This window comes from Drosophila hydei, unplaced genomic scaffold, assembly GCF_003285905.1.
Source record: "Drosophila hydei strain 15085-1641.00,03,60 unplaced genomic scaffold, DhydRS2 tig00008122-arrow-pilon, whole genome shotgun sequence".
In the NCBI taxonomy this organism is placed as follows: Eukaryota; Metazoa; Arthropoda; class Insecta; order Diptera; family Drosophilidae; genus Drosophila; species Drosophila hydei.
Window position 1 is genome coordinate 3,912,823 of NW_022045833.1, and position 105,304 is coordinate 4,018,126.

At 39.5% G+C, this 105,304-nt stretch overlaps 9 protein-coding genes, 1 long non-coding RNA gene and 1 other non-coding gene across 18 annotated transcripts; 6 read left to right on the forward strand and 5 right to left on the reverse strand.

Moving 5' to 3' along the window:
• Positions 1–902: 902 nt before the first annotated feature.
• On the reverse strand, positions 903–3,071 carry LOC111597736. Its single transcript, XR_002751346.2, has 9 exons — positions 2,997–3,071; positions 2,684–2,804; positions 2,461–2,514; positions 2,216–2,278; positions 1,921–1,967; positions 1,681–1,742; positions 1,429–1,485; positions 1,171–1,234; positions 903–990 (listed from the first exon to the last, which is right to left on the reverse strand). It is a non-coding gene; the product is annotated as an uncharacterized LOC111597736 (long non-coding RNA).
• Positions 1,555–1,638, reverse strand: LOC111597738. Its single transcript, XR_002751347.1, has one exon. It is a non-coding gene; the product is annotated as a small nucleolar RNA R38 (small nucleolar RNA).
• Positions 3,072–3,324: 253 nt separating the features above from the next.
• LOC111597730 (putative sodium-coupled neutral amino acid transporter 11) lies at positions 3,325–52,401 on the forward strand. 3 transcript variants are annotated; one of them, XM_023312572.2, is made up of 13 exons: positions 3,325–3,594; positions 3,652–3,827; positions 3,894–4,021; positions 4,083–4,303; positions 4,364–4,503; positions 4,562–4,673; positions 4,731–4,884; positions 4,942–5,113; positions 5,175–5,478; positions 5,533–6,065; positions 27,726–27,938; positions 45,116–45,400; positions 45,635–45,710. In XM_023312572.2, exons 1-12 carry the CDS (start codon positions 3,325–3,327, stop codon positions 45,375–45,377), a joined length of 2,685 nt encoding a protein of 894 aa, XP_023168340.2. In that variant the 3' UTR covers positions 45,378–45,400; positions 45,635–45,710. The 3 variants fall into 3 exon arrangements, with proteins under 3 accessions (XP_023168340.2, XP_023168342.1, XP_023168341.1); XM_023312573.2 differs by lacking the exons at positions 3,325–3,594; positions 3,652–3,827; positions 3,894–4,021; ... (6 more) ...; positions 5,533–6,065; positions 27,726–27,938 and adding exons at positions 33,342–33,409; positions 39,520–39,579; positions 45,862–46,114; ... (3 more) ...; positions 50,738–50,929; positions 51,031–52,401 and having other exon boundaries at positions 45,635–45,749; XM_023312574.2 differs by lacking the exons at positions 3,325–3,594; positions 3,652–3,827; positions 3,894–4,021; ... (6 more) ...; positions 5,533–6,065; positions 27,726–27,938 and adding exons at positions 33,337–33,409; positions 45,862–46,114; positions 48,921–48,991; ... (2 more) ...; positions 50,738–50,929; positions 51,031–52,401 and having other exon boundaries at positions 45,635–45,749.
• On the reverse strand, positions 6,339–11,289 carry LOC111597733 (solute carrier family 28 member 3). 3 transcript variants are annotated; one of them, XM_023312578.2, is made up of 9 exons: positions 11,223–11,289; positions 9,202–9,255; positions 9,104–9,139; positions 8,873–9,041; positions 8,102–8,306; positions 7,228–7,992; positions 6,843–7,170; positions 6,600–6,780; positions 6,339–6,535 (listed from the first exon to the last, which is right to left on the reverse strand). In XM_023312578.2, the coding sequence occupies exons 2-9, from the start codon at positions 9,253–9,255 to the stop codon at positions 6,450–6,452; spliced, it is 1,824 nt and encodes a 607-aa protein (XP_023168346.1). In that variant the 5' UTR covers positions 11,223–11,289; the 3' UTR covers positions 6,339–6,449. The 3 variants fall into 3 exon arrangements, with proteins under 3 accessions (XP_023168346.1, XP_023168348.1, XP_023168349.1); XM_023312580.2 differs by lacking the exon at positions 11,223–11,289 and adding an exon at positions 11,045–11,117; XM_023312581.2 differs by lacking the exon at positions 11,223–11,289 and adding an exon at positions 9,651–9,674.
• LOC111597734 (protein anachronism) lies at positions 13,417–21,308 on the reverse strand. 3 transcript variants are annotated; one of them, XM_023312583.2, is made up of 5 exons: positions 20,712–21,308; positions 15,979–16,385; positions 15,627–15,881; positions 14,440–14,512; positions 13,417–14,041 (listed from the first exon to the last, which is right to left on the reverse strand). In XM_023312583.2, the coding sequence occupies exons 1-5, from the start codon at positions 20,990–20,992 to the stop codon at positions 13,621–13,623; spliced, it is 1,437 nt and encodes a 478-aa protein (XP_023168351.2). In that variant the 5' UTR covers positions 20,993–21,308; the 3' UTR covers positions 13,417–13,620. The 3 variants fall into 3 exon arrangements, with proteins under 3 accessions (XP_023168351.2, XP_023168350.2, XP_023168352.1); XM_023312582.2 differs by having other exon boundaries at positions 13,418–14,041; positions 15,970–16,385; XM_023312584.2 differs by having other exon boundaries at positions 13,950–14,041; positions 15,631–15,881; positions 15,970–16,385.
• On the forward strand, positions 29,881–31,341 carry LOC111597735 (protein NLRC3). The gene is made up of 3 exons (XM_023312586.2): positions 29,881–30,347; positions 30,406–31,204; positions 31,262–31,341. Exons 1-2 carry the CDS (start codon positions 29,936–29,938, stop codon positions 31,146–31,148), a joined length of 1,155 nt encoding a protein of 384 aa, XP_023168354.1. The 5' UTR covers positions 29,881–29,935; the 3' UTR covers positions 31,149–31,204; positions 31,262–31,341.
• Positions 52,402–54,512: 2,111 nt separating the features above from the next.
• On the forward strand, positions 54,513–57,022 carry LOC111597731 (phenoloxidase 2). Its single transcript, XM_023312576.2, has 4 exons — positions 54,513–55,599; positions 55,659–55,754; positions 55,818–56,579; positions 56,646–57,022. The coding sequence occupies exons 1-4, from the start codon at positions 54,616–54,618 to the stop codon at positions 56,856–56,858; spliced, it is 2,055 nt and encodes a 684-aa protein (XP_023168344.2). The 5' UTR covers positions 54,513–54,615; the 3' UTR covers positions 56,859–57,022.
• A 235-nt stretch (positions 57,023–57,257) lies between these two features.
• On the forward strand, positions 57,258–60,272 carry LOC111597732 (angiotensin-converting enzyme). The gene is made up of 6 exons (XM_023312577.2): positions 57,258–57,360; positions 58,166–59,431; positions 59,549–59,766; positions 59,825–59,947; positions 60,009–60,187; positions 60,248–60,272. The coding sequence occupies exons 1-6, from the start codon at positions 57,307–57,309 to the stop codon at positions 60,256–60,258; spliced, it is 1,851 nt and encodes a 616-aa protein (XP_023168345.2). The 5' UTR covers positions 57,258–57,306; the 3' UTR covers positions 60,259–60,272.
• A 9,085-nt stretch (positions 60,273–69,357) lies between these two features.
• LOC111597648 lies at positions 69,358–84,016 on the forward strand. Of its 2 annotated transcripts, XM_023312469.2 has the most exons (10): positions 69,358–69,490; positions 70,124–70,231; positions 78,291–80,446; positions 80,609–80,739; positions 80,963–81,193; positions 82,692–82,803; positions 82,866–83,119; positions 83,180–83,473; positions 83,537–83,580; positions 83,685–84,016. In XM_023312469.2, the coding sequence occupies exons 3-10, from the start codon at positions 79,005–79,007 to the stop codon at positions 83,754–83,756; spliced, it is 2,580 nt and encodes an 859-aa protein (XP_023168237.1). In that variant the 5' UTR covers positions 69,358–69,490; positions 70,124–70,231; positions 78,291–79,004; the 3' UTR covers positions 83,757–84,016. The 2 variants fall into 2 exon arrangements, with proteins under 2 accessions (XP_023168237.1, XP_023168236.1); XM_023312468.2 differs by lacking the exon at positions 80,963–81,193 and having other exon boundaries at positions 83,685–84,015.
• A 258-nt stretch (positions 84,017–84,274) lies between these two features.
• Positions 84,275–85,465, reverse strand: LOC111597698. Its single transcript, XM_023312533.2, has 4 exons — positions 85,026–85,465; positions 84,866–84,951; positions 84,524–84,674; positions 84,275–84,453 (listed from the first exon to the last, which is right to left on the reverse strand). The coding sequence occupies exons 1-4, from the start codon at positions 85,279–85,281 to the stop codon at positions 84,293–84,295; spliced, it is 654 nt and encodes a 217-aa protein (XP_023168301.1). The 5' UTR covers positions 85,282–85,465; the 3' UTR covers positions 84,275–84,292.
• A 1,523-nt stretch (positions 85,466–86,988) lies between these two features.
• On the forward strand, positions 86,989–97,907 carry LOC111597662. The gene is made up of 10 exons (XM_030225093.1): positions 86,989–87,060; positions 87,948–88,467; positions 88,539–88,646; positions 89,116–89,249; positions 93,546–93,717; positions 93,843–94,022; positions 96,249–96,746; positions 96,994–97,171; positions 97,243–97,621; positions 97,686–97,907. Exons 1-10 carry the CDS (start codon positions 86,989–86,991, stop codon positions 97,902–97,904), a joined length of 2,460 nt encoding a protein of 819 aa, XP_030080953.1. The 3' UTR covers positions 97,905–97,907.
• The last annotated feature ends 7,397 nt before the right edge of the window (positions 97,908–105,304 follow it).

Sequence of the window (105,304 nt, forward strand, 5' to 3'; positions counted from 1 at the left end):
TCACATCACATCCTATATGGCTTATAAATTTATATATATATATATATATCTTAACATATATATCATACAGACTTCTTCCATACGGAATTGATATCTATATATGTGTATGTATATTGGATTCGTATAACTCCTTGAGCCTGATTCATTTGCTATCTATCGTCATTGATGTTAAAAAATGAATATTTGTTCCCTTTCCATTATATTTTTAAGTTTCGAATATAATGCTCGATAGGACTGAACCGCTTTCAGACATTTCGTTAACAGTTTCCAATTGGAATGAATTATTGACTTTAATTTTATTATTTATTTATTTATGTTTGCCCTGGCATATTATTCTTGCACCTATTAATTAGTTGTAGGACTTCTATACGTTTGTTAAAGCATCAAATCAAATATGAATCAAGAAATTTATGAATACTTCAAAGAGAAAAAGAACTTTATAAATGTTGTCTTTCCACATAAAGTTAAAAATTTTATAACGCTAAACATAACTCTATATCCCTCTATATATAGAAGAAACTATATTTGTATCAATCAAATGTTTCAGTGTGTGCTTCTCTATAAGTCTATATCGAAGGCATATATGTTTTTTGATTTGACTTTCGGTTGTTGTGCAGGGTCTTTAGAAGGTATTAACAATATATATATATATAGTATGATATGGATATATCATATATAGTACATATGTGTATGCGTATGAGTATGAATTTACAAATACCAAAAACAAAGAAAACATATTGAATTCAAAACATTTACAAGAATTATTCTTATATATATATATATATATATATATATATATAACAAAGAACCCAAATACAAAGATTTGTAGCGTTAAAAGTAACCCTAGAAAAACAAAGAGTAAATGTCTATAATATGAAATGCAAAATAAATTATATCACGTTATAATAAATACATTTCATGTAGTTTTATTCAAGTTTTGGTTTGTACAATATTTTAGAATTTCATTCAAGGTAATCCACAGGTGTACATCTGTAAAAAATAAAGAAGTTTATCAGCATATCGTTATATATATTATATATGATTAGCTTTGATTGGTTTATATCAGACTTGTGTAGTCTACATAGAAGATTCTGTTATATGCTTGTCAGGGTTTGTTCATCAGCTGTTTTTTTTAGATAAATCAAGAAAATATATGAGCAACTAACTTACTTATTTGGTATATTAGAGAAGGTTTAGTAACATTCCAAAATTCCAGCTTGAAGACGGACGTTCACTACAAAAAAGAAAATCATTAGTACAAAATTGCTTAAATTCAATTCAAAAACAAACAAGATTTAATTCATGTTTTTGTATTTATCAGTGAAGAAAAACCAATCGACATTATTAACTCCGACTGGGGCGGTATGAAAAACATCATCAAAACCAAAAAACATGACTTAAATTTAAACAAACATTTTTTAAAATTACCTTTTGAATTAATTGTTTATTCAGACTCAGGAATCGTCTTATCGTAGATTAAGGAAACTGCAAAATGAAATAAATTCTGGTTAATATATATTTTGTAGTCTCTATTGATAGCAAATTTGTTTTTATATTTTAATCAGCTTATTTTATCATCAATTATTCTTATGACAGGGATAACTGTTTGGCTTAAATAAGGTGTTCATCATAGAAAATTCAAATCTATATTCAAATAGAGAATGGAGATAAACAACTAACCTCTATGAAGCCTTTATGCTGCATTGCTGCAATTGAAATTTATTCTCTTCGTTCAGTTTGACCTGTAAAAGATTATATATATATATATTTTAGTAAAAATAAGAATAAAGTATATAAGAATATATATTTCGATAAGTTCAGTCGAGTGTGTATAGCAACATAAATAATTCAGTTATATGCTTGTCTACATCTATATCATCAGTTAAGATTACACATATCTATAATTAAACCAAAACCTACCTTGAGTCGATTATTATTCTTCTTGCTGATCTATAGCATAGTCCAGCCTGCAATAGAGAATCAGTAATTAGTACTTGTTTGTTAGGCATAGATAAGATTAAAGTTCTATTAATATATCAGTATAAACCGAGTCGACATTATCTTTCCGACTGGGGCGGTATATAGAACATCATGTTAAAAAACAACAAAAAATATAAATATATATATTTAAATTAACAAACATTTTTCTGGCTACCCTATAAATCTATTCTTTTAAAAAGCAAATCTATAACTTATGATCAAGAAATAAACTTACCTATGAATGATACATCTTAGAAGATACTCTAGATTAGGATCAGTCTGTGCGCCAGCTCAAAATCTAAAATAATACAACAAATTCTATTAGTTACATTAACTTGAAAATAACTAAAATCAAAATTTTTCTATAATTTATATCAGCTTAACGTATCATCAATTTTTTTATGACAGGGATAACTGTTAAAATAAGGTGTTCATCACAGAGTTTATGAAAACTATATTTCTCAAAAGATCGTAACTTACCATAATGAGCAATATAGGAAACCATCCAAGTATTCAACACGTGGATACTGCATTCTGAAAATATACATAGATATTATTAGTACAGTTACGAACATATAAAAAATACATATTTCTATAGTTATATCAGTAACAAAATCCAATCTTCATTATAATTCCGACTGGGGCGGTATAATTATTCATCATTTAGAAATATTTATAAGCAGAGATACCCGGAGGAACTAACCTAACTTATCGCAGCAACACGTGCGATAGGTTGTTCATAGCAATTCAGTAAAATTTGAGAAATTTTTTGTTTTATTTTTCCAAGCAGCAGCCAGTGCTACGTTATTTCCCTTGCACACGATCTATAATAAATAAAGATAATGCATTAAGTTAATTCATTGATATTTAAAATTAAGCGGGCACAAAGCACGTGCATAATTTTTATCAGCATTGAAAACCAATCAACACGTCTTTTCAGACTGGGGCGGTATATATAAACATCATATTAAAAAAAGGCACGTGCTTTGTTAAACAAAAGCAATAAATTTACTTACCATTTAAAATGCTTTAATTCGAGCAGAGTTGAAAAGACAACTTTATTCAAGCGGCTGTGCTGAGGAAAAGAAATGGTTGTAGCTGTGTGACCGTAGGTAGCAACACCAAATGTGTCGAGCACTTAGTGGCGGCTCGTCGATATATTTTTAACATTAGCAACCAACATCACGTAACGCTAAATTGATCTTACAGCTGTTAACGCATTTAGCGAAATTATCGATGACACTCAGTTGATAAATGTCACCAATCGATTCACATGACATTCGCGCCCATTTGTGAAATTATTTATATTGTGTGAATTTTTATTAATAAAAATTAATATTAAAAATGCAAAATACTGTAGATATGGAACAAGAAGCAGAAGTGCAAGTCAGCATAACATTTGATGAGCTGCAATGTTTTGATAGCAACGACATTTCTACGTGCGTGTCAATAAAATCTGCATTGAAAATTTGCCAGAAAAGTGTCGAGAATCTGAGTGCTAAAACTGTGGAAGTATTAAGTTTATGGTTAAGAAAACTTCTCAGAGGCTATATAAATGAGGCTGAATGCTGCATAGAGGCTTTTAAGTCTTTGTATGAGTGGCTGCTGCGTTTGGTAAGTGATGTGTGATAGTTGGATGAACTGCAGCTAATCCTGTTTGCCTGTTTATAGAAGGGCGAAGTGACACCTGAGAATAAGGCTGCCTGCTCTGATTTTATTATGCTATTAACTGATGCTTTGGATTTTGCTGAGTGGGCAAAGGTTAAGCTACTGACAACTGGCGAGCGTCTGGTGCATACAACAGCATTTTTTCTTCTGGCAATCGTCTATAGCTGCCTGCAAATGAGGTTTGACAATATGAATACTATGTGTATATGTTTAAAACTGTATATGTATATAACTATAATTTGCAGTAATGAGAGCCATGTCGATGCGCTTAAAGAGCATGAATCAAAGGCTATAGAGCTGCATTTAAATGTATTAAATATGCTGCAAGAGATTACAAACTCTTCCACTCGAGTTCATGCTCGCATTACACCACGTATGTACACTCTAGTATATATATTTTGATATGAATAATAAAATATTATACACTTTCATAGTACTCCGACAGATGGTCGAGATTGCAGACTTTCTTAGTCTTAAGTTAACACATCTGAATGCGTTTGTAAAAACCAGTAAAACAATGACGAACATATGCACACACTACAACTGCCTCGAGTCCAGCCAGAATGAAGATAAAGCCATGCCTGATTGGCTGCAGGAGACGGTGCTGCATCTCTGTGACACAGTGCTCAATGAACTAGAAACAGTTTATGAACAGGTAAGCATCATCTATAAATCTATATAGCACAACTATATTAATCTATATTCTATTATACAGCACTCAACAGGTACTGAAGAACACATGAAAGTTGCTCAAGTTTATTTAATAATGTTACACAAATTATTAAACACTAGAGTTAAGCATATGGATAAAAGTGTTTTGGAAGCCCTTATGTTGCTTTTAAGTGGAGGTGAAAGGTAAGTTATATATAAGATTATTCAACATAAACCTGAGGTTAACTTTCATTTCTTACAGTAAACCAAACCTTGATACAGACTCTGAAATTGCCTTGCTTATTGCCAAATACATGCATCCATATGTTATGCAAATTCATGAGCTTCTCTATCAGCTTGAAGATTTTCAAAAGGCAAGCTATAAACTTTGCCTTAACTAGATTATTTTATTAATTGGTGTTAATTTTTAGCATCTAATTACTTGTCTAACTGAGCCGGCACAATCCAATGAGAATTATGATGAGCTTTGCTTGGATTATGTAAATGTTTGCATTATAGATCATGCGGAGCTTAATCAGCTTACTTATCAGACTTTACTAAAGATTTTTGAATATTTGTGCAGAGGTAAGAGAATTAGTTTAAATTTTAATAGTTTTCAGATCAATTCATTTTTAATTCTAGATGCTGGCAATTTTTGTAATGCTGCGCGTTATAAACGTATTCTGGAAACCTTTGGTAGTCTACTCCATGTAGCCTGCTCTGCACAACTTTTCAATTACTTTTGCGCTGGATTGTTTGAAGAGGATATCATAAGGTCTCAAATCTGCGCAGATGTGCTGATGCTGAGCTATCGGTTAGGCAGCTATATACCTATATAATTTTGATGTTTTTATAAGCTTAACTTATATTTGCAGCCTGGAAGAGCTACAACCGGGCTGGAGTAAAAACGCTCTAACAAAAATTACAAAATATTGGATTAAGTGCAATAATTCATATGCCATGTTCTCGCAAAATCTAAGTCAATTGCATGTACAGCGTATGCTAAAGTATTTTCATAATTTAAACAAAAATCATGATCCACCTGTATTCAATTTACATAACTATCGTTATATAAACTGTGTATCCACCAAAACAGAGCAAGAACAGCATCTGTGGCTGTTGCAATTGCAACGTTTACTTCACAGTCCACCAAACGATATTGAACAGTATTATGAAATTGTGAGTGACTTACCGTAAACGAAATGATTATAAATTAATAACTTTTATTTACAGTTGGCACTAATGGAGCTGCTTTCGGTCTCATCGTCAGATTGGCTGCTGAAATTGCCACCTAGCATCAAGGACCTATTACTTAAGGGCACCTATCAACGCTTGAATAATACCTACTTTAAGCTGGCCCTTAAAGCTAGCTCAGCTACAAAACTGCGCATCTTACAAGCTGCAATGCCGCCAAAATCTGCTGCCAATACATGTTGGCACGTGCAAAGATTTCTGCATGAGTGCAGGAGCAGCGAAAACGCGCAGCTTAAGTCTCTAGCAGAACAGTATGCACCTGACACAGAGGTGCGTGCACTTTTAGAGACCCTACAGCCAACGCTTCCTCTTCCTAAAGTCAACACATCCAATCTGCAAATTAGCTACGCTAAGCTCGCATATCAAAGTAACCAAACGCATCGTTGCAAACAGGCAAGTCTGAAGCGCAAACGTGCCGAGTATGAGCCAAAGTATATTCTGGGACAGCTTGAGCAGAATGCAGAGCAGTTAAGCGTCTGCTCCGCTGAATTAGATGCTACCGACCTACAGCAGTTAAGTAGTATTTTTAAAAATTTACAAAATATTTTGTTGAAACGTCAAATTCAATGATCTCATCTTATGAATATGTCTGGATATTCATTTAATGCCTAGTTAGTTATGTCCGATAGCTCACTTGATTGACTTCAAATGGAAATCCCTTTCAGTTAGACTTGACTTCTTGGTAGTATTCCCATTTTCAATGGGTTCAGGGTATATTCGTTTCGCAAATTGAATTTGCATTCGTAAATTAAAATCCATTTAACATATACAATAATTAATTAATGTCTTTCATTTCAAATTGAAGCTATTCAGGTGAAAATATTAACAAAATTGAGTTAGGCAATGTAACAAATGCTAGTTGAATGAATTTATAAATATATATGTATTAACTAATGCTAGACCGTTGTCACGTTTTGTTGTCCCAATTTCGCCATCACTTTATTGTAAACTGTATTCTCATCCTCATCCGGTATGACGATGCCTGTAAAGCAGCGAAACAGCATTAAAACCAGCTTTAAGTAGATTAACATTTACTGCGCTCTCACCTGCAAAACTGGCTGATATGAAGCAGACAATGCTGCCCACAATAAAGGCACGTATAGCTACCGCTGCGATTGTGCCACGACGATTTGGTGCCATTGCACTCAAGGAGCCAACGAGAATGCCCAGAGAGCTGGGATTAGCAAAGCCACAGATGGCAAAGGTAGCAATGCCTGCGCTGCGACTCTGTAACAAGAAAGAGATCTCGTTATTGGACCCTAACTAATATGCATACTATATGCACTCACTGAAATTTCGTTGGCCCTGATTAGTGCGCCCAAACGCTCGTAGGCGACAAATTCATTGATAATGGTCTTGGTGGCCACCACTTTGGCTATATTATCACAATCGTCCTTGGGAACGCCCATGGCCCAGGCCAGCGGTATGAAGATCTTGGAGAAAATCCATTCAAAGTCCACCTCTTCGTGCCCAACAAGAAAGCCCAGCCAGCTGACCAGACCGTTCAGGAAGGCAATAAACGCGACAAAGGCCACAATATTGGCAATGATGCCCAGGATAATGGGCACGGCATTGGAGGCGCCACTGGAAGCGGCATCCAGCAGGGAGGCACTCTCGCTATATAAGAAGAAGAATAAGTTGACAGTAGATCCTAAATATTTATAACAAACTTACGATTTCTCTAGCTGAATGGTATCGCTAGACGTTTGGCTCTCTTCCGTTTCGGGCATGTACAGCTTGGAGATGGCCAACGCGGCTGGCGCTGCCATTACAGAGGATGTGATCAAATGTGCCGCAGATGCGCCAAAGGATAAATATGCAGCCAGCACGGTGCCGGAGACGGTGGCAAAGCCGGACACCATAATGGTGTGGATTTCGCTTTCGGTCAGCTTACTGATGTAGGGCCTAATCAAGAGCGGACTCTCGGACATGCCCAGAAAGATGTTGGCAGCAGCTGTCACGCTTTCGCACACAGTTGTGCCCATTATTTGCTGGAGTATCCAGCCCAGCTTGATCACTATCCACTGCATAGCTCCCAAATAGTACAGCACCGAAATGAAGAAGCTGAAGAAGAATATCACTGGCAATATGGCAAAGGCGAACACATCGGCTTCGACGAGAAAGTCGCCAAACACGAATCGGGCACCATCTTTAGCATAGTCCAAAAAGGTTGACACCTTATTGCCCAAGCACTCAAAGATTTGCCGGCCCACCTCCCAGCGTATGCAAATGATGCCCAACAGAAACTGACAGGTGATTCCGGTAATTACAATGCGCCATTTGATGGCGCTGCGTTTCGTGGAGAAGACATAGCCGCAGAGTATGAAGAAACAGGGCGCCACTAAGGAGACCAGCTTCTGAGGATTGTCTTTTGTCTCAAACACCAAATATATGGCTAGCAGTAGGAGCAATATTGCAATGCACGCTATGGAAACGACGCTGTATGGGGCGAAAGATATAAAGATATGGTACATATAAAACTGATATCAGATATCAAATATCAAATATCAAGTATCAAATATCAAATATTTAGTTAAAGACAGCTCACCGTGTTCTGAGAAAATCGTGCCATTTGACAGCTGCTGGCTGCAAGTAGTTCTTATGCAAAAACAATCCAAGCTTCGGCTTGAATATCAGGTAGTAAAACAGGGCCAAGTATATGAAGCCCAATAATAATAAGAGCATGCCATAGCCGGTGCAAAAGCGTATGCCACATAACGGCAGTGTGCCATCGTAATTGCAAGCATACGTATCTGCAAAAATATATATTATATATATATATATGTTTATATATATGTTATGTGAATATGTATGGGATTTCTAGAACGAACAGAAACAGAAAATATTTCTGTATTCGTTTTTGCGTAGGTCCCGTCTATGTATTGTGTTAGTATATACGCAGATATCGCTACTAATCTTTTAGCTCAGGTATTTCACTTAGTCCTAATGAATATAAGTCAAGTTAGGGCTAGAAAAATTAAGTTAACATACTTTGTGCGCCATGCGATGACTTTCATTTATTCCATTCGAGTTTTCGACTTAATCGAAATATAATGATTAGAATCGTTATACATATATAGGTATATAGACACTTATGTATGATTATGTATTTCTGTATATATCACGAACCATACAGCACATAGATAAGACATCTAGAACGAACTTTTTCGGCACAAATAATTTCCGCATTCCTATTTGTTCGCGTCGCATCTATGGCTTGTATAGTTAGTGATAGTATAAGAGTTTTTGCAGATATTGCCAGGTTCAGATGCTTCACTTTATCTTAAGGTCTTTCCTTCTATTCATGTTTTCTACTTACTCAGATCGTGATAATGATACGTGGCATATGCGAAATAGCCGACGATGGCAATTTGTAGTATCAAATGAAGTCCTCTTTTAATCCAAATTTTAATTTTTTTGTTCTCTTGCACTTCGTTGCTGTTAGCATTGTGTTCGTGATCATGGGTATAATCAAGTTGATAATCAGTCTGAAAATAGGTGCGTGAGACAGATAAACTTATCCAGAAGCTATTGCACCATTTCGGCTTACCTTATTAAATTCTGGATTTGCTATAGCTCGGTCAGTCTACAAGGGAAATATGGAGGTGAGTCTTACAGTCATTGCAACTCTGCGAATTATATACATACATGATCTACTTCATACGCATTGTTGGTGGCCGCCATTGAATTTTTATCGCTCATCTAAGATTATATAACATATATTGATAACATTAATTTTGAAGAGCGTGCCACAGTACTTAGAGCAACATATACTCCTAATCAGCTATCGAAGTAGGAAATTACGATTAGTATCATTTAAGCCAAGTCCAGTGAATTTACCACCACATTTATATTGCCGATAACGGGGGGTCGCCATAAACCCAGACAGCACGTGGATCGCAATTTTTAAAGTGATTGGTCAAGTAACTGTCAAACTCGTTGGGTTTTCTGACTTCTACCCTAAGGTAAAGGCCGTAAATGTTTCCTTTTTTTTTGACGTATCGCAAATCAGAATTAAATCAGCAATTGATACCATAAATTGGCTAAGAACATTGTTATTAATCAGTATCAACGAACATAAACTTTCAGAATCGTACATAAAAGTAAGTTGAGCTCTTGTCGGAGGTGCCCGACTACAAGATACTCTGAAAGTCCACCCCATGTGGGTTTTCAAATATTCAGCATTGCTTGAATCTATGCCAAGTTTTTAAAATAAATAAAATAGGGACCGGCGACACGTACCGCCTCTACCAATACCGAAACTTCACTGCTTTCCTGTTTTGTGGCAAACGTAAAATAAGGTAGCAGCTGACTGAATCGAACGCATTTCACTTGCAGTTGCGATTCTTCGAATAGATAGAAATGCACTCAACAAAAATCGTAATTCTATAAAATATATATAAAACTAAATACAAAATATGCATACCCTAGATTGTAAGCCATACGAGATACAATTTACTAACTGCATTTTGTTCATTTCTAATCGATAACGAGATAACGAAACGCCTCCTGCCAGTTACATATTTTTATATTTGCCATTTCAATGAGTTGAGAGTACGAAAAAAGAACCTTCGACGCCTCGGCTACACATATCTCCTATTACCATCGTCGCCATCAAATTGCTTGCGTGCTGAGTGGAAACCTCGAAATTAAACCAGCGACTGGCCATTCGCACACGATTAAATCGCAATATCAATTGTTTTTAAGCACTTTAAAATAGATTCATTACATTGGCTTGACAACACTTTTGATTTACTTTAGGGATTTCAATGAAAATTTCAGCATATGATCTACATACTCCATAATTACCATAAGTTAGTAAAAATTTGGAGTCTCTAGCTGTGAGGCCATACGAGACGCAATAACTGAAGTTCGATAATGAATTACATTGAGATGGAAAAACTTATCGATCATTTGAAACTAATTTGATCCTCGCGTGCAAGTCGCTTATGGGAGTTCCATACATTCCTAAAAAACGAAACTGGATCTAAAGACTAGCTCTACTGAGTCAGAAATATATATATCCTTCGCCGTCCGTCTGTTATATGCTTTTTCATCAAACTATTATACCCTGCATAACCACTTGCAATACGTGCAGGGTATTAAAAACAACCGTTAGAGTCCAGCTGTCGATAGTGTAATCAGATTTCGGATGAATTTCGCTAGCTATAAAATTAAACGTCTCTGATTATAAACTCAAATTGAAATTGCAATGCATAAGTTCAGAAGTTAATTAACCCTTCAAGTTTGTGTCAAATGCGCTACCCATAACTCATTCGAATAGGTCATATTTCATATGCACTTAAAACTTGCCGCTACAACAATAACAAAGCGCTAGTCGGGAGTGCCTGACTAGGAGGTGCGTTGAAGCATGTTCGATTTACGATTTGTATATACGATATGCATATTCCATAGCTTATGACTATTTTGGCCACTGTTGGTCCAAAAATAGAAAACGAGTTGAATTAAAGACACCAGGACTCGAACCAACCTCCCCTCATCACTTCACAGACGAACTTCACTTCAGCATTCCCATTTCAGGGTAGAATAATGTGTTAAAAAGGGAGTAGTAACAGCTGGTCGACACGTGTGTTTACATATCTTTGAACAGTCTTTGTAGTCATGAAAGTATTTTATGTATAATTAATTTCTTGATTGAGGTAAATCACCTTTTTATTATTATCTGATTTTTTTGTTGATGTTATTTTTTTGCGGAGCGGCAAACGCGTTTCGCGTAAATTATATAAATAAACCTTGGCCTTGTTATGCGCCTGTTGCTTTTCACTGGTAGTTAGCTCGAGCTAAATTTTAACTATATATATAACTGTATTTGTATGTATGTACACTGACATATGCATACAAATTGACGGCTAAATCAGTTGGCGAAACATCAGTCGTGCCGAGAGCCTACTGAATTCATATTAACTGTTCAAATGCCGCGTCAAGACTAAAACCAGTACCAGCCCGAAAGTCGTTTAATATATGTGAGTAAAACACCTGCGGGCTGTTATCGGGTATATTGGTTAACAATTCGTAAATGTGTGGATTTCTCTAATTAACAATAACAACGAGATTAGTTTGTTAAATGTTGAAAACTAGTTAATATTTACTTCTAGTCGACTGCTGGTCAAAGAATTGGAGCTCGTCTCATAACTTCTGTCTGCGAGACATAAAGTATATATATTCTTGATCAGGACGCCATGACTATAAACCACAAAAGCTGGAGACTACAAATTGGAAATGGGTACTCGTGTATACTATACGCAGTGTAAGTCTTTCTTTTCGATTATTCATCCCAGTTCCTGATTATCGATAAAAATCGATAATTTGATTTGGTTTTTAAAGCGTAGCTTGAATATCGTAAATATTGCAGATTTCAAATTTACTATGATTTCTGTAATGAATTTGGATATCACCGCTTATTAGAGTATCTCCTAGTCAAGTCGTATCTATGCGACACTTTCACGTTAATTCTAACTTGTTCGGCTTATCATCCGCCGAGTGGCAATGCTGGTATTATCACGAGATAGTCCCAAGATGTCAACAACTCTACAAAATAACATTGTTATTGTTAGAGTAACTCACAGAGGGAGAGAGAGCGAGAGAGAGAGAGAGAGCGAGAGCAGGAGAGAGAGAGAGTGAGAGGGAGAGAGCAATAAAGTGAGCTATGGCTTTAGCTTATGCATATTAAATATGCGTGAATAAATATAGCGCGTAATCATATTTTATTATATGATATGCTAATCTATAGGGGATATCTGTCACCGCTTTGCTCTGGTTGATAGGCGTCGCACAATCGAAGATGATAATTTATATTTATATAGTTGTATATGAATATACTTGGATTCGAGTGGGGTATTATCAAAGATAATGTGATTTCACGACATCTTATCGAGACACTTAACACAAGTATTGCTCAAACAATTATCTGAAAGGTTTTATAGATAATAAGCGTTGGGCATTGGTTGTCAATTGATCTTGCAATATTTTGCTTTTATTATAATGTATGTGTGTGTGTGTGTATTTAATATAATTGTTATTGTATTTCATATGCCAAGCAGATTTTTGTTGTTTTTTTTTAACTTAGATACGTTTCTTGCAGCTTGGTTTACAATATAATATTAAGTTTAATTAAGTAAAATATATTTTAAAAAACATCATGAGCGAATTATACAAATACAGAATTTTTTGCTGTCCTTTTTTTTCGAATAATAATATAAGCTATATACAAAAATTTCGGAGATTTGGACTTGCACGTTTTGCGGCTATACTAAAAGGGAAGGCACTGTTTAAGCTGGTGACTTTAATAACAAAACGTGTTTCTGCATGTGTGTGTGAGTGTGCTTATGTGTGTGTATATATATAAACTATGTAGGTGCGTATAAATACTCTTGGGGGTTCTTGTTTAACCTACGGTAATCGCATTGCATAAACTCATAGATATATGTATATATGTATATATATATATACATACTTTATATATAATTTTAGTTCAACTATTTGCTAGCAAGTTTTAAATGCTTGATTAATATATGGTTTATAGATACTTTTATATATATTTTTTATTTTATTTTTATATATTCGTATCGAAATTAGTTTTGAGGTTCCAACAATTCTATGATAATTGAAGCAAAAAATGCGCAAAATTCAACCACATCTAAATCACAGACTCCTAATATAAGAGAGATTTACAAATATAAATATACAAAATATACTCTCAAATCAAATACAAATTTCGAGTAATTTGTCAAAAATATTGTAACTTAAAAGATAACATGATTTCTTTTTGTTTTTGTTTTTTTTTTAACATAAATTAATAATTAAAAAATAAAAAAGTGTAATGCATGACCTGAACTAAAAACTAATTAAGTCAACTGGCCCTAAAGATACAAAAAAAAAAAACAATAAACTATTAAAGACCAGCATGTAGGACATGAATCGGTGAATGCATGTGCAATTGTATTGGTAATTGAGTGTGTGTGTTGGTGTGTGTGTGTGTATGTATGTATGTGAGTATGTGTGCGTATGTGTGGCCTGGCCAAAACGAGCTTCATATATAAATCTAATCTACTCCTCATCCTCCACAACATGACGATGCTTGTGCTGATGATGATGGTGATGATGATTGTGGTTCTGATGATGATGATGATGATGGTGGTTATGATGCGCTCGCAACTGATGCTGTGTCTCTGACTGCTGAAACGATTCATCGGCATCCATAGATGCACACTCGACGTTCTGGTGATGATGTCGTCTGCGATGATGATGTATTTTTTCTCTGCCCTCGTTTTCGTTCTCGCTGTTTTCCAAATTGTTGTCAATTGTCGGTGAATTTAATGTGGTCACTTCGGCGTTGAAGTGTTCTCGACTGCGTGATGGATTAAGCACCTGGTTCTTGAGGTTTTCCAGCTTGCCATTGGTTCGATTTGCAAAGCTCTTATCCGTCAGCAGTCCGGTGCCCAAGAATCGAACGTCTAGCCTTGGGCATCTGTGGGAGGGAGAGTAGAATTAGTTTTTAGACTGGCCATATACAGATAGTTGTCAAATATGAGGCGTATTAGTTTTTTAATATATTAATGCAATACTTAAACTATTTTTGTTTACATTTATTACTTTTAAGTATTATAATTAATATTGTTTATTAGATTTATGTTGCCTTTATTAACTGCTTCAAATTGTTAATAATTTTCCGCTCAGCTCAAAAGTAGGCAATACTTTTTCGCAGGCATTCATAAGTTGTGTGCAAAAACTATTGCCTACTTTTAGAGGTTACAAAAAATATAATTATAAAAGAATTTATTTGTGCGCGTCTTAATGTATCTAAAGCAAACTTTCATAAATTTTGAAAATTTTCTAAAGTTTTAAAACATTTGAATTGATGCTTACCGTGACAACGTGTTGTTTTCCATATTAGGCATAGGCGTCGCTGGTCCGTAGACGGACCACGGGACTGCAATATCTGTAAAATACATTTGAAATCAACGGTCAAAAAATGCTAAATACTTAAAATTGCATGCAATATTCAACAGAACAACAAAACAAGAACAAAATAAAAAAAAATCAAATCAAATACACAGGCGAAAATATTGAACAATCATGCAAGGCGGCGACGACTAACGCTTAGCTAGTTCTCATGGCAAAAATATCAACAAGAATAGCAACAGCAAGAGCAAAGAATAATGAAACATAAGGCGGATGCTGCATAAATAGCAGCAGCGGCAGCAGTAAGCCTACGCACAAAGGTGCGTATGAGCAATTTGAATTAGTAGCAAGCTAGCGAGCGACCAAACTTAACTGCATATACTTATATGCTTGTGCGCGCGTGTGTGTGTGTGTGTATATGAATATCTTACCAACCATAACTGGCGACACGAATACTACTGAATACTATGAATATTTTGGCATTTGATTGTTTCCGTTTGTGAAATTTATATTTATTTACTTCTCAACGGGGCAACGAACGAACTGCGCATTTCATAAGTGCCGCAACGAAACCAAAAGTTATAAAGAAAGCAATTTACATCGGCGAAACGATTGCACAGAGAAAACGTGCTTTACATTTATTTAAATATTTCAATAGACATATACAAATTTTTCATTAGGTATATGGATAAGTATTGAATTATTTAGCATTTTTTTTATTTTTTTTTTGAATTTTTTGCAATCGCAGTTTTTCTCAAGTCTCGCCGTTTGCTGAGCTGGACAAAATTGTGACGACGAACTTTTGGGACGGGTTTTTTACGCTTTCGATTTCTCAGCAATATGTTGCGAAATATACACTTTATATATATTTATTCAGTCCGCTGTCTGGCCGTTGAAAAGAGTAACCGAGGAGAGAGTGGGGAAGTAAGAGTAATAAACTGAAAGTCTGCTAAATTATTGAACTTTTTGAAATGTAAATAAATGCGCCTGATTATGTCACATATTTGGGGGCCTGGCCGGAAGTTGAAAAATTGGATATTGGTATATTGTTTATCGGGGGCTGGAGAAATGAGACGGGCGACCTCTTCTTCTTTGATGTTCCACACATGTCTTTGGGCAGTTAGTTAAAGCTTGGCTAACAACACGCTTACCTGCCTGAACGCAAGTGGGTGGCTGAAAGTAGAGGCCTGGCAGCAGTTGATTCTCCTCATCGTCGTGCACTTCAATCATCAGCAGGCCCACCTCGATGGGTAGATGTGAGTGGAGTTGCTGTTGTGACGACTGTGGCTGTTGTTGTTGCTGCTGCTGTTGTGCCCAGTAGGTGAGCGCGCACTTGACATCGATGTCCACCCAGCCGGTCTTGGTGCTGCTCAGCATGATGGTGTTGCAGGTGCGCTTCTTGCGCTCTGTGAGAGTTTGAGAGAAGATTGATTGAAGATACGAGGTTAGGTTTGGGCTAAAGGCTCATTACGCTTGGGGAGTTCAGGTACGCACCTAACTTACGTTTCTTCTTCTGCTGGTGCACAATGTAGACGGTGACGCGTATCTGCGACTCGAGATAGGGTTCGCGACACAGCGGCGTGGCCTCAGCTGTTGGCTCCACGTTGCTGCTGCTTGTTGTTGCTGCTGCCGCTGCTGCTGTTTTATCTGCCGGATTTATTTTGTATAGACGCAAGATTGCGCTATCGAGTATTAAATTATTATTGCCGTATTGCTGAAAGACGCTGCTAGCGAATTCCAGCGTCACATTGGTCGACTGCTGCCAGTTGCTGGGCGTCGTCTCGCTGTTGCATATAGGATAGCCGGCCTTCTCGTGCGATGGCTGATTTTGCACAGCCTGCTCCGCCTGGCTATCATTGACATCCGACTTGGTTACCGCTATGCGGATGCGTGAGCGTATCTCGTTAATCCTGCAATTTGGAAAAGACATCTCGTTTTGTTTAATCAATGATGCTCTGACTCTGGATGGCAAACTATCTAACTAATTTGGCTCAAGTGTTTATGTAAAGTCCACTTAATTGACATTTGAGCGTTGTCGTAACTGGCGCACAACAACAACAGCAGCAACAGTAACTAGTTAGCCGAAGCTCTCGGTTCATAAATGAAAACGTGCCATTTAGCGCTGCTTTATAGCGCATTGATTCAATTTATTCAGACAGAGACGGATCAACGTGAACGTCTAGTTCTTTATAAGCTAATTCTTTTTGGTTTATTTTTGTTGTGGAAATTGGGTTGTGTGTTTTACGCGTTCCGAACTCAAAGCAATAGAAGCTCGTGTGTGGCTGCGTGTGTGTGTGTGTGTCTTGAGCAGTGAAAGACGCTGAGATTACTCTAAACTATAACTAACTATTTCTTGGAAATTGATAATAGGCATAGGAAATCAAAAGTTCCTCACGTGGAAACTAAGTTACTTAAGCAATTTGCAGAGAATGTTTTTCAGTTACTAAATTTATGCATAGATCTAGGAATAGCTTTTTCCTTATATACAGCTAGTTTAAGTTAAGTTTGTCGCTCTGTCTTGTTCGGCTACAGTGCTAAAGTCTCACTACAACTCACTGGCTTGAGATAGTATTTTGTCGTAGTAGATACAAATGTATCCAATAAATAACAGACAGCAGTGAAGGAAGATGAAGTTCAGAGCTGTTGTCGCTTAAAAAGCTAATGCTTTCTGAACGGCAGACAGACAGAAAGTAAAAGAGAGAGGGCGTAAGAGTGAGGGCAAGAGTAGCAACAATAGTTGGCGCGTATCCAACTGTAGCTATGATCTAATCCAGCTCCACAATGGGACAATTGTGGCCGTGTGTGTGTCGTCTGTCTGGATCGGTAATTGAGACGCGCTTTGCAAAAGTTGCGCATAAAAATTTTGCGCAGAAAGACAACAACTACTCAAAATTAATGTTGAAAGGGGCAGCCGAAAAAAAAGGCAAAATCAAAACTGAATCCAAAACAAAACTGTTGGTCATGCGGTCAATAAATTAGACTGTAAAATATTATAAATATAATTTGGCTGCTCTGCGTTGTTGTTGTTGTTGCTCTCGAGCTGATTGTTGCCTGCGGCGCATTTTGTCTAGCCAAAATAATTATGGGAACATGCACTGAAAGTGAACCAAGCCAAAGCCAAAGTCGTAGCCAAGCCAAGAGAGGCCACAGACGCCGTTGGCTTATTATCGCACTTATATATGAATGTCTAAGATATGTGTGTGTGTGTGGCTGTCTGTGAATATATATATATATATCTTTATATGTTTATGCTTATGCTTATACAACGTGCGATCGGGCCAAAGAATGCCTGCCAGACAAAATGGCCCGCTGAGGAGTTACGTTTTGACTGTCTGCTAACTGCTGTGGCATGAACTTGAAAACTTGTTGTTGCTGTTGTTGTTGTTGTTGTTGTTGTTGTTTAACTTGCGGCTGTAGCTGCTCAGCGTTCGATGTTCAGTGCGAGCATTTCTGCTGCTGCTGCTGCTGCTGTCTGTCTGGGGCCTGTCTAGACGCCTTGTATGAGGTTGTGGCTTTTTATTGGCTAGGCTAGGAGCAGTCGCTGCCTTGCCAGGAGCCTCAACATGCATATATTGGCGTGAATCACGCAGCTGCGAGCAGTTGGCTCCCATTGAGCATGCGCCGAGGAGTTTTCAGTCGTGGCACACAGGTGAATCTCTGGCCTCCATTTGGTAGCCATTTCAAGTTGGCAAACTTAAGTATTACTTAAGCTGTTGCTCTTTGCGTGCATTCCAAGTGCATCTTTTGATGAAATTCAAGCGCCCCCCCTTCGCTCAGCCCCACCTCGACGTCTGCCCTGTCTTTGTGGTTGGTTTGTTGCAGCTTCCAGTTTTTTTTGTTTTTTTTTTTTCTGTGTTTTTGCTCTTGCTTGCTCCGTCTGTGCGCCATCCTTCGTCTTGCCTACCAGTCATCTCGTCTGGCTGACTGCCACTGCCACAGCCATAGCCACAGCCACAGCCAGTCTGTGCCGCAGCTTCAGCGTCAGCTCCAGCCTGTGTGTGCGCATATACAATGCGCGGCTAGACAGTGTCTCGCCGGCTGCACTTCATTATCATGCGTCGACGAACAGTAGTCGTAGTCGCAGTCCGTCGTCTGTCGTCTGTTGTCCGGCATGCGCGTCAGTCAGTCAGTCAGTCAGAAAACTCAGACAGTGACTGGCAGACCGTAGACCGCGTCGCTTAGTGGCCACAAAACATACGCCTACAACTGTTTGCACTGCTGGGCAACAGAGGGCGCTGAGTTGGTAGGCGGGCTTGGGGTAGGAACCCAAGTCTATAAGTCTGAGTATCAGCTTTGAGTAGTCAAGTCTGGGCAAACATATGACCATGTCTCGATATTACTCATACGTCATAATTATTACTGGCGAGCGTTTTGTGTCTGCGCGCAGCCAGCCAGTCAGCCAAAGCAATAAAAGAAGAAAAAGAAAAAGAGAGTTATGTCATGGCATAACGAAGTTGAAATACCCTTAGAGCACATATTGTAGAGTAGCAGAGATATACTGGTAAAGTAATAAGCGACCTACAGGCTTGTGAAAAACTTTAGAATTGTGAGGGAAGGTAAAGAAAACGTTTGTCTTTCTCTACGAAATAGTTATGTGATCCCGTTATATCCTCTAAGCTTCAAGTTCTTTTTAAAGAGATTTTCAATAGAAGACCTTCGTTTCATCCACAACTCTTTGATATTGTTATGCGAGCCGTCTATATACACTGCAAAGTCGGCAGCTGGCACAAGTTTCACGCAGTTCGCTTTAGAATGGGACAACAGCTGCAGAAGAGTTTTTCGGAAACAATTGCTCATTTAGATTGATTGTTGATGTAGATCGGGTACATTTATGAAATACCTTATGGGCTAGCGGTGAATTTCATATTTCCTGACATACTTCAAATGCCCTATAAATCATATAACTGTATCTGTGTAGCTGAGCATTAATCAGATGCTTTATTAGGTTTGTTTATTAAGCGGGGCAACAATAATATCATATTATATTTAAATATATATAAAAATATATATCTGTGTATATGTTTGTACGTATGCTTGTCTACCCATGGGCTGCATGTGTCTCGCATAGCAACGACCTACAAAAAGTTCATTAACGGAGCCAGCTAGACATGGCCCAGACTGTTCCCAGACATTTGCCAGACAGCTGGCCGCATGGACGTATACAAATACGCAGAGGCCAGGCGACGGAATTCGTTGCAATTGCAGCCAGTTCGTCTCAGTGTATGTGCATGTGTATGTGTGTATGTGCCTCTGTCTGTGTGTGTGTCTTTCTGTTTTGTGCAGCGGTGCCCGCCGGTTGTAAGTAGTATCTGATAGACAGGCGCAAATACAATGATAAACGGCAACAGATACAAATGCAGCCGAAGCTAAAGCTATAGATATGATGTACAGAGTGCACCTTCTGTCCCCCTTCTGCCTAGGGCCTTTGTTGTTATGGGAGACAGCACAGTTTGGTCTAGTTGGGACAGGTGTTGACAGCCGTCAATCAAGCAGGCCTGCTGTCTGCTTGGAGTCTTCGACAAACAATCAGCTTATCAGATCAGATACAGTTGAGGAGCAGAACGGGGATGTGTAGATCGCGCAACTGAGCCACACGTGCAGAAAGAAATCTTAAATATATTTATATATTATATATTGTATTAGCTTTAATTTCCACACATGTGTTTATTGTTTATTAATTTGGCATTTGGGAAATCGTGTTAAATGTTAAACGAATTGGGGCGCAAAGCCATATAATATATCTATATCTATATCTATATACCACAGAGTATATAAACTGTTGTGGGGGTTCTTGGCCACATTAGTGAAATGCATATGCTTTTAACCTTGAATTGCTTCAATTGTTTTTGTTGTTGTTTGTGTTTTCGTTTTTGGACAATTGAAGCAGAGCCAAACAATGTTCGCCGTTAAGAAAATTGGCCATTTCTTAAGAATTTGTGTTTATACGTTAAGTGGAAAATATTTAATTGCAAAGTGCACTCGTTGAAAAAATGCTAACTATTTCATATATTGTTTATTGTGCTAAATTTGCAATTTGTTTTATAAATAAAAATCATTTTTTTAGATTCTGCTCTTCGTATTTGTAGCTATTATAGAATTCTATTTTTGGCTGCTTTCAAGTTTCTTTTTGTTCTTTATTTTTGTTTCTGTGCGGCGACAAATAATGATTGATAGCTAGCTGGCCACACGCCGTTAGCAGCGGGGTTGGGGGTGTTGGAAATTTAAATGTTACTTACCGTTGCCTGGCAATTTGATCTAGCAAATGATTTTTGTTTGCCTGTGTGGCCTCATCCTTGGCAGCCGGGTTGCTGCCGCTGCGTATGCGATTCACCTGCTCCTCGGTCAGATTGAACATGCCCCAAATAGTGCGATTGTTAGGATCGACCACCTCAGAGCGCACATCGCCGTCCATGAAGGCTGAGCGATTGATGCGTGCCGCATCACAGGACATCATCAGCAGCTGGCAGACCAGCAGCAGCAACAGCAAACGCCGACAGCACAACACAGCACTGGACATTATATGGATTTACTCTTTGTTTCTCTGGCTATATTTCAACTATATGAAACGCAGCAAAAGTTCTAAACTGTTTTACAACACTTTTTAGGCTAACACATCAATTTGCACAATAGTTGCAGGCATTGTTTGTATTGATGGCTTCTTTATTAACACTTTTCGCTTCTGGCTTATCTGAAGCTAATCGCAAAAATGTTTTTTATTTTTTTTTTTGTGTTTTTCTTTGCTTTTCACTACCGCATAAATCTCTTAGCTTTTTTATTTTGAAAATTTGCATTTATTTTCTTTGAATTTATTTGCCTGTCGATGTGTTCACTCTAAGAACCAAGTATGAAGTGATTTGCACGAGTCGTTTTTTAGTCTTAAATAAGAAAATATTTGGTTGTGCCGGGGCATACCTACTTTGTTATGGTCGTAAACGCGCGCTGCACTGCAAGAAATTCTTGTTGTTGTTGCAAACTTGACGAATGCCACTTGTATTTAAAAAACATTGAGAACTTTGGGTGCCTTTTTTTAGCAAAGTTTTTTTTTACAAAAATAGAATTTAAGTAACTTGAATTGCGGCTTGCTTTAAAATACAAAATGGAGATTTTAATTATAAAAAAAAAATTTTATTATATAAAACTTTGCAAATGATTGAAATTATTTTTACATTTTTTTTTATTAAATTGAATTTTAGAAAGAAAGAAATGTATTTTATTTGTGTTTTCATAACTACGTAATACAAACATTTTACTGTTTATATTTTTTAGGCTCAAAATAAGTTTTTTACACATTAGGAGTATTTAGTATTATCTTTTCTAAGCAGGCATTCTTTTTGTATTAAACAAAAAATTAAATCTCATTTCGTTTGGTTTTATTTAACCTAAAATAAAATAGTAATTAAGAATATTATCAAGAACAAAATTTTGCTCTTCCGGTTAGCACTTGTCCCCATTTTATAATCTATAAAAAATAACTAAGACCTTTAATATATACATAGTCGATTATTCGCCCACCTTAATTCCATATGCCTAACTATTTAATTTCTGCTATTAAAGTTGTAAAATTTATTAACGCAATTTAAAGTGCTCCATTTTATTCTATTTATGATTCATAATTTGCTTTGATAAGCACGGAGCACGCAAATGATTCCATGTCTATTTTTGCAGTGTATGCGCTGCAGCGCTTCGGGCTGATAGTTCGGATTTTGTGTGTGCCGACGCTGTCGACCAATCAGAAGCAGCGTTGTGGCCGCTGTTGTTGTTGCTGTTATTGCTGCTATTGAGAGGATCTCTGCTGGCGTCGCAGTCGCTGTCACCGCTGCTGTCTCGCTGCCTTTCCGTGTGCTTGCTTATCTTATCTCTGTGTGCGTAAGTTTCTCAGTATGTGTGCGTGCGTGCATGTGTGTGCGTGTATGGCTGCGTGTGTGCCTGAGTGTGCGTGTGTAAGCTTGTTAGTTATCGCAAAAGAAAGTGATATTCGACTTGATTTTCCTGGCTAAAACAGAGGGGTGAAAGGAGATGCCTTTGCTTTTCGATATAACACATATGTAGATTGGACAGTAGAGGTTTCGCCCAATAGATCGATAGTACTGCCTCCTATAAATCTGATAAGAACTTATTTTTATACTACGATTTATTGTGGGCGTTATTCTAGTAACTGATTTTATAAATTAATGTGATTGTTTTACTAAGAATTAAGTGCGTGGCAATTAATTTTAGCCATTTGAACTTTGATATCAACTTCAGTGCGTGAGTGCTTAGCTGATTATATAAGAGCTTAACTGATATCATAAAGAGCCTTATATACGATTTGGCTTTAATCAAATTGTTTTGATATTTCAATTGACTGACTTAATTTCGTTATCATTTGCAATACATTTCAGAAGTGGACAAATACTACTACAACTACACGCATGTCTTTTGTAGTGTAATCTATAGAAGATTTGTCTCCTTGATTTGCTTGTCATTGACGTTGACATTGCGTTCCTCGCCTAAGTACACATTAGGCAAATTTGGTTGGCAAATTTTTGGTGTGCGTACTGATTAATGGGGGCCGAAAAAGTGCGTGTGATCATGTTGGCATTTCGCTGGGAACGCAGTTGGGCATAGTTGTTATAGAGCTAAGCAAATCAACGGAAATAATCTATTACGGTGCGTATGGTCAGGCGGTCGGTGCCAGGCACGTGTTTAACCCATGACAGCCAAGTAGACTGAGATTTGAGTTAGAGAATCAAAAAGGATCTTTAAAAGCTGTCAAACTATGTCTTTTATATGAGAGTATATATAGATATATTTTTTAAAATTATTATTAGTTAAGAAATTAATTGAAGAATATAATAGATTTCACAAACTGAACTGTGTAGACAGAAACTTGCTTCCTTCCCTAATTCCTAATTCCACTAATTTTCGATTGCACTTACTATATGACTTCATAATAGAAAATATAAATCTAAATTGAAACTATAATGGAACTTCACTTCAGAATCTCTTAGGTTTCTATTACTTCTATCCTATCCCACGAATTAAGCTTAAATCGCGTTGGAGCTAAAGATCGTTAAGGATTCTCTGCTAACTGCTTCCGTTGGCCAAACTGACAATTGATGAATTGAAGCTAAGCTTAAACTGAAATATAAATTGGTTAAATTTCTACTATTTTTTTTCTAACACTGTGAGCTAAGCTTAAGCTGAAACTCAAGTTAAGAAAGAATCTTCTACCAAAACTCATTCATCACTGACTACGAGTTATGCTGAAAATTGAATTAAGGCTAAGAATCTATTAAGTTTCTAGCATTCCTGTGAATTTCTTCCATTCTCCATCCCTTTTCGCGAGTTGAGCTTAAACTGAAAGTTATGCTAGGAATTTGTGAAGTTTCTACCATTTCCTATCTCCTTTCTACCACTGTGAGTTGAGCTTAAATTGAAGCTTAACTCAAGAATGTGTTAAGTTTCTACCAAAACTTCCTTACAATATAATTTTCATCAGCTTATAATCTATAAAAGTTCTAGCATATCCATTGTTTCCCTTGCATTGCCTTTGAGCTGCAGCTTTAAGCCTCGCTGTCGACTTGTTCCAAATATCTCTGTTTCACATTCAATTTGATATTTTTGTACAATTCGCATATACGGAAATCACAAGCGCGACTTCAAGGACGTTGCTGATTTATTTATTTATTTATTTATTTACTTTCGGCTGCTCTCTTCTGGATATAGCATCAGCCAGAGAGAAGAAGACACGCTTATCACATGTCATCATCATCGTGTTTTTTTCTACACAATTTTTGCGTGTGTTCTTTTTTTGCCGTCTGGTCTAAATTGAATTTCAAAATGATTGTATAATTTGGAGCACTTTATAAAGTCTGGATTTCACACCATTTAACTGGCTGTTCGGCTGTCTGTCTGTCTGACAGACTGTCTGTCTGGTTGTCTGGCCGTTATGCATTATATGTCTACACATTGTTGAGGCTTGAAATGAAACACCTACATGGCATTTGGGGGGCGGGTGGTGGGCTCGGCCAGACGTCGTCTGTTATGCAAAGTTGCAATCGCATCAAATGCTACAGATCATAATCTCAGCTGGCAAGCTAAGGAATAGGCAACGAAAAAGAGAGCAAAACCGAGCTCTTTCAATCGACAGACCCCCAGAAAGGCATTTAGAATGAATACAAAAAAAAAAAAAGAAACGCGCGCGACATTTGTCGAGACGTTTATATAATAATGTTTATTTATTTGACTTGTACACACATTTGCATAGAATTTGCCCCACTTCGTGGACAATAACAGAAGAAAAATAAAGAGTCAATCAGAGGCAGTCAAAAGTGTTATGTAGACGACAATTGGAACGCGAAATGAGTCAAAGCCAAAGCCAAAGCCACACGCAGCAGCAGCAGCAGCAGCAGCAGCATTCGATAGTTCATTAATTTCAAGGCTAGACAAAAGACTACACGCAGTCCCTGGCACGCCCCTGCGCGCCAAAGGCAATATGAAAACATTGTAATTGGCAGTTAGCCTAGTGCCAATTGCCTTGGTTCCCTTTGATCTCAGCTAGCTAAAACTATTTCTGCATATATATATAGATCTAGTTATATATATATATATATTTAGCTCAATTTTTTGCACAGTTTTTTCGCTATTTGTGTATCGAAAACAATTTTTGACAAGGCGGCGTGTCTCACGCCAGTTAAACAAAATTTTAATTTGTACAATCGACAAGAACTTTCAGCTGGTCATTAAAAGTTGCGTCGTCCACCTTTCGCCATAAAGGGAACCACTTCGCACACACTCTCACTCCCTCTCTCTTTCTCTCACTCTAATCAATATATGTGAAGCATGTGTATAATAGTTGTGTAGGAGAGTAAAGTGTGGACCGCGGACGTTGGTAGTAACAGTAGCTCATATCAAGTGTGACTTCTGCTTCTGTCTGCTCTGCAGGCCCAGATATCTCAATGACTTTCGCTCTAAGACATATTCCTATCGATAACAATATAATTAATATTTTTAAAATTTCGGATTTGAGCACCTTTGAGACCTAAACACGCTTAACTCAGTATGCAAATCAGCTTAAGGAAACTGCAGTTTGGCGCAGCTTGGCTTAAGATCGATAAGTACAGGTAGCGCAGCTCAAAGTCGAGCAGACTCCCACAGAAAGTATTTTTAAGTGGTTTTGTTTTTGCAACAGCTGGCTGGTGGCAGGTGACAGGTGTGTGGTAGTTGGACTCCTCTTCTTGTAATTAAAATTAAATCGAACTAACAAAACTCACAAGACCAGTAGCTGCACAAGAAAAACAAAAAAACATTTGGTCAATAAACCACTTAACGTTTAAGATTGTGTTTAAACAATTATCAGAAGCAATTACCGCGTGTTGGGCATATTCTAAAAATAAAAACTAATATAAGTTGCGTTCAGTTCTCCGGCGTATCTAACACGCACTGGATCAGTCTGCTTATCAGCGGGCTAGGTGAGTGAACCGGAGCACCAGATTACCTGACCAATATATGTATATGACCAAATATACAATATCATTGATACTGCGGATCGACACCAAATAAAAAATTGAGCAACGTCTGAGTGCCTGGCCCAAGTACTCGAACAAAATGAATTTAAGCATCAATATAACACATAATTGATATAATTGTAAAGTGAGGCAGTGCGCAGTGGGTAGTGGGAAGTGGGCAGTGAGCAGCAAGAGGACGGGCGGTGGATGGGGCATTGCATGAGATCAGAAAATAACATGAGTTGGTAGCATCATCAGCAGAGCCGCACGCCAGAGGTCTATTAAAAATACATACATGATTTTTGCGCAGACAGCTCCAGACCAGACTGGTCACAGTTGCAGCAGCAGCAGCAGTGTAGCTGTGGCAGACACAGACCAAGTCAATAAGTTGGTTAGTTAGCCGGTTGCTGTTGTTGCTGTTGTTGCTGCTCGAGCGAACAGCGCCCTGCACTTGGGTGTTGCCGGTTGTTGTTGTTGTTGTTGCTGCTGTTGCTGTTGTTGCTACTGTTGCTGCTGCTGGTGCCGGGTGCAGTAGCCGAATGCAGTTGTCGTGATTGTTGTCTCAGATTGCATGTGGAATGCAAAGACCAGGAGCCAATTTGTTATTGCTGTTGTGTTATGCCCGCTGGCTGGCTACCGTTGCAGCCGGCTCTTCGTGCTGCTGTCGTTCAGCTGCCGCTTCTTCTTCTCCTTCTTCTCCGTGTTTTACCTTGTATACCCTAGTCTTGAGCCTTAAGATTATGTGAAGCAAGTTAAGTCTTCACAATGACAAGCATTTGGAAATTACTAATAATTATTTTAAAAGTTAATATGGGAACTGAAAAAAATGTTATAAATATTTTATGCTTAATCAGGAAACGGAATTCTTTAAAATTTAAACAGTCATGTTTATATATATATGCATAGATGACTCAATATTAATGTGGCGTTGATAAAGAGACTTAGCTGTCGCTAAGAAATTATAAATAAGAATTAATAAATAAGCGTCCATAAATACGTAATTAAAGACAGCTCAGAGAGCTAAGCATAATTATCTATAGATAAGGTTCTTCATCAATAATTAGGAATCTAACAATGAGAAAGTGGAGGTAGGGGTCTGTTGAAGCAACAGCTTCAATTATATCTTATCTGTAGATTATAGATGATTATGGATAGATAGATAGAGATAGTTAGAGCCATATAAAAAGAAAATCGTGTAAGTAAATAAATTTGAAGAACAAATTTTAAATACATAAATTTTTGAAAATATTTTTAAGCATTTGAAGAAAGTGAAAATAAATTTAAAAAAAAGTAAATACATAAAAAGTACTCAGAAAGTAAAAAATAACTTTAAAAGTTTTTAAAATTGAAAAAAAAAATTTGAAAAAAATAAAAACGTATTTTAAATAGAAAAAAAAAACATTTTAAAAAAAGTTTTTAAACAGAAACATGAATATTTTGAAATTGTTTTTAAAAAAGTACTTAAATTAAAAATTTAAATATTTGGACAAAGTATATAAATATACCTTACCTATAGATAAGGATTACTAAATAGAAATTGATTATAAAAGAAATATTATTTACAAAAAAGTATAAAAAAGTTCTTAAAATGAATCAATTAAAAGCAGAATTTAATTACATTTTTACATTCTCTAAGAAACATGATTTGCAGAGTATTCGCAAATCAATATCAAGGAAGATTTGCATGTTTTATTATTTTCTTAGTTTTTGCATTGCTGGATGTTATTAATTTTCGTGCATTTTGGTTTTTTCGGTTTTTAGGACTTTCGCGTGCCGTCGTTTGGCTTCTGCCCAGCACCAATCAGCCAGAGCCAGTGGCACCGGCAGTGGCAGAGGGATACAGCCAGAGTCAGCCGGAGTGCGCGTACTCATACCGATGGAGACTGGAGACCCAAGAATCAGAGACCCCAAGCCAGACAGCCCGTCGCAGACGTTCAAGGGGCCGAGCAGCATGGGGCAGCGGTCGAGGCCGAGGTAAGTAATGTTGATGTTGGCATTTAAGCAGGCGTGTAGTCGCATCTTGTTGATTGTCAAAATTGACAATGAATGCGCCTCAGATACTGTGTTACTGTATGCGTGTATCCGTGTGTGTGTGTGCGTGTGTAGAGACTGTATGCGGAGTGTTTCAGCCAAGGGAGTAGACAAGTGCATATATCTCACATGTCTGCCGTTTGTCTGGAGGCCGTCGCAGACATACGCTGATGTTGATGTGCATGTTGATGCCAATGCTGATGCTGCTGCTGCTGTCCTTAAGAGTTGCATCCAAATATGGACCATTGCCTGCCGCTGCTGCTGCTGCTATTGCTGCATGTGGCCTGTGGCAGGTGAATAAGGTAGTCGGCCCAGACGCCTTGGCTGCTGTCCGGGCATGGGCATATAGTTTGCTTTCTGCCTGCAGTTTCACACTTTGCATTTCTAAAAGTTATTTAAATGATATGCACATGCAGTAGTTGTTGTTGCTGTTGCTGTTGCTGACGTTGTTGTCGTCTGGCTGCACTAGCTGTAAACTGAGACTGCCAGCAATTATGAGCGTCTGGCTGTCTGCCTTTTTACAATATTTTTAACATACAATATTTTTTTTTTGTTTTTTTTTTTTTTATTTTGCCCGCTCTTTTAATTATCTGATTTCTAAGCGAGCCACGGTATGGCGAGAGATAGCCATCGCACATGTGCGGAGTTTAAAATTTCAATTTGGCCACCAAATTGTCGCCGCTGTTAATTGCCTGCGTCAGCCATCTTGGCCGGATGACTAAGCAGCTACATGCAACATGCAACATGGAACAGCAGTCTCCAGTCCCACATCTCCTGTCTTCTGTCTCCTGTCTGTCTGTTCGGTCTGGTCTTGGCCATAAATTAATGCATAATTATGTGTCTCCTCTGCTCTGCTCTGATGGTAGTAAAAGTGAAAAATAATTCTGATTTCTGATGAAACTAAATTAGCTAAGGACAGTTTGCACACATGCTGCACACAGGCCATTTCTAGTCTATTGAATGGGGCACCTGTTGAGCCTACTTACTGCCAGCTCAATAAGTGAGAGAAAGGGTCTGTGGAGAGGGGTGGTCAGATGCAGATGAAGCTGGTAGCTGCGCAAGCGCAGCACGTTAATTTTAAGCATTCGTCGCGTAAAAGGCAATCAAATAAATGAAGATGCAACTCAGGCCTTAAATGGTGCAAAAATATCTCAAGACATTCCCCAAGAGCTACGTGCATAACGATGCACAGTCAGCACCAACAGCTCTCTCTCCCTCTCACTCTCCTCTGCCTTCAGTTCTTCTGCTCCGTTTTGTTGTTGCTTTTTCTTTTTTTTTGGTATCTTATAAATAAAAATACGTCTCTATAGGTTCGGGGTTGCTGTCTTTATGCTTCGAGCTTATTTATAGGGCAGTCGGCGCGTGCCGGCACGCATTTAACCATGGTCACATACATATATGTATATTTACAGTGGCTTTGTCCACGTGGCTGCGAATTAATTCATTGTGCGCTGCGCATAGTCTTTGCTAGTCAAGTCTGGCAAATGAATGAAATATCGTTTATGGTAATTTTAGCCTTAAATGTCTGTATATGTATGTGTGTGTGCAAAAAGTTCTGCTAACTATGCTAATGACTGACTGTTCATCGACGTTCTGGCTGCAGCTCGAGCACAGGGTGTTTCAAGCGTAAATCATATTTTTATTGCATACTTTGCGGCAGTTCGATTTTAATTGTTGTGAAGTCAATTCGAGCTAATGTCTGGCTGATTGGAATTTTCAATTAATTAAGTTTCAAATACAACCAAATATGCAGGAGTAATTGAGTTAAAATAATAAAGTATTCCCATGAATACTTTTTCATTCTAATGCAAGTGTTTTTTTGATCTATAAAAAAATGCAAGTGTATATTATGCTATGCTCGACTGCTCATTAGTTTCAAACTAGTTCTACTTTATATATATACATATATCTAATACACACACATAAATAAATTTTGTAAAATGTGCGACATGGCCTGCGTTTATGATCCTGCATGCTCGTTGGCTGAACCAATTAAGGGTCGCTTGTTCACCAAGTTGTTGCTTTACTGTTGGCAACGGGAGTACGATAAGCGTCCGTATGTGAACTTTCAGTTTCGCCGCGTAGACTTTGAGGAGCGCCTGAATCGTCGCTATCACTGCATACGTGATTTTCGCATCATTGTGAACTTTTTGCTGCAGTGTTGCCAGCGGTCCGTTTCCATTTGGAGCGTGGGGCTTAGCAATTGGGATCCGCGTCTACTGCAGGACTTTGTGCGCTCGCTGCAGCCCGTTTGGCAAATTGAGCTAAAGCTCATGCGTTTGCCATATGAGTTCTTTGTCATGTTGCGCCTCAAAGCGCAGTGTATGAAGGTTAAGGAACTGAGCCTGGAGGGTAAGTGCTGAATGCCATTTGATAAAGCACAGCGCTCTATACAAAGTCAACCACGTAGGCACTCCACTAACATGCGACGATGTAAGCATGCTGCGTAACTTTTTGCTGGCCAGCAAAACGCTGCATACGCTGAATGTGTGCTGCTGTAGCTTGACCCAATATAACTTTGCCATTGTGGCGGATGGAGTGTATAATTCGACCAGTATGCGCTGCTTTCATGTGAGCCGACTGCTGGGCGCCGGCTTGACCTTGGATACAGAGAAAATGATCTCAATTGTGGGCTCGCTGCTGATGCAAAGAAAACTGACGGAGCTCACGTTGGAGCTGTGTGAATTTACTGCCCAGGACATGGAGATTATAGCCGAATATCTGCAGAGTCCGCAATGCTCGCTGCGCAAACTGCATCTGGCCAACAATCTGATAGCAGCGGATGGTGCTTTGTTTCTGATGCGCAGTGCTGCACTGGGCGGCACGTTGAAACTGCTCGATATCAGTGGCAATTGCATTGGCTCGCATGGCGGCGAGTGGGTGGCCAAGTACTTCAGCTCATGCTATTCGCTGCAGCATTTGTATCTGAATAATAATGAGATCGGTGCTGAGGCAGTCAGCTCTATTTTGTTGAGCCTCAAGAAACCGTGTCGCCTGAAACGCTTGCAGCTGTACGGCAATAAGTTTAATGGACGCACGGCCATGATTCTGCATCGACTGCTGGATGCAAAGGTGCTGTTGCATGAAGAGATCGACATTAGCTATACGTACGATGAAGCGCTGCAGGAGTATCGTGTTGTGCCTTGGCGTTAGAAGTTGTTGTCTAATGGGATTGTTTGTTGCCCTTGTTAAATAAAGAAATCGGTAAAGTGAGTTAAAGAAATTAAATTTTACTTTATTTTTATTAATTTAAATATAAGTTATAGATAATTTCCATTAACCGTTGTGACATCCGCCTTAGACATCTCCTGCGCCATCTAGCGAATGCTTTGCGCAACTTCAAAACACGTGTACAAAGTTGGTCTCAGCGCGCTCTCACTCTCTCTCTCTCTCTCTCTGGCTGTTGTTGCTTGGCAGATATGAATGAAATGCCAGCGCTGCCGGACTGTTGCTGCTTTATGCAATCGGTGCCATAACCGTTATTATTCAGTTTGAAATGAGTGTTTTCATGTGTTGTAAAGTGCTATAAAATGTTCATGTCGCTATGGCAAATTTGAGCTGTAGTCAATATGTTGTCTCGCTTGCTATTGTCTTAAACTTGATTTAGCAGTCTGGCAACTTTCGCTTTCGTTTCCGGCTTTTTTGTTGTTATTCTGAGTGCGCAGCCTGTGCTGTGTGGGTGTGGGTGTGTGTGTGTGTGCATTATTGTTGGCGATTTCAAAGTCAAATGGCAGCAACAACAACATAATGCGCAGCAAACAGCTGCGAAGCATTGAGCACAAAACTTCAACGGCAAATAGAACGCGAGACGAGGACAACATCGGCAGACGACAGGACAACGACGACGAGGACGCCAACGTTATCCTTGTTGAGAGTTTTGCAATATATTTGTATTGCAGCAGTCTCAACGAAAGCGTCGAAGCAACCAATTCGCAGCCCAATCGAAAACTCGCTCGAAACGTAACCGAAAAGTAAATGTGAAATGCAACCAATTAAGGAAAACTGTTACCAAATTAATTGAATTTAATTGTTAAACGATTTCAATTGAATATTTATGTACATTTTTATGTGCTTTGTTGAAAGTGTTGTTGGAATTGTAGTTTTTGCTATCGCTGCTGTTGTGCAGCTGTTGAGAGCGAAGCAAATGCTTGGGGCTGCGCGGCAATTGAAAGTGAATCTTGCAGTCAAATGTATAGGATATGCCAGATTTAAGAAAGTGTTTTATGCATTTTCAGTTTTATAATTTAAATATAAATATTTATATATAGATATTAGAGTATTTAGGTATTTTTTATTTAAAATATTTTAACTTTAATTTATATTATTATTTATGTTTTAATTTATATATAGCATTATATTTAGATTTTAATTTGAATTTAAAAAATATATATATTTATTTAAATTCATTTTTTTCTAATACTTAATTTTTTGTTTATTGTTCAGATTTATATTTTTTATGAAAATATTTAACAAAAAAAAAATAATTTTTTGTGCTTAAATATTTCTTAATAATTGTTCATAACATATGTAATTATTTTATTTTCTGTTTTAATTGATAAAATAAAAATTGTATTTTATTATACATTATTTTATATATATAATTATTTTGTTAGTTAATATTGATTTATTTGAACAATTTATTTTACTTCCACATAATTAATTTTTAATATTGAAAATATTATTTTCATATTTTTATAATTATTGTTTTTATATTTCATTCATTTTAAATTTAAGAATTTATTTATTTAATTAGTGTTATTTTTTCCACATAATTAATTTTTAATATTGAAAATATTATTTTCATATTTTAATAATTATTGTTTTTATATTCATTTTAATTTTAAGAATTTATTTATTTAATTAGTTTATACATATATTTCTTTGACATGGCTTTATGATTAAAAGTAGAACTATTTTTAAATAATAACCTGAAAAGTTAATAGTCCTATATATGATTATTCGTTCATGAAGCCAAAAACCATAAAACTTGTATTCTGAGTGCTGTCAAAAGTAACTTCTGAAAGTTATTCGTATATATTTAGGTTGAAAGTTTTTGAATTATGAAAGTTTTTCATTTCATTTAATAGTTTCTTTTTTAACATTTTCATTAAATTCTCAGGCAACTGGTGTTTTCGTTAAATGAGTTTTCGAATAGCATTTTCACATGGTCGCTGAGTGCAGTCAAAGGTCGTGAAGCAGCTACAGCGGAAGCGAGACCAAACACCCACCTGATTTCTGAAACTAAACTTGAATTAACTTAGCTAAACTGAACTTAGGCAAAAACTAAAATCTAAGCCCAAAAACTGAGGCAGTTGCTGTTAAAACTTTGGCCATAAAACTCGCAGCAAGACGGCAAAATGAACGACAGTCGACGCAACACGGCAACGGAATTTAGTTACATACTGCAGCGGCAGGTGAGTGCTTGCCACATGTTGTAAATAGTAGCACACACACACAAAACACACCTGTACACCTATACCCGCTCCCACACATAGCCTCGCACACACACCCTTTATTAATTGCATGCATTTTTGGCAGCCCGGAAGCCTTTTTGGGTCCTTCAAGTTGGGGGCAGTGCTTGTTGGGCTTTTGTGTGTGCCTGCAACATGTTCATTGTTGCAATTTAATTGCAAGCAATTGCGCTCATTAACTTGCCACAATGGCTGCGCCAACAGCAACTAATTGCAACCGCATCAACCAGCAACTGGGCAACTGCTCGACTGCTCAGCAGCTCAGCATGTGCGTAATTTGTTGTTTTCACAAGAAACCAGGCACAAAGAGCCTTTGGCCGAAAGAGCCAGCTTTGAATTACTGACAAAATCTATAGAGCGCACTTTTCACTTTGGCTCACTTGGCACGATTTAATCAAGCGTTTATTGGGCTTTCCTTGTTGGTTGCACATGGCGTATACTTAATGGACTTTTCCATGAATTAATTGCTTTTCGCTCGAACAGATTATCATGCTTGATTTTCAACATGCGTTGAAATCAATTTTTATGCATGAACAAATAAATATACATATGTAATGTGTGTAAAATATATACAAATATATTATATGTATGTTTTTATCTGTCTGTCTGTCTGTATGTCTGTGTGTGTGTGTGTGCCCTTGCATATGCTACGCTGCTTTCACAGTTTGCACAATTATTTATTTATCTCCTTATGCAGTATTCATCATTTTCACAGCATGCAGATGCCAACACATGTTGATAACTAAAGTGCATTGTCAATCAATCAATTTTTCTGGTTTTTATTGCATTTCACGGGTATAACAGAGAATTGAGAACTCGATAAGCTTAAGGTAGTCATGGAAAAGAATTTGATTTGGTAGAATATACTCGGGGCGATTAGACTGGACTCAAGCTGTATTTCAACTGCAGCAAATATTTGTGTTAAAAATTTAGCAGTCTATATATGGCCATAGAAATTAGAGATAATTCTCATAGCTTGATTTTCTGATTGAGCTAGAATATAAGTTGTCACATAAGTTCTGTGTATATATTAAGCTATATTTTCGCTGCTTCAATTTGCAGTAGTAAAAGTTTTCTCCACAAATATTTAAGTACTTCAAGATCAGCTCAGTTTTGAATAATCTTCTCATATTACTACGCTTTCAGGCATGAAAGTTATTAATACATATAGTCAGCTAATCAGATTCAATATTTTAATTTTTTAGATTATTCATTTTATATATATGTATATAGTCGGGCAGGCGAAACTCTGTCACTTACTTTGATATCCTTGGCGATAACATTTCCTCTGCTAGCATATGCATATATTAAAATTTTCAATTGAATTACTGCATATATGTTAATATAAAGCATTTAATTTTGAATTTAATTCAATTTGCATTTTAATTAATGCTTTCGCCCTGGCTCCTTTATCTTTCTTTCGCATCAGGGCGATGTGCATTGGCAGCCAAGTCACGCGGTCAGCTCCGATTTACATACATATGAATACTTTGCAAAATAAATTCCGTTGAAAGCCCCAACGGTATATGTAGCATTATGCCAATACACATACACACACACACACACACTGATATATGCATAACTGTGCTTCGATGTGTGCAGAAGCTATTGACGTGCCGATAATCCCTTAAGATTGTTAAAATACAAACTCAAGCGAATGTTGGGACTGCTGGGACTGCTGGGACTCTGCTGCGGTTAAGGCTGACACAAAATTCATTAGAGTTATGGTTTGTGTGTTAGTGTGTGTGTGAGCTGTATATAAAACTGTGCAAATAAACAATCTGAGGATTATCTTGGCAATTGGCTTGCGTGTGCGCCCAATCGAGCAAACTGTTAAATCATGAATGAAATCAATTTGTTTTCGGCTGCCTTTAATGGCGTTGACGGGCCAGCAACAACAACAATAACAACAACGACGACAACAACAGGAGCACGCAAATTACACACGCTCAGGGCATTAAGACAATGACACACAGCCACAAGAACAACTCGACAGCTAATACAGTTTTGATTGAGTGATAACTCAATATGTATCCATATTGTCTGCTCAGCTCTGCCCACAGGCAAATTAATAAATCACATGCAACACACACACACACTTATGATTAATGAAGGGTGTTCATGCCTGTGTGTGTGTGTGGGATAACCACAAAAACTTGCAACCTTATGAAATGTACCTTATTTATAGTGTGTATTGTGACCTTTGCTGGCTGCGCACAATTTGTCAGTTCCTTTTGTCTGTCTAGGGAATTGGTGGACTACAAAAAAAAGGAAATATGGGCATGTCCTACAAATTTAATTAGGCGTGGCAAATCTTGGTCTCCTTTGGGTACACAGCTGTTGCTGTAACTTTTTTATCATAAAATCGATAAATCGCGTTCGCGTCTTAAGCTTTAATTACACACAGAGACAGAGGGAAAGAGGAAGACTTATATCTAGATGATGCGGTATTTGTGACGCCTGCTGCACATACTGATGAGCTGTGCAGCATTGTTATGATGGCCATGCAACAGCATGTGGCATGTGGCATGTGGCATGTGGCATAGCTAGAAGCTTCTGCTTAATCGTCGCTTAATATGCATGGCATGCGGCTTGGAGTGTGACCTTAAGGCAGGCCTTGCCAGGATACGAGTAGCAGCTAGCGCCTAGTGTCTTGACTGCGCCTTGGTTGCCAGCCAGGCGGCGGTGGCGACGGCATTCGCATTGTTTAAATATCAAATAAAAACGTCAACGCCACTCGCAGCACTCGCAGTACTCGCATTGTCGACCTCAGATCCCTTACCTCTTGCCCCCACCCCCCACACAACAAGTTGCGATAAGAGAAATCAATGTCGTCTACGCCAGCAGTTGCATACAAATGCGAATGCAACGCTTGTGGCAACACGTGCACAAAGTGCAAATATTGATACACCTGCTCTAGCACAAAGCCCACTATTCATAGTACTTGATATCTCTGTAAGCCAATCACTTGACAGCCCAGCTTAAGTGCAAGCAGCAAGAGTTATCCAAAGATGAAATGCAGCTCAAATATGATTTTGCTAGGCGACAATAAATAAAATCTTTGTCAAGCTTCTAAAGAACACTTTAAAGGAATATTTAAATATAGCTTGAGAATTATTTAAGATCAGAAATGAGACATATATTTAACTATTATCAAAACGTAAACTATAAAAAAAAATAAATTTTTAATTATTTTTGAATCTTATACAAGCTTAAATGATATATAATTGACATTTGAGGGCGTGGTAAATTGGAATATACAATGTATTTCAAATTGCTGCAGCTAGTTGGCATGGCGTTATGTTATATGTTATACCAGATTTCCCCTTTTGTAGAGTTACGCTCAATTGAAGAAATGTGAGAAATTATACAGAAACTTAAGCTTAAATTCATTTGCCTTTAAGTTTCCTTCTTCTACATATCTATTTATCTATCTCTCTTGTCTGTCTTCAGTTTCCATTTAATTCGCTTGAAATTCCATTTGACAGAACTAACAAATGCCTTGCTGAATTCATGAAAGTCTATAGAATCGATAAGAATTTAAGGAAATTGCAAATGCCAAAGCTCAACACGTTTCCGAAAAACAATCTATAATGAAATCTTATATGGGTTTTGCCAACTTTTAACAAAAAGTTGAAGTTGCTTTTGATTTACAATTGTAGTAAGCTCTATGACACAGAGCTATAACTATTTGCTGACTGGTAGTGCAACAATTTCGCAGTTTCTGTCAGTATTCATTCTTTAACAAGAACTTGATTTAGGACTGCACTAGTCGCAGCAAACTGTTCGTTAGCTCAATTATGGCTATATACAACCTGCTATTCAATAGCTTTGTGAAAAGTGTAGGCCACGTCTATGGCAGTAAAAATAGCATTTGCTTGGGTGTAAAAATATAGAGCAAAACAATATTAAGTATACGCCATGCCATGCCATGCTTGGCAGCATTTGCTGAATGCTTTTGACATTTGCTTGTGTCTAACGTGTCGTATGCGCAATGGGTAACGAGCCGAGGGCCAGGCAATGCATTATTTTCAACTAAAATTGACCTAATTGAATAGCCACATCCCTGGCTATTGACCATGGCCCATTGACAAATCAAGAAATTGTAGAAGAAACCGATTTGAAAACAATTTGAAGGCCAATGCGGCGCCAGAGTCGGCAGCGACGTCACCGTCACCGTCTCCGTCCCCATCGTCGTCTTTTCCTTTTTCTTTCTCTGACACCGACAGTGACTAAGTGCATGAATGTCAGTGGGGCTGTGTGTGGGCGTGGCACACAAATCAAATCGAAGTGCAAACACAGCGCTGAGTCCGAGTGCATGTTATGCAATGCATCAAGTGCATAACGTGTTGCACATGTCACAGCAGTCGAAGGAAAGCACTGAATGATGGCACAGACTTCGTTCATATATATATGAAACTTTATACATTATATATAAAAAAATATATGTTTAAACTATAATGTGGCACATTGCGTGCATGCAACAGCTGCTGCTAAAGATTGTTTTTTTTTTAGCCCATTATCTGAGTAGACGAGCAATAAAAATCTCAAGCCGCACATAAAAAACGGCGAGCTGCCAGGCAAGCAGCCATTGAAAGCGTTCCTAAGGTGCGGCGAGGCAACGGCCAAAATCCATTGCCATGCCCCCTTGAACGCCCATGCTAGCGACTTTTCTCTCTGGGGATGGTTTTGCTGCTTTAAATGGTTTCGATTTCACGTTCATGCCGATTTTATGCCTCTGTGATGGATTCAGCGAATGTGCATGTGTGTGTGTGTGTGTATTTGTGTGTGTCTGGTGCCAAAACAATAAAAACAAATGCGCTTTGGGCCAACTGGATAGCTGTAGCTGTAGCCCGCTGTCTGTTCACTGTGCTGTGGCCTCTGTATTTGTGTATATCTCGGTAACTGACGGCGACGCGAAACAATAATATCGGCAAAAAAAAGAGGAGAAAAGCCCATTCAAAGTGTTGGTAGGCGGGGCAGGCGTAAATGGCACCAGCAAGTCCACTGGGCCGAACCGCGCTTCTACATAAAACAAGTGCAAATGTTGTAAACCCAAGTGTATAAGCCGTCGTTGATACCCTGTGCATAGCTCTTAAGCCAAAGCTTGCTTAATGCGGCGACGTTTTCAATTTCATGTCCAAAAACAATACAAATCCAGATTTGTTAAGCTGAAGTGGATATTGTTAGACCTTAACTTGGCCTACGCTGAAAGGATTTTTTAAAATTTCTTATTTTTCTGGCCGACATTTTTTGAAAAAGTTGGTCGAAAATTCATTTGGTTTGTGGCATTGAAATTGGTGTCAACTGAATGGCTAGTTAATCAATCTCTTTGTTCTTTGTTCCATATTTTGTATTCTGTATTCTGTTTTATAGTATTAATAAACTTTGATAAAATAATTGTGGTTGTTTTTTGTTGGTGAAAATAATTTAATGAAGCCTTCTTCATACTTGCTTTGAACAAATTTATTTTTTCTTCTACACATTAGGTTTTATTGATGTATTAAATGGCATAAAACGTAACATGAACTATGATTGTGAAGCGCTCAATATTTTTTCTATATTTTTATCAAATCTTGCCAAATGTTGACATCCACAGTTTATATAGATTTGCTTTAAGCTTTTATTATCATTATCACTTGCTTGCCTACTTATTTTTTTTCATACATTTCATATCACAATGTCTAGATGCATTTGCCTTTCTGATCAATCGTAGCTGCCTCCGCCTACCTTTCACCTACACATAGACAAAATCAATATACCCAATTATGAAATTTTGCTGAGTAAATAAAAACACGTGTTCAGTCTACGTATATACTTGGCATGCGAAATATATTGTTATTTGCTTTCTCTTTTTACTGCTTGCTGTTGCTTTTGTATCTCTGTTGGGTTTGCAATGCATATTTTGATAGCGCATGAATTTTATGGCCCACTCGCATAAATCGCACTTTGCCATGGGTAAAGGACTGCACTGCACTTGCCCAGAACCGAACTTAATTAAATGGCTAACAATTTGATTTGCAAAATCGATGCTGCGTTGTGTTCTTTTTTAGGGCAGCGATGTGTCCGCTGCTGAGGCGTATGCATTCGACGACTTCAACAATTTAATGAAGGTAATAACTGACCCAGATTTCCTCGCTCCCTAGCAGCAACATGCAAATCGTCATGTCTCTGCATACGTATTCACATTCACATTCAACGAATTCCAAATACATAAAATACACACACACACACGTAGACAGTAAGAGAGACAGAGAGAGGGGAGGGAGGAAGAGAGCGAGAGCTTTGAGTGCTTAAAATTCTGGCATTGGCCGCAACCTTCTCGAGAGTTAGTGGAAATTTCACTTGGTCTGCGGCATCAAAGAATTTTCTTATATTCAAAATATTTTCCGCCTGACGCGCCGCCTCTCTTCCTACGCCTGCCCCTTCTCCTGCTCCCTTTATTAAATTTCATTTCAATTTGAGTTTATTAAAAATCCAGTTGAGCTGCTGATGAAAAATGAAGTGCAATTTACTTTCTTCTGCTTTTTCGCTTTACGTTTTTGACATTAAACGACTTCTGTTTTTCTTCCGCTTTTCAGTAATATATATAGTATATATATTTATATATATATGTCTGCTTGCCAAGGCTAAGGTGCAAATATTTAACTTTTTTGGCTTTGTGCTGCTTACAATTGAAAATTTTAATGCGCATTCTTTTATTTCGTGCAGCTTTAATGGCTTAACTTGTCCGCAAGCCTGAAAGGGCAAATTCTGTTTAATTTTGCATGAAATTTGAATTTTTGGGATTTTGCTTTAAAGCATATAAACGAGGCTGTCTTCAGAAGATCAAAGCTGCTTAGCCAAACAATAAGATAAAACGTTGTGTTCTCAATCAAATTGCCCATCATATTCAGGCGCTTAGCTAACTGAATATAATTCTAGATTCAATCTAAGCTAAATCTTAAAATTATAAGCTCATTTTTGATATATTTTTAAAAATATAAATGAATTCTTTTATACATTTTTACATAATCTTTAAGAGCCCCTTGTAAGCTCTTAAATGCTAAAAGCGAATTTTTAATGTCTCAAAGGATATTCAGAGTCGTTTAAAGGTTGAGAGCAGCTTGTGATTGTGAAAAGAAAAACATGCGTACAAAAAGTTTGCAGCAAATTTCATTTTTGCTTGAGGACAATGGCAAAAAAAGTTGTGTAATTTGATATGTTCTTGCACGACCATGCATAGCAAATGTGTGCGTGGGTGTGCGTGGGTGTGCGTGGGTGTGTGGGTATGCGTGTGCTGGCATTGTTTTCGTAGGCTCGCACTGAAAGTGTTGGCATTGCCATTAAGCCTAACAAGGCTGTCCGAAAAAAACAAGACTCAACATTAAGAACAAGGCGCAACACGGCTAAGAAAACTAAAATCCAGGGCCAGCATGAGAGCGAACTAAGTAGCTGATTGTTTGCCCAACTAATGGCCAACAGCGTAGCAAGGCCGGCGGAACCAAACGCAAATTGGCGATGGGGCAAAAGGCACTTGCAACAAATTGACAAAAACGAAAGTTTGTGTACTTAATTTCTGTGCAAGTTTTGTTAAAAAGCATTGAAATAACTTATTAATTGGCAAGTTGCCTGGACGAAAATCTAATTAAATTCGAGCAGCAACGACTGCTCGCCAGAGCCAGAGGAGAGTCAGCAGATCGAAATGGCAAACAGTTAAAAGCAAGACAAAAGACCAAACACAACGGCAATGGCCATGGCAGAAGGTCAGGAAGGAAAACAAAATAAATTTACTTGTTGTTTTTGCTGTTGTTGTTGTTGTTGCTTTTGTTGTTGTTACTATTGTTGTACGTGTGCTGGACAGGTCGCCGCTGTTTACTCTATGGCGTGGGCGAGGAAAAGGGGACGGGCGCTGTATGCCTTGCTGTGTGGCTTGTGGGCTTGTTTGTTTATCTGCATGTGCAACAACAACAACACCAACATGACAACAACAACAACATGTCAACAAGCCACACACAAAAAAAGCGCAGCTCGACATTTGCCATGCGCATAATTGCGGTTGAACATTTTGGTTTGGCGCATGTTAATTGCAGCTTATGGTGGGTAGCCAAGCCACCTGCCCCACCTGTGGTGCCTTCGCATTGTATTGACATTTGTGCCTAAACGTTTTTGCCACAACAAATTCAAACCGTGTCACCGACACGTTTTTTGTCCAGTTTTTTGTAGACATTTTTTTTGGTTTTATTTGAGCTTTAGCTTTTTTGACCCTCTCGCGCCTAATTTCATTAGCCAAACAAATTTTGCAGTTTACTTTTTTACGTGCTCCAGGTGTGTGTGCTCGGTGTGTGTGTGTGTGCACTACTGAGCAGTTGGCAATTGTGTTGTTGCCCCTCAGCCAGCTACATGAATATTATTAATTAAAATCGTGCAATGCATGAAAAGGTTTGTTTGCTTCCCAACTGAAGCATTGGATTGGCCCGGTTAGTCATTGGCTAACTTCAAGTCTGTGTGTAGGGTGTGTGTGCCTAGAGTGTGTGTGTATTTGTGTTTGTGTTTGCTTTAGACAATGTTTGCCTTTTATTAGAAACGTGTACCTGGCCCCAGTTCTATGAGCTCTATGAGTGTGTGTTTGTGTGAGTGTGTGCAAATGCCAGGCAATAGCTGAATTCTTTTCTCGAGCTTTAATTTATTATAAAAGTATGTGTGTATGTGTATTGGGCAGATAGAGAAAATAGAGGCATATTGTTTTTTATAGGATAATTTAGTTTATTTTTGTTTCAGTGGAGTTGAGAAATTATAAACGAGGGACTACTATATAGTATAAACGATAGATATTTATCTAGAGTAATATAAAAATTGGCTTAAGTCGAAATTTTTTTAGAACGAGACTTTAAAATATTATAATTTTGTCCATCTCTCTCTTTGACTGGCTCTCTCTGACTGTTTCTCTCTATTTCACTCTGCCTGTTTCTCTCTCTCTCCCTCTGTATCTATCACTATTTGTATATTTCTCTCTCTCTCTCTCTGTATATCTCTCCCCACTCACCTATCCCGTCTTCTATCCTATCCCCTTATCTCTCTCTCTCGCTTTTTCTGCTCTGGCATGCTCCTGACATTGCCAAACATCCTTTCCCTTCCTAAATCCATAACAGAGACACACACATTTTATCATATAGTGCTCAATCGAATACAAACAATTTCTATATAATTATGAAGTCTCTGGTTGGTAGTGCACTCGTTAGTCGCACATACTTCTTGAACCTCATACCTACATGAACTCTTATTTGTAATTTCTGTTACTTTTTTCATGTTGCCTTTTTGCGCTTCACACGCTTTGGCTCAATTGAGTTTCGACCTGAGCAGGTTGGCAGCCTTTGCTGTTTTTTCTGTCTGCTTTATTTTTGAATTATTTTTTGGTTTTTTTCTGCGCTGCTCTTTGGGAAATTAATTGGATTGCGAGCTTTAATTGCCTGGCAGGGAGTTTGGGCAAAGGCTGACAAATTATTTATGGGATTGTGTGCAGGACTAACATATTTATAAGAGCTGTGCGAGAGGCAGAGAGTGTGTGTGTACAGGCGCTTTAAGTTTCTGGTTAGCTGCAAAACTGAATAAAATTGAGTGCTGTGTGCGCAAAGATGTGTCAACAAATAAATGCCTGGAGTTGAACCTCTGGAGAGTAAATATTAAATATGCACAAGGCTCGCATAATAATTATGTGGCATTCATGTCGTCGTCTTATCAGGACGTTCCTTTTTAGGTTTTTTACTTTACTTTTTATTATTTTCTCCCTTTTATGGCTGACAGCACTTTTTCGGGTTCTTGCACAGAGTGCGGGCAGCAATGCTTATTTATTCTCATAATGCCTTTTGCCCTCTTTTTTTGTGAATAAACATTATGCGAGTGTAGGCACCTTTCGGAGGCTTTACATTTTTTATGCCCTCTCCTTGCCAAGCCCGTTCATTCAGCCATGCCAATTCATATTCAAATGATAAGTAAAACGCTTTAAAGAACATGTTGTATTATGCGAATGTTAAACATTTGCGGCACTTACTGGATTTGTAAGCTAATTGCCACTCGTAAAGGCGAACAATAACAAGCGTGTTATAAATTAGATATTTAAATGCGACAATCCGTCGCTCAAGTGTGGCCCAAACACACACACAAGCAGACAGACAGACCGAGGAAGGCTGGATTTGAGCCAGCCTTCGACTTGTTCGCTCTGCTGCCAGATTAACGAGCAGCCAGAACTTTTCTGTCACTTCGTCTGCCACTGGCTCTGCCTCTGCTTCGCTGTGGCCGCAATTTGTTTTGGCGGAAGGACACTTTGTAATTTCATTTTTGGCTGTCCTTGCCTGACCCGCTCACATCCTTGGCATTGAATTGAAAGTTGGGTTACAATGCTCTTGCTCTTCCTAGCTCTGTCTATTATTTCTATCTTCTTTTTCTGTGCTTTAGTGGGTGTAGAGCAAACATTCTTAATAGTTGGCCGACGCCTATAATTAGCCACTTGCTTTGATACTCAATGACACTTTTAATGGCACTCTAGCCACGTGCCATTTGCCATTTGCCATTTGCCATTTGCCGTATGCCGCTTGTTAGCTGCTACTTGCTGCTCTCTAAAGTATGCAACGTACTCTGCCACCTGTCGCCACTTAATTGAATTGAGAAACTCAACTCGCACGTAATTTGCTTTTGGAAATTTTCATTACGCAGCGGCATGCCCCGACGCCTACGCCCAGCTGCACGGCACGCTGCAGAAGGCTTTTAAAGTAGCTACGGCCAAATATTTGCTTTACGGTTTTAACTTGGAACCCTACCAGACAGAGACACGCACAGAGAGAGTGAGAGAGTGGGAGACAGAGAGAGAGAGAGAGAGAGAGAATCAACTGTACCCAGAACTTTGTTAGCTTGTTTGCTTTCAGCTGTTTTGGCGTTCCGCTTTGTTTGTCCGGGCACAACTTAGTTGCCACAGCCAGCAGTAGCAGCAGCAACAAAAAAATAGATGAAAAATGGAGTGAAAAAATAAAAAAATAAGTGAAAACTTGTTTAATTGCAAACAGCTGGTAAAAGTTTTCGCTCGCAATGCAGTAAACGCTTCAGCTGCCACTAACTTGGCTAACTGCACGCACACACACACACACGCACACACACTTTGTGGTAGTCTGTTTCTGCTGTCACAACATTGGCCTTGCGCCGTGATGTGGCATTTTATTTGGGTTTATGTTTAAGCCCTTCATATAAAGTTGTCTTTTATGGCTACATTTCAAGCGCGCTAGCGGGATGACTGACAAAAACAAAAGTGAAGAGTAGAAGGGCGCGCAAACATTTTACTACACGGCAAAACCTAACTGGCGCTGGCAGCAGCAATTTACGATAAGGTTGCGTATACGTAACCTACCTGCACATTGCGTATACGCAGCGTTGTGTGTGTGGGGATGGGGGTAGGGGAAATGGCACGAGTTGATTGTGTGTCAGAAGGGGACAGTTTGCTTTTGATGTAAAGAGGCACTCGAGGCAATTTTGCGCTCTTATCCCAATCAACGTACAATAATAGAGCGAGCCAAAACCGAAACGCAACGGACACACGCACACACACACAGAGACTTTCCATCTAGCTGCCATACCCACTATTGCGCTACAAGTTTTGTTTTTGCTTAACGTTTTCTCTAGAGCGACCATCAGACACATCAGCAACAGGGCCAACCGCAGCAACAGCAGCAGCAGCAACAGCAACAACAGCAGCAGCAATCCTCGCAGCAACAACAACAACGAGGGGATGGCATATCAGGCGACACGCTGTCCTCATTACCACAAGCATCGTTCAACTATATCAACTCCATCGTTGGCAGCGGCGTCATCGGCATACCCTATGCTCTGCACCGAGCCGGCTTTGGCCTGGGCCTTGCACTGCTCATCCTGGTGGCCTACATAACCGACTATTCGCTCATACTGATGGTGAGTAAATGGCCAGCAAACCTGGCGTTAGAAATGGCAAATCATTCGCCCTAAACGGAAGCGCAGGCGGAAACGGAAATTGAATGCGTGTCTCGTTAACAGCGCGTTGCAAATTAAATGCATTTCCGTTACGAAAAATCATCACAATTTGCATAATTAATGAGCGAGAGAGACAGTGACAGAGACAGAGACAGTCAGAGAGATCTAGGTGATAAGCTCCATTTATCGTTGCAGGTTAGATGCGGTCATATCTGCGGTCGATTCAGTTATCCGGGCATCATGGAGGCTGCCTATGGCAAATACGGCTACTATTTGCTATCGCTGCTACAGTTTATGTATCCTTTTCTGGGTAAGTGCCGCTAATCGCTAAATTACATTCGTGTATGCCAACAATTTTTGGCTACACACACAGCCACACACACATACACAGACGTCACTAACAAAGTTTTGTTATTTTACAGCCATGATATCGTACAATGTTGTCGTTGGCGATACCTTATCTAAAGTTTTGGTACGTTTCTTTCCATCCTGGGGCGATTCGATGGGTGCGGTACGTTTGGGCGTCGTCTTCTTTGTCACCGTCGGCGTTGTGGTGCCACTGTGCCTCTATAAGAATGTCTCCCGTTTGGCGCGCGCCAGTTTTATTAGCCTGGCGTGTGTCGTCTTCATATTGTTTGCCGTCATCATAAAACTTATGTCGGGCGATTATAAAGTGTGAGTATATATTTGAGAATAAGTTATTTATGGGTCTCTAAGTTTTATTACAAACTTGGCTATAGGATTTACCGTTGGCCTTCCAAATATTAAAGTCAAATATCTGACAGTTAGAGCTAAGGGAAATTAAATTTCTGACAGTAAATGGCTATAAATTCAATTTGTTGTGGGTGTCAAATGAAAGTTAAAGTTCAATTTTAAAGGTTAAGCATGAGCTTTGATCCACAGTCAAATATCAGCTTATACATATATATAGTACAAGTTTTTTGCAAAGTTAGCCGCAAGCTACTATATATATTCACGTCTAACTTATAAATTGTCCAGCCCCATAATAAATTGCAAAGCGCAACAGTTCGAAGTGGTTCGTGTACGTGATATTGCGGCTTTTTAATGCCGCCCAAAAGTATGCACTTAAATTTATTGCAAAACGAAATAGAAAGAAAAATAAATGCTCTTAGCTAACATACAGCGATTTTAACAAAAATTTTAAATATCCGTTTTCAAAATTTATTTATTTCCTAAAACAAGTGAAGAGCATTGGCTCTTTTATGTATGCCAAAAAAAGTGGGACAAAATTTTAATTGCTTTTTTACACATTTCAGCTGGCTTTAACAAATGAAGCACTACTTCGCGTAAAATGAGTAGATTTATGTCTAGCCTGCATGTCAACGAAGGACTTTTTTAACGCATTATTTTATTTTATTTTCATTTTCATTGTAATTTTTTTTCTATTATTAAAATTGTTGTAATTTAATTTATTTTAAATTACTTTAATTTATTTTTCCATTTAATTTTCAGGAATACACATTCTGCAATATCACAACAGAAAACAAGAAATAATTTAGTCCTTTCAAAGGACATATATATTTCTTAACAATTTATTTCTTTTTCTTAATATTTATTTAAAATTTTGTTTAATTAAATACGACAAAAATCAATATAGGTTCTTATTTTTTTATTTTGTTTTATGTGTCAAATGATTTACAAGATTTTTGCAGTGGGCGCAAGCTACTAAATGTATTCGCGTGTAACTAATAAATTGCCCAGCCCAAAAGTATGCAATACTTGCAAGGCGCAAGAGTTCGAAATGGTTCGTGTACGTGATAGTGCGCCTTTAAAATGCCGCCCAAAAGTATGCACTTAAATTTGTTGCAAAACGAACTAGAGACCAAAAACAGTGCTCTTCACAAAAATATAGCAACTTTAAGAAAAATTTTAAATTTTGTCCGTTTTCTAAATTTTTTTATTTTCTAAGGCAAAACTCGTAAATGTAATATGTTATAAGTTATTAAAATGAACGTGCAGAGCGTGTGCTCTTATGTGTGCCAAATTAAAGTGGTCCAAAAATTTAATTGCTTTTGTTATGCATTTCTGCTGGCTTTATCAAATGAAGCACTAATTCACTTAAAATGAGTAGATTTATGTCTAGCATGCGTGTAAAGAACACTTTTTGTATTTTCAGTTTCATTGTCATTTTATTTATATTATTAGAATTCTTAACATTTAATTTCATTTACATTAATTTAATTAATTTAACAGTAATTTAATTTGTTTTTTATTTATTAAAATATGAGATTTATATAGTTGCTTATTTTATTTAATTTCCTATCATTAAATATCTTACAAGTTGCGAGTTTTTGAATTTGTGTGTCTTTAAGGAACTGATCATAGGAAAGAACAAGTATTAAAGAATAATATATTTAATATATTACTCGTATAAACAGACATTTTATATACACAAAATAGGTGCTAAGATATCCTAAAAGGCATTCAGATTGAGAAATATGACTAATAAATAAGCACAAAACAATAAAATGCGTGCCCTTTTTTACCCACATATATTTTGTTGTATAAATTATGTTTTACGTTGATTTTTTTGTGTTTCGCTTTTGTTTTCTGCTTTTTTTAAGCAATTTATACAAATTATCCAAAATATGAGTGTCGACGCTGTCTAATAACGCGCACAGATTTATTTGCATTTTAATTACAATTTGTTGCTGCCCGAGTGCGGCAGCAAATTTATGTGCGGAGCTCTTGGCGGGCAGCTAAAAACTGCGGCACAGACGCTTGTTTTTTTTTTTGAGGTAGAGTCCTGGTCGCTTTAGTACTAAGTGGCGCTTTAGTGCCTTCAAATCTGTGGCGACTTAGCCGAGCTTGGTCCGGGCCGGCGGCATTGAACGGCGTGCAGTGCCATAAAATGTAGTGTGCCACTTGTTTGGCTTTTATAGCTTTTCATTAGTTTGGCGAATGGCTGTTGCATGCCGCAGCAGTGGCGCTATCTGTCTCTGTCTCTGTCTCTGTCCGTGTTTTTTGAATGTGTGCAACGCAGTGGCGAGGACGAGTCGTTAGCAGTTGCCACACTGTTGCTAACGGCGACTCGAGCTGACAGCCAAACACTTGCCAGTTGCTGCTCCAGCTACCTCTCCTTCCATCCGGCTGCCACTGCTGCGTATTTCATGGTCAACGGGTGCTCGAGCTGGGCATAAAATTTAAATAAATTTCCAATTTGTGTACATTTGTGCTACGTCTTCTGCAGCAGCCATTGTGTGTTGTGTGCTGTTCGCGCTTCGCTTTTATCTTTAGCATATTATGTTGTGTCCGTCCGCTCGTTGGCGCCTAAGCCGCACCTTCGCCCTTTTTTCCGCTCAGGGTGAGTGTGTGTGTGTGAATTTTACATTTCTGCGAACGTAAAAGAAAAGAAAAAAATGTTAATTTGGTGTTAAGTTTGCGTAATTTTTCACCTACCCACGCTAAGAGCTATCCTTTTCTCTTTATATATCCTTTTTTTGCCTGTTGCTGCGCTTAGCACGGACACGGCCGAATCTTGGCGCTTTGCTAACACGGATCTAATACCTGCCACGGGCATCATGGTGTTTGGTAAGTAGCTACACATTCAGTATGCGCACTTATGCAACAGCGGGGATAAACAGCGACTTGATTGCAGCTAAGCCAGACTAAGGACAAAAGAAAGGAAGAGAAACAATTTAATTGCATTTGTCGCGCTCAATGTCAGCTCTAACAAGCCTCCATTTCTCTCTCTCTTTCATTTTCTCCGTCTGCTCAGCTTTCATGTGTCATCACAACACATTTCTCGTTTATCAATCGATGCGAGAGGCGACCATGGAACGCTGGGAGAAGGTCACCCACATCTCGATTGGATTTGCCTGGACTGTGGCTGCGCTCTTCGGCATTGCGGGCTACTCAACATTCCGTGCCCTCTCCCAGGGTAAGCTAATTGTCAATTACGCTCGCATTTAATGGCATTTTCTGGTCTCTTTTTTAGAGCGCTGTTAAAGCGCCATTTTAATCTCTTGCTCTGCTTGCGATATAATCTATGCCCCTGTCTCCCTCTCCCGCCCTCTATTGCAGGCGATTTACTCGAGAACTATTGCTGGGATGATGACTTAATGAATTTCTCGCGTGTGCTCTTCTCTATATCCATATTGCTGACGTTTCCCATCGAGTGTTTCGTTTCAAGAGAGGTATGTTGGTTAATGTATGCCGTGGAGTGGTTGGCAGTGATAGAGACGGGTGTGAGGATAGGAAATAGTTTTTAATGAGGTGAGGGAGAAAGAGTTAGAAAGATAAATAAAAAGATATTTAACTCTTACCTTGGGCAAACTTAGAGTCTTTTGATACAAATTAATGCAGTTGATTCTGAAAATCTTAAAATTCGGCTTAGTTACGACAGATTTTCATAATCAGTACATCATTTACATAGCCATAGCTAGGGCATGGCCATAAGTAACTCGTATACATAAGTAACAGTATACATTTTTCCGATGGCGTGGGCAGCAGAACAGCAGTATCTTACCTTAGTTTATGGCTCATTCATTATTTTTATAAAATATCACAATAAAAATAGATTTTATTAAAGGCCAAGCAACAGATTTTGTATTCTGAAAGTAATATTAAACAAATTTTTGTTATTTTGATAAATTATTACAAATTTCCATTAAAGCAATTCTAACTCTTACCTTACTCAGGTGCATTGCTTATACTTATGAAGTGCAGTGTTAATATTTTTAAAACTTTAAGGTCTCAGTCAGAAATTTCTCTTCAATTTGAGCCTTGTGCTCTGCAATCAGATGTATGTTATGTTCATTCTATATTTTATTTATAGAATCATTTTTACTTTTGTCTTAGTTTTAAAAAGTAGAAAGACTACAACCTATTCCCTGTGGCACTTACTTACAGAGCTTACTTACTTCAGTTTGAAGCTCTGTCTTCGGCAATCAGTGGCAAAGTTTTGAGTCAGAGAATAACCCTCAAAAGCTTGTCTTCTAGAAGAGCGAGCAAATAAAGTAGTATTTACTTAAGGAAATGCCCAAGCTTATCACAATTTTCAGTATTTCAGCTCCAGCTCTCAACTTAACCTTCCAGAGTATTAGTTAGTCATGCAGCATGCAGAAAAAACATGCTCACTTGAGATACCCTTGAGATAGTTTGTGTAATGCTTAGCAGTTTGTTTGGACCATCTGCTGCCGGACCATCATTCTGGCCAAGTTGTTTTGCCACATAGATTACATTTCGGATTTCGTGCCACTCAGTTGGCGTTGCCGTTGCACATTATTGATATACTGCATAGATATGCACTCATTGTTGTTGCAACACTGTTTGCAGATTGTGCGCGCTCTGGTGCATCGGTTCGTGCTGAAGGAGCCCATCAGCGAGTTCACCCAGGACAAGGACCCCAACATGGAGAAGGGCGCCGAAATTGATGAGTATTCGAAAGCGATTACCTTGGCCATTGTGTTCAGCGCATTCATAATATCGCCCATGACCGACTGCCTGGGCTCCGTCTTGGAATTGAATGTGAGTTTGATTCACACACACACACACGTGCAGCTCTAACAAATAACAACTGAATTTTCATGCAAATTCTTTTTCTATACACACATATATATATCACTTAGGGTCTGCTGGCAGCTATACCCCTGGCCTACATATTGCCTGGGCTGGCCTACATACAAATGGAACCGCATGCCCTCTTTAGTCGGGAGAAGCTGCCAGCTCTGGGCCTGGTCGTGTTCGGCGCCTTGGTCACCATACTGGGCGCTGCGGTCCTGCTGCCTGGCCTAATGGGCGGCGATTGTCGTTCAGATATCGTGATGGGCTATTGCCGGCAGGAGTACCAAAATGCCACCTCGCAGGTGGCGCTCAATTGAACAAGCCAGCAGCAGGTGGCGCCGGAGCTGCTGGAGCAACGGTCGCAGCCAAGCCAAAAAGTCATTAGTTAAGTCATAAGCATTGGTAATACATTTTTGCATTGATGTGGGTTGGTTCCGGTTCGTGGATTGTAGATTTCCTTTGAAGTTAACGTTAATTTTGTTCCATTTTGCTTTTGGCTACGCTTTTGGGTTTAGCTGCACATGACTCTTGCAGAGTAGATTGTATTTATGAAATTCGTTGAGGTAGTTACAAGGAGAGCATAAAGATGATGTATATTTGACAAGGGGCTGTATGGGCTCTTCTCCTTTGTCTGCTGTGTTTTCTTATAGAAAATACCGAGAGTAGCTCTAAAGATATTGAAGAGGTTTACTCTTTGTAGTCCTTTGATAAGTACTGTAAGATTATTCTGAATATATTTTAAGCTCCTCAGTGCGAAGATGAGAGAGTAAAGCGCAATTTCTTATATTATATGATACACATTTCAAAACGATTCTCCCTCTGCAAGAGCATTCAAACTTCGGCTAGCCGCAGTTCTATACGTCCTGGCTTTTCTAATTTATTTTTTGCATTTTTGTTTGCTGTCAACTGCACTTCAAAGTCAGTTCTCGATAATATGTTATATAATATGTATATTTGGTATAGGGGCTAAGCGAATACTTGTACCTGAGTCTCTGATGTTCTCAAAAGTATCTCAAACTGTGTTGTAGTATCTGTGTATCTGTGTGTATGTGCGTGTGTGTGTAGTTCGAGGGGCAAGTGATACGAACGAATTGAAACCTGAATCTCAGTACAAAGCAGCAAGTTGTTAAAACATATATACCATATATATAACACATATATATATGAATCAAATATCAAAGCTCTATTTACAACGAATCTGATTTCCATTTCAAGAATTTTCCTTTTTGGTTTTTATGTTTTCGGAAATGAGAACGGGAAGCAGCGAAAACGAAGTTGAGAAAATCAAACACAAATTGTAGTGCAAGTTCCTTAGCAGTCGGCGTAATAATGCATGAAAATTTATCAAATAGTTGTTATTGTAATTACAAAAGTAGCACTAGCGTAGTCTGAAAATATTTGGGCACCAATATACACACGAAACATTCAAACAAAAGCGAAGAATAACAATATATATATATATATAAATATATGTATATCAAAATCAAAAGAAACAGATCAAACAACTATTTGTAACTATCTATTTATGGCAAAACAAGTTATCGAATCGAATCAAATCATATTTAAACGTTTTATATATATGTATACAAATCGTAGAGAATTGCTTCAGCTCCAAAAAATGTGACTAAAGCTTGAACAACTTTTTTAAATACACTCAAAAAACACAAATGAAACATGCAACATGCTACATGCAACATTCAACATTCAACATTCCACATTATACATAGTACATATATAAAACTAGTTCAACTATGGATTTCATCTACTTTAAATGGAACAACAATTTTTAGTTGTTTAAACAAATGGCACTGATTATATTTTGCATAAATTGTATTCTTATGTATTTTACACTTTGGTCTCTATTTTTGTAAGTATTTCCTTTGAGTTTACAATGCACTATATATATTATTATATATATATTTATATACATATTATGTAAATACATATATTTGTATGTAATTTTGATATGATTAAACAGATTTATACCACATATTGAACATAATATATATATATATATGGACACAGCGCTCACTCTTCTTACTGGTTATGGGTACCAAGTGTTAATTCCCTTTTCTGTTCCATCTTTAAGAACCAAGACAACAAAAAAACCCAACTTACTCTATCCTAAGAGCTTATACAACACAACCAACATATCATGCAACTCGAAACAAATGGCCAAACCAAAGGAGCACAGGACATTTTCAAGGGCTTTTCTAAGATACTTTTTACAAGAACTTACGCTTTTACACAACAACAACAACAACAACAACTACAAGAACAACACGAGAAACTGAAACAACACTTGTATATACACTATTATATAGAGCTGTCTCTTCAGTTATGTTAGAAAACATATATTATATATATATCTATAAATAGCATTCACCTTCTCTTTATATATCTCACACAGTTCTAAGGGACTAGATGTGCATCATTATATGGGAAATGTGGGGGGAGAGAAAGTAATGAGAGAGATTAGGGAAAGGGAAAGAGAAGACAGTTAGAGAGAGAAAGATAAAGAGAGAAAGAAACAGAGAGATAGAGAGAGAGAGAGAGAAGGAGAGAACGCGAGAGATAGAACGAGAGATAGAGATCAAGCGAGATTAAAATGGGAAGAAAGAGAGTGTGATATAAAGAGACAACAGAGATAGAGATAAAGAATCAGCTAAAGATCAAGAGAAAAATAACTATTGAGAGAAAAGCGACAAAGAAAGAGGAAGAGCGAGAGAGACATTGAGGAAGAGGAATCTGCCTCGCTTTTCCTAGAGCTAGATAATATAATTACTTAACCTCTTTCTCTCTTGAGAGAGACAAGAAATACAATTCCATTGCCAACAAGGGTCAAAGATTGAGAGGGAAGAGCAGGCAGCGGAAGACAAAGAAGGAACTTGAGAAGCAATCAAGGCTTACTAGGGAAAGATTGTGTCTCTCATTTGATCAGTTGATATTCTTGGCATTTCTAGGGAAACATTACTTTTATCTGGAATATATATAAATATTTAATTTAAACACGTTGTTGATCTTCGCAAAGAAAAAACCAAAATATATATATGTATACAGATATCATAACAATTGTGCATGTAGTTCAATAATTATTTAGTATCGATGTATTTATGAAAGCGCCGAGCGTAGAATTTGTTGCAATATACTATATATACAGACACTTATATATATATATAAATACATATATATATAGAGAGAATATATAGTGCAGATAATTTATATACATACAAAATGAATAATCAAATTTCACTCAAACTAGTATATACATATATATGTGTAAACATAATTATAATAAAAAGAAACAAAAAAAAAAAACAAAAACAAATAAAAAATGTATTTTAGAAATTTGAAATTAAAAAATAACAAAAAATAGTAGAAATTTTGCGGTTTTCCATGCACAGCTGCAGCTCGTTGCCTTATCAGCTGCTATCAGTTGCTTTTCTTGGGCACCACAAGCTGGGCCGCTTCACAGCGCATTCTTTTGGGCATAGTTTGTGGTCAGTGATAGCTTCAAGAGCTGCGAGCTATAAAAGGCGCAGCTCAGCTCTAGGACAGTTACAGTTGCAAAGTGCGACAAGTGCTTAGTACATCAACTACCTTTGAGACTCTCGACAAGCTCTAGCTCCGGCTCTACCTAGTTCTGCGAAATGGCTGACACGAAAAATCTGCTGCTGCTGTTCGAGCACCCCACTGAGCCCGTCTTCATGGACAAGGGCAAGAAGGTGACCGTGTTCGATGTGCCCGATAGCTATCTGACCGATCGCTATCGTCCGATCAGCAACGAGGTGCAGAGCCGTGTCGGCGAGAAGGTGGAGCAGCGTGTGCCTGTCCGGGAGATCTCGATTCCGGATCTGCGCATACCCATGTCGCTGGGCCGCGAGGAGCAGTTCTCGCTGTTCATACCCAAGCATCGACGCATTGCTGCCCGGCTCATCGACATCTTTGTGAACATGCGCAGCGTCGACGACCTGCAGAGCGTGGCGGTCTATGCTCGCGATCGTGTGAATCCCGTGATGTTCAACTATGCGCTGTCCGTTGCACTGTTGCATCGTCCCGATACCCAGGGACTGGACCTGCCCTCGTTTGCCCAGTCCTTCCCCGATCGCTTCGTCGACTCGCAGGTGTTCCGTGAGCTGCGTGAGGAGTCTTTCGTGGTGCAGCCCGGCTCACGCATGCCCATTGTCATACCCCGGGACTACACTGCTTCGGATCTGGAGCCAGAGCATCGCCTGTGGTATTTCCGCGAAGATTTGGGCGTCAATCTTCATCATTGGCATTGGCATCTGGTCTACCCGTTCGAGGCCTCCGATCGCAGCATTGTGGACAAGGATCGTCGCGGCGAGCTCTTCTACTACATGCACGAGCAGGTCATGGCACGCTACAACATGGAACGCTTCAGCAACAATCTGGCCCGCACTCAGCCCTTCAACAACCTCCGCGAGCCCATCGCCGAGGGCTACTTCCCCAAGATGGACTCTCTCGTGTCCAGCCGTGCCTGGCCACCACGCTTCGATAATACGCGCCTGGGCGATCTGAATCGCGAACAGGATCAGATCAATTTGGAGGTGGCTGATCTTGAGCGCTGGCGCGATCGCATCTACGAGGCCATTCATCAAGGCTTCGTCATGGATGTGAGTAGCACGTGAAGCAACCTTTCGAATTGTAGTTTATAGCTATTCTGTATTTGCAGGAGCGTGGACAACGAGTGGAGCTGGACGAGGCCCGAGGCATTGACATCTTGGGCAATATACTGGAGTCCTCCATTCTGTCGCCCAACCGCACTTTGGTAAGCTTCAAGCAGTCCATTAACAGATTGCCTAACTATAAGTCGTATACCCTGTAATTTCAGTACGGTGATCTGCACAACTTTGGCCACGTCTTCATCTCCTACTCGCATGACACCAACAACAAGCATCTGGAGTCCTTTGGCGTGATAGGCGACTCCTCCACAGCCATGCGTGATCCGGCCTTCTACAGGTGGCACGCCTACATTGATCGCATCTTCCAGGAGCACAAGACCCGCCTGCCGGCCTACACCGACACACAGCTGAACTATTCGGGCATCTCCATTACGGGCGTCCAGGTGGCCTCTAATGGCACCCAGCCCAATGTGTTGACCACCTTCTGGCAGCAATCCGATATGGATTTGTCGCGTGGCTTTGACTTTACGCCACGTGGTAATGTTTTCGCCCGCTTCACCCACTTGACCCACTTGCCCTTCACCTACACGATCAACGTGAACAACGATGGCGGCGCCCAGCGCTTCGGCTATGTGCGCATCTTCATGGCCCCGAAGAACGACGAGCGTGGTCAGCCCATGTTGCTGCGCGAGCAGCGTCTGATGATGGTTGAGCTGGACAAGTTTGTTGTCTCACTGAATCCCGGACCGAATACCATACGCCGTCGCTCCACAGAATCGAGCGTGACGATTCCCTTCGAACGCACCTTCCGCAACCTGGATGCCAATCGGCCTGCAGCTGGCTCTGCCGAGGAGCTGGAGTTCAACTTCTGCGGCTGCGGCTGGCCCAATCACATGCTCATTGCCAAGGGCCTGCCCGAGGGTCTGCGCTGCGATCTATTCGTCATGGTTTCCAACTATGAGAACGACAGGGTGAGTCTCTGAGTGCTAGCTAAATGTTAAAGTCTGAGCTGAGCTAAGCTTTGTTTTCTTTGGCAGATTGATCAGCAGCTGGTGGGCCGCTGCAGCGATGCTGCCAGCTATTGCGGCGTGCGTGATCGTCTCTATCCCGATCGCCAGTCCATGGGCTATCCTTTCGATCGCCTGCCACGCACTGGCGCCGATCGCCTGGTCAACTTCCTCACGCCCAATATGAGCATCGTAGACGTTAGCATACGCCACGAGAATCGTGTGGCCAATCGACAGGCCTAAATTGGACATATCTAGCCGACGACGACGACAACGCAACGACCTTCACTCGATGACACTGCACACTGATATAACACGTATATATATATTAAGTTACATGTACTTCCAGTAATAGACTATATTGCATCTTGATTGAGCTCATAATAAACGCATCATGGCATTTAAAGAAAACAATACAATTGTTACTATTTGGTCCATTCATTTAGTACTCGACTGTGGCCTTAAGCGCGCATTGCGATTGCGATTGCGATTGCGCTTATCAGCTGCGGCGTGTGCTATTGATAGATCACAGCAGCCAGCCTACGCGCAGCACAAATTCAATCTCCCACTCATCAAATTTGACGCTCTATAGCGCTTATAATCGGGCTGCTGTCGCCTCAGCGGCTCAGTTGTGAACGCACCGTCGAGTGGTGCAAAAGTAAAAGTAAAAGTTTTTCTTTAAAGCAAGAAGATGGCTCTGACTCTGGGTCAGTCTCAGCTGCTGCTGCTGATAGCAACCATTGGCGTAAGCATAATCACAAAGAAGCAGAAAATTAAGCAATTGCTGCGCAATTATTTGATTATACTAAATGAAAAGCTAAACAAAGTGGAGCTGTAGCTTAGAGTTGTGTCTTGGAAGTGTAAACTAAGTAAGAGTTAAAGAAGTTTTAGAGGCAGCTGCTGATTGAAAAATTATAATGAAAACAGGCTTATTAATTTAAAGTTATATAATATGTTGTCAAAAGATTTCTATGCTCGCCCAGATAGTTCTCAAAGCCACACACCTATGCTTGTTATCAATAACTATTTGTGGTATATTTACAGATAACAAATTTCATTCCTTCTGTCAGATAAGCTACATAAGCTTTTGTATACCCATTGCAGCTCAAGCTTAGCTCTTTAACTATCAGAGTTTATCATTAAATCTATCACTTTATCAATTGCTGCTCCATGTTAATTGTGTTCGCTCTGACGTTGACTGCTTTAAAAGCTTGAATTGCATATAGAAGAATATATATATATGAAATCTATATAACATATAGCTGAAAGATTCATGATATGCTCAAATATTTGATAACTCAAACATCAGTTAGACAGTTCACTAAGCACATATACCCTGTATAAATTAAAATATAGGGTATTTGACAAACAACTCTCTAAGCAAATTTGTTTCTACCTTAATTCAATTTCAGCTGCATATATAACGTTCTCAATCTCAGAAAGAGTCGACATCAAAACTAATATACACCTTTAACTTCTGCCTAGGGTATACACGCACACACACACAGGCAATCTTAGCTAACTTTGTTCTATTCTCTCTCTGACCTTAGCTGGCAGCAGCTGCCGTCAGCTCGAGCTACGATCGGCAGGCCAAGACGTTCATTGATCAGTCGAGCGAGCGCTACTTCAAGCTGTACAATCAAATCGCCTCCGAGACATACTCAGCTAACAATGAGGAGGATTTCGAGGCGCTCTTCTCCAAGCTGACCAATGTGAAGCGCATAGCGGACGAGCTGGTGGGCATCTCACGTGAGGCAAGTAACTTTGATCTGAGCCAAGTGCACGATGCGGAGCTGAAGCTGGCGCTGCAAGAGCTTCGCACAGCGGGCGACTTGTTTGTGCTGGGCGAGGATTACTTCTCCTCGGTGCAGATGAATCTGGCAGCGTTGCAGAAAATGTCCACAGACAAGGACATCGAGCCGTATCTGGGTGGTGCCAAGATGCCCAACGAGGACGACAGTCCGCTGGCCTACTATCCGGACATACAGAAGATTGTGCAGCGCAGCAACGATGTCGATGAGCTCAAGTACTACTGGGAGACGTGGCGTGACAAGAACCAGATCTGGGCCTCGGTTAACTTCTACACGATCGTGCAGTCGTATCAGAAGGCCGCACAGATCTTGGAGATACCGGTGCATCAGCTGTGGTATCGCTACGACAGCCAAGAGATGCTGCAGCAAATGGAGCAGGCCATGGCGGAGCTAAAGCCCGCTTATCAGCAACTGCATGCGTTTGTGCGCCAAGAGTTGCACAAGAAGTACGGCAGCGATGTGGTCAACGCCAATGGACCCATACCGGACCATCTCTTCCAGCAGGTGCTCGAGCAGGCCTGGGAGGAGGGCAGCATCATTGAATCCTACTTCCCACGCAAGGATCTGCCCCAATACGATGAATTCGTCAAGCATCTGAGTGCCAAGGCGCTGGTCAATGAGTCCGAGAGTTTCTACACCTCGTTAGGCTTTGCTCCGTTGAGCGCTGAGTTCCACAAGAATCAGCTTAAGGAGCCAAACGAAGACAGACCCGACGACGATTGTCGTCCCTCGCTCTTCGACCTGACCCCACACGTCTACATGATGTACTGCGAAAAGGTTAGCTTCAGAAAGCTGATGCAGTATCACGCCCACATGGCCAGGGTCTACTATGCCGAGCAGAAGAAGCAGCTGCCCTCGTATTACTTCAAGGCTTACAATCTGGAATATCCGGTGGGTGAGGCTGTGGTGCTCTCGGCCTCATCGCCCACCCACTTGACGGGACGTGGCCTGGCCAAGGGCGTGCAGTTTATGGAGCAAATGCTGATGAATCGACTCTTCAGAATGGTGAGTGATAGTCACAGTCTGAACTACTGGAGAGCTCTACATGGCAGAAAGTTCATAGCTCTGGCTTCAGCTATTCCAAGAGAGACTTTTTAACCCCCATTTCATATCCTCCCACAGGGCATTCACACAGTTCTCAATATACCGCTCTACTATGTTCATACGAAAGTAATGCATGATCTCTTAAATGGCACCGTCGACATGGATACAGTGAACAAACATTATTGGCGACTGCTGGAGCTGCATGCAGGCATTGAGCCGCCCACGGATCGCCCAGAGGGTGCCATCGATTTCCCCTACAAGTTCTACGTAAACATCGAGCAGAATTATCAAACCAAGTGAGTTTTGTAAACCAACCAATTACAGTTCATAACATTTTCACCTCGAACTCTCTAGAAAATTTATTTCGGAAGTGCTGGGCTATCAGTTCTATCGTTCGCTGTGCCAGCAGGCCAACCATCGCGGGCAGCTGCACAACTGTGATTTCTTTGGCAATTTTGCAGTGGGCAACAGTCTCAAGTGAGTTTAAGAAACTAATTTGTAATACTGAATTATTATTTCTATTAAACATACTTTATAGAGCCATGATGTCCTTGGGCTCCACGAAGCCTTGGCGTGAGGTCGTAGGCAAAATATTGCCCAAAAATACCGGCCTTAGCAGTTTGGCCTTATTGGAGTACTATCAGCCTATTGTCGACTGGCTAAAGACGCATAATAAACAGACCAAAGTTAAGATTGGCTGGAACTCCACACAGAAAAGTAAGTTTCGCCAGGTGAAAATATAAAATTTATTGTTAATCTTTACATTTTTGCTTGCAGAGGTCGTATAGAAGCATATTTTATGTTTGCATTCAAACTATTTATAATCATTTGCTTGAAAAACTCAATAAACACTTTAATTAAATATTCAAATTTCCTATTTAAACATTAACTGACATTTGGCTAGCGCTGGGCAGCACTGCAAGAGAATCAAATGAACGAATGAGTGAACTTGTTCACTTGGCTGTTGTTATCTCGCTTGCTTTTCAGTAAATGTTAACAGCGCTTAAGTTGCGTGTGAGCTATGCGTGTGAGCGAGGCAAATATATAGACGCGAGTATGGCGGCAAATCATGAAATTCAAATGTGGTGGAAAAATATAGATTTTGAACATGTGAAAATATATAAAATGGAAAGTTGTGAAAAGAATAATATTTGAAATATATTGGAACAAAAGGGGAATATAAGAAATGAAAATAATAAATAGATATAAAAGTACGAAATCGAAGTAGCACTTTATTTATAATATTACTATCTTATGCAATTGAGCTAACTTCAAAACTTTTCTTTCAATCAAATCTTTTTTTTTTCAGTGTAACCTTGCCTAACACCAATTTCTAAGCTTGCCCAAGAACAATTAGCCAGCTGCCCAGGCGATTACCACAAAAGATTTATCAACAAATAAGCTACGTTCGATTTGGCTACGATTTGGTTGCATTTACCAAGCTGCTGTCAGTCAGCCGAATAATCTGTTCCGGCCATTTGGCAGCTGCGCTGCTTTCAATGCACTTTACCTGAACAATCGAAGGGGCCAAGGCAGGACAGGGCAGTGCAACCTCTAAGCTCAGCAGCCTTAAAGTGTCGCAATGTTTAGTCGCAGCTGTTGCAGTTGAAGCTCAACGAAGCGCAGCTTTGTGCGTGGCTTATTCTACGCTTGATTGCGACATCCACATCCGAATCCGAATCCGAGACGTCCCCACTACCCTCCTCGCTCCCCCTGTCTTTCTAGCTAGCGGGGATTAGTGGCTGCTCACTGCATTATGTCAAAGCCGGACTTCAACGAAACGCTTCACTTGCTGCACACACACGAGTTGTTGAAAGGTCAGCGATTCTGGACTTGATGGTCGTTAGCCACGACGCAGCTGAAGAAACGCGCTGTGTCGCAACTGCAACAAGGTCGCCGTTTATATGCCTGGCTGCAGCTCGTTCCATAAGAGCCAACTCTTTCACTCTCAATTTCGATTTCCGATTGTTTTGCGCCGACTCTAGTGGGCGGCATTTGTTAAATAGCTTTTGGGTAAATGATTGCATTGCGTGCCGCCCGCTGCTAATTGCGTCGGAATTGCAGTCGAAGCTTGGCCATGAAATGAAATTATTTCCACAGCTGGTAGCTGCGGCTGCTGCTGCCGGTAACTTTGACATGGCATGGAGCCGGACGTGAACTTCCAAGCTGTAGCTAAAGTTTAAGTTGAGTGAAAGGCACCCACGCCATACCCATACCCAGCTCCAGCTCCAGCTCCATCTACATCGTCGTCATTGCAATCTGTATTCGGCTTTGCTGAATGCCTCTTTATGCAAAATACTCAAAATGCCCCACAAAATAAAGAAATAACAACAACAAAAAGAAGAAGAAATCACAGACAAAAAAAGGGAAAACAAGTTAAATGAAATTTACATGCGGCTGTCAGCCAATTTGGTTGAACTTTTTTAAATTGCCGCCTGCCCATCAACAAATGCATTAACATTAACCCAAAAATTCGTCTCAACTGGCGCTGTCCCGCTCTAACAGCAGCCATCTCTTTCGCTATGCGAATTTGTGTTTACACATTCAAGCGGCGCACTTTTAGCCAAATATTTTCTCACTGCTTTCGCACAAAAGGAAACCAGACGAAATGAAATGACGACGACGACAGCGACGAGCTAAATAATAATCCACAATCTGACAAATGGGTGTAGGCATAAACAATTGCGAATAGGATTAACATATATGCAGATATATCTTTAGCGTGTGAGATAAAAGCGGGTAAAAAACAAGCAAATAATAAACAATAAACAAAACTTTAGCTGCGTTTAGCTTAGGTTAAATGAATTCATTTGCACGATTTAATAAACTAGATGCATAAATTGCAAAGATTTGTTTACTTTTAAAGATAGCTCTAAAGACCGTTGGGAAAATATGAGAAAAGATACTATATCTTTGACATTTCTTTGTCAAATTTTCAAAAAATATTTGATATATATTTTATTATTTTAATCCAACTTTACTTTTTATGCCTTCTTTTTGCATATTATTCTATTCGTTTGTAAATTTGTTTTTATATATTATATTTTAATATTACAAACTTTCTTTATTAATATATATTCAAAAATATATTTTTACTTTTTAAACTTTGTAGATGTTTTTTCAGCTCATGTTTGAGTATTTTATATGTATTTGGTCCAATATTAATATTGATATATTTTTTATAAAATATTTTTGTTTAAGTATTTAGGCAAGAAATAAATAAATAAAGCTTCAGTAATTGCCAGAAGAAGAAGCTGAACTGGGACGCACTGATATCAGCTATATATATATTATATATAGAATATGTCTAACAAATCGGCTTTATGTTGTTACAAATTGTTACCTCATTTTTCTCGCAACCGCTTTACGTGCTGCAGCATCATAGTTTCAGCTTGAAAATATACACATGAAACAATTTTGGCTTGAAATTGTAGATTTTAAGTGCAGAGACAACCACAGAAATTGAAGTGTGCATCATTTAAATTACGCATCAGCCATACAAATGCGTATTTATTAGAGCCCATCTGCAGACGCCTTGTTGGTCGTCCGCTTCAAGCGTTGCGGTCAGCGATGAAAAAAAGCAAAGAAAAAAGTAGACAAAAACCAACTCAAAGCTGACCCCAAGCAATTAAGAAATTATGTATATTATGACGCGGGCTGTGATGATGGCAACAAAAGCAATAACAATCATAAATATATATATATATAGGTATATATATAAGGGGGAATGCGAAACAAACGCTCGACACTCATGAAATGGTGGATTATGTATACGCACCGCTGGATGGCGCACAGCACAGCTGCTGCCCCCAAACACACAAACAGATAATAACAACTGCAGGCGCTTTTTTGTTAACCTTTCTTTATGATTATTAGCAACAGCAGCAGCAACAAGAAAACACACAATGATACAGCAATGCCCATAATTATCATTTGTTGCATTTCATTTGTTGAGGTTGGTTTCTGTTTTTAGTCTTGTGGTAGACACAATGCTTAAGACTTTCGGCTGTCGCATTGTCTACAGTTGGTCGCCTCTATGAGGCGTGTAAATCATGGAGTTTAGTGTGAAGTTTTTAGTAGTTGTAAATCTTTTACACTTCTATTAAGTGGAAAGCGACGGGTTCTGCTCTTTCTTTGATGCGCATTAAATGCAAATCATGGCATTTATTTCGCTCAATGTCGGTTCCCTGGCCATGGCGAATGCTTGAAACAAAAGACTGAAGACACGAACGCGCCAATGATTTTCAGCACAGCTTGCGGCCACGTTATATAAGCGCGTGCTTGCCTTCAATTTAACCCAATCAAAGCCATGCGCAGGGGTCACACTGGGAGCGAGAAAGATGTGCGCCAAGAGCGAAAGGGGAGGGAGAACTGGCCTGCTGTGTAGGTGGAGAAATTATGTTGACATCATCGCCAAAAAATTGCCAAGAAGCCAAGCAGAGCGCGCAAGCGCGCTCGATACTTGCCAAAAAGAAAAAAAAGAGTGGGGCAAAAAAAAAATCAAAATAAAATTAATTTTACTTTCATTTTCGGTGGAGCTCATTTCATTTACCTTTTGTGGCATTTGCATTAGTATTTGTGGCTTAATAAATTATATTTTCGGCATAACCCGAGACAAAATTACAAATCATCTCTTGTCTATTTATGGGTGTTCGTTATTCAATCTGATTGCAGTTTGATTATGTTGCTAACTTTGACAGGCAGTTAAGAAACTGCATAGCGTTACGTATTAATTGATTTCGCTCTTGTATTTTCTTATCATTTTGCCTGGTTTCAGTACATCTCAAATCTCGTCAGTCTTCGTTGAATCATACAAAGCAACTTCGCTTCAATTTTGACACTACCTTTGACAGGAAGTTTCTGCTGCAGCCTTTCGAAATGTAAACAAAATTGCTGGCACTTCTATTTGTAACGGTCTGAAAAGAGATCTGTTGTCTAACTGACTGATTGATGAGGTGAACGGTGCAAAATGAGGAAATCTTTGAATGTTTTATTTATAATTTGCAACTTAATCATAATAATAATCATAAAAAACGTCGTTTCGATTTGTTGCGCCTACTGAACAAAAAGCAATGAAAGTCAAAAGTGCTTGTGCTTTGAAATTACCTTTTAATAGGCCATAGCGTAAATTTCCTGGCTCGATGCCATAGCCATAGCCACAGTCAGAGCCACAGTTACAGTTGCACAGCCATTGCGAAAAGCGGGCCAATTTGTTTACCAATTTGCCTCTTTATTGTTTGCCAGCTGTTGAGCTTACGAAACGACGCATTGCTGTCAACTGTATTTTGAAGCCCATTTTCTAGGTCAGCTAACGAAATGGTTAAGTGTTTAGCAACAGCATTTCCCAATTGCCCAAACATACACAAAAATTAAGCCCTGCTGCTGCTGCAAGGCAGCTGCACACTAATGTGCAAATTATGTATACGCCTCGCTTCAAATCTTGTCGTCATCTTTCATTTTGACAATCAAATTTCCACAAATTGCAATTCAAGTTGCCTGGCTAAAGACCCCGAAAGGTAATCAACTGCAGGCAACAAACGGCAAAGACTTAAGAGGAACACGTCTCTGGCGTGCACAAAGAAATAGTTTTCTTCATGCGCGTGTTGTGTCTGCTCACATGCATACATGCGTGCACATACATATATATTCATGCAATCTATGTACAGGCATTGTAAGAGACGCTCATAAAGCTCATTTCGCTGAACACAAAAACACCCTCGGTTACGCATGCCCCGTTCAATCTGACGTCTGTCGAATTGTATAAGCCTATGGGCTTCCTCCTTCTTCACTCCCTCCCGCACTAAAGCATAAATATGTCGCCGAAGCTCTTGCATAGACAATTGTGTAATTAGCCAAAAAAAGGAAAAAAATGAAGATTAAGAGAGAGAGAGAGAGAGAAAGAAAATAAAATGCCTAAAGACACTGGTAACAAAAATCTAAACGGCTTTTAGCTTTTCACATATTCATTTCCATAAGCCACTGCTCGATTGTCTGTGGGCTGCGGTATTTTGCAATCCCGACATAACACGGCACAGCTCAGACTCCAAGCTTCAAACTCGAACTGGTTAACACCTTTGCTCTGCCGGCGTTGAAATTGATTTATGACCGCCTCACTGCCAGCTGTCATATGCGCTTCCATACTTCACGATCTCGATTTGTTTTTATATATGTATATATACTTAATTTTTTTCGTTTTTCTCTTATAGTTGCCAGCAGTTATTTATTGTTGGTTGAAGAGATCAACGATGGGCCCACTAATTGCCGCTGGGTCGCAAAAACTTTCTGGCTAAGTTTACCCTGTGGCACGTGCCCACTGACAATGCGTGCACACTGAGCCAAAAAGGGCAATTGCAATATTGATGATGTTGCTAGTATGTTATGTAAGTTTAACGGCTTTTACACTGAGCGAATTTAAAACTATTTTTTTGTAATTTGTGAAATCATTTGAGATCATTTATTTGCCTTGTAATTTATTTCTTAAATCAAATTATTAAAAAGGGAAAACAGTATATCTTTTTAAATAAATATTTAAAAAAATAGTTATTAAATAAATAGTTATTAAAAAAATTTATACGTACCTTTATACTTAACTTTTTAAATTGTTAAATTTTTAATTTCAAGTATATTTTTTAAACTTGAAATATATAAAAATTCCATTGTCAGATTTGAAGCTTACAAAAAATTAATTTTTATTTAAATTTTATTTCCATTTTACCAAAATAATTTGAGTTTAAGTAAATTTCTCAAAGTGTATAATATTCATTCAAGAGAACGGAAAGTTTTTAAAGTTCTAATCTAACATCTATATGTGATATACATCCGGTTTTTGACATCCGGTGTTATGTTCAAAAAATTTATTTTGATAGATTTTTAAATATTTATGCAATTTATAAACAATTAAAGACAATTTGTTAAATAGCGCTAATCGAATTATAACGAAGGCGACTAGCGCAAACTGGTGTTAACTGATGGCAGCAGACAAACCAAAAACTTAAGGCACGAACTTGACAGTGAAGCATAGAATAAAGAATTCTTTGAAAGCCACGCTAAATGGCATCACGAGCTGGGAGTTTGAAGCGGTCAACAACAAAAGAAATAAGAAAAATATAGCGCATCTTGCAGCAGCTGCGATTTTTTGCACTGCGTTGGTTTCAGTTTACAGAGCAGGACGGACAGCCAGCCAGCCAGCCAGTCAGCCAGGCCGGTAGTTCATTATATCACCTCTGGGTGAAAGTGATGATGGCATTCGCACACACATATACAGCCAGAGAGCTTGTGGTGCGGCGCAAAGATACACACACATATATGAAGCATGTGCGAATATATTTTCCTGCCTCATAATTTTGGGCGCATGCGAACATGCAGCTGCTGCAGCACTACGTCTGCTGTGCATACAGCAAAATGTATGCTAATCTCGGCATGCCCATGCCCCCTTCATCTGTTGTAGCAAATATTTGTGTTGCCATTTTTTCAATTATCGATTTTTATTTGCCTTTGACGTGAAGCGCAAACGCCGCTAACTTCCTCATTGCATACGCCGACTCTTATGCAGTTGCAGTTGCAGTTGCCGTTGCAGTAGACAGTAGTAGAAATAAATGACAACATCATTTAATGACAGTAAATATCGCAGAGAAATCGACAAAAACGATGCTGGCCAACAAAAAAAAAAGAAGAGAAGAAGGTAAAACAAAAGACAAAAAATGTCAGTCAAATGAATATTCATAATTTGTGCGCAAACAAATAACAAAACTAAGCCAAATCAATGATGGCCGGCAGCTGTGCAAAAATTGTGCCAGGCTAGGCAAATATTAAGAGCAATTGCTACTCGAGTTTGCGGTTAGGCAGCGCTCTTTCTTATATATGCAAATATTTGCCCAGGTCACAGTATAAACACACTGAAAATACTTTCCAACTGTCGCAAGCATCCGCTACAGCCGTAGCAGCAGCAGCAGTAGCACCCGCGCCAATGCCAATGCCCATGCCCGCCAGCTGTAGCTGATGCTGGCTGGCGTCTTTCCACTCACAGCTACAGCAACAGCAACAGCAACATTTGCTCAGCTTAAGTTATAGAAATGAGCTGCTCCTTTCACTTTCAATTCGCTGCTGCGCTGAAATGAGAGCAAAACGGACTTTACGCGCGCCAATAACAAGGGAGTTTACAACAACAAAAACAACTAACCAAGCAACACAACACAACAACCAACTCTTCAGCTGCACAAACATAACAACAATCAAAATAGAAGAAATCGCTGCGATGATTCATCTGAATATGTTGGCTGGCAGCGGATGCTGATGTGAAATGCTGTTGTCGCCATCGTCTTTCGACACCATTCGCATTGATTTTCCAAAGGCCACTCCATACATGCGTGAATATCTCTCTCTCTCTCTCTCTCTGTCTCCCTCTTGTGTCCGCTTCGTTATTTTGTCAACAGCTTTTTTGGGAGTTTCCCTCGGCCCGTTGACTGTTGAGATCAAGGCTCCTTTGGCACAGCCTTGACGTTGAATCGTTGTGCAAGTTCGTTGCCTAAGTCTTTCGTTTTGACAATGTACGCTCCAGTGTTTCGAGCTCAAAGTTAAACTCTTGTTTTTGTTTCTTTTTTTGTAAATGCTACTTTGATTTTGCTATTAACCTGATAAGTGTTTAATATTGGAAGAGTTTATGGAGTTAAATGAGGGTCAACTGAGACGAAAGTTTAAGGTTAAAAGTTTTATGGCGAAGAAAACTTCAACATAAAAAGTATACTTTTGACTAAAACTGTTTCATCTAAGATTAAACTATACAAATACGAAATTGGGGTTGTGTATAGAGCTGACAAATATATTTCAAATTATATCTTAAATAACAGTGAACAGCTCCTATGCCTGGCAGTTCAATGTGAACTTTGTGCAAAACTTTATCTTACTGATAATTGCTTATTAAAACATAACAACTAGATTTCATAGTTGCTCTATCGAAAGCAACAAAATGATGCTAATTGCTCTCGCTACTCTGTTTACTTTCATGCCTCTGCTCTAATTTCATGAACAATGATTCTTCAACTTACGCTCTGGTCAAATACCCTAGGCTTGGTGACAATAAAAATGAGTTTACGTTCACGTTTTTGTCTTTGTGACAAGGCCCGTTTACATTTCAATCGCGTTTTGACGCGCCTAACTGCAATTAGCTGTCAAAGTCAAGTCACAGACATGTCACAGTCTGTCAAAAGGCATTAAAAAATGTCGATGCTTATGTAGTTCTGCTTCTTCTTGTCTGCTGTCCCCCTGCTAGCTGCAGCCCGAATCTGTTTAATTGGCGCTTGTCATGGCTGGACAGTTGAAAAATGGTATAAAAGCTAGCTAAATACTGAATGGCGTTTGAGTAGTTACTATTGACCATGGCGTCCAATGATGCCTTACGACTACTACTTCATAACATAATTACAGCTTACGAAATGGGCGCCTGCATCTCGGGTCTTGAACAAAGCGGCGTGGGGTACTATGGGAGGGTGCGGGCGCTGCCGGCTGTCTGAGCCGGCATTAAGCAATAAGTATATATATATAAAAATATTTTATAAGTATTTGTACAAAGCGCTGGCTGTTACTGACTTTTAATGTATATATATATGTACACTCTTCAGCTGCGTCGTCCCCTTTCATAGCTTTTACGCTGTGTCTGTGCATTTTGATTGTTGCCTCATCGCCAACGCAGCCAAAAGCCTCAACGAAAGCCCCAACGACAGCGACAGCTGTTTTTTCACTGCTTTGCTTTAGCCAAAAAAAAAAAAACGCTCGACAGAGCAGGAAGAGGCAGCAGCAGCAGCCGCGACTGCGCAGTTGTTAAACTTTTGCTGCAGCTTCGCTCAGCTTTAGCGGCTGCGCTTGCGTTCAGACTTCTTTTAGACTTCGCTCAAGAAGGTCGTGTGCGCGCTCGCCTCCTAAAAAACATATAAAATATATATTTAAAAAGCAAAAAGCTTAGCAAAAGCTCGTTTCGTATCGTTTGCTCGTTCGGTTCGACGATTCGCAAGACGCGCGCAAAACGTAAGTGTTTGGCTACTGCTGAGTGTGTGTGTTTATTTATGTGTAGGATCAAAGGACATGCAAAACGGAGCATATGAAAGCTAAAAACAAGCTAAACAAAAAGCCAAATAACAATTGCTAAATTGAGTGTGTTTATCGATAAGAGTGGAGAGTCGAGTGCAATCGAGTGATACGTATTGAAATTGAAATTGAATTGGATTGGATTGGATTGTATTGGATTGTAGCTATAGCTGATGTTGCTGTTGCTGTTGTTGTTGTTATTATTGCTGCTGCTGTGTTGCTTGTGAGTTGCAATTTCGTTTTCGTTGCGGCTGCGCGCCTGACAGTGAAAGTGATTTGATTTTGCAATTGGAGTCTGCGCCTCGCAATCGCAATCTGTTTGCTATTTTGTAGCTCAGCTCAGCAGCGCTCGATTTCGAAGCCATTTGCTATGATTATAGCCGCATTATATAGACAGATATATAGCTAGTTCAGTAAATTGCAACGCAACGCAACGCAACATGCAGCCAAGCTAAACCAAAACAAAAAATAAATAAAATACAAATTTATTTATTAATAAACAAATAAATTTGCAAGCAATTTGCGAATTGCTTTTACATTAAATATATCTAAAGTGTGCTTTAATTTTTATAGCCAAACACAATAAAAGTCAACAACAAGCTGTTTACACACGATTTGGATTAATTCAGCAATTTAAAACTGAAACAAAACAAAATAGAAAGAGAAAGAAACTAACGTTGGGTAAGATGAATTTTTTTTTTAGTTTTAATAACAAAGTCTTGCCACACATAAAGAAACTAATCAAATGTTCATAAATTTCACATTCAATCAACATTTATTAGCAATCGCCGCGACGACGATTAAATCATTCAAATTGCAACAACTCACGAACCGCAGTAAACAAAATGAAAAATATTAAAGAAAAGAAATAACTAAAGCGCCATTATCTAATAAATCTTGCAATAGACATAGCCATAGCCATAGCCACACACCATAGACAAGACAAGTGTATGCGCACACAGAGTTAGTTAGTAACTGCCATATGTAACACCTCAACATGGCTCGATCTCTTGCCACATGTGGAAAGTAATGCGAATATTTTAGCTCAAGCTAAACATCAAAAAAATAAAAACTTTGGACTAAGCTAATGTGGATTTAGAGCAAAATAAAGTTAATTTAATTGAGTAGCGCTTGAGCAAAAATACCAGTTTTTTTACATATTTCTAAAATGTGCAGAAAAAAGACAAAAGAAGTCTGCAGAGCAGACAAAAACTGAAATCATTTCAGTCTGGAATTTGGCTTAATGATTAATGGAGTGTGGTGTTCAACAGATTGGGCTTGTTATAGAAGTAGAAGAGAAGTCTATGACAAAGCTGTCAGATATAGACAAGACTATGTAATTTGGTTTAATGATTGACAAAGTTGGTAGAAAAACATTGTAAAGTGTGGAAGAGAAGTCTATTAAATTGGGCTTGAAGATTGATGGCGTTAGATTAGAGCAGTACACTTTAGTCTAGATTATGATTATTGACAGTGATCGACAAAGTTGGTATTCAGTAGAATATCATTGCACAAAGAGGTAAAGAAGACTACAAGGTTGATAGATTGTATTAGTTATAACACAGTGAACTATGGTATATCTATACCATGACTGAAGAAGCTGGTATACAGCAGAAGAGTAGTAGTGTAGTAGAAGAGCTGAGTTTACGGCTCAAAATTTTTGAAAATGTAGAATTCTCTGAAATAATGTGTTGTTAAGCACTTGCTAGAAAGGTTCATTTAGTAATAAACATTAAAGTCAAACAAATTTTAGCCCCAATGAATATATTCAACAAATGTTATAAGCTGATATTCCATATTCGGAATTCATAGCTCCTTAACTATTTTTGAGCTCAAGCAAGCCAAATTTCGACTCATACATATGTATATTCAACAAAAAGGTCCATTTATGTCAATTTAGATTTCTTTAACTCATTCACACATCAAATATAACCAATTATATATATATATAAAGTTTTATATAGTCCCATTAATATGTAGCCAAACCACTTGCTGCTGCACACTTGTTAAATATTATTCAATAAATAATATTTCAACAGCTCTTCGACTTGTTAATTGTTATATAATAAACATTTGCAAGAAGAGCGCGCATTGAATAATAAATAAAACGAACTGCAAACAAACAAACAAACCATGTCAAGTTGTCTTTACCAAAAACAAACGCATATGCAAAAACAAAAAAGAAATGAAATAAAAAATAAAATACAAAAACAAAACAGGAAAACATAAATAAATGTGCGTTGAAAAAAGGGCAAACGAGACGCAGCAACAAAAGACAAAAAAGTTAACCCAAATTTTGTTTCCACCAACAGACGGCCCCAAAAAAAATTATTTGGCAACGTTTTTATAGCCCACTCAAAGCTTTTGTGCACACTAAATACATATACTTAAATCAGTGCATACATATATACACATATATGTATGTCTATAAGTTTGTCTGCGTTACATATGACATGAACTTCATTATCAGCACAGCGCCGCCAACGCCATCGAAAAGGTTTTTTTTTTATTTTTTGGTAACATCTCTTTTCTTTCTTTTCTTGTGCGTTTTTTGTTTTCCTGAAGTGGTTTTATTTTATATATATTTTTTTATTTAGGGCTTTGCTTATTGCATAAGCGGAGAAACTCGTATTGCTCTGCATGCTCTTTAGAGCATGTTATATATTGAATTGCTGCGTTGCGGCGGCTGGTGCTGCTGCGGCTGCGGCTGCTCCTCTTGACGTTGTTGTTGTTGTCAGCTGAAACTCAGATTACGAAAGACTTAAGGCGCAAACTTGAGAACTTTCCTTGTCTGACACAAATTACTTAATTTAAGACAACGTTCAATACCCTGTTTTTGAGTTGCATACACATTGTCGTTGATATATAGCAGACACTCAAGAGCACGCTGTATGTGTTTAAGATTAAGTAGCTCTGAAATATGTTTTTTCTTTCTTTACTTAACTATAATAATGTAGAAAATGTGAAATATATATATAAAAAATGACCATGACTATATATAGTGACTATATAATGTCTAGAGCTGCCTCAGACTTAAGAGGGTATAGCTTAGTCAAGTAACTCAAGTCAACCTAAAGCCCAGTTGCTTTCGGTTTTCGCTTGCGCCCAAAAATTGAAAATCCGGTTGTGGTTTTTTCAGGCCGAGACCCTTTTCCAACTATCATCTGGTAATAAACCCAAATTGTGATTGTTGCTGTTGCTGCTGTTGTTACTTTGCCTATTGTTGTTGTTGTTTGCATACGAGAAACAAGTTCCGCCAAATTGTGACCATGGCAATGGATTTGTTGCCCGTCGTTGCTTTTATTTTAATTTTTGTTTTTGTAGTTTTTTGTTTATGTAAATTATAAACTTTTGATTGGCGCCACAATCTTTCTCTCTTTGACTCTTTTTGGGGTCTTATGTAAAGCAATCGGAAAATGCAAATGATTTCTTAATGCCCATCCACTTTGGGCAGCGCAATCGATTATGCATTCATTTCAACTGTTAATTGGACACGAGCTACTGTGTTTTTTTTTCCCATTATTTTTGTCTATTTTTATAGATTTTCTGTGAATCTTGAGCTTGTGTTTAGCATGTGCAGTTGTTCTAGTTGTTAGCAGCTTTTTGCGGTTGCTGACCGGCTGCCAGGCAGCAAGTCGATAGCCTCAATTTGCACGAGTCATTAGCGTGAGGAAAATAAAAAAATCACTTTTGATAAATATAGGAGAATATATTGTTATAAAATTTTAATGGCGCTTATCTAATGCGCCAAAAAGTTGCAAAAGTGGGCGGCCCCAAATATCAAATGTGCAAGAGTTTAATGAATATTGCTCATACGCCAAGTGGCCCACAGCTAATTATATAATCGTTATCAATACGTATAAACAAAATGTAGCTTTGATTAACATGCAACGCTCAGGCTGCTGCTGCTGTTACTGTTGTTGTTGCTATTGTTGCGCTTCTTAACGCTTTTTTGCTGCCGGTGTTGACTTCACACATTCATAACAATTGCGCAGCGCGAGTATTGAATATTAATTAACGCTTCAAACCCAACTCTCTGCGCCCGCTCACCCCTCCCTGGCCCTGGCGCAGTCGCATATCTATTGATTATGCGTCTCTGGGCCGTGTGGCAACCAGCAAGCGTGCTTTGGGCCCGGTTTTCAATTGGAACTCTCTTGCCAACAGCACTTACCTTACCCAATAGCTCAACGACTATAAGGTTTTTGGCTTTCCATTGCCCGTGTGTGTGTGTTTGCTTTTTGGCCAGGCTAAATATGTGCCAATGGCATGACACCAATTTTCATACGATGTGCGCTTTTGTTTAGAGTTCAGCTTGCAGCAGCTTGAGCCGCTGACCCAATTGACTTCAGCTTCAGCTTGTGGTTAAGTCCAAACGTTTTGACCTTTTCGCCATTGGCAAAACAATTGCCAATTGTACAATTGGTAGCAATTCACATAATTGGCACAACTTTGTTTAAATTGTTGTTTATTTTAAAAGCGAGTTTCTTTGTACACTGGAAACAAAAGTGGGCAAGCAAGTTGTAAGGTGAAAAGAAATTTGTTTTCGTTGAGATGTGTAGTACACACAATGTAATACACACAACTTGAGTTATGAATATCTTGCTTAGCTTAGATAGTATATATATATGTTCTTCTAGATTAAGACGAACTTAAATAATATATATTGTGGATACCAATGAATGCGAACGAAATTTGATAAATTTGCAAGCTCAAATTGTAATTTATAAAACTATTTTCAAGATCTGATTCAAGAGTCAACGTCTTCTGCCTAAGCCAAGTGCCAAGAGTCAAGTTATGTCCAACTCTTAGCTCAAACCCGCATCGTTAACTTTACAATATTCATTCACAACAAGCTAAAGCTTTTCTATGCACAAATTCAATTTGTTTAATGGGGCAGTTAAATTTAAAAACCTTTCTTGATTAACTTCGATATAAATCTTCAGTTTTTAACATATTGTAAAATTTTAGCTTGAAGTTCATTTGAGCTATGCTGTAATTTAAGCATTTGTGCAAACGCATGCATTAAATTAGGCATAGGCTGACATTTATTTATGCGCAACTCGTCAGCGTCACAAACGAGCAGATGCAACAACAGCGATAACGAACAGCAACAGCAACAGCAACAAATGACAAATGGCAACGAGAGGCAACTTTTATGTTTATTTTTATATTCGTTGTTGCTGCTGCCATTGTTGTCATCAATTTGTGATTTTGTGCATTAGGCATTGTTTTATCTCAACTTTTATATATTTTATGCAAACGAAATTCATTTGATTGAAAATTATGCGTGGAAAGCAACTGAAAAGCTGAAGAGTTGAACAAACGCACGCAAACTGTGCGCAACGCTGCGTATACGCAATGCGTTGTATCCGCATCGTCAGCAACTGCTGCTGCTGTTGCCATTGCTGCGCATTTAAAATGCATTTATCTCAATTACGAAAAGAAAAATATACAAAAAAAAAAATTATATATACAAAAATTGCTTGTTTGCAGCAGCAACAAATAAACGAAACGTAGCAAACGAACAACGAGCAACGCATTGTTTGCAACAACAACAACAACAAGAGCAACTTTCACTAGGCAGCGCGCAAAACTAAAACAAAGTGCACATGCAGATAATACGGTCAAAAAACAAAAGAAGGGCGCAATAAAAAGCAACCTAAAATAAAAGAGGAGCAGCCGCAACAATTGTTAATTAAAACAAATAAACTGTCAGGCATAAAAAACCAAAGAAGAAGAAGACAAAAATGAATGTGAATTATGCGTGCAGCAGAAGTGTGAAAGAAAGAAAACAGCAACAGAAAGAGCGCAGCGAAAGGCAAACAGCAAATAAAAGAAATATATATAAAAGAGAGATAAAGAGAGAGAGAAGCAAAAAGAAGTAAAGCCAGTTTCCGGCGTCCTTCACAAGGCCGTTGCAATAATTGCTGATGCGGCAGCAACATGTTGCTCATAATGAGGCATCACAAGTTGATGATCATCAAGCAGCAGCTGCTGCTGCTGCTGTGGGCAGTTCGAACGCATTTTATTTTTTACATAACTTTTTATCAATTTTGGCCACTCGCATTGCTAAAGCGTGGCTTTTGGTATTTCTTTATCAGCCTTTTCTTCTTTTTGCATATGATTTTCCAACACTGAAAAGTTGTTTTTGGTTAATTTTTTTTGCGCTTTGCCTGATTACATCACACGAAATGCGCATAAAATCGTGTAGCTCAAATTGCTGTGTCAATTTCGCAACTATATAAATTTATATATATATATATATATGTATATATGCACATCTATATCTAGATTTGCATATATATTTATGTACAGCTGTTTACATTGCCGCACGTTGACAAACCAGTTATCAGTCTTTGCAGATTTCATAATCACAAAAATCTATTAGCAGCAACTCTCAGGCGCAGCAGCCCATCGTGTTAAAACATTATGCAAAACAATCTTCATGGCTATGAGCTGTACGTATATTGGGGAAGTAAATAGCTAACGTCTGGTCACGTTTCGCGCAATGCTTCCTGTTGACATAAGCTGACTCCCAGCCCGTCTTCATGCCTGCACACTTTACCCTCTGACACAGACACGACTCTATGGAAAATCTCTTGGCTAGGCTAGAAATCAAGTTCAAAATGTCAAGTTTGTGCGGTTGCTGCAAACGCCCCCGCCAGAGGAAGCTTTTAGTTTGGCAGCGGCCATACAACAACTGCAGCAGCCGCAACAACAACAAAAACAACAGCGGCAGCTGCTCGCGTGGTGCTTGAACTCGAAATGAAAGTGAAAACTCGCTGGCAGCGACGACTGCAGCGCAGTTGAGCGCAAAAAGTTGCCAACTCTTACTTTCAAAGCTGTTGCTGTTGCTGGTGCTGTTGCTATTGCTGCTTTGTCTTTACTGCTTCGCTGACCACACAGCAACAACAACAAAGAACTCTGCAGCTAAGGCAGGGGCGACTGCATGATGCTCTGTCTGTTGTTTTAAGTTAAAGTGTTGATTAAAGAATAACGTGCTAATAGCTGTCAGGGCTAAAGCTGCTCTAGCTGCTCTACGTCTGAATTTTATAATTTATATATATAAAATGTAAAAAGTTCCTGTATTTGCGCCAAGCCTATTAATTTATCTAAAATACATGTAAGCGATTTTCCTAATAACATCAAAAACAATGTTGTCTAATAATTGTAGCAGAGACTAAAATTTAGTTGTTTTTCATGAGAAGAGGCAAAAAATAAAGTATATAAAGGAAATTGAATTTCAACGTATTCAGAATAAATATTATTATATAATTAATACTTAACTAATTTAGTTATGCTGCATTAGACAATACTGATAGTCTATAAGATTAAAAAAAAATTGAGACTTGATTTTTTTTGGAAAATAAGAAATAAAATATTAAACAATAAGAACATTCTTATAGCTTTTATAAAACATGAGAAAAAAAGTTATACTGTTTATTTTAAAATTTATATAAATTTAGTAAGACTTAATATAATAAAATTAATCCAAAGAAATTCTTCAAAAATTAATGAAAGAATGGAAATTTTACAAAATATTTAAAGTAGTTTTTAAATAATTGAAAATTTAACTAATTAATACATATACGAAGAATTAAAATATTGAGCATTTGAAAGACCTACATTTCACAGAAAAAGATATTTAACTATAAGCAATAATTCGTCAAAATGCGAAAACTAAAACGTGCACATGTGAAAACAGCTTAAAAATGTATTTATATATGAATTGACTTTATTACATAAATATTTAATTTATTTATGTTGATAATCATATAACGCACAGAATTCATACCTAAGAGGACTCATGAGCTGTTGAAACATATTAATGACAAGTTGTCCCACTCTTGTCTGAAATATTGTTATTTGCCTAAAAGCCGGAAAATAATTATAAAAAATTACAAGCCTAAAACATAAAACAATTACAAAATACATTAAATAGCATTTGTTCATTAATTGTTTCCATTAATTAATTTGATTTATTGCGCATAAAAATTGTACTTGATTGTGAAGCGAATTTCATGTGGAAGCACAGTTTAAAATTTGGCAAATTATTTATGCATGGGATCATGTGGTTAAGCTGCTCAAATTAATGTAAATGCCTTGGACTTTCCATTAAAGCGCATTGGCTGGGATTGCCGCATGGCTTTGCTTTTATTGCGCTTTTCATTGCAGTCATTCATTTCCTTCTATCGTTAAACGTAAAAATAACTTTTCAAAACACGAAAATGAAAAAAAAAAAACAAAAAAAAAAATAATCATATAAAAGCAAAAATTTTGCCGCTTTCCAGTTGTGCAGCGACTTTTATTTTGTTAACTGGTTTTGCAAAGTTGTTGCCAAAAGTCAGCTGCTGCTGCTGCTGCTGCGGTTTGTGACCGAGGAAACGCATGATGCTACTGCTGCATCAGCAACTGCTGCAGCAGCAGCAGCGTAAATTGGTAATTTGCTATTAATTTGTTGTCGGTTTAATGCGCATTTACTGCGCAAATCGTTGATTAAAACCGTCAGATGAAAGCTCATTTTGAGCGTTTAGGCTGTGGCTAATGGTCTGACACGCCCACTACACTAACTCATACTGCCCCCGCGACCATGTGTCTGAAACACACCCACAATTTAATGTCATGCTTGTGGCAACTTAATGGCCAAAATGCCAGCCCGTTTTCTTTATATATAAATGTATATATATATATATATATATATATATATATATTTACGTTTCTTTCTCTCTTCTTCTTGCAGGCAATTAAGGAAGTAATTTGTGGCCGAAGCTGTTGTTGCTGTTAGTAGTTGTTGTTGTTGTCGTCTCTCTCTCTCGCTCTCTTGTTGCAAGATCATCAGCCACTGCCAGCAGCCGTCATGAATGCAACCACATGAAACGTCGGCTGTTGAAGCGTCAACAGCAATTGCCATAATTGCCATTGGAGCAGCAAAACGTACACACTCTCGCACACACACATATTGCCGGCGGAGCTGCAGGCAAGCAGGAGTCCAATAACCGCACCAACTGCTGAAACCCGCCACACGAGATATTCGCGGCAGGCACAAAATCGAAAACCAATTGCCAGCGGTAGCGGCAGCAGCTCCTTCAACTGAATTGTAACACAGCGTCAAAAGCGTGGAGCATCGGGCGCCGGAAAATCCCCAAAGCCAAAAAAATAAAGCACCAACGACAACAACAGCAACAGGCAAAGAAACCAGTGGAGCGGGGATCAATGAACGCGGCACGCAGCAGCTGCGAGCAACAACAACAACAGCAACAGCAGAAGAAGAAAAGCGAAACGGGCCAGCAATTGGCTTCAAGTTCAAAATCGCCATAACAACAACAACAGAAGCAACAGTTGCAACTGCAACGGCAACGGCAACAAGCAGGAAGTTGCGCAGCTGCACCTTAATTGGGCGCAGTGTCATTACCACCAACAACCACCACACACGCTCATCCCCGCTCAATGTAAGATGTTAGTGGCCAAACACCAACGCAACACCAAAACCAAAACCAACAACAACAATCGCAACAGCAACAATTGCCCATGCAGTTGGAGGCTTAGCCTGCTCATTAGCTGCCTGCTTTATGCCGGTCAAGTTCAAGCGATCGGCGGTGCGCAGAGCTCAACGGCATCGACAGCAGCGCTGCTAACGGGCCAACAGCTGGCGCCGTGGCAGACCACCGCAGCCTTTGCCACCCACACAGCAGCAGCGGCAGCAACTGCGGCGCCCACTGCCAGGAATCTGTATGCGCCGTATCAGACGTTCAGTCAGCAGGACGATGTCAGCTTCAAGGATGTGCGACAGCGCAACGATGGCAGCCTAGTGCAATCCTTTGGCTCCTATCGCACGGCACGACAATCCAATGCTGGCTCAGCTGCTACCGCACAACGTCGCTCCGATGTTGAGATCATACCGGCGCCAAGTGTGGAGCTGCCACAGAGTGAGCTGATCACCATACCCAAGCAGCTGGTGCCCACGCTGCCGGAGAATGTGACGCGGCAGGGACGCAGACGCAACTATATGTACATCCCATTGCAGACGGAGGGGGAGGCGAGCAGTCCAGCCTCGCTGCTGCAGCTGCGACCCAGTCGCAATGCCACGCTCTCCGCCCTGGGGCCCCCGGCCGAGGGTATTGCTGCTGTGGCTCATGAATTTGGCGCCGAGCTGGCAGCTCAGGCGGCAGAGCAGCAGCAGTCGCAGACGGTGCGCACTGAACGCAGTGATTTGGTAGCCGCAGCTAGCACCACGGACAAGCTGGAGTATGCAGAGCCAGAGCAGACGAGTCGACGTGTGGGCTTTCAGTTTCCCAGCTATAGTTTGAAGCCGGCCAATCCCTTCTATCCACAGGGCTATCGTGAGGATAGCCCAATTTTCGAGGAGAGCAGTGGAGCTGTAGGTGGTGGTGGCGGTAGCTTGCCCTTCACCGAGGATGCCACGCCCACACAGTATGACCACGAGACACGGCACACACGTCAACTGTACTTCGACTCGGATGTCTCGCCATCCAGCTTTGAGTTTCCCGGTTTGGTCGCCAACTCGAAGCCTCATACATTGAACGCAGCCGTGGCAGCTGGAAAAATTTATCGCGATGATGTGACCAAATTTGGAGACATCAATGGACCCATTACCGCACTGCCAGGTCGCTTGCAGCGCGGTCTCTACTTTGGAGACACGGAATTCCGCACCGGACCCAGTCCCATGCGTCAGTTCGGACCGCAGAAGGCTTTCAATGAGTATGTGGCACCCGGGGACTATCAGAGCTCGCGCAAGAGTCGCTATTTCCCCTACAAATCCTCGCGCAGTCCCCGCGTGGTTTTCCCCAGCAACGACAATGTGGGCACCACTGGACCCAGTGGCTCCAGCGCACCATCCGGAACGGGTGTCTACTTTAGCGATAATATTGCTTTCAGGTGAGTCGACAAAAGCTGCTGCATAGCGTGGGAAACACAGAGGATACTTAGATAGCGTGAGAGTTATATGAATGTATGATAGATAGACCGATAGACTGTCGAACTTGTTCAATAAAACTAGTTCAAGTTTCCGCACTAAAGCGCTTTTTTTATTCCACACAGAGATCAAAACTTTGGCATTAACGAACTGGCTGCCGTACAGGATGTACGCAACGATTATAGTCTACAGGATTTGGATAATGCTGCGGAGGCTACGAGCAGTCCACAATCAGCTAGCACATTCAAGGAGAAGGGTAAGTGTCAGGGTCCATAGCTGCGAGACCATTTGCTACTCTTTTAAGTTAAGCTTCAGTTAGTGTCGCTGCTGGGAACTGCTTGCACTAGGCCTAATTGTCCCAATACGAACACTACCCAACACATAACCAGTTACACACACTTACACACACACACACAAATACACTCACATCACACATGTTGCTCATCTACATACATGATATCCCCCCAACCATTTGACAGTCGACATCACAACGGACATGGAGTGTCAGCATCGTGGCGGTACTTGCGAGTTCTTTTTAGGCTGCTGGCTATCTGGCGGCCTAATACAGGGCACCTGCAATGGATTGCTGCGCGGCTGTTGCCATCGCACGGCCAAATCGGCCAATCTACGAAGCTCGGACTATGTGGGCAATACGGTCGATCTGACCGATCTACCCCAAAAGAACTTCGGACCGGTCAACAACGAACCCAGTGAGTGTGGCTGCCTCAACAAAACAACAAAATTAAACAAACAAAAAAAAAACCAACTACAAGTCCATGCACGTGCACACTAAAAACAACAACAATTTAGATTACACTACGGTCCAGCTTGCTTTTTGGACTAAGTCGAAAAAATCTTATATAAAATAATGAAATTTAATAAAATTATAGAGCAAACTTCGGTTTGCCGGAGAGTAAATATACTTGCAGAGGAATATGATAAGAAATATATATATGTATATTTATATATAGCTTATGGATTCCAAAACTAAATGTAGACAAGCATTAAATAAAATCAACTAAACTTTATGGCTACTTAGATTCTTTGTAAATAGCTTTTTGTCCGTTATGCTTTACAAATGCTTTTAAATGATATAAATGATTCCAGAAATATATATTATTTCAAAAAGTCTTAAGTTAGAAAATGTTTTGGTCTTATATCAAAGTTTATTGTTCATTTGCAAAAATTTAGATGGAAAATAAATATTTATTCAGCTCAAAAATTCTCTAACCCATTTAAAATTCTAGAAAATTTATTAAATATATATATATATATATATATATATATATATATATATATATATATATCGTATATATCGTAGATTAAGAATGAAGAACTTTCCAGTAGTTAAAAAGTCAAAGTTTAAACCTATAAACAATTAAAAAAATAATATTAAAGCTTAGCCAGTACATATTCAGTAAATACTTGGTAAATATGAATATTTGCTTGATTTTTAAAACCCTCCAAACTTCTGCAAGTATTTTATAAGAACAGCTATGATTATTTCTTAGTTTTGCATGCCTAACAAAACCAAATTATTTGTTGTAGTGACTGCGTTTGCTTGCTTTTTATTGTTTATGATTTATAATTTAATTTTTTTATGTATTTATTATGTGTCTTGCATTTGTGCACCGTATTCGTAGTACTTTTTGTCAAATGTCGAGTGCCTAATTTAGTTGCGAAAAAAGAAACAAAACAAAACCACGCTACTAAAATGCCTTGCACCAAGCTTGAAGTGGGATATGAAAATGCCGCCGAGTGCAATGGGGAAAGAGAAGAGGAAACTGAGGAACTTTACAACTGCCCAGCATGTGCATGTGTTAATTAGCAGACTTAATGACAACTAAGCCACATTTAAACATCATTTAATGGCATGCCCCGAAAAAAAGCTTCAAGTGCCACAAAAAAAAAAAAGTAAAAAATTAAAAAGCAAACCACACAGCGACTTAGAAAGTTAATGCTTCATCCCGCACGCACCACCCTCGCCCCTATCTCACATACACACAGCAAACCAACCAACTACAAATTGCGGGCAGTTCCAAGCGGCGTTCATATTTTTGGCTTCATTTTTGGTTGCAAGTTCCACCTGCTGCTCTCTCTCTCTGTTTCTCTCACCCCAGTTGCTACTAACTCTGTGCTGTTTTATTAGCGTTAACCTTTGAATGGTCTAACCCGTCACACACTCTAACTGTCTGTCTTGGTTTGCAGGCTGCGGCATTTCACTGGCTAAGCAGACCGCACAGCGTCGCATTGTGGGCGGCGACGACGCCGGCTTTGGCTCCTTTCCCTGGCAGGCCTACATACGCATTGGCTCATCCAGGTAAGCTGGAGTGATGGCCACCTCTTTATGGCTCTTCAAATTCACATTTGCTGTTGTTGCAGATGTGGTGGGTCGCTTATATCACGACGTCATGTGGTCACTGCCGGTCATTGTGTGGCGCGTGCCACACCCCGTCAGGTGCACGTTACGCTGGGCGATTATGTCATCAATTCGGCCGTTGAACCGCTGCCCGCCTACACCTTTGGCGTGCGTCGCATCGATGTGCATCCCTACTTCAAGTTCACGCCACAAGCGGATCGCTTCGATGTCTCCGTGTTGACACTGGAACGCACAGTGCACTTCATGCCACATATAGGTAGATCTACCTGTTAGTGCTACCCTCTGCATCTCTTAATTCACTTCACATCTTCGACAGCACCCATTTGCCTGCCGGAGAAGAACGAGGACTTTCTGGGCAAGTATGGCTGGGCCGCCGGCTGGGGCGCTCTGAACCCCGGGTCTCGATTGCGGCCCAAAACTCTGCAAGCTGTTGATGTGCCAGTGATTGAGAATCGTATTTGCGAGCGCTGGCATCGACAGAATGGCATTAATGTCGTGATCTATCAGGAGATGCTGTGCGCCGGCTATCGCAATGGCGGCAAAGACTCGTGCCAGGGCGATTCAGGCGGTCCTCTGATGCATGAGAAGAATGGACGTTGGTATTTGATAGGTGAGTATCGAGTGGTTCTTTGTCAGCAACTCCAAGCTAACTTGAATATATACGTGCTTGCAGGTGTTGTCTCGGCGGGTTATTCCTGCGCATCGCGGGGTCAGCCGGTAAGTGGTTGTCTAAGACAAGATCTAGACTATGCTCCCTATCTACTCTTTTTACCTTCCTCCAAACCTTAACTTCAACTAATGAAGCAACTTTTCTCTTACAGGGCATATATCATCGCCTGGCCTATACGGTGGACTGGGTATCCTATGTAGTTGGCCTGACTGTCAACATTTAAGCTATGCAACTTGTGTCTTATTTATTTTAAATCCAACGCTTCAGCTCCAGCTTGCAGAATGCCCTCCACAGAACATAAATGGAGTGCAAACGTTTTGTACATAATTCACTTCCCCAGCTTCCGCATCTATCGACTTTCACATTCTTTTTTTAATTCTTATTTATATATTTAATAATATTCAACAAAACTTCGCGCAGCGCTCTACTTTTAGTAAGGTACGAAGAGGAGAAAGATGATGAGGGAGGAAACTGCGTATATTAGAACTAAGTAACGACAAGGCATATATCTTTAGTTGGGATATAGCTGTGGGATATCTATTGGATATCTGGTTAAGCGATTTTCAAATTACATTAAATTAATTATTAATTAATTTACTTAGTCATATGCGCTGTTACGTAATTTTAAACTATTTATGAACTAATTGTGTGTAAATAAATTATGTAAATGTTGAAAAAAAAAAACAACATCTAAATGTTTTTTATTAATTTATCTTCGACATTAGACGTGAAATAATCAATTGATGCTGCTGCTTCCCCTCATTGCTTGTATGGAAAAGGAGGTAAATATAATGGCGAATATGGAACGCCAGAGGCAAACACGTGCTCAGCATCTTGGCAGAACTTTACATTTCGCAAATTCTGCTCTTGCATGACGCGGAACAAGGTAAAAACTTCATGATAGATCTTATAGTAGAGCACTGAACAGGGGTGGATAGATTATTATAGAATATTAATACGACTATATACATATATATAGTTAAGACTTACCCAGTACAAGTGTGAAGACCAGCAAGCACATCAAGAAACTAGACAGGTCTATAAATAGGCCAGCCATGGCATAGAATATGCCCATGTAGAGGCCAAAGCCAAACACAACGCCGTGAAATATCAACCAAGGATACAGCAAGCCGCTCGAGTCCTGTAACGTAGAATTAGGTAGTCAGCTAAAGAAATTGTCGAATGTTTAACTCAACAATGAACACATATGAATTCAAGCTGCGTAAATCGTACAATAGAAAAAGCTACTTGGAATGCTCATGGTAATTTTGCAATGAACTTCAACTGCCTAACCATACCTTAACCTATTTCAAATCTTTGTCTCTTACTTACCCGAGCTACACCTATTAGCAGCAAGAGGCTGACGCCCAGGTTAATCAAGGACATACCATAGGCGACTGTACTGAAAGCAGCCAATACTAGGAATCAAGGTTATATATGATATAGACATATATATATAAGAAGAGAAGTTGTCCAGAACTATAATACATACGATTCATTAATAGCTGTATTTCTTTATCTGTTGCCTGTTGCAGTAAGATTTGCTTCACCAGAACTTCGACATCGGTCTGCATATTTATGACCATCATTGAGCTAAAGATCATCACGCTTGATATGATGACGCCCAGCCAACCTATAATAATGGCATTGTACTTGAGATTCTGGCACTGCACATACGCAATGCTGCTGGCATGTGCGGCAACAAGACCCTGGGTGGCAGCCTTTGCTGCTTGTGGGTTGCAGGCCATGGTGTGACAACAAATTTTAAATTTAGATTCCTAATCTATCTATATTTATACAAATAAAAAAAAATTACAAACACAAATCGAAATAATAAATAAATATTTCTACTTATAGAGTAAACTTGTAACTGAAGCAAAAGGTGTTTGTTGAGAAGTTAGTAAGTTTTTGAAGTTTTTGAGTTAAATGTGTGATTTGTTTTGTGTAGTTTCCTCGATTTTGTGACCCATTCGATGGCCAACATCCATTTGACATCTAAGCGAAACGCCTGCTGGGCACAAAATAAAACAAGAAAAACATATTTCAGCAGCATATTTCATATGCTAATGCTTCAGACAGCTACAGAGCATCATCAATAAGAGTTTGCTTTTTAGAAAGTTACATAAAAGAATGGCGGCTGCTGTTGCTCCCCCCTTATCTGACACGCAGTTAACCCAAAAAAAAGTTGTATTAGCCAGAATTGCTCCCATTTCCTCCATACGAATAGCTAAATAAGTTACGTGCATAGCTCGTTGCTGTTTTGCAATTATGTCGCATAAAATAATTATAATTCAAACATTTCCTGCGTTTCGTAACAATTAGCCAGACATTGCGTTTGAGAACTAGCGCCCAAGATCAAGCCAGATGTGTGTGTCGGCTCAAGATGCCAACCAGTTGTTGGGAAGAAGCTCTCACAGTCGAAGCTAAAAGACTTTGGCTACAGCTTGGCACCCAGTTTGATTCTGGCCAGCATTGCGTGCGGTTGTCGCTGTCGCTGCTGCTGCCGCCGTTTTAGCCAATTCTCGCGTCGCGTTTCGTGTGTGTGTGTTGAGCCATGCCACAATTGGCAGCATGTGTGAAACTCTGTGTGGCTGCAATTGAAAATTGTGCCAGCGTCTGATGCATTGACATAGTTATTATTTAAAAAAGAAAAAAGGCGTCTCATAACCCATTTAGCTGAAGAACACGTTGCGACAAGGACGCAAGCGGCTTTGAATCGAGCCGCTAGCTGTGTGAATCATTCAACCCAACAACAAAAACAGAAACAACCACAAAGAGTAGTAAAAGTGGAGCAACAATAATAAGACGTCTAAGTAGAAATAACAGCGAGTTTTGCTAGCTTCAGATGGTAAAGCAGAAGATATCAACAGCAACAACAACCACAACAACAACAAGAGCAGACAGCACAAAATAGACGACATAAAAGTGAATAAGAAATTGTCATGCTTTCATTAACAGCGACAATAGCAGCAACAGCAACAAATCAAAACACAAATTTAGCTGTCAGCAAATTGTGTTAAACGCCCACCGAAAACAGTGACTGTCTGTGAAGCGTACACGCTTAAGTCGTGACTGAAAATGCGACGTTCATTTGGGTATTTATTGCTGCTGTGGCTATGCCTGCTGCTCTATCAATTTGCTCCGCTGCAGGCGAGTAAGTAAAGCCTGCTCCTCAGCTAATCCCCGCCAACTTTTGATCAACAATTCTCCTTTAATACTCCCGCTCAGGTATTCTAAACACACTGCTGGGCGTGCCAGCTGAGTGTGTGCATCAGAGCGGCGTGTGGCCTTGCAAACTGAGCTTCTCCTGCTGGCTGCAGGGCGGCAAGCATGCCAAAGGCTGTGGCAGCAACAAATGGCTATTCAGCTGCTGCATTGCCGAACCGCATCAGCATCTGCATCAGCATACGCATCAATCGCCGCTGGAGAATCTGGTGGACTATGGCAAACTAAAGATGGGCTTGAATAGTTTGCCCAAACGCATTATGTTGCGGCGGCGCGATGATAACGAGCTGCTCAATCTAAAGGTAAAGTGGCTGCAATGAAGCAATTACACTAGACAACATGGATTTGTGTGTAGCTATGAGCTATGCAGCTGGGTAAATAAGATTGTGATGAAGTGTGAGATGCCCGAAGAGTTATTTATATTTATGAGAATTGCATAGAAGGCATCTTTCCTTAAATATAGCTAGCGTTAAAAATATGAATCATTGAGAATCGAGAAGCGAATATAGAAGGAGATATAAGAGGGAATTAGGAATTTGAAGATTAGGTGACAAAGAGAGATGGCTGAAAGAATTTTTGAATTGATGAGAATCACATAGAAGGATACACTGTTTAAGAAATTCAATATGGGATGAGAAAGCGCAAGAGCTATAGAGTTTGTGAAAAAAATAGAGCGAGAGGTTCTTAGAATTAATGAGAATCACATAGAAGGCTGCACTATTTAAAAAAACTTTTCATTAAGCTTTAAAGTTTAGTAGAGAGAATAACATAATATACACTGAGTAACAGAGCACATAAACATGCATCTGTAATTATGTATATGGATGCAAGCACTTATTTCTAATATATTTATGAAAGTTATTTACCATATTACAGTAGGGTCTATAATTAAAGATTGTGTAAAAGTTCTTGTAGTCTATTATAATAGATTGTGCAAGAGTTCTTTGAAGCGGCATAACTATCCTGATGTATTTTTCAAGAGTTAATTTCAAAACTCATCAAGTGCACAGCGTGTGAGCCAAGTTAACAATAAGACAATTGAAAATATTTGTTATGGAAAAACTAGTTTTTCACAGTTTTTCTGCTGCTATTTTTTCTGTGTCTGTGAATTCTGTGTGCCCAATGCCATCATCAATTATGATGCTGCCGAGTTATGTTATTGACTAATCTGTTATTCTATCATTTCTAGCCGGAATGTGGATTGCCGCGCATAGCGCAGAATACGTTGCAGAAGCGCATCATTGGCGGCAGACCGGCACAGTTTGCAGAGTATCCGTGGCTGGCGCACATACGCATTGCTGAGTATCAGTGCGGCGGGGTGTTGATATCGGCCAATATGGTGGCAACGGCGGCGCATTGCATACAGCAGGCCCAGCTGCCCGATATAACCGTGTATCTGGGCGAGCTGGACACACAGAATCTGGGGCACATACAAGAGCCGCTGCCCGTGGAGAAGCACAGCGTGCTCCAAAAGATAATACATCCGCGCTTCAACTTTCGCATCACACAGCCGGACCGCTATGACCTGGCGCTGCTAAAGCTGGCCCGGCCGACGGGTTTCAGCGAGCACATCTTGCCTATATGCCTGCCGCAGTATCCCATTCGGTTGGTGGGACGGAAGGGATTAATCGCCGGCTGGGGCAAGACGGAAGCGCATATGGGTCATGCGGGCACCAACATGCTGCAGGTGGCCAGTGTGCCAATCATATGTGAGTACAGTATAGACACAATATGACCGACACTATTATCATTGACATTATTGACTTTACTCTATGCACAGCCACCTTGGATTGCGTGCGCTGGCATGAGAGCAAACAGATCAGTGTGGAAATCAAATCGGAAATGTTTTGTGCCGGTCATTCCGATGGACATATGGATGCGTGTTTAGGTGAGATAGATCTTTGTTGCATACTTTTAGGCGACACATTAACAGAGCGCTGTTAGTGACTTAGCAGAGCTGGGAGGAGATTAACAGAAGCCTGTGGACTTTTTAATGAATTTATTTGTCGGTAAAGAGTAAACTAGAAAAATGTTGATAGATCGGGCAGATAAAGGTTTATATATATATATATATATATATATATATATATATATATATATATATATATATATATATATATATATATATATATCATATATATCATATATTAAAGTTTCTGTCTTATACGATAAACAAGAAAGTTATTGAATTATGTTTACTAAGTACATTCTTCTAAAGAAGAGCGCTAAGAATATCTAGGATAAACCACTTAGAAGAGTATCTAAATTTTAATAATGCAAGGACTCTTACATACATACATATATAGGCCAACCTCAAAATATATATATAATAAAATTAAATTGATTGCATTGCACAGGTGACTCGGGCGGTCCGCTGGTCATCAAGGAACATGGTCGCTTTGTGCTTGTGGGCATTACGAGCGCCGGCTTTGGCTGTGGCGTGGATCATCAGCCAGGCATCTATCACAATCTGCAGAAGAGTCTGCGCTGGGTGGAAGACGTTGTGGCGCACAATGAGCCATAGGGCCTAGAGCTACAACAAATCATGTGGCAGACTGAAATGGGCTCCGACTCCCCGTGGACGTGGCAGCGCAATCTCATTAGTTTATGGCGTCTAGCATTAAGCAATGGCCTGTGCAATGACAACGACACCAACAGCAGTAGCAGTAACAATATTAACAGCAACAAATATGAAATAACAAATTACAATTTATTAGATATATTAAATATTATTATGTAGCTAATGTAAGTGGGTTTAGTTGCCTTATTTGTGTGGGTGCTTGGGTGGCTTAACGAACGACCTTGAACGATGGTTGCAACTGTGCATTGGGAATTTTCAATTGAAATTACGCACTTTACAGCACGTAAAACAACAGCAACAATAACAATAAAATTTGCTTTGTTATGTCATTTGGCATTCGCTGTGCTGGCCCATTTCCCATTTAGTGTTCGTCGCTGCTGCTGCTGCCATAAATGGCACAATCAACTGCTTTCAACTCAACAAACAAGCAGCTACAGCAACAGCAACAACAACAACAATAGCAACAACAAACAGAAAATAATCATAATTTGTACATTAAACACATTAAGACTGGGCCAAGTCAGAGACTCGAGTCGAGTGTCATCTGCCAATTGCCCAATGCTAGCATTTAAATTATGTTACGTTCGCCTTAGATACCCTAGAGCCATAAGAAATGGGTTGGAAGGGTGTGCTAAGCGTGTGAAAGTAAATCTGATGACAAGCTGATAACCTATATGAATGGGAAAATATGCTTATGTTTGCTTTCTGTTAGGAGCTTTTAGATATATATATTTCCAACTTGAAAAAATTGATTTTGGTTTAAGGTTATTATTAGTGTAGGGTGTATACAAATATTAATTTACATAAGTTAGATCGAATTCAATAATTTAAGAAATATTAATTTCTGTTTATAAAATTCTCTCCGGAAATAATAGATCAGCTATTATTATTATTAAACTAAGAAACCTACAAAATATAAAATCCATTTTCTATTCACCATTTTCATCTTCATACCCAAGCTAGCGCACTCTCACTTTATTTAGTTACAGTTCATTTTAAATAACAGGGTATCTGCTTAGTCATGCATCAATGCTCTATAATTTTGAATAGGATTGTTTCATTGTCTAACAAATTGATTGTCTTTCAAGTCTGTCATCAATTTTGTGGCCAATTATTATTCAATAGTTATCCATGAACTCATCAAATTGACTTTGGTTCCCAACCCCCATCAATTATTTGAGCTTTATTCGTTTTGATGGCTTTTCAATTTTTCCGATGCGAGTAAAAAAGCGCATTTGGAGTGCTGATGCAGGGAATTTTTCACGCTTGAGAGATAAACTCGAAATAAGATGTGCGTTGTGCGCGCGTCGTTTTTGCTTTCGCTTGGCTGCCCTGGGTTGCCAGAGAGCCGCGTCTGCTGCTGCTGGTTTTTCCTGTTGCAATTTGTACAATTTGTTGATTTTTCTTTTCGACTACAATTACATTTGGCAGCCCACTAAATTGGTGGCAACATGTGAGGTGCGAGTAAGACAATTTAACTTCCTCTTGTTTCTCATAGCCACTGGCTCTGTGAGCTCTAAATTTGACATTAGTCATGGCAGCAACAGCTAAGCGACATGCGACATGCAATTGCCAAGTGAGCGACAAACGTTGTTGTCTCTGCTCAGAGGCCACGTCTTGTTTTGTCTGCTTCTTTTCACTTTCGATTTCGATGCGAGTGTAACTCTCCACACACACGCACACTCGAGAGTCTCCGTTTCACACTCTTTGGCGCATATTACTCAATAGCGAACGTCTCTGCCGTTGCTCAGCGCCGCTCGGCGCTGCTGTGTGCGTGTTAGTGAGCGTGTTGATGGCCTTTTTGATTTTGAATTTGTCAGCCAACTGTTTATTAAGTGTTTTGACGTTACCGCAAACTGTTCGCAAACGCAAAGCCCACCGCAAGGCAGTCAGACACAGAAAAAAAGAGCTCAAAACAACAGCAAACCACAACGAAAATTTCGAACGAAGCCCAAAGAAAAAGTGCGTGACGCGTACAAAATATGTTAAAATATTAAAATGGCCGCGAAATAAATGCATTGGGTCTTATTGCCAAATATTAAGTTAAATGGGCTGCGCGAATTTTATTTAATTCAATCTTAACTGCCAGCCGCCTGCTATGCAAACGAGCGATTATTCAATCAAAAACTCGCGCCGCTACGTGAATTAAGTGAAACACACAATTGCACAAAATCGCAGACAAACAAGGTAGCAACAACAACAGTAGCAACAACAAGAGCAGCAGCAACAACGACAACAATTACAACAACTACAACGAAAGTATTGCAAAATGCGCGCAGTTGCATGGCTGCTGCCGCTGCCGCTGCCAACGTCACTGCTGCTGCTGCCAGCTCTACTGCTCGGCCTATGCCTGTCTCTATGTGGTCGCCTGGACGCCGCTCACAGCAGCTACAACTCGGTATACAATGCTGTGATTACGCCGGAGCTAAAGGAGGCCATTGACAAGGACTTGCCCAAGCAGGCAAAGTTCTTCGATGAACTCGACTGTAAGTATGCAAGTTTCTTACCCAAGTCTTTTGATTTGTAGCGAGTAGCCCAGATGTTTGACTTGTATGAGGCATAAGAGCATGAATAAATATGTAACTAGACCCGGTATAAGTTTGTCGCCTAACTCTTTAGTTTTTATATATATGAAAAATTAAATTATGTTACTCGTCCGCTAAACACGCATTTTAGCCAAATTGTCCACAGGCAAGTTCGCTGCCTAAGTCTTTTCTTTTTCCCATGCATTGCATTCCATTTTGCTAAAACAAGAGTTTCACACCTAGCAAGTTCGTTGCCTAAGTCATTCGTTTTTGGCTCAGTGAGTCAACAAACATGAACATGTGTTTCAATTACATAATTAGCATATTAGTTAACCTTGAGCTTAGCCATCGATACGGTGTCAAGTTCACATGATTCACTCCACGATTTCTACAGTACCAGAAATGAATTAAGCCAGGCGAAAGTAACTTAGTCAGCGCCTTTATGCGTGTATCTCGTGTTCTTGGCGTGCCCAACCAAGCTCTGAGCAGACTTCATTCATCTTGTCAGAATGCACAGCTTTAATTGGACTTTCCAAAATAAAAACTACAAAAAAACCAATTAGCCCGAGAAACGCACGTCCAAAGTTAAGAGCCACAGCTAAAATTTGAGTGGTAATTATTTACTCAGCCACAGCCGACATTAACATATGGCCCATTCTGCGCACCAACGAAAGCGCATTATGCTCCATTAAAACAATTAAAAGAAAATATTTATAACAAAAAAAAAAAATAATAGTAAAAACTTAAGCTAAAAGTAAGAGCTGCATATGATAAACAAAAGATATGGAGGCAAATATCAAATCATGCGCAAATTGCAGCACAAGTTCAATGGCACTCGCCATGTAATATAGAAAAAGCAAAAGTCTTTTTTTCTCTTATCTATATACATACCAGTGCAAGTCAAGAGCAGGAAAATCAACTGCAATTAACGACAATTGCAGCGCTTGCCGACATTCGAAAGTGTTAAACAACAACATGTTATATGCCATAGATTATAGATTATTTGTGCAGAGAGCAGTCATAATAGAGCAGCTACCAAAAACCTTGACCAGAAAAGACAAAAAAAAAAAACCTAAGCCAAAAATAAAACAGAAAGAAAAAACGAAATCAAAGCTAAGACTTGGCCGCTCGGCAACATGTTGCTGAGCGCCGCTGCAAACATGTTGCTGTTGCTCTTTCTTTCAAGCCTCTCTCGGCTTCAAACACCTTCGGCTCTGCTGGTGAAATGGCGAAATGCGAGCAAATGTCTTCGGCTGCTTTAACGCAGTGCAAACACAAAACTTTGGCTTAGTTCTGAGCTGAATTTCCCGACGTGCGGTCGATGTTTGAGACGCGCTGCGGTTTAGCCACGCTATACATAACGACAACAACAACGCCATCAACAACAATTTTCTTTTCGTGCGTCGTTGCGCATGCGTAGCTGCTGATATTATAAATAAAAGTGAAATCCTGCTCGAGTTTTTAATATATAATAATAATAATAATAATAAGAAAAGTGTAGCACAGGATAGCTACGCATGTAAAAATCAAAATCAAAAAGAAAGTGAACGCAGCAGCGAAACACTCGCGTCATAACAAGTGCTGTGCGAAAGTGAAAGTACGCGTTTGCCTGTCGCGCTCCTCGCCAGGAGTAGCCCCAGCCATGTCGCGTGCACGAACATATACGTATTATCGCATTAAGGATAAATGGCTGAGCCTGCTGCTCATCTATGTGCTCACACCCAACAGCGTGTGCGCTGTGGGCTATCCGACGGCACAGCAGGAGCATGACATGCTCATATTAGATGCGCTGTCACGTCGCAGCGGCACCGGCTATTACGGCGAGAACAGCGTCATGGAGATGCTATCCAGAAGTACAAACTCCACTTAAACTGCAACAATTTGCCTATTGACTTTGTCTCTGCCCCTCACATATACACAGTGTGTGTGAGTGTGCGTATTATCCCAACTAATGCCCATTATTTTGGTGTCTTTGCAGTGATACCGCAGTCGTGCCGCTTCCGTGGCCACAAATTCGAGTGCGGCCTGTCCATCTCGTGCGTCTTGGGCGGCGGCAAACCTCTCGATCTATGCTCCGGCGGCATGATCTGGTCATGCTGTGTGGACAAAGATCTCGATGCCGAGGAGAGTCCGCATGCGGCGCCGATCAACAATACAAGTGAGTAACAGTAACTAAGTTCTAATAGGTCCAATCTGCTTTCCCAGCGATCCGCTCCCCAACAAGCCCACCCCCAATTGAATTTACCATGCTTAGTTAGCTGTAAGAGCATTTGGCTGCTCTTTGGCTTGGCGAGCACACAAATTGCAAATTGCTGCGCTTCGACTTATGCAATGCCCTGTATAATAGCGCAATAAATTAGTTCGCATTTCGAAAATGACAACAAATTGCTCGACTTTGCCACACACACACACGCACACACAATCTAACATATGTCTGCAGGGGCAGATGTGCTGCAAATGCATTACTAAATTCCATTTGCTGCACTTTCAAGCAGTGGGCGCTGAACTGGAAGGTGTCAATGGTGTACCATTAAATGGGTCGTTCAGGCTGAAGAGCACACATAACTTACAGCGGAACGAATTAAATCGAATGAATTGGAAATTCAATTTAACTGAAATTTAGATGTTAGCTTTAGATGCAGATAGATTTTGTTGAACTGACTATACAAATGCGTAGGTTATAGAAAAGTTGATGTTGAATATGTCTTGAAAATCGAAATACATTTATTTTATATTGTATAGACCGCTAGTTAACAACTAGCTTTTTGTCTAAGATGGATTGTCTGTCTGTAGCAATTTTTTGAGTGGACTATTCAAAGCACCATTATGGCTTATCTGCCACAGTTTACATAAGATTGGATCCCTAAACAACGATTTTTATATTTATTTGTGGCAGATGAGATCTCTGAGCGCAGATTTTACTCAATATCTGTGTTTCAAGATCCCATCTTATGGAATCTGCCAATCACAAGCCATATCTATTTATTCCCTCCATGCTTTAGCCCCAGAATCGTCTAGATAAATGCCATGTTAGACATTTAACTTCACAAGAAAATTTGCCAAATTTTTACAAAAATTGTAAAATTAAATATTGAAAAAATAAAAAAAAATAAAACTATTATTACACATTAAAATTTCGGAACTGCCACAGCCCATTGCTGTTAACGCCTTGTCTGCTTGGTTGCCATTCATTTGCTGCTTCTTTTTTTCGCACTTCACATTTTTGGCTATAAATTTGATTTTATACAAATTCAATTACCACCAAGTGCATTCGCTGTATCGTAATCTTAGCCAACAACAAAACCAACAAGCAAGCACGCAGAGGCACACTTGCTTTAGCAGCCTGTTGTGCTCTGTTTAGTTTTCTAGGCTGGCCATAAAAATGTGCAGCAACAACAACTTAACTTAAAACACATTACAACATGTTGTAAATAATTCTAAGTGGAAATTTTTTAAGTAGCCCAATTTTAGCCCCAATTTTATGTTTTTAACATATTTTTCTCTTTTTTTTTTTGGGTAATTTTCCTAAAGCTCATAAGTAGCGAGTTCTGTTTTGCGTAGTCACTTTCTTTGGGGGAAAAGGTCTTCTGGGAATTTAAAGTTTTCGTTTCTGTTGTTTTTACTTCTGTCTAAGAGTCGCTCAAGTGGAACATTTTCCAAACCTTAGATGCGACAATGAAAAGACCAAAAAAAAAATCAACAAAAACCAAATCTGTTGCGGAAATAAACGAAGGTGAACGTTTTTGCATTTTAAAAGTGAAATTTCACGTTTGCTGCGCCTTTTGCCCAGAGCCTGCATCAAGCTTATTTTTTATTTATTTGTTTTTGGTTTTTTGGTGGGAAAAATCACAGCGCCCACAGTTACGGCATTTCGCTATGGCGTTTCAAGTCCAAGTCGAGAAACTCGGCCACAAACGAGTAGAAAATAAAAGCAGTGTTAATCAACTAGCGGCGTTCTGTTTTATTTGGATTTTCTTTTACCTTTTTTATTTATTTTTTTTTTTTGTTTTTTGAATTACGTGCGAAAAATTATCTCATACATTTTGGCTTTTGTTTCTGTCATGGACTGCGGTCAATTGAGTGTGCATGTATCTGTGTGTGTGTGTGTTTGTTAGTTGTGAATTAAATTTCGACTTCATTGGCTTTGGTGACATAATAAAGTCGTGCAGGGCGCTAGTCGTAATTGCCGGCTCAGTGGCTTTTTTATTATTACTTTTGCTGAAGTCTTTCACTACTTAAAGCGAATCACAGGCGAAAGTTGAACTCGAATTGAAAAGCTTCCCCAACAAACATACTCACACTCACAAATAGACAAACAAACATACTTAAGCGTCCGTTTGTGCATAGAGGAAAACTGCAACATCATCATGATTCTTACACACAGGTGACATAATACACTTGCACGACATTTATCCCGACTTGTCGCCAACTGCCAACAAGCCGGCACATCATCAGCCACATCACCAGACGCAACACAACAACAACAACAATAACGGCCTGTCAGCGGCCTCGTCAGCACGGCCGGCCTATCCCAGCCACGCCTATTACAGCACAAAGCGTCCATCGCTTTACAACGGCAATCCCTATAAGCCCACTTCCAACTCCGGCTCCGGCTCTAGTTCATCTGTACATCGTCCCAGCGTGTCGAGCTTAAATAGCTGGGAGCATGACTCGAATCATTTGGGCATCACCAATCATCTGGATAGTTTCTTTGATGCAGATGCACCGCCGGATGGCGCTGTTGCAACGCGTCCACCCATATTGCACGAGCCGCAGGCACAGCCATTCGCCGTGGGCAATGTGCTCGATCTGAATGCAGGCGAGGCGGTGGATGAGTATCAAAGTGGTGGCTACAACGACGGCAGCTTTCGTCCAGTGCCGGGTACTAAAAACCAATTCAACTGTACCAAAATCTATACTATCTAACTGTTATCACTATCTCTCTGTCTCTCTCTTTCACACTATGGTTTTCATTTCTCGCACCACTGCAAGTTTTCCTTAGTATGCACCACACAACAAAAAAACACTTTGAATCACAATCTTTATGTAGTTCTGCACCTTGCGCTGTTCCACTTTTTCCAATATTTTGATATTCTTCATCTAATCCTCTTTTAATTTATTCTACTCAGGCTGCGGCGAGGTGTTTTCGCGCACCAATCGCATTGTGGGCGGCCACTCTACGGGCTTTGGCTCGCATCCCTGGCAGGTGGCGCTCATCAAGAGCGGTTTCCTCACACGCAAACTGAGCTGCGGCGGTGCATTGATATCGAATCGCTGGGTGGTCACTGCCGCTCACTGTGTTGCCACGTAAGTAGCGCTGCCTAAGCTTAACATCCATCAAGCAACCACTCATGCACTTCTGTACATATTCATTATAGCACCACCAATTCGAACATGAAAATTAGGCTGGGCGAGTGGGATGTGCGTGGCCAGGAGGAACGTCTTAATCACGAGGAATATGGCATTGAGCGCAAGGAGGTTCATCCTCATTATAATCCCGCCGATTTCAAAAATGATGTCGCACTCATACGGCTGGATCGCAATGTGGTTTACAAGCAGCACATCATACCCGTCTGTCTGCCACCGCCCACCACAAAGCTGACGGGCAAAATGGCCACCGTTGCGGGCTGGGGACGTACGCGGCATGGTCAGAGCACGGTGCCCTCGGTGCTGCAGGAGGTGGATGTGGAGGTAATCTCGAATGATCGTTGTCAGCGTTGGTTCCGCGCCGCCGGCAGACGTGAGGCCATACACGATGTAAGTAAAGGAAAGGGAACTATATATATCAGATAAGTAATATCTTCTCTCTCTGCTCAATCAGGTCTTCCTCTGCGCTGGCTATAAGGAGGGCGGTCGTGATTCCTGCCAGGGCGACAGCGGCGGGCCGCTCACGCTTACGATGGATGGCCGCAAAACACTGATTGGGCTTGTCTCCTGGGGCATTGGCTGTGGCAGAGAACATCTTCCTGGCGTCTATACCAACATACAGCACTTTGTACCGTGGATCAACAAGGTTATGGCCAATGACAACAATGCGTGAATACAGTTTGCTTCGATATATACTTAAGCATGCGACTGTCATTTAATCAATTGGAAGACTGCAGTCATCGCCTGCAGCTGTTGCAACTGCAACTGCAACACCCGTTTGCCTGGCCATGTGATTCCTCTCTACGACTCGGGGTTGCTAGTGTTTAAGTCTAAGCTCTCAATCTCACAGCAGCTGCTATTTATTTTTTGTGTACCTAACCCAGCCCATTGGCTCAACTTTGGAGGTTAACCGCTAATCATTAAAATATTTATTACATTCATTCGCCTAGAGTTTCATGAATTTAAATCTAACTTTATTTATAATTTAAATTAATATTTAAAAAAAAAGAAAAATAAATCAAAAAATTTATATAAAACTTGGGGATCAATTGAAAAGATTAAAAAGAAAATTGTTGACGAGATTTTTGTTAGTCGGAGCTAAGATTTAAAGTTATATATATATATATACAGTTATATATATAAAGTTATATATATATATATATATATATTTAATATTCAATTTCGTTTTTTCCTTTTTAATAATCTAGAAAAACAAAAATCTTAAGGCACAAACTCAATACAAAAGAATTGAGAGAATCGGAATTTTATTCAAATATCATCAATTCAATTAGAAGAAAACAAATTTAACGTTTTCACTCTCAAAATTCAGCTGAGTAAACAAAAGACTTAAGACACAAACTGGCAACTCAACCAGCATTGCATACTTTTAAGCGGGCATGACAACTCATCTGCTCAACTCACTACACGCTTTGCCACAAGTTGGCAGCTCGACAACATATTTACACAGTTTTAACAGCTTGTGCGGCAAATTCGAAATCAAATATTAACAAAAGCAAACAACTCGGAATCGTGATAAGAACGCAAGAGAGAAAAGACAAATAGAAACCGCAGCAGCAGCCAAATGAAAGCAAATAGGCAGCAGGCACATCTTCCCAGAAGCGCAAGTGCAACACAATGTCAATGTGGCAAGCGGGCAACAAGCAGGTGAGCCACAATGAGGCATGCTCAGAATTTCTAATGATGCAACTTCCGTTGTGGCAGCAACACGGCTATGGGGCAGCAGTTATTGTGTGAGCGTGTGTGTGTTTTGGTAAGCAGTTTTATAGAAAATCAAATCAAATAACATAATCAACACATGTTTGGCTAATTAAGCGCTTGACTCAGCGCGGCTTATCAGGCACAGCTTCTCTCCCTCTCTTTATCGCTCTCACATACACTCTCTTTCGCTTTTTGGAGCTGTTTTGTGCTCTTGGCATCCACAACAAATGAATTCCACTTCTTTGTTGCTTGTTCGCCTGCCTGCCTGCCTGCTGTTTGCTCCTCTTGTCCAAAGCGCTGGACAACTGGGCGCAACTTGTTGCCTGCTTACGGCTGGGCCTGGGCTCAGTTGCTGTGAAGCAGCGCCAGTGTCAAGGTCTCTCAAGTTCAAAGCGTTTGTTGTGCGTCGATTGCTTAATTTAAAAACAAAACAAAACAAAACAAAAAATATATAATAAAAAAATAACATAAAGAAAATGATTTGAACCGCGTTTTAATCATATAAACCTATGCCAAATGATGTGCCATTAAAACAAATTGATTAATTATTTGATTGATTGATTGGGCTTGATGTGTGTTGTTGTTGTTGTTGTGCTTAATCAAGCTGCAAGTGAGCAAAGAACAAACATAAGCAAAACGCTTCAAAGCCGCTTAAAAGTGCATTAACATATCTCTGCGTGTGTTTGTGCACGTTACTGTGCTGCCACATAATTAGCAACAAGTGCAGCTAAATTGCTAGCAATTCTTATCAGCCGTCAGCATAAACAGGTATATACACAGAGAGAGAGACAACTAACAGCAGCGTTAATAAAGTTTGACTTTCTTAACCTGAAGACGTGCATAAATTATAACACAAACAACACACACATACACACAGCGTCAGTTAGTTGAACAAAGAATGGCGACAGGCTGTGTGAGCACCACTCATTTGCACCACACACCAAAAAAAAATGAAGATATATATATATATATTAAAGAAAAAGCCAGCAAGCGACTCCCAAGTTAACAACTGCGCTGTCTTGTTGTTGTTGTCGCTGCTTCTTGCTATTTTAATGTGAAAGCGCTGTTAACCCCAAACTTCTGCTGTATGGCCCCTGCACCCTGCCGCAGCCGCAGTCTTCGCATACAAATGCCGCCAATCAGCTGTGGCTGTGGCTGTGACAACAAGAGAGCAGCGAGAGAGTGTGCCAGCATGTGTGCGACTCTGTGTGTGTGTGTGTGACTGTTCATTTGAATAAGCAACAGCTACAGCAGCAGCAGCAGCAGCAACAACAATAACAACCGCCTAGCGTTTGTTGTTCTCACCATTTTGTGAACTGGCCTTAATGGAAACCGTTATGCGCGAAGCTCTAACTAGCGTCGCTGTCGGTGTTGCTGCCGCAGTCAACGTCGGCATCGCCCGGCTACGCATGCGCACATGTTGTGGCTCTCTATATGCGCAAGTGCCCCTTGTATATTTGTGTGTGTGTGTGTGTGCGTGTATGTTGCCTCTATAGCTACTACCAATTTTGCTTTGTCGTTCTTCAGCGCTGTTCGCAGCGCAGTCGCAAAATCTCAGCAGCAGCAGCGGCGCAGCGACTGCGACGCCGGCGTTGCCGTCAGAGTTTGTGTCTTTGGCTTTGGCTGACTTCGACTGGCGTGTGGATCTTTTGTATGCGCGCTTCTCTCCAGACGTGCGCAACTCAAACGCGGTCTTTGGCTCCTCTTCGGCATCGACTTGCTTCGCCTTTCGGTTACGTCGATTTCGTGTGTGTGTGTGCGTGTGTTCGTATCGCGTGTGTGTGTGTGTGTGTGAGTGCGTGAGTGTGCGAGAGCCTATAGAACTTGAGTTATTGGCCTCAAATTGGCTTGGCCAGTGCGTAGCTGCATAGCAAAAAGGCAAAGTAAACAAATTACAATCCTTTTTAAACACAAAGGCCGGCGTATTGTGTCCGAATTCCCGAAAGTTTTTTCTTTTTTGTATAATATATATATTATCTATATATATATATTGGGCTTAAAACAAAAGGCAGCCTGTGCGAGCAACAGAGAGCGAGAGAGAGCAATCAACGAAAGCACAAAATACAAGCAGCGTGAGTGTCAAACAAAAGCCAAATGTGAAAAAACTCATAAAAAAATATATAAGAAACTAACAAAACAAAAAGCCGTATGAAGAGTTAACAGCAGAAGCATAATGCCAACAAAAACATAGAATAATAACAGTGCGGCATCAAATTAAAAGAAATGACCCCAAAATAGTTGGCAGTGAAGTTTAAGCTACAGTACAAAAAAACCCCAACAACAAACACAAAACAAACAACCGAAAATACACGCAGCAAGTAAATGCAAAAGATAAAGCAGAAATACAAAAAAAAAAAAAAAAAACAAATCTTTAGATACGCATCCGTCAGATACGCGCGCCCCTTTGCCGTACGTGTGTGTGTGTGCTAAGTAGCTGCGCCGCACTTTCTACCACGTACAAGTCAATTAGGGACATACACACACACAATAGTTGCGCATAACTGCAACTAACAGCAACTGCAGCAGCGGCAGCAGCATCAACTTGCTGCAAAACAAGAGCAGGCGCAACAACAAGTTCAAGCGCCTTGATTTTGATCAACGGCCAAAGCCAAACGAGTCCAAAGCAAAAGTTGCCTTGTGCTGCAAATTTTTATTGAAATTCCTGTTAAAAGCAGCAACAACAATAAAAGCTGCAGCAGCAGCAGCATCAGCAGCAAGAACAACAACAAGCGGCAAGTGTTTCAATTGCCGCAGCAGCAGCAGCCAACAAGACACAAGAGCAAAAAACTTCTTTTCGGAACTGGTCTGCTAGCTGTTATTCTTGTTGTTATTGTTGCATCTGTTGTTGTTGTCGCTTGGCTTTGACTTTGGTCTAAAATGCAGAGGCTTCAACTGCTGCTGCCACTAAGCGAACTCCCCCCATTTGTAGCAGCCACAGCAGCGCCTTGAGCATTATTTGCATTTCAGCTTATTCTGGTTTTGCCAGCCATGACAAGAGGCTGCAGATTTACCAGATGCTGATGCAGCCGCATCTTCTGCTGCTCCAGCTCCAGTTACTGCTACAGCTACAGCAGATCATGATGCCTCCTGCATGCCTGACACCCCATCCCCCTTACAAGTGGTTCGCTTAAATGCATGTTAATTATAATAAATTGCTTGCAATTGAGAAATTTTGTCGCTTGCAAGTTTGTGCCTTAAGTCTTTTGTTTTTGGCTAAAACATTCGTGCGTCGTTTGACTTGGCTTTCTAGAGCTAACTGAACTAATGAACTCCCGCATCCCGCAGCTAGCAATAGACAGCATACATTATATATACACTCACACACACACGCTATCTCACAGACCCATTCAAAATTTCTCCAAAGCCGTTTTTGGTAACCAGCCACAGAAATGAAAGCCAAGTTGAAGCGTCGCAGCAAAAGTGGACGCACTTCTGGTTTCTGATTATGTGCGCTCTACCAAATATCATATGGCATAATTCTATTGTTCACCTGCTTCCTCTTCTTTCTTTTTTCTTTTTGGCTAATTTGATGTGACAATATTGTGCTTTCTGCATGCATTTCACTTTTCTTTTAAACAAATAAAGATATTCATATGTTAGCAGAGAGAGAGAGAGAAGAGCTACCTTATAAAAAGTACAATTTGTGTGGCTTTCGCTTTTATTTAAGGCAAGTGTTATACACACACACACAGAGAGACAAATACATACAAATGACTTTTTAATAAAAAAAAACAAACACATAAAATAAAAGTTCCCAAGAAAGAAGAAAAAATAAATAAAATAAAATTGTAATTTCACTTTTAACATGTCGAGTGGAAATAAACATCAAATTTTTATTTGCCCAGGTGGAAATTACTTAATTGTTTTCAGCTGACGCCTCCTCAGCAGCTCTCCAGCTCAATTCAATAATAAAGAGAGAAAAAAAAACACAATCATGCAAATCATCTGTGTGTGACCCACTTAAACGATATTCTCAGTCATTCACGTGTCCGTCCGTCCGCCCGTCCGGTTGTCTGCCTGTCTGTTTGCCGTTCCGACTGGTTTATCGACAGTAGCCACAAAATTCATGTTAATTTGCACATTTCTCGAAATGGAACGCGAATACAATTACACGCATCTGATATTTATATGGCCAAGCCAAGAACGTGACCCAAATACACAAATAGCCGTTTTTTCGCAGCGCTCGCATAGCTACTAAACAAAAGCTATGTGTGTGAGCGATGTTTGCTCAGCGATAGCTCAAATCTTTCATCTCAAATCCCACCAATTTTATTTTGATCTGCCGAGCTGAACTGCAATTAGCTGCCGATTCTGGCACCTAATTAAAAGCAATCAGCGTTGCGTTCATGCGGATATATTTTATAGCTTCCGTTCTGCTTTTCTCTCTCTTTCTACCTCTCTCTCTCTCCCTCCCTTTCTCTTCGCAGATCGCATAAATTATATTTAATTGCGCCTAAGACAACGCCCATTAGAGAACCAGAAGCTGGTATAAAGAACAAGAGCGCTTTAGGTAAGCGTGCCGGAATCGCTGATGCTCTGCATGAAAAACTGATTTTTAAAGTGATTAAAGCTTTTGAAGTGAAGCAGAAAATAGGTTTAAACACGGCTCAGAGGAAATGAAGCTTAATTAGATTATGAATTTATCAAGTGCATACCAAAAACATGTTCTTAACTCTAATTCAAGTTAGTTAGCTTAAGTCTATCAATGACATTTGCCATACTCCTACCTCTAGTTAGCTGCCTAAGATCTGTTTGAAGTACAAATACGTTATGTATACTTCATGTTCTACAGTTACAAGACTTTGATATTAAGCTTATATAATATGTTAGTTATTTATCTATAGAGCGAGTTGCTAAATTTCGTCAACTGGAAAAGAAAATTTCAGCTGCTAAAGTTAATTTCTTCAACACCTTAAATCAAATTCCCTTTCTACAGGGTATCTATGCACATAGCCATACCATATAAGAAATATATGAAATGTATTTTAATGACAGTTGGCTTAGACTTTTATATTTAAACTAAGCAACATTTTATGGCATTGTATACTTTTTTTGCACAAGCCGCATGCGGTTAAAAAATATATAAAATGCCTTTAAGCTGCGGGCAACGGTTCTGGCCCAATGTCAATGACCGTATTACGCAACGCAGCTCCTAAGAACACGAGCAGCAGCAGCCGTCGCAGCAACAACAGTTAGTGTTGTTGTTGTTGGGTAAAGAAAACGCTCCAAACAAACGCAGCGCGACAGCGAATTGCTCAACGCTGCAGATCGTGACGAGCGTGTGAGCAGATGAGTAAGAGCAGGCGATAGAAGGGGATAGAGAGAAAAGGAGAGCGGGAGAGCATACAGCTAACTTCTAATGCTGCTGTTGCTGCCGCTATTGCTGCTGCTTACGGATCAATGAAAACAAAGTCGCCAAAGGCAACAAACACACTGCGTGTGAGCCAAATGTTGCTCATCAGCAGGTTGTGCCTTCGGTTCGCTTCCAATTCCAGTTAGATTCAGTCAACTCATCATCAACGAGTCTCATATAGAGTTACTCCCTCCGTTTATATTTCTTTTGTTGCGCTTTCTTTGATTGTTACAGTTTATGTCATCATATCTGTACATTTGTCATGCCTGAAACTTTCTTCAGCAGCAACAGCATCAGCAGCAATAGCAGCAGCAGCCGTTCATCAATTAGTCGTATCTTGAACTTTAACGCACTGAGAACCAGTTGCAGCAGTTGTGAACACACCCATTTGCACTTTGTACAGTTATATAAACGCTTATACAACGTGTAGTTCCCGCTTATGCTGAGCTATATATACATCAATATATATTTATATATGCTTGGATATATATATCGTGCTGCCCATTAGCACATTGTTGTGCGCTTTCTACGCACACACACTTTTGCTTTCCATCGGGCATGACTAAACACCCGATAACAGCGACAATAGCTACAGCAGCGGCAGCACAAGCAATGCTACCAGCAGGTAGCTAAATTACACATACGCCCACTTGTCCCTACCTTTTTTATTCGCAAGCTTCATTTCAAATTTCTTCTCTTGCTGCATTTCTATACACTTTATTTCTGTCACATGGGCATATTCAACTAGTCATGCTGCACTCGAAGAATTGTTGCATTGGCTTTAGTGAAACTTCAGTTGATATATATTAAGCAATTTGTTTGGCTAGCTCGGATCTGGGCTCTTGTAATTAAATTCTGTAGTTATTTAGACTGTTTGTAATTTGAAATAGTTTACTTTTCTTTGGGTGAACATGAGTTGAAGATTAATTGATTTAGTGGATATAAATTGCGGTTAAATCAATTACTGTTTTTTTATATTTATGTAACTTAGAAAATTCAAG

Bases quoted from the DNA above. Each gene is read 5' to 3' on its own strand.
- LOC111597730 (XM_023312572.2), top strand. From the start codon at position 3,325: ATGCAAAATACTGTAGATATGGAACAAGAAGCAGAAGTGCAAGTCAGC. The intron at 4,022-4,082 runs GTATGTACACTC...ACACTTTCATAG, and splicing joins TCATGCTCGCATTACACCAC to TACTCCGACAGATGGTCGAG. The intron at 27,939-45,115 runs GTAAGTAATGTT...CGTTTTCTCTAG, and splicing joins GGGCAGCGGTCGAGGCCGAG to AGCGACCATCAGACACATCA.
- LOC111597733 (XM_023312578.2), bottom strand. From the start codon at position 9,255: ATGAGCGATAAAAATTCAATGGCGGCCACCAACAATGCGTATGAAGTA. The intron at 9,140-9,201 runs GTATGTATATAA...TTTCCCTTGTAG, and splicing joins ATGCGTATGAAGTAGATCAT to ACTGACCGAGCTATAGCAAA. The intron at 9,042-9,103 runs GTAAGCCGAAAT...ACCTATTTTCAG, and splicing joins CAAATCCAGAATTTAATAAG to ACTGATTATCAACTTGATTA.
- LOC111597734 (XM_023312582.2), bottom strand. From the start codon at position 20,992: ATGTCCAGTGCTGTGTTGTGCTGTCGGCGTTTGCTGTTGCTGCTGCTG. The intron at 15,882-15,969 runs GTGCGTACCTGA...AAACTCTCACAG, and splicing joins GAAGAAGAAACGTAAGTTAG to AGCGCAAGAAGCGCACCTGC. The intron at 14,513-15,626 runs GTAAGCGTGTTG...TGTATTTTACAG, and splicing joins ACCCACTTGCGTTCAGGCAG to ATATTGCAGTCCCGTGGTCC.
- LOC111597735 (XM_023312586.2), top strand. From the start codon at position 29,936: ATGTGCGACATGGCCTGCGTTTATGATCCTGCATGCTCGTTGGCTGAA. The intron at 30,348-30,405 runs GTAAGTGCTGAA...TCAACCACGTAG, and splicing joins TAAGGAACTGAGCCTGGAGG to GCACTCCACTAACATGCGAC.
- LOC111597731 (XM_023312576.2), top strand. From the start codon at position 54,616: ATGGCTGACACGAAAAATCTGCTGCTGCTGTTCGAGCACCCCACTGAG. The intron at 55,600-55,658 runs GTGAGTAGCACG...CTGTATTTGCAG, and splicing joins ATCAAGGCTTCGTCATGGAT to GAGCGTGGACAACGAGTGGA. The intron at 56,580-56,645 runs GTGAGTCTCTGA...TTTCTTTGGCAG, and splicing joins CCAACTATGAGAACGACAGG to ATTGATCAGCAGCTGGTGGG.
- LOC111597732 (XM_023312577.2), top strand. From the start codon at position 57,307: ATGGCTCTGACTCTGGGTCAGTCTCAGCTGCTGCTGCTGATAGCAACC. The intron at 59,432-59,548 runs GTGAGTGATAGT...ATCCTCCCACAG, and splicing joins TGAATCGACTCTTCAGAATG to GGCATTCACACAGTTCTCAA. The intron at 59,948-60,008 runs GTGAGTTTAAGA...CATACTTTATAG, and splicing joins GCAGTGGGCAACAGTCTCAA to AGCCATGATGTCCTTGGGCT.
- LOC111597648 (XM_023312469.2), top strand. From the start codon at position 79,005: ATGTTAGTGGCCAAACACCAACGCAACACCAAAACCAAAACCAACAAC. The intron at 80,740-80,962 runs GTAAGTGTCAGG...ACCATTTGACAG, and splicing joins TAGCACATTCAAGGAGAAGG to TCGACATCACAACGGACATG. The intron at 83,120-83,179 runs GTAGATCTACCT...CATCTTCGACAG, and splicing joins GCACTTCATGCCACATATAG to CACCCATTTGCCTGCCGGAG.
- LOC111597698 (XM_023312533.2), bottom strand. From the start codon at position 85,281: ATGGCCTGCAACCCACAAGCAGCAAAGGCTGCCACCCAGGGTCTTGTT. The intron at 84,952-85,025 runs GTATGTATTATA...CTTGATTCCTAG, and splicing joins AATACAGCTATTAATGAATC to TATTGGCTGCTTTCAGTACA. The intron at 84,454-84,523 runs GTAAGTCTTAAC...ACCCCTGTTCAG, and splicing joins GGTCTTCACACTTGTACTGG to TGCTCTACTATAAGATCTAT.
- LOC111597662 (XM_030225093.1), top strand. From the start codon at position 86,989: ATGGGCTTGAATAGTTTGCCCAAACGCATTATGTTGCGGCGGCGCGAT. The intron at 97,172-97,242 runs GTAAGTAGCGCT...TATTCATTATAG, and splicing joins GCCGCTCACTGTGTTGCCAC to CACCACCAATTCGAACATGA. The intron at 97,622-97,685 runs GTAAGTAAAGGA...CTGCTCAATCAG, and splicing joins GACGTGAGGCCATACACGAT to GTCTTCCTCTGCGCTGGCTA.